Raw genomic sequence first — 140820 nt, forward strand, 5'->3', positions numbered from 1 at the left:
AATTTCACGTTTTTAAATTTCCTTAAAATGGCCTTCATCATTCCTTGCCCTGCTTCACCTCTTGCAGGTTTTTCCTCCGCAAATCATATTGAAATGAGAACAAATACATAATGTTGGTTTGGAACCTAACTTTGATGTCTAGAAGGAACAGCCCCAAAGCCTGAAGTCCATTCTTATGTATGACTAGATATGGAAGACATACTAAGTTTCCTTGATGAATTTTTATTTCCCTTAACAATGATGTGAGAACTCTAATTACGTGAATGAATCATTCCTTCTTTCTATCACTTTTAAAAATAAAAGAGAGGGAAAGAAGAAAAACCCATGTAGCTCTTCCAAAAGAAAGCAGTAGGTGTCCATCTGTCAGACTACACATTAAACCAGGAAGAGATTTTTCATTTTTAAAATAGTTTCTTAGGGTCCTTGGCGCTTTCTCCTTGTGAAATATTTACAGGCAACATATATTTAAAAAGAGAATCAAAGCAGAAACATATAGAAATCCAAGCAAAACTTACCACCTCCATCCTCTTTTGCACAAGATGGTCTACATTACCCTTTCCATAAAAAAAACACCACGAAAATCTGGGGTTGAAGTAAATATACATGCTATGCCAGTTGGCACTACAAGTGTAGCTTTGGGACAGCAGAAGAGGGAGGGTGAGTGGTGATTGTGTCTGACTCACTAAAGAGACACTGGAGCTTTCCTTTCCATTTATAAACTTCTTAGGCACATAAAATATAAAGACCAAAGAAGAGCCTTTTGTACATTTATTTTTCAGAGTTATCTAGCACATGTTTCTCAAGAATGGTCTGCAAATTTCTTGCATCAGAATCACCACATAAGTCTGTGGATCTCCTGGGTGGCTCAGTGGGTTGAGCATTCCACTCCTGGTTTTGGCTCAGGTCATGATCTCAGGGTCCTGAGATCCACCCCTGCATGGGACTCTGCCCTGGGTGTGGAGCCTGCTTTGGATTCCTTCTCTCCCTCTCCCTGTGCCTATCCCCCAAGATATAAGTCTTGAGGGGAGAAAAAAAAGGAAGAAAAGAAAGAAAGAATGAATGAACGAATCACCACAGAAGTTTGTTCAATGAAGATTCCCAATGCCCATCCCTAATGTATGGATTCAAAAATCTCTTGATATTTGGCCCAGGAATCTGCTTTTTTTCTTTTCTTTTCGACAGAAGATAGAGAGAAAATCCCAAGCAGACTCTACGTCCAGCATGGAGCCCTATGAGGTCTTGATCCTCTGACCCAAATATTATGACTTTAGCGAAATCAAAAGTCAAAGGTTTAATCCACTGAGCCAACCTGGCGCCCACCTGAGTCTGCACTTTAAAGCTCAAACCAGTGATTCTTAGGCCCATCAAAGTTTAAGAGAACCGACCTTGTTATCTCTGCCTTGTAACCACACCATATACTTCAGTTCCTACTTCTGCATCAGAAAGCAAGAATTACAGGATATCTTGCGAGTTAGCTTTCATACGGTTGGTTGAAAATATTCAGGGATATGGCCGCTGGGAAGTGATTGTGGCCTTATCCCAAGGACCCTTCATCCTGGTGAATTCTATATTCCAAGTGGGAAGAGCGAGAAGAAGGGATTTCCAGTACTCAAAAACTAAGCAGCCTCCAGATCCCAGAGGTCACACACACAGCTCCCTAAGAAAGGGTTTCAGGACGCTTTCGGCTAATAATGTCTCCTACCGGCCGCCGTTGGCCCTCTAGTGATGCAACCCTACGTACAGTCCGGGCGCTGTCACCCTACTGCCAAGATGGCGACCCGCAGGAGCTACGCTCTGTGGACCAACTGCGGTCGTAGGTGGTCGCGGTGCTGCCGGCTCCCCGAGTTTCGTAGCTCCTGGCCTAGGGGCCCGCTGGGTGTGCGGCACTTGTCCCAAGAGAAGCAGGCAACGGAAACACATTTCGGGTTTGAGACTGTGTCGGAGGAGGAGAAGGGGGACAAAGGTGAAAGGGGCGAGAGGGCGGATGGAGGGATCTATCTGCGATCTGGTTTCTTCTGCTCAGCTAGGAGTTGATTTAACGTCCTGTTGACTCGGATGACGTAGCCTGTGCAGTCCTGACCTCCAGAGAGCCCCCCGCCCAGCCCGACCCCGCAGAGCTTAGATGCCACTTCTGGTTAAACACAGTAATTATCACTAAATTCCAAAAATTGGGTGTTTATGATGTGCCAGGCACCATGCAGATATTATTCCCAATTCTCATTTCAGCCTCCAACCTATGGTATCGTTATCTCCAAGCTACACGTGAGGGAATTGAGACTTCGAGATTAAACGAGAAGTTGCCCAATTTAATATTGTAAGTGGCGTAACCAGTATTCCAAAACTGTGACTGCAGAGCTCATGTTCTTTACCTCTTGCCAAGGGGTAGGACCATTTTTTTTTTTCAAAATATTTAATTTATTTATTTGACAGAGAGAGAGGTCACAAGTAGGCAGAGAGGCAGGCAGAGAGAGAGGAGGAAGCAGGCTCCCCGCTGAGCAGAGAGCCCGATGTGGGGCTCGATCGCAGGACCCTGAGATCATGACCTGAGCCGAAGGCAGAGACTTAAACCACTGAGCCACCGAGGCGCCCCAGGACCGTTTTTTAATAGAAAGGAAGGAGGAAACTACCTTTGCTGTGCCTCAGCCTTCAAACTGTACAAGTGGGAATAATGGTAATCTTTCTTAGAGTTATAATGAGGAGTAGATTACTTAATATATTAAAATATTTTGAACAATGTCTGGCACTTCGTAATTGCCCAGTAAAGGTTAGATATTGTTAAGCAGTTGCTTTGTGTCCAGCATTGTGTTATAGGCATGGGAAAGGAAAGGGCAGTTTTAAAATTCCAGTTGTACCGTTCATAATGGGGTAGGTTTTAAGCCCCATTTAACAAGTGGATATGGTGAGGCTCTGAGAGTTTCCTTCACTTGACCTGTGGTCACCCAGGAAATAAAGAGAAAGAATTCACAATGGAATATCCCATCCTCTTAAAGACTACTCACATTGTCTTATGTCTTACCTCAGCCTTACTAAATACATAGCTCTACTGAAACTCTTTGAATATCGATTTTAAAATAACATCTAGGGGCGCCTGGGTGGCTCAATTGGTTGAGCGACTGCTTTCGGCTCAGGTCATGATCCTGGGCTTCCAGGATTGAGTCCTGCATTGGGCTCCCAGCTCCTTGGGGAGTCTGCTTCTCCCTCTGACCTTCTCCTCTCTCATGCTCTCTCTCACTCATTCTCTCTCAAATAAATGAATAAAATCTTTAAAAAAAATAATAAAATAACATCTATTTCACTGGGCTGTGAATCTCCGGAAAGCTAGGACGGTGGCTCATTGATGTCTAGATCTTCAATGCCTGATGCACATTAAAAGTTGATAACTGCTTGTGAAATAAGAAAATCCAAGTAAAACGATAGTAAACTTTTATTAAGGACTTGAAACTTTTTTTTTTAGATTATATTTATTTATTTGACAGAGATCACAAGTAGGCAGAGAAGCAGGCAGAGAGAGAGGGGGAAGCAGGCTCCCCGCTGAGCAGAGAGCCTGATGTGGGGCTTGATCCCAGCACCCTGGGATCATGACCGGAGCTGAAGGTGAGGCTTTAACCCACTGAGCCACCCAGGCGCCCCAAGGACTTGAAACTTTTTGGAATACTTTTCATTAATTCTTTTAAATACAACCTTATAAGGTAGAGACTAGTAGCCTGATATTATAGATGAAGAAACTGTTGAAACAGAGATATTAAGTCTCTTGCTGAAGATTCTACTAGTAAGTGGTAGAGCCAGGGATTTGAATCCAGGTAGGTTGCTTCCAAAATGATAATAATGCTTAACCTCTGTATTGTACTTTACAGAATATAATGACATTTCACACACATAAGCAAGGAAGAGGTTACCTACCATGAGCTAAATATGTATCTCCCAGATGGGACCCAACATTGAAGAATAGGCGGTCTTTCCTCTGCTCAGTAGTGCAGGACTGTTAAAATGGCCATGTGCACTGAAATCATGCACAATGGTATTAACAATCAATGGGAAAAATTACAACTGTTCTATGACCTCTAAAAATTATTGAACATAGTGGGTGGCTGGGTGGCTCAGTCAGTGGAGCATATGACTCTTGATCTCAGGGTCATGAGTTTAAGCCCAGCTTTGGGCATAGAGTTTACTTTAAAAAATTTAAAAATTATTGAACATCAAAAACTCTCTTACTGTTAGTTATAAATGTATAGAGAAATGAAATAAATAGTAAAGTTAATATTTAACAAACTATAAAATTAGATTTAATTTTAACTTAATGTAATTAGAATTTTTAAATTTTAAGTTTGTTTTTTTTTAAATATTTTATTTATTTATTTGACAGAGACAGAGAGAGAAGGAATACAAGCAGGGGGAGTGGGAGAGGGAGAAGCAGGCTTCCCGCTGAGCAGGGAGCCCAATGTGGGGCTCCATCCCAGGACCCTGGGATTATGACCTGAGCCGAAGGCAGATGCTTAACAACTGAGCCACCCAGGAGGTGCCCCTTAAGTTTTTTTTTAATTAAATTGAAATTCTAATAAAAAACTAGAAACTTTAATTCCTTCCTAAACATTTATTCCTTCCTAAAAAAAATGTACCAAAAGTAGTTTGAACAGTGTTTGCTACCTTCTGGTCATATAATTTACAATAGGGAGCAAGCATCTTCTCTGCGTCTTGGCAAATTGCCGTACTTCTTTCTAAATTTCAATCCACTTGTAACATTTAATGCCTTCACTGTCATGAAATATCTCTAAGAATTCCCCTAGCGTGAGATTTTTTTGCTGGCATCATTTCCGCTGGGACATATTCAACCTTTTCATCACAACCACATCCTCATTTTTTTTTTAAAGATTTTATTTATTTATTTGACAGACAGAGATCTCAAGTAGGCAGAGATGCAGGAAGAGAGAGAGGAGGAAGCAGGCTCCCTGCTGAGCAGAGAGCTCGATGCGGAGCTCAATCCCAGGACCCTGAGATCATGACCCTAGCCAAAGGCAGAGGCTTTTTAACCCACTGAACCACCCAGGTGCCCCTAGTCATGTATTTCTTTCTTTTTTTTTTTTTTAAGATTTATTTATTTGACAGAGAAAGATCACGAGTAAGCAGAGAGGCAGGCAGAGAGAGAAGAGGAAGCAGGCTCCCCGCTGAGCAGAGAGCCCGATGCGGGGCTGGATCCCAGGACCCTGAGACCATGACCCGAGCTGAAGGCAGAGGCTTAACCCACTGAGCCACCCAGATGCCCCCTAGTCATGTATTTCTAGTGATTTTGTTGTTTTCTATTATAATAACCACAAAATAAAATAAAATGAAATTCCATACCTCCCCCATCCTCTTAAGAAATGGAAACCTACTTAGTGCCAAGCAGGTGCATGGCATTATTATGGGGTAGTGGTCCCAGATAAAGGTAACTAAGACAGCAGAAAAGAGGTTGGTTTCTTAGATGAAGTAACTTAAGCCTTTTTAAAAAGAGGTTAAGGGGTAGATTTGGGCATCAAGCAGTCTAGCTTAACTTCACCTGACAAAGACCGGCAACTTCAGGGGAGAAAAGCTTCATCCCCTTTCATTTAGGACCTCCTAAGTTAATCTTGTTAATAGCACAATTGTGTTGTATTTCTCCTGTGTCAGTCTATCATGTGTTTGAAAGTGTGGCCAAGAAGTATGACGTGATGAATGATATGATGAGTCTTGGCATCCATCGTATTTGGAAGGATATGCTGGTCTGGAAGATGCACCCATTTCCTGGGACCCAGCTGCTCGATGTTGCTGGAGGCACAGGTAATGTCCAGTCGAGTATCCCTGAATATCACTGAGCCCCTTTTGCAGAAATCAAGAGTCTCTTGTTGGAACTAGCTTATCTACCATTAGGCTGAAGATGGTAATTGAAAATCAGTGCACTTCTAAGAAAGGTTTACTCTTTCTAATCAAATGTCACTCAAAAAGCATAACATATCGGGGCGCCTGGGTGGCTCAGTGGGTTAAAGCCTCTGCCTTCGGCTCAGGTCATGATCCCAGGACGCTGGGATCGAGCCCCGCATCAGGCTCTCTGCTCAGCGGGGAGCCTGCTTCCTCCTCTCTCTCTCTGCCTGCCTCTCCGCCTACTTGTGATCTCTATCTGTCAAATAAATAAAATCTTAAAAAAAAAAAAAGGCACAACATATCAGCTTTATGCCCGTCATTTTTCTAAAACGCACAGGGTTACAAAGTAAAAAGTTCAGTCTTTTACTCCAGGGGCATCTCACCGTGTGAGTGAATTTATTTTTCTGTTTAACCTTTAATCCACTTTCCCCCTTTCTTTGGGCAGGGGGAGAATATGCCCATTCTCATATTCCATAAGCTTTCTGGGCAAACTTTTCTGCCTAATCCACAATCATATCAGAAATCCAAAGCTTAATTGTTTATCCACGGTCCTTTGTTACTTGGTGCACACTAGGTATCTGGGGAGAAACACATCATGGGTTTCACTCATGCATCTTGGTGATGTGACTACATGGCTAATGTACATGTTAAATTACATTAGAATAATGGGTCATATAATGTAATAATGCGATCATCTATACCAATAGGATATTATAGAATAAGAATTGGCAGTAGAACCGTCTGCACATGTATGTTTATGTGTGACTTTGTTGGTGTGATCCTCTCCCTGGTGGAAACTCAGAAGGTGGTAGGACACCTTGCTCAATGAAGGACCATTTAACAGAATCGGTTAAAATCTAAAATCTTTATAGTCTAGGATCCCACAATTCCAATTCTCCATATCTAGTCTTTTAAAAAGAAAAAAAAAGAAAAGAAAAGGAAAAACCTTGCACCAAGATATAGCTTCAGAAAGGGTTTGGTCAAACCTGCCTACATCTGTGCCTTCACCTACATGGTTACTGTTTGCTGCCAACTGCCCGTTTAGAAAATCTACTTGGAAGGTAATCCCATATATTTAAAAAGACATTTTAAAAATATGTAGCTACAGATATCCTCACTGCATCATTTTTAGTAGTAGTGAAAACTGGGAAATAACGTATTTCTGCCTCAGTAAAGAAATTGTTTTAAATTAAGATACACCCATTCTATGAACTACCATGTAGCTATTTAAAAGAAAACCTATAAATACTGATGGAAAGTTTTCAAAGACATATTCAGTGGGAAGAGAAAGAAAAGTTGTACAACTATGTGTCTAATTTGATCCCTGTATATGTTTTTAAGTCATTTCATATAAAATATTTAAACATACAGGAAAGGGACTAGAGACTACCTAATTGGTTGGAGAGATTAGAAGAACTTAAGGGTATATTTCTTGCAACTAGTGTAAGAAGAACGAAGACAAACAACATTATAAGAAAGTGTGCTCCTAGAAAGCACTGTCTTGGTCCATAGTATTTACCTGATTATAGTAACATACACACTTTTCAGCTTTAAGACTCCAACCAACAAAGCATAGAAGTAATTTTAGCCTCAGAACAAACAGTATGTTATCAGTCGGCCTTGACGGTATAAAAGTGGTCACAGTAGAAGGTTGAAAGGAGTCAAGAGGTACCATTTGTAGTTGAGATAGAAATGAGAGTCTGGGGCGCCTGGGTGGCTCAGTGGTTTAAGCCGCTGCCTTTGGCTCAGGTCATGATCTCAGGGTCCTGGGATCGAGTCCCACATCGGGCTCTCTGCTCGGCAGGGAGCCTGCTTCCCTCTCACTCTCTCTGCCTGCCTCTCTGCCTACTTGTGATCTCTCTCTGTCAAATAAATAAATAAAATCTTTAAAAAAAAAAAAAAAAAGAAATGAGAGTCTGTGGGCGCCTGGGTGGCTCAGTGGGTTAAGCTGCTGCCTTGGGCTCAGGTCATGATCTCAGAGTCCTGGGATCGAGTCCCGCATCGGGCTCTCTGCTCAGCAGGGAGCCTGCTTCCCTCTCTCTCTCTCTCTCTCTCTGGCTGCCTCTCTGCCTACTTGTGATCTCTCTCTGCCAAATAAATAAATAAATAAAATATTTAAAAAAAAAAAAAGAAATGAGAGTCTGTTACTCTAGTTTACAAAGGAATCTATGAGGGACTATGAAATGTGATCTAAACATATTAGGAAGATAGAGCCAAGCGGACAGGAGGGGCAGGATATCATTACAAACTTGGTAAAGAAAGAAAGAGCTGGAACCAACAGAAGACACAGCTGAGAAGGTTGAGAAAGACGGTCCCTGGGGATCTGAACTAGGCATGGGAAGTGGTGGGGGAGGGGATCCTTGCTGGTAACTGTACCCTCATGTTGCTTTCGTAACAATTATTAGACAAAGACTAGAAGGGCTGAGCACTAGCGCTCAGCACTGCTTAAGTCTAGAGAGGGTATGGAAAGAGAAGCCAACATTTCTGCTTTAGTCTAAATATTTGGGTGAGTCTTTTATAGCGAGAATGTGTCCATGCATTACTTATGCAATTTTTTAAAGGATTTTTAAGAATATTTGAAGTTAACAGTGTACCTGCCTGGCTCAATCAGTAGAACATGGGACTCTTGATCTTGAGGTCATGAGTTTGAGTCCCATGTTGGGTAGAGAGATTACTTAAAAATAAAATCTTAAATAAAAAAGAGAAGTTAAAAAAATTGCTGTTTTTTTTTTCCTTTTAATTTACCAGAGAAATGAAGAGAAACTTCCATTTTTGTACACTGTCAAATCCTGTACCTTTGTTGCTCTGTTTGGGTTTTGGAAATGTTGGGGTTTTGCTTGTGTTTGTGTTTGCATCTCTCCTCCCCTTGGCTTCCTGCAGGTGACATTGCATTCCGGTTCCTTAATTATGTCCAGGCACAGCATAAGGGAAAGCTGAAGCGGCAGTTACGGGCCCAGCAAAATTTATCCTGGGAAGAAATTGCTAGAAAGTACCAAAATGAAGAGGACCCCTTGGGCGGTTCCCGGGTAGTGGTCTGTGACATCAACAAGGAGATGCTAAAGATTGGAAAGCAGAAAGCTCGTGCTCAAGGACACAAAGCTGGTAAGTCCTATGAGAACTAGACGCAGTGGAAATGTTTGTGTGTTTATGAAATAAGATGGGATATATAAATGTTGAAGTGCTTTATTTTCAAAAACATATAGCTAGGCCGGAGTCGAAGATAATTTGTGTGCCTGAATCCAGTTTGTGGGCTGTTATGTACTTTTTTTTTTAAGATTTTATTTGTTTATTTGACAGACAGATCACAAGCAGGCAGAGAGGCAGGCAGAGAGAGTGGGGGCCAGGAAGCAGGCTCCCTGCTGAGCAGAGAGCCCGATGTGGGGGTTCGATCCCAGGACCCCGACACCATGACCTGAGCTGAAAGCAGAGGCTTAACCCACTGAGCCACCCAGACGCCCCTGTTATGTACATTATTTCGCCAACCTGGGGAGGTAGCTTGATTACCAGCCCCATGTGACAGGGCCGATAACCAAAGCCCCAAGTGCTGCTTGAGTAAAGTACCTTTGCCCAGGTAACACAACTCTTTTAAGTGGCAGATCCCAAATTGGAGTTGAGTCTTGGGATCTTAGCTCTTGGACCCTGAGACGAAAGTTTTGCCTTCAGTTCCCAGCAATTCCCTGCTGACCCCAACGTCCTGTTTTGGAGCCATCCCATTCCCCATCAGTGCTCAGAGGATTTCCACCGATGTGGAAGCTGAGACGGGGCTCTGCCCTTAAAGCAGGAACTTGACATTCAGACAGGAGGGAGTGCAGGCAGCTGGCAGCCTTCAGCTCTAACAACCTTTAGGTTCTGGCTCAGCTTCCAAGTTAGGCACTTTCCAGAGCTTGGTGTTGGGTTGGCTAAAGCTTTATCAGTTCTGCATTGAGGCCTAAGGCTTTCCGCACTCAGTCTTGCTTCTTCTTCCTTTTATCCTTTTATCCAACCCCAGGTGTTCTTCCTTACCACCACCACCCCTGCCAAAAAAAAACCCTTTTTCACTCCTCCCTCACCTGGGCATCTGTTTCTTGAGGGCCCAACTGATTGAATGAAAGAAACACCCGGAAACAGTACTTGTCTCAGCAGCAGACAGGAGCGACTTCGGGTCTCTGGGAACCCACTGCAGCCTGAAAATGAACAATTTGTGCCCTAGCTTAAAGATGTAGATTTCACATTTTGCTATTTGTGTTCACCCCTTTTTTTTTAATATTTTTTATTTATTTATTTGACTGAGAGAGATCACAAGTAGGCAGAGAGGCTGAGCAGAGTGCCTGATGCAGGGCTCAATCCCAGGACCCTGGGATCACAACCTGAGCTGAAGGCAGAGGTTTTAACCCACTGAGCCATCCAGGCGCCCCTGTTTTCACCCTTTAAAATATTTTCCCCCCAACTTCCTCAAGTAGAATTCAGGATGTGGTAGCCGTTTCCCCATCTTTCCAGAGCCGCTGCACTGCCCTCTTCCCAGCTGGCCAAGCACTGCAGGCAGCTACCGTGAGGCAGTGATCTGGGACAAAGAAAATAGAGTCCCTCCGGTCAACGTCAGCATTCCTGTGCTCCCCCCTCCCCCACCAGAAGTGACTATGGTTATTTTAGTTCAGTTCTTCCTCCTCCGCCCCCCACCCCCAGAACGAGCTGCCTAGACGGACTGTCACCCACTTGCCTCCAAGATGAAGGGCTCTTTTGTTAACCATCAGTGTTGATCGGAAAGCAGACAGACCCTAGTGTTTTTAGACAAAGGCACTATGTTTCCTTACTCCTGCTGAAAAACGTGTTTCCCTTCCCTCTGGTGCTCAGCCATAAAGAATGGAGAACAAAGATAGAAGTGATAGGCAGTGTTCCATTTCTGGAATCATCCCTTCCATAGCATAGCTTGCCCTTCAGCCTCTCCTCACTGACAAGACAAAACCACTGGCGAATGAATTATTAAGTGCTGCATAGGCCAGTTTTCCTTATCTTTCCTCCTTGCTTTATCAGTGTCCAACAATGATGTCTTTGTAAAAAACATACCATGAAAAGAGTGGAAACTAAGGAGAATCCTAGAAATTAATTTGGGAGAGTAAGTTAATGAGAAAGACATATTTATGTGTAGCACTCTTGTGTGTCTGATTTACATCTTCTGTGGGGCACTTCCTCCCCAAATGGATGTTCTGAGGGCAGGAGCTTTAAAAAAAGTTATCTGAGGGACGCCTGGGCTCAGTTGGTTAAGTGTCTACCTTCAGCTCAGGTCATGATCCTGGGGTCCTGGATCGACTTCCAGCCTCAGCCCTGCCTCTGGCTTCCTGCTCAGTGGGGAGCCTGCTTCTCCCTCTCCCTCTGCCACTCACCCTGCTGTGCTCTCGTGCATGCGCACACTCTCTCTCAAATAAGAAATATTTTTTTAAAAATTATTTGATAGGTTATAAAAGTGATAGATTTGAGAGAACTTTTGGATTTTGCAAAGGTATTAAGAGGAAAGTAAATGTTACCTATAATTCCAACATCAAGTGATGCTCCTAGTATTTTAATGTATTTCCTTCCTAGCTTTTCCTAATCATTTCCTTTTTATAAAATTGAAGACTTCCTGTATATACAATTTAGTATCCTGCCCTAACTCAGTATTGTATCATGAGATCTTTCCATGTCATTAAAAATTCCTTAAAATCCTTCTTTATGATTTTCTCTCGTACGGATGTGAATGACAGAGATTCACATCACCAGTTTACATAACCAGCAACCCATTGATCCTTCACTTTTTTCTAAAGCTCTTGCTTAAAAAGCACAGCGTTGTGACAACCTTATTTGGAAATTTTTGCATGCATTCGTTCATTTTTCCCTTTTACATAACCTCAGACAAGTGTTTAAACTCTCCAGATCTCGGGCGCCTGGGTGGCTCAGTGGGTTAAGCCGCTGCCTACGGCTCAGGTCATGATCTCAGGGTCCTGGGATCGAGTCCCGCATCGGGCTCTCTGCTCGGCAGGATGCCTGCTTTCCCCTCTCTCTCTGCCTGCCTCTCTGTCTACTTGTGATCTCTCTCTGTCAAATAAAGAAATAAAATCTTTTTAAAAAAATAAATAAATAAACTCTCCAGATCTCAATTCCCTTATCTATAAAATGGGAGAATAAAAACCACCTTGTAGTAGGAGGTAATATACCACAGCTATTGAAAACATAGGCTTGGGGTGCCTGGGTGGCTCAGGTCACTATCTCAGGGTCCTGGGAAGGAGCCCGGCATCGGGGTCTGCTCAGCAGGGAGCTTGCTTCCCCTTCTCTCTCTCTGCCTGCCTCTCTGCCTACTTGTGATCTCTGTCTGTCAAATAAATAACTAGATAAATAGATAAGAAGGAAACACAGGCTCTGGGATAAAACAACCTGAGTTCCAATCCATCTGGGTGACCTTGGACAAGCTGCCTGATACTCAGCTTGGCTTTCCTAAAACATGATGATGATAATAAGAGCTATCCCATGGCGGTAGTATGAGAATGTGATAAGATAATGTATGTGAAGAGATAATATAGACCCTGCCATCAAGGGCTCAGAGCAGTTGCCCTGATGATGATATCAAGGTCATCCTTCTAAAAATCAAATAGCTGGTTCAAAGGATATGGGTTTTTTGTTTTGTTTTGTTTTGTTTTAAGATTCATTTATTTATTTGAGAGAGAGAGTGTGTGTGTTTTGAGCTGGGGGAGGGGCAAAGGGAAAGGGAGAGAGGCTGAACACAGAGTCCCACATGGGGGCTGGATCTCTAGACCTCCATGATCTCCAGATCACGACCTAAGCCGAAACTAAGAGTCCAACGCTTAACCAAGTGGTGAGCCACCCAGGCACCCCAGTGTATGGTTATTTTTAAGGGTTTTGTTAAATACCGCCACTTTGTTTAAGCCGCTGCCTTCGGCTCGGGTCATGATCTCAGGGTCCTGGGATCGAGTCCCGCATCGGGCTCTCTGCTCGGCAGGGAGCCTGCTTCCCTCTCACTCTCTCTGCCTGCCTCTCTGCCTACTTGTGATCTCTCTCTGTCAAATAAATAAATAAAATCTTTAAAAAAAAAAAAAAAATACCGCCACTTTGGTTTTCCAGGGAAGTTTTCATTTACTTTCCTTTGTAGAGCCTGCCTTCTATATTGCATTTTATGTCTAATTTGCTGTAAGTTGAATAATCTTTTTTTTTTTAAAGATTTTATTTATTTATTTGACAGAGATCACAAGTAGGCACAGAGGCAGGCAGAGAGAGCCGGGGAAGCAGGCTCCCTATTGAGCCGAGAGCCGGATGTGGGACTCGATCCCAGGACCCTGAGATCATGACCTGAGCTGAAGGCAGAGGCTTAATCCACTGAGCCGCCCAGGCGCCCCTAAGTTGAATAATCTTAAAGCTGAATCAGGATCCTTTAGTGGACGTAGCTACCCTGTTATGGGGTTCCCTTGGGTGTTTTCTGAATTTGTGACCAGACAGAAATTGTCTAGACACTTTGATTCTTCAGTAGAACCAGTATAACTAGACTAAATTCCATACTTAGAATACTTCCAGTCAAGGTGCCTGGGTGGCTCAGTCGATTAAGCCTCTGCCTTCAGCTCAGATCGTGATCTCAGGGTCCTGGAATTGAGCCCCACGTTGGGCTCCCTGCTCAGCAGGGAGCCTGCTTCTTCCTCTGCCTCTCCCCCTGCTTGTACTCTCTCTCTCTCAAATGAATAAAAAAAAAAAAAAAAAAAAAAGAGGGGTACCTGGGTAGCTCAGTGGACTAAGCCTCTGCCTTCGGCTCAGGTCATGGTTTCAGGGTCCTGGGATCGAGCTCCGCATCGGGCTCTCTGCTCAGCAGGGAGCCTCTCTCTGCCTGCCTCTCTGCCTATTTATGATCTCTGTCTTTCAAATAAATAAATAAAATCTTAAAAAAAAATATTTCCAATCGTCCTCTGAAGTTAGTACTGTTATTAACTCCATCTTACAGATGAGGAAACCAAGGCAAAGTAGTTTATTCAAGATGATACAGCTAATAAATGGTGACGCTAGAATTAAAACCCTGGCAGTCTAAGCCCCAGACCTGGGATCCTAACCATGGTACTTTACACAGAACAGTTAGTTGGGTAAAAATTGCTTGAGGGTGGGCATAACTAAATATTCATCAGGTTCTACCCTGAGACCCATGGGGAAAGGGCTTCCTGCTAAACTTGAAGAAATTCAGATTCTCAGGCCAAGACAGCACCTCGAAGACAGTGGCCAGGAACCCAGTGATGAAAGCAGGTGTGTGATGGTTTCTAATACCACACATACGGTATTTGCCCAGCGCCAGACTGCTCTCCAGTTCTCCCACACCAAGCAGGTGTCCAACAATTCAGTTCAATTCTGACACTGTCTCCCAGAATCAGTCACAGGTTGCACAGACTGCCCCATTTGAGAAGTCAGCCATGGGTGGGGTGTGCAGGCTGCCCCCACTTCTGCCTGGCTGACTACAAATCGGGGGATTCCCACAATGCCCTCCTCAGGTTTGACAGTTCGCTGGGTGCAATCAAGCAGCCCAGGCTGAGCCCAGAAATGATGTTCCTTTTCAGGACTTGCTTGGGTATTGGGAGATGCTGAAGAATTGCCCTTTGATGATGACAAGTTTGATGTTTACACTATCGCCTTTGGGATCCGGAATGTCACACACATTGATCAGGTATATATGGCTGCATCTTTAGCTTGAGTGACTCTCGTGCTATTCGATCTCCTAGAGCAGCCCCACAGAAAATGAGGAAAGAGGGAGAGACTCTTCTCTCCCCCCAGCTTTTGAATGGAATGACTGTTTCAGGCTGAAGGGCTTCATTCCTTGAAGTTGCCAATTTTCCTCATCACAAAAATGAAGGGGGAAAAAAACAAACAAACCACAGAGCAGATCCCCATAGAAGCATTTGTTGCTTGGGTTGGTATTCACATCTTTGAGCTGCCAGTCATGCTCTGGCTTTCCATCTGTTTCCGCTCACTTGTGAAGTTGTCTGACCCAGTGAGTTTGCAGATCAGAGGCATTTCCAAGGCCAACACAGAAGGCACTCGAACACTTATTTTGGCAGAAGATATCTAGAGTCATGGGTTCCTCTACAGGGAGAAGGGAACATTTAACTCTTAATCTGATGCAGCTGTTCTTTTTTTTTAAAGATTTTATCTCTAAGTAATCTCTGCACTCAACATGGGATTCCAACTTACAGCCCTGAGATCAGATGTATCTACTGACTGATCTGGCCAGGCACTCCCTGATGCAGCTCTTTTCTCCTTCAGTATTCTATCCCAGAGCATTTGAAGACCATGTGCAAGGCACCACGTTTGGTTTTTGTACTCACGGGCTCCAGTTACCTGGTTCCTCTGCTTTCAGTGGGACATATTTATGGTGCACTTGAGCTTGGTTTTTGTGACCTGCCCCTTGTATGCAGCCAGTTTATTATTTCTTCTAATTAAAAAAATTTTTGAATAGGTTCAAAATACAAAAGGGCATGTCAGGGACGCCTGGGTGGCTCAGTGGGTTAAAGCCTCTGCCTTTACCTCAGGCCTTGACCGCAGGGTCCCAGGATTGAGCCCCACATTGGGCTCTCTGCTCAGCGGGGAGCCTGCTTCCCCGTCTCTGCCTGCCTCTCTGCCTACTTGTGATCTCTGTCAAATAAATAAAATCTTTTTTTTTTAAAAAAAAAGGCATGTCAGTGAAAGTATGCCTCACACCCATGTGTACCAACCATGCAGTGCCTCCTCTCCCTCCTCCAATCACGTTTCTTATGTACCTTTGCAAAGATGCTTTGTGAATAATAAACGTTTTTCTTTATCTTCTTTTGTATAAACATTAGCATATGATACGTTTTGCCCATTGCTTTTTTTTTTTTGCCTTAAAAATATATCTTGGGAGGGACGCCTGGGTGGCTCAGTTGGTTGGGCAGCTGCCTTCGGCTCAGGTCATGATCCCAGCGTCCTGGGATCGAGTCCCGCATCGGGCTCCTTGCTCGGCAGGGAGCCTGCTTCGCCCTCTGCCTCTGCCTGCAACTCTGTCTGCCTGTGCTCGCTCTCTCTCTCTAATAAATAAATAAAATCTTTAAAAAAAAATATATATATATATATATCTTGGGAGACTTTTCCATGTCAGTACGTGAAGAGCCCTGGCTCTTCCTTTTTCTGAATAGCTGCATAGACTCCATTTATACAGACATTCCATAATTTAGTCTCTCAATAGTTAAGATGCTTCTAATCTAAAAAAAAAAAAAAAAAAAAAAAAAGATGCTTCTAATCTTGTGCTGCTCAAACAGTGCTGCAGGTGATAACGTGTGTGCATGTCATCTCTACAATAGATGCGTTTCTTTTTCCTTTTTTTTTTTTGGATGGTGGGAAGGGGCAGAGGGAGAATCTTAAGCAGGTTCCATGCCCAGCATGGAGACGATCTCATCACCGGAGCTGAGCCAAAATCAAAAGTCAGATGCTTAATGGACTGAGCCTCCTAGGTGCTCCTACAACAGATGCATTTCTGTGAGAGAGGTTCCTTGAAGTAAAATTCCTAGATCAAAGAGGATATCCATTGTGATTTAAATAAGTAATTGTAGGGGCACCTGGCTGACTCTACTGGTAAACGGTGCAACTCCTGATCTCCGGGTTTTAAGTTCAAATCCCATGTTAGGTCAAGAGTTTACTTAAAAAAATAAAGAAAGAAAATCCTGAAATAAGATATTAATAAACAATTGACAGTTGTGGGGCGCCTGGGTGGCTCAGTGGGTTAAAGCCTCTGCCTTCGGCTCAGGTCATGATCTCAGGGTCCTGGGATGGAGCCGCACATCTGGCTCTCTGCTCAGCGGGGAGCCTGCTTCCTCCTCTCTCTCTCTCTGCCTGCCTCTCCCCCTACTTGAGATCTCTGTCTAGTGGTTTAGGCCGCTGCCTTCGGCTCGGGTCATGGTCTCGGGGTCCTGGGATCGAGTCCCGCGTCGGGCTCTCTGCTCGGCGGGGAGCCTGCTTCCCTCTCACTCTCTCTGCCTGCTTGTGATCTCTCTCTGTCAAATAAATAAAAATAAAATCTTTAAAAAAAAAAAAAAATCTTAAAAAATAATAATTGACAGTTGTGAAATTGGCCATCATGTGGTTGTACCAATCTGAGTACTCCAAGTAACCTTCTCTTCACAGGCAGCAGAATGCCTATAAAATTTAGGATATTGTCAGGTTTTTTCTGCTGCTACAGCTTACCCACTGAGAATGCACAAGGGATCTATGTGCATGCCATGGGAAATGCTAACTTTTATAATGCCCATAAGAGTTAAAGCTGTTTTGGCCTCATGAAATTGAGTTCTGCTGAGGAGTGTGCTCTCTTGTTCCTTGTCTTGCTCAGGCACTCCAGGAAGCCCATCGAGTCCTGAAACCAGGAGGACGGTTTCTGTGTCTGGAGTTTAGTCAAGTGAACAATCCCCTCGTATCCAGGTTGGTACTGTTAACAGGACTTTATTCTTATTGTCTAGCCAAGAGTTTTCCATCCCCAAACTAGACAGAAACAACCAGTCAGTGATAAGCATGAAGCTCATAGTTCAGAGTCTCTGAGGCACACGACAGCCCTATCTAAGGCACAGTCCCACCTCCGAAGTCAGCCAGTTCTGAATACCTAAGCCAAAAGAGTTTCAAACCAGCAACCAGAGGCTCAAGTTGGCCCACAGATGTATTTTGTATTTTAAGAAATTGACTTAGGGGCGCCTGGGTGGTTCAGTGGGTTGAGCCTCTGCTTTCAGCTTGGGTTGTGGTCTCGGGGTCCTGGAATCAAGCCCCGAATCAGGCTCTCTGCACGGCGGGGAGCCTGCTTCCCTCTCTCTGCCTGCCTCTCTGCCTGCTTGTGATCTCTCTCTCTGTTGAATAAAAAAACAAAACAAAACAGAAAAAAAACTTTAATTAAAAAAAGATTGACTTAGATGTTCATATTTAAAAATCAGGAAGTTTCACATAAAAATGTGAGTTTCCAGCTTCACTTGAGGAATCACATAGGGCAACGCTGAGCACTTATTCCCACATGGCAGTAGTCAGAGCTGAGTAGTACCTGCCCCTTCTTCACTTTTATGCTATTTTCTAACTGCACCTGTCACCATCTCCTCCTCACTGGTCCCTACTTGTCTTGCACTTGGCCCACATTACTTTCAGGTACCTGAGCCCTATAGGCATTTGGATTTATAACTTCAGGCTTAAACCTTCTTGCTTATCAGGGAACATGTTCTAATCTTACTCTTTTGCCTTTGTGTTTAGGCTTTATGATCTATATAGCTTCCAGGTCATTCCTGTCCTGGGAGAGGTCATCGCAGGAGATTGGAAGTCCTACCAATATCTTGTAGAAAGTATCCGACAGTTCCCATCTCAGGTACAAAACTTTGATATTTTACAACAAAGGCCCTAGAGTTTAAATCAAGGTGATCCTTGCTGTATCTTTGCGTTTTAGGAGGAGTTCAAAGAGATGATACAAGATGCAGGTTTTGAAAAAGTGACTTATGAAAGTCTCACATCAGGCATCGTGGCTATTCATTCTGGCTTCAAACTGTAAGTCCTTTACCATTGTAGAGTGTGAACAGTCACATCCTGTCAAAAGCCTGGAACTGAAGGATAATCTGGCTAGTGAGACTGGCAGCAGAACATCGCCTCTTAAGGACGTGTGCCTTGGACTCATGTTCTGACGTGACCAGTCCCAAAGTGGAAGAAACAGATTCTTCTGCACTTTTCACTAGAAGCTGCTTCAGGGCTTCTCCCAGAGGTATTTGCTCTGTATTTTTTGCTCAGCTCCTGATTTTTATTGACTGCACGGTGTGTGGTTAAGGTAAAACCAGCACTACTTCTCCTTTTTGAAGTGTATTTGTAGCTTCTCTGCTGGGGCTGCCTTCCACAGCAGATGATGGCTCATTTGAACCCAGTGATGATTTGAACCAAAACGTGTCCTAGCTGTACCCGAGTCAGCCTCTCAGCCTAGGACTAAGTCTGGGGCCAAAAACGAAGGCCTGAGTCAGAGTGCTAACAATCACAATTAGAATTACGAACTGAACCACTGAATGAGTTTACAATTTGTGTGGTATTTGTTATTTCTTCTTGGGACAGGGGGCGTGTGAGGGAAATACATTTTTGTCATCACTCAGTCCTCTTCTACCGAAAACTACTATTGGATCTTCAGTGCCTGTCACGAAGAAAACCTTTGGTGAAAGAATAAATAAATGTTCCAGGAAACTCCTGCTTTTGTGTTTTATATGGAGAACTCCTTTATCAGAATACATTTGGAGGGTTTTGTAGCCCCCCTCAAAAAAAGGTTTGAAAATGATCTAGCCTAACCGTTCCCCTTTTTCAGTACTAAGGGGTAGAGCTGGGCAGAGCTCATCTCCTTAATACAGTCCAACGTTTGATGCTAAAATGAGGCCTAAACGGACACCTGGGTAGCTCAGTCGTTAAGCGTCTGTCTTCAGCTCAGGTCATGATCCCAGCGTCCGGGGATGGAGCCCTACATCGGGCTCCCTGCTTAGCGGGAAGCCTGCTTCTCCCTCTCCCACTCCCCCTGCTTGTGTTCCCTCTCTCGCTGTCTGTCAAATAAATAAAATCTTTAAAAAAACGGGTGCCTGGACAGCTCAGTTGGTTAAATGGCTCACTTCAGTTTAGGTGATCCCAGGGTCTGGGGATCAAGTCCTACATCCAGCTCCTTGCTTGGCAGAGAGCCTGCTTCTCCCTCTCCCTCTGCCTGCTGCTCTGCCTACTGTGCTCTCTCTCAAGTAAATAAATAAATAAAATGAGGCCCAAAATGTTCTGAATGTGGATTAAGCCCATGGTTTTTAAGGGACTTTGCTAAGACATTGCAGAATGCAACTTGTGACTTGGCTGGCCATTTGGTAATTGTGGATAACTTAGTTCAAGTCTATTTCAAAAGTCTTTAGACATGCTGTCTCTAGGGCCAGCACAGTAGGGGTCATTTATGTACCTTCACTCGCAAGATCTTGCTTGCTCTGTCATTGAAAAGCTTTCAGACACAGCTATCTATATACAACCATCTCAAAGAACAGAAAAGAGCATTTGCCAAAGTGCTAAACCTCAAAAAACTTAGCTTACTCTTTTTTCAGCCAGCTGGAGCCTGTTGGTCTTTGAAATTAGAAATTAACAAGGAGCAGACACTGAAGAATTTCATAAACCATCAACCCAATTCTTTCTGGCAGTGTTTTTTTTTTAATATCTAAATCAAAAAAATTAAATGATTTAATTTGAAAACTTTAATTAGCTTAATTTTAAAAATTAAAAAGCTGCCACTTCCAGGCAGTAGATACAGGCCTGATCAAATTAAAACCCCCAAAACCAGCCATTGTCAACTTAAGTCAACTCTAGGGTCTACTGCCAGAAGACTATTTAGAAGTAGGATAATGGAACAAGAATGATACAGCTTTGGGGGCTTCAAACAGAAGCCTCACTAAAGAGGGAAAGGAGCTAGATGAGTTATGGGAACATCTTCAGTACGTTCATATAAATACAAACCTAAATCACCTCAGTTTATACTCCGGTTCACAGAACCTCATTCTTCTTTCCTACAAAAAGCAGGGGGAAAATTTTTCTCCCATTTTAACTGCCGCCAATAAACATTTTTTTGCCTCTCTGAAATGTTCCCACTCCTAACCTAGTTCAACTTCACTATGATTCCTAAAACCCCAAGTTCTAGTAGTAATAATCTCCCCAAAATGTTACAACCTAATGCTGTCAAGATGGGAGTCATTTCAACTATTATCCTCCCCTTATGTTAGCAGTAGCTTGGCTGCTCAGAAATCCCAATTGCATCTCAGAGATCCAAAGTTTTAAAACAAAAAGCGTTACCTCCTGTGAACACTTGAAACATAGACTAGAAAGCCAGGACCTTCCTTGCATCTTCCCAAGAGGAGCGTGGGTTCAGCCTCTGTATTTCCTTTATGCCTACAAAAGCCAAATCTGCTATATTTGCTTTTCGTCATAGAAAAGCCTTTAAGTCTTCTTAAAATTGATAGCAGGAAACCTTTAATGAAGGTTACTTGTCCACAGCTTTAATTGGGTCTTTTAATGAAAACTTCAATTCACATTTAATTGTTAAAGGGTTTCTAAGCACAGCTAGTTAAAGCAAAGCACAGCAGGCTTACACGTTTAAATTCCTGCGAAGACTTTATTGGAATCACATGGAGGCTGCTGCTCAAAAACTTTCATTTTCCCTTTTAAGACCACTTTTAATCTTTGAGTGTCCTTTTGGGACAGGGCAGGAAAAGGGGGTAGGGGCATACAGCCTAAAGCCCAGCAAATTTCTCATTAGCCCAACTTTGTTATTGGCTTGTTTTACAGCCAAAGAAAACTTTGATGAAAAGTTCTACACACTCACCACCACCACCTGAGGCCCCAAGTCCAGAACAGCATCTTTTAACGAAATGAGCACTTAAGGATAGTACCTATCAGATTAGTACTGAGATTTAACCAAAAAGTTTCTCTGCCATGCATTTCTCAACATGCACTTCTGAGCAGTAGTCTTCCATGCACAACAGCTGCAGGATGGGACAGATCAAAGACTCAAGAGCACTATGAATAGGCTAGTCTACTACATCCCACAGAAACTCACGTCAAGGCCTGACCCCCAATAATCTATTCAAGATCAAGTAATAGGCCATTTTCAACACCAGATTTGAACAAATTGTAACTAACACACACTTCTCCAACAGATTTATTTGAAAGGAATGGATTTTGAGGAGAAAAAACATGGGGCAGAGGTATGGAATAGAAAATAAATACAAATGTAAGCTGTTTTGCTAATTGTTTTATAACCACAACAAATTTGTACAGAGAATACCCTGCACAAAACAACACAATAAAGGTTCAAAGATCGAGGTGTTCCGCTAGGCAAGGCTGAAGATTTCAGTCTCTGGTATTTGGAATTTAGGCTGCAGTCCTTGGTTTTGGATGGATCACTGGGTGTGTGACACAGTCCATGCATTTAACCAGATTTGAACAGCAGAATGGCCACTTGGCCCAGGTAGAAGTAGATGAAGTGTTTGGTTTCATGTGTCACATAACTACCGAAGTTCCTCCCCACGATGCAGTGCCAGGTGGGGTTGTACTTCTTGTCAAACTCCTGGTGGGGGGGGGAAAGAAAAAGAACACTAGAATTTCAGTGCTAAACCGGAGGTCAGTATTTGCCTCCTAAATAAGCAGAGCCTGTAGGGGCAGAAAGAAGGAACGTTAGCATCTGCAAATTCTTAGCATGAAAGAATGTTCCCCAGCTCCAAGTCGCCTACATAGTGCATTAATGCATACATACTTGCAGTCTGAGCTAAGCTGAGTATGGGGGCTGGGGAGGTAAAAGGCAGAAAGGGCAGCCTCAAAGACAGGGGTACTTTGTTATCATGCTAATTTCACCTTCATAGCTCCTAGGATAGGCTCCTTAATAGAGAGCAGGTGATAACAGTTCTAGTTTGTCATATTATGTGTAAACAAAACAAACAAAATTATCCTCCTCTAAGTCATGCACCACAACATCCAAAATGGTAAATATTTAGCCCCAAATACCCCATTCCCTAACTGCACTCCAGTATCACTGGAAACAAAAGATATCCGAAGGGCAAAGCCTCAATTCGCATCTCAACCACTGTGGATCCAAATTTAAAAAGCACAAGATACTCTGCAATCCACTGATCCTACCAAAGAACGCTCGAAGCAGAATCTGACAGTCACCTAGTCAGACTTTATCCTTAATTTCAATACCGCTCCCTTCCACGTCTACCGTGATGGTGCTGATCTATCACCTAGTATACAAAGATAGCAAACTGCAGGAACAACTTTCCCTATTTTTCTCAGCCAAAGGGGCTCTGAGAATTAGAAGGGCGGTGGTAATATCCTCACTAGGTGACTGTAGGGCAAGCGCCAAGGCCAATCTTTCTCTGTGTAATTCTTCCAAGTCTCGGTGAGGAGTTAACACAAAATTCGGCTCTCACCGTATGCAGCATGAACATCCTTTACATCTACTGGAATAACATTCTTACAAGCTAGAAGAACCCACTGCTGCGTTTGTCAAAAAAGATACTTCTGTTCCATCTTAAGTCTTTCATCTCCCCATTCTCAACTGGGAACCCTCCCACGGCTTAGGCTGCCAGCTTCCTTCCCTTGCAGAAAACACAGCTCGGAGAAATTGGCAGTCCTGCCAGCTTTCTACAGACTGCCATTTACCAAGCCCTCACCCCAGCCCCCCAACCACCACTACCACCCACTTTCCTTCAACTGCCGACTAACTCCCCACTGGAAGGCTGGCAAGAGCTCCCTCCGGCCGGGCTGGAAACACCCACGCAGCTCCCCCTCCCCCCTCAGAACACCCAGATGGATCCTCCGCGCAGGAATCAAGCAGAAGAGGGGGAACCGCTGCTCCCTGATCCTAGAAACCGTTGCTAGGTGGCGCTTTCCCCCTGCGGAGCTGGGTAATAAAAAAACTTCGGGAGCGGAGTCTCGTCTTCTCATCAGGAGCGCAAAATTCATCTGCGTCCTTTCTGGAAACCTCTACACCCGAGGTGCCCTGCGTGCCTCCAAGGATGTCTGCCCCGCGTTCTGGGAGCGCAGGATCGGGGAGAAGGACTAAGTTGTGACTGGCCCCAGCTGCGCGCAAGCGGCCCGAGCCCCCCTGCCCGCGGGTCCCGTCCTCACCTTTTTAATATGGGCCGCAATGTCCTTCTCTATGTTATATTTCTCCAACGCCTGAGTTGCACACTCCACCGAGTCCTGTTGCATCTCCTCCGACATGTCGGCGTTTTTGATCACGGCCTTTCGGTCGCACATGGTTACCTGGGGGGCGAGGCCCGGGCAAGGGGTGAGGAGTTGGGTGTAGGCTGCGCCTGCGAGGCGCCAGCTCCCCCAGCCCGCTCCTCCCGCCCCCCACCCCACTTCTCAGAAAGCGCGGGCCGCGCGGACCGAACAGCGGGAGAAGTCCGGCGGGAGATGTAACTAGGCAGCGAAGCCCCCCGGAGTCCCCGGAGTCTCTCACCGAGGAGCAGGGGGCGACCAACTGCAACGGTCTCCTGGGGGAGGGGCTGGCGACACTCACACCCGGCAGGAGCTACGGTCGCTACCGAAGCCGTGGCGCATCTAAGGAGCCCCACGCCAGCCGCCGCCGCCTAGTGCCTAGGCCCCGCCCTGCTCCTGCCGGCCCCGCCCCCCGAGGAGCGTCCCCATTGGCTTGACGCAGCCTCCAGGACTCTCCCATTGGTCCATGGAATCAATGGTTCCCTCAGGATCTTTCTCCAGCATTTTGTTGCAGACCACAATGCATCTCTCGCGGCGTCGGTTGCCCCGGCAATGGGCCGCACGCGGTGAGGCCCACACACCCCGAAGGTGGAGCTGGGGCAGCGTTGCGAGGACCCCCCCAGAAGACTAGAAGGGTGCGAGGGGACTTTGTGCCCAAGCCAAGAGAATTGCCTTCAGATTTTCGAAGGTTGTCTGCCCCAGGGTGTGTTCTCGAATATCTTGGAAGTTGTGTGTGCTACGTACCCGCCATATCCACCCCATGTGCAAAGGTTTTAAGGATTCTGGCTGAGGTAGCCAGCCAGTCCTTTAACTTAAACGGCATCTCTGAAGCAGCGCTGGCTTTATGGGCGAGTGGCCAGGGCAGTCTCAGAAGAGGGGTCCCATGGCTTGGTTTAATGCTCTAATCTCTCTTTCTTGAAAAAAAAAAAAAAATTTTTTTTTAAGCACGGGAACTCACATTTTCATTTTGCATTGGGTCCTGCAAATTATGTACCTGGTCCTCTCTGAAATTTGGGGGGGTGAGGGGGAAGGTCTTCAGGAATGGGAGAGGTTTCCTTATCCTGGCTGGGCAGCGAAGACTTCTTTAAGGGGCGAGGATTACATCTGGGTGAATTGGGGAGTGCTGATCCCAAGGTGTGTGTGTCCAGGGTGGGGCCTCTCGCTCAATGAGGCAGTCTTTCCAGTGTGGGAGTTTCTGGGTTGGGGATTTAACTCTCGGGCAGAAGTACCCTAAGGGATAGAAAGGTGTCCCTCAGAGGAATTTTCTTCTGGCTTTGGGAGACTAACCACTAAGTGGTTAAAAAGAAAGCTAGGTCTTGGGAGTTTGGGGAGCAGGGTCAGATCAGGATTTAAATCCCAGCACTGTCATTTACTAGCTGTTTGAATCTCAGTTTTCTTGTCCACGAAGGAGGACTAAATATAGATGAAAACTACTACTTGGCATGTTGAAAATATTAAAAGCACTGATGCTCTTGAAGTTCTTCAGCGCAAGGTGTGGGATTGTAGTAAGGGCTCAATGCATCTTATCAAACACTATCAGCTTATGGAACTGTCCCCAAGAGTCACAGCAAGATTTTGACCAATCCTTACATGCCTGTGTTTTTGTACTTCCATAAACAAGTTCAGATTCATCATGCAAACAGAAGCTTTCTGTTTACATTTCTGCCTTTTCCTTCTTGACCATCACTCTTGTTATCCCAGAGACCCTTATAGCAATTGGACAAGACAGGCACACAATTCCAAAGAGAAACAGATGGGAATAATGAGAAGAGGTTCAGGTACAACACATCTGTATCAGTTAAATAAAAGTAAGAGGCTTTTCCCAGTTCCAGGTTTCCCGTGGAGGGATTATGGGTTTCTGGAGTTAAAATAGTTCTGTATGGAGGAAGAAGTTGGGTTGGCAACAGGGGTGAGGCTGGGTTAATGCTTCTACCTGACTTGGGTATATGATTCAGAGCTGTGGAATCTCCTTATGAGGTCAGAGCCTGAATTTTTCTTGGGGGCCTTTTCATGAATATGTTTACATTTACTTTTTTTTTTTTAAAAGATTTTATTTATTTATTTGGCAGAGAGGCAGGCAGAGAGAGAGAGAGAGAGAGAGAGGGAAGCAGGCTCCCTGCTGAGCAGAGAGCCCGATGCGGGACTCGATCCCAGGACCCTGAGATCATGACCTGAGCCGAAGGCAGTGGCTTAACTCACTGAGCCACCCAGGCACCCCCTACATTTACTTTTTGAAAAAAAAGATTGAGAGAAAGAGAGGCTCAGGAGCAGGAGGGGTGGGGGTGGGGAGGGAGAGGAATAGGGAGAGGGAATCTCAGTCTCGCTACCCTGAGACATGACCAGAGCCAAAACCAAGAGTTGGACACACAACTGACTGTGCCACTCAGATACCCCTATATTTATTTTTCATGTTTTTTTTTCCATATATATTTATCCTTCTGGTCTATGGCTTGGCCAGCTTCTCCTCATTTGAATAGAAGGACCTGAGAGTAAAACATGTGCCATAATAAGAACAGCAGCTGTTTATTGAGTGGTGGTTTAGCACCAAGTGCTTTCACTCAGTTATTCCTCACAACAGCTGGGCCTGGGATCCCTTTCCTCTGGTTTCCCTTTTGGCCTAGCTGTCTGCTCATTTAGATTTCAGCTCAAATGCCACCTTCCCTGAGCTCCCATCTCTACTTGCCACTAACCATCACCCTTTAGTGACTTTCTACAACACTTATATTTCCTCCATTGTACCTGCTTCATTTATTCCTTCAGAAGAATTATATCGTATTTATTTGCTTGGTTATTGTCTCTCTGTCCCCGTCCTGCACCTTCAGCATCTAATTCAGTGTCTGCATTGACTCTAGACTATGTATTGCATTAAATATGCATTGAATTAAAATTACCAGATCTGGGGCGCCTGGGTGGCTCAGTGGGTTAAAGCCTCTGCCTTCGGCTCAGGTCATGATCCCCGGGTTCTGGGATCGAGCCCCGCATCGGGCTCTCTGCTCCGCGGAGACCCTGCTTCCTCCTCTCTCTCTGCCTGCCTCTCTGCCTGCTTGTGATCTCTCTCTCTCTCTCTATGTCAGATAAATAAATAAAATCTTTAAAAAAAAATAAAATAAAATAAAATAAAATTACCAGATCTTCTATCGCCATTTTACAGATTAGGACGTTGACTTTCTCAAGGTCACATTGTTTTTTGTTTAAGATTTTATTTATTTTTTATTAAAAGAGAGTGAGAGAGCACAAGTGGCAGCGGTGGTGGGGGGCAACAGAGGGGGTGGCAGAGGGAGAGGCAGAAGCAAGATCCCCACTGAGCAGGGAGCCTGATGCAGGGCTTGATCCCAGGACTCTGGGATCATGACCTGAGGCGAGGACAGACCCTTAACCGACTGAGCCACCCAGGTGCCCCTCTAGTTTACATTGTTAATAAATGAATAAGTTCCAGGTCTGGATGATCCTAAAAATCTCTTCTCTTTCTCTCTCTCTCTCTCTTTTTTTTTTAATTTATTTATTTATTTGACAGAGAGAGATCACAAGTAGGCAGAGAGGCAGGCAGAGAGAGAGAGGAGGAAGCAGGCCTCCTGCTGAGCAGAGAGCCGGATGCGGGGCTTGATCCCAGGACCCCGAGATCATGACCTGAGCCGCAGGCAATGGCTTAATCCACTGAGCTACCCAGGCGCCCCTCTCTCTCTTTTTAATCGATTTGAGAGAGATAAAGAGAGAACAGGAGAGCGCAAGCAGTAGGTGGGGCCAGAGGAAGAGGGAGAACCAGACTTTCTGCTGATCAGGGAGCCCAACACAGGGCTGGATCCCAGGATCCTGGATCATGACCCGAGCCAAAGGCAGGCACTTAACCAACTGAACCGCCCAGGGGCCCCTAAATCTAATTTTTCAAGAGGTGGGAGATCTGGATTATTTTGGGGAGAAATATAATTTTTAAATGCTGGTCACAAATTGATGTTTTAAAATACAGTGCAGTCAAAAGAAAAAATACAGTGCAGTCTAGATACAGCCTATGGTTCTCTCATTCAGCTGAATACTCTCTTTTTGCAACCAGAAGACAGAGTCAGAGAAGGTATAATATAATAATATATGTATATTTGGTCTTTGTGTAGAATTCCTGACACAGAGCTCTAAATATCCTTGGAATTTTCTGGAATCTGCTTTTGTTATTCATAATGAGCCTCCATTAACTACTGGTACCTGAGTTTACGCCAGTGAGGTGACTTTTTGTGGGAATGGGGCTGGATAGCTTGAGATATCTAGAAAGCAGTCCCCAAAGGAACCAATCTTGTGATTAGAGGTTTAAAACTTTCCAAACCCCTTCCTCAGCCATGTCCCTGACCCTGACCCTCCCTATCTCCTCACCTTTTGCGAGCAGAGAGGGGCTGGAGATTAAATCCAATCTCCAGAGGCCATGCCTGTGTAATGAGATCTCCATAAAAACTCCCCAACCATGAACCATGAGCCATGGCACCCCTGGAGAGGGCATGTAAACTCTGTACCCCACCCCAATATGCATCTCTCCCATTTGGCTGTTCCTCAGTTGTCTTTTATAATAAATCTGTAATAGTAGAGTATGTTCTTGAGTTCTGTGAGTTGTTCCATAGAATTATCAAACCTGAGGAGGTCGTCATGGGAACCCCCCAAATTTTTAGTTAGCTGGACAAAATGAAGGCAGCCTGGGAACCCCATTTGCAGGGACACCTGAAGTAGGGGCAGTCTTTTTTATTAAAAGATTTATTTATTTACTTATTTTAACAGAGGCTGGGGGGGAGGGGCAGAGGGCGAGAGCGTCCCAAGCGGACTCCCCGCTGGATGCGGAGCCAGTCATGGGGCTTGAACTCAGGACCCTGAGATCATGACCTGAGCCAAAAACCAAGAGTCAGCCGCTCAACTAACTGTGGCACCCAGGCGCCCCCGAAGTGGAGGCAGTCTTACGGGACTGAGCTTTAGCCAGTGGAGTTGGTGCTAACCCTGGGAGTCGGTGTCAGAATTGAACTGAATTGTTGGACATCCAGTTGATGTTGGAGAATTGAAGAATTTGTATGGAAAAATAAGAGCTTGGTGTTGGGGAGAGAAAAAGAAAAAAACAATGATGGAAGTGGGTTAGAAAAAAAGACGCTACAGAAGGAAAAGGACCTGCTTGTGGTTACACGAGCGAGTTAGTTATGGAGCCTGGTCTGACTCCAAATCTGGGGCTCTGTCACATCAGACAGACTGGCTCACCCTCGGGTGCCGGGATTTTATACTTTCTAAGAGTGCATGGAGTGTGGTCTATGCTCGCTAATTGGCACATAACACTGGTGGAATGAATGCAGAATAAATGAATGGATACGGCACCAAAATGCTTACACTTAGAGCGGCACAAAGACAATACCTGGTGTAATTCTGATTGGCAGCAGGGAGGGGACAACTCATCATAGGTATTACAGGATTCTCTGGGAAGGGGAGAAAGTGGATATTCAACCTCATTCTTGGTTGATGAGAACCAGCTGATCAGTTTTACAAAGCCCAAGAATAGCTCATTTCCAGGGTCTTCTGGGAGTTCGGATGGCACCAAAGTAAACCCACTATGACTCCACCAAGTAGAAACCCCAGAGAAGTTTCCCAGATCATCTTCACGATTTTTGCCATACCGGCATCCTACCTCCAACTACTATTTATTCAATAGTTTTCTTTAATTAAAGTCCCTTTATTTTTTATTTTATTTTTAAAATTTTAAAAACTATTTATTTGTTTGTTTATTTATTTATTTGACACACACACAGAGAGAGAGAGAGAGAGCGCACAAGCAGGGGGAGTGGCAGGCAGAGGGAGAGGGAAAAGCAGGCTTCCTGCGGAGAAAGGAGCCCAGTGAATGCAGGGCTCCATCCCAGAATCCTGGGATCGTGACCTAAGCTGAAGGCAGATACTTAACTCACTAAGCCACCCAGGTGCCCCTAAAATAAGTATATTTTTAAAAGCCAAAGGTTGGGGCCCCTGGGTGGCTCGGTTGTTAAGCATCTGCCTTCGGCTCAGGTCACGATCCTACATCAGGCTCTCTGCTCAGGGGGAAGCCTGCCTCTCCTCTCCCTCTCCAATTCCCCCTGCTTGTGTTCCCTCTCTGTCTGTACCTCTCTCTGTCAAATAAATAAATAAAATCTTAAAAAATAAAGGGGCGCCTGGGTGGCTCAGTGGGTTAAAGCCTCTGCCTTCGGCTCGGGTCATGATCCCAGGGTCCTGGGATCGAGCCCCACATCGGGCTCTCTGCTCCGCGGGGAGCCTTCTTCCTCCTCTCTCTCTGCCTGCCTCTCTGCCTAGTTGTGATTTCTCTCTGTCGAATAAATAAAATATTAAAAAAAAAAAAAGTAGGGTGCTTGGGTGGCTCAGTTGTTTAAGCTACTGCCTTCAGCTCAGGTCATGATCCTGGAGTCCCAGGATTGAGTCCCATATCATTCTCCCTGCTTGGCAGGGAGTCTGCTTCTCCCACTGTCCTCTCTCCTCTCATGCCTTCTCTCTCTCTCTCTCAAATAAATAAATAAAATATTTTATTTTATTTTTTAAAGATTTTATTTATTTATTTGACAGAGATCACAAGTAGGCAGAGAAGCAGGCAGAGAGAGAGGAGGAAGTAGGCTCCCCGCTGAGCAGAGAGCCCGATGTGGGACTCAATCCCAGAACCTTGAGATCATGACCCGAGCTGAAGGCAGAGGCTTTAACCCACTGAGCCACCCAGGTGCCCCAAAATGGCAATGTCTCAGTTTTTTTTTTGTTTGTTTGTTTTTTTAAAGATTTTATTTATTTATTTGACAGACAGAAATTACAAGTAGGCAGAGAGGCAGGCAGAGAGAGAGAGGAGGAAGCAGGCTCCCCGCTGAGCAGAGAGCCCGATGCGGGGCTCCATCCCAGGACCCTGGGATCATGACCTGAGCCGAAGGCAGAGGCTTTAACCCACTGAGCCACCCAGGCACCCCAAGAGGAGGGTTCTTAAAGGAGGTCCATGATTGGGTTTTACAAGCCCCCTGGAATTATGTACAAAATGTGTGTTGTGCTCACAGGCATTTTTCCAGGGAGAGGGTCTATAACTTCCATCAGATGCATGAAGGAGCATAAAGAAAAATATTGCCCTAGAATAAACCAAACTCCTGGGGTGAATGTTAAGATTCTCTCCCCAGAGTCCACTGAATTGGCTTACCTAGGGTTCCATAGCACCACATATCTGGCAACTCACTCTATTCCACTCTAGCTACTAAATTTGCCTGAAAAGTCTTCTAAACCTGAAAATGTGCATTTTTAAAAAGATTTATCCATTTATTTTAGAGAGAGAGCACTCACTCACATGAGTGCAGGGGGCAGGAGGAGGAGGAGAAGGAGAGCACCAGACTCCCCACTGAGCACAGAGCCTGGATAGCTGAGGGGCTCGAACCCACGACTCTAAGATCATGACCTAAGCCAAAACCAAGGGTCAGATGCTCAGCCAACTGAGCCACCCAGGAGCCCCAGGTTCCTGATTTTTAAATGGAAATATAAGGTGGTGGGAAGGGTTACATTAAATAATGCATCTAAAGACCTAACCAAGGTCCCCCAAAATGGTGACTATTGCTGTTATGTATTGAGAACTTACTATATGCCAGGCATTTGCGACACACTGTCTCATTGACTTCTCACAACTCTATGGGGTGGATATCAAGAACTGCCGGTCTCTTCATTACACAGAGAAGGAAAACAAGGTTCAGTGAAGTGAAGTCCCTTGCCTAAAGTCACACTGCTCAGAAATGACAGAGCTGGGTCTGACTCTGCAGTCACATGTAGTAGGCGGAACCCCTGAGCTGTCCATCTCCCCAGACAAAGAGATGATGATGCATGTTCCTGGAGACTGTAGGTATCCCTGGCTCCTGGCAGAAGCCCGCTACATATATGTTGGATGGATGGATGGATGGATAGATGGATGGATGGGTGGGTGGAAGGAAGGAAGGATATTTCAAACTAACTCAACATTGCGTCCTCTCACACTTGATCCTAGACTGGCTCTTGACTCTCTTGATCTTCCCTGGAGAAACTACCTTGTATTTTAGCCACCACACTTTCCCAGGGCCTTCAGAATGCCCTTTGGGAATGTCCATATGCAGGCTCAAGGGCTCAGAGCTCTATCCTCCAGCAAACAGGCTAGAGAAGACCACCTGCTCCACCTCCACTCGCCACTGTCCACGATTATACTGTTCCCAGCCATGTCCAGCAATCACTTTTCAAGGTTTTCTGGGACCTCAAGCCCTTTCTTGGACCAGTTCTCTCATCAACCTAGCAGCCCTAGCCCTCCCTTACCTGAAAGGACATGTGAGATGTGACCCTGCAGCTCCCAGAACTGATTCAAGGACTCTTGCCCAGAAAGGATGGCTCCATGGGAGGGAGAGCGGAAGGCCTAGGTCTGAATCCAGAAGCTTCCTCATGGAGAAGGGCTGGCACTTGCCTGGGGCTGGCAGGGCGACTGAGGTTTAGAGCCAAGTGCTGCGCTGCAGTGCAGGGGGAGGGAGGCCAGATAGGCTGGGACAACTCAGGGAAGAAAAATCTCCTCTCTGGCCAATAGCCAAGCCTTGCCTGAGTGGACAGACCCCTCTGAAGGCTCACTGTTCAGCCTCCTGTCCATGGGGGCAGCAGATGAATTCAGACACATCCAGAGAGGCCTAGTCAGCCCCCCACCAGCTTCCAGTGAGTGGTCAGAGTCACCCAGAGCAGAGGCTAAAAGCACAGACTCTGAGGCCATGCAGGCTCGGGTACGCATTCTGACTCTACCCCAACTAACGTGTGCAGCCTTAGGTAAGCGAGTTCACCTCTCTGAGCCTCAGTTTTCTTATTTGTAAAACGCGGACTGCCGTAGTCCTCGTTTCTCAAGGAGTTTGGAGATTGAGATGGTGCGTGTAAAGTATATAGTGTAAGACTTGGCACGTGGCAAAAGTCGACGATGCCAGCTACCAATTATTATTAATATTTCCCTAAACCAGGATTTTTCCACCTTGGCACTAACATTTTGGACCAGAAAGTCTTTTGCTCGGAGGGGGACCATCCTGTGCTTTGGAGGATGTTCTCAGCATCCATACCCTCTACCTACTAGATGCCAATCGCATTTCATGCCCAATTATCAACCAACAATGTCTGCAGACAGCACCAAATGTCCCCTGGAGGGTGATATGGCCCCAGTTGAGAATGACTGCTGTAAACAATCAAGACTTGAGTCCAAATGTCACGAATGCCAAACTCACAGCCCCAGTGAAAGACCACAAGGCAGGCAGACGTACTACAGATGAAGGGAAGGGACGTCCAGCAACTACAGAACAGGTTCCCTCCAGTGTGTGTGCTAAGAAGCTGGACCTGCACTTGTTCTGGGAGCTAATAGCCCCCCTCTGACTCACTAGTGATCTCAGTGTCCCTCTTTAATTATATGCACAAATGGCCCCCAGTTAAATCTCGATTATTCTAGGGCCCAAAGGGACAAGTCGTGGGTATCTGATTTCTGGCATCTGCATTCTTTTTCACTGACAGGGAGAAAACTTGACTCTCCAGAACTCAAGAGTTCATTCAGAAATTTATTCATGACTGCTGAGAGATTTCAAAAAAAAAAGATTTTATTTATTTATTTGACAGACAGAGATCACAAGTAGGCAGAGAGGCAGGCAGAGAGAGAGAGGAGGAAGCAGGTTCCCTGCTAAGCACAGAGCCCGATGCAGGGCTCGATCCCAGGACCCTGAGATCATGACCTGAGCTGAAGGCAGAGGCCTAACCCACTGAGCCGCCCAGGTGTCTTGATTTTTTTTTTTTTTAAGATTTTAGGGACTTTGGGGAGATTTTTGAGAGAGAACTATGTGTCAGTCATTGTGCTGGTTGCGGAGGATTGTGATATTGTGACTTTAATGAGAAATATATATTTGATCTCCATTCAGGATCCTGGCTCAGAGTTCCTAAAACCTTGGAATTTCCTGAGCAGTTAAGAGAAATGGCAGTATCTGTTTTTTTCTTATATTTTAGTATCTTATTTATTTATTTGACAGAGAGAGAGTGTGCACGCACAAGCAGGGGGAGTGGCAGGCAGAGGAATAGGGAGAAGCAGGCTCCCTACTGAAGCCCCAGACAGGGCTTGGACCTAGGACCCTGGGATCAGGACCTGAGCCAAAAGCAAACACTTAACCAACTGAGCCACCCAGGTGCCCTCCCTGCCGGTTTTTTTTTTCCCCCCTTTTTAAACACATCTCAGCTATTGTATCATTTTATTTGTAAATAATTCGTTTGTGTTTCTATGGTGCATCTTTTGTCATAACATTTGGTCTCTAGTTTCAGTTCCTGAAACGGGTGAAATGGGTGAATTGGAGGTCTTGTTATCATAACAAGTCTTTCTCTACTACGTTTATGTTAATGTTAATAAGGTTTATGTTAATGAAGTGACTTTTGGAAAGTACCTAAGGATAGGAGCTGATTGCTTCCGGAGGCAACCATTAGAAGGGTGGAACATCCAGCCCCACCCTTGACCGCCAAGGGAGGGGTGAGGGGCTGGAGGTTGAGTTCGATAGCTAACAACTAATGCCAACGACTTAGTCAATCATCCCTGTGTTTTGAGGTCTCCATAAAAACCCAAAAGGACAGGGTTTGGAAAGCTTCTGGGTTGGTGAACATGTGGAGATGCAGGGAGAGTGGCATGCCAGGAGCTCTGAGCTCTCTTCCCGTACTTTGTCTTACATGTATCTTCTGTCTGGCTGTTCCTGGTTTTATCCCTTCGTAATAAACTGGTGATCCGGTAAATAAAATGTTTCTCTGAGTTCCGTGAGTTCTTCTACCAAATTAATCAAACCCAAGGAGAGGGTCACGGAGACCTCTGATTTATAGCCTGTTGGTCAGAAGTATATTTAACACACACACACACACACACACACACACACACACACACACACAGAGAGAGACAGAAGCAGCAGCAGTCGTAGGAGGCAACAATCTGGGCTTGTGACTGGCTTCTGCGGTGGGAAGGGTGGGGCAGTCTTGCAGGACTGGGCCCTTAATCTGTGGATTCTAATGCTATCTCCAGGTAGAGAGTGTCAGAATTGAGGTGAATTGTAGGAAACCCAGGTGGTGTCCAGACAATGCTTGTTGGTGTGAGGGAACACCCCTGCCCCATATAGAGTAATTGGCGACCAAAACCCTACTAGGAATGTAGAAGAGGGTTGCCTGATGGCTCAGTTGGTTAAGCATCCCTTGATTTCGCTCAGGTCATGATATCAGGGTCATGAGATGGAGACCCTGCATCTGCTTCCGCCCTGGGCGTGGGGCCTGCTGGGATTCTCCCTCTCCCTCTGCTGTTCCCCTCCCCTCACTCACACACACGCGTGTTCTCTCTCTCTCTCCCCCTAATAAAAAAAAATCTTTTAAAGGAATGTACAAAAGAACAAAATGGGCAATGTCCCATCTTCACGGAACCTATATTCTAATAGGAGAATAAAGATAATAAACAAGCAAAAATATGTCATGCCCTGGGACGCCTGGATGGCTCAGTGGGTTAAAGCCTCTGCCTTCGGTTCATGATCTCAGGGTCCTGGGATCGAGCCCCACATCAGGCTCTCTGCTCAGCAGGAAGCATGCTTCTCCCTCTCTCTCTCTGCCTGCCTCTCTGCCTACTTGTGATCTCTGTCTGTCAAATAAATAAAATCTTAAAAAAAAATATGTCATGCCCTGATAAGTGAAATGAATAAAAATAAAGTAGAACAAGAGAACCAAAGGTGATAGGATGAGGAGTCTTGATTTTTTTTTAAATTCTCTTTCTTTAGTCATTTATTTATTTATTTATTTTTAAAAGATTTTATTTATTTATTTGACAGAGAGAGAGATAATAAGTAGGCAGAGAAATAGGAAGAAGCAGGCTCCCCGCTGAGCGGAGAGCCCGATGTGGGGCTCGATCCCAGGACCGGATCATGACCCGAGCAAAGGCAGAGGCTTTAGCCCACTGAGCCACCCAGGCGCCCTGAGGAGTCTTGATTTTAATAGAGGTTTCTGGGAAGGACTCTCCAAGAAGGTGCCATTTGAGCCAAGATTTGACGATCAGGTGGAGGATGGGGTGTGGAGAGGCCCGTGGAGGCGGAGAGGCCAGGCAGAGGTAGGAATAGAGCTGGCTGGATTTTAGATATATTCTGAGGGCAGAGCTGGCAGATTTGCTGATTAATTGAATGCAAGGTGTGAGGGAAGAGAGGCATCAAACATGACTCCAAAACTTGCGGCCTGAACAATGAGAAGAATAGACTGGGTTGGGGAAGGCTGGCCAAAACAGAAACAAAAAGTTGCTTTGGCCGTGTTAAGCTTAAGATGCTTATTAGACATTCCAAGTGGAGGTGTCAAATAAGTAGTTGGATATATGAGTTCTGGGAAGAGGTCCAGACCAGTGCTATAATTTGGGGAAGTCATCAGTTTATAAGTGACATTTAAAACCATGAGACTGGATGAGGTCATCACGGAGGGAGGAGGACGTGAAGATGGAAGAGGTAATGCTTATTCAGCTAACAACGTTCTCCAAGCTTTTAACATGGGCCAGGCCCCAAGGCAGGTGCTAGGTATGGAGATGTATATCCTTAGGCACCTGCCCAAGAGATGCTCCATTACTTATTTAATTTTTCCTGTCTAAATGCTTTGGCTACTTAGAGGATAAACATTGGGAGTTCCTGCCCTGCCTCTTAGTCACTTATTTTTTTCAACAGATACTTACTGAGCACCTACTTGTACAAGGCCCCTGTCTAGGCACCGGGGTCATGAAAGGAAATAAGTCAGATAAGGCTCCCTACTAATGGTATTTACATTTTGTATGTGGAAGAGGTGGGCATTGAACAAGATGCATATGTTGATGTGATTACAGTGTGACAAATGCAATGACCGCGAACGTAGGTAGTAGGAGAGCTGTTAATGAGGCCTGTGCCCTAGCCTGGGAGGCAGGAAGGCTTTCCTGGGAAGTCACATTTGAGTAGCAATCTAAAGGAAGCTGTACTTGCAGAAGGGGACATGCAGAAGCTTCTCGGGTGAAAGGAACAGCACAGGTCAAAGATCTGAAGGCTCGAAGGAGACTGACAACTGAGGAAGGCCAACTTGGCTACATAGAAGTGATCTGGGGGAATGGGAGAGATGAAGCTGGGGGTGCGGGACTGGGCAACAGCCAGACCTTCAGGGTCTTGTGAGCCTAGCTAAGACCGCATGGATTCTCTCCTGAGGCCATCATTGGCCCCAAAGGGCTATAGGTTGGGCTTCATGTGATCATAGGGTCACTAAGAAGGGTAGATCAGGGCAGAGAGCCAATGTATTTGACTGTTGCCCCTTTGCCTTAGTTTCTTGCTTGACCCATTTTAGACATCTGTTTGCAGAGCCCCAGTTCTCTCGAGGGCAGGAGGGATGTCCTCTCTCAGAGGAGTAGAACCCCTGATGCCCCCAAACTTGGCATCTGGGCATCTCAAAGCCAGAGTTTAAGGCTGCACATAAAAGTCTTCTTCTTCTTCTTCTAGGAGCCACTCCAGAGATATTACAGAAAGTCCCTGGCTTAGGATAGTTAGACTAAAGATTTTTTGACTTTACAACGGTGCAAAAGTGATACACAAACCATACTTTGCATTTTGATTTTGGATCTCTTCCTAGGCTGGCGATGTGCGGTACTCTACGCTCTCGCCCACAGCTTCCCGCCAGCCATGCAGTCGCAAGGGTAAAAGACTGATACACTTACAGCCATTCTGCTTCTCACTTTCAGTACAGTGTTCAATAAATTACACGAGCTAGTCAACATTTTATTATAAAATATGGTTTGTGTTGGATGATTTTGATCATCTATAAGCTAATGTAACTGTTCTGAGTACTTTTAAGGTAGGCCAGGCTAAGCTATGCTTTTCAGTAGGTTAGGTATATGAAATGCATTTACGACTTAGGGTATTTTCAACTTATGATGGGTTTATTGGAATAAACCCCATTGAAAGCCAAAGGTCTGTATTTCATTAAGCACTTCTGGCCAGAGCCTCTGTGACTCTCTTCTCTATGATTATCTTCTATCTGAGTTCATATAAATTAGAGTCCTGGATTTACGGGCCCCTTACCATCGGGCTATAAAGTAAAATAATTAATTAGTGCAGCCAATTGCAACTGTTCTGTCTCGATGTCACAGCCATCACAGGTGTGAAATATTTAGAGAACCAGTTTTCTTTCCTGACATCCATTTTTTATTAAAGATTATAAAAATAATAAATGTGCAAAGTAAAAGATGCAGAACGCAAAGAATTAAATTATAATGATTAACTGTATAAAGAGGAACACTGTTAATATTTTGCCCTAAAAAATCATTTTTTCAATACATATGTATATATATATATATCCATATTCATAGGATACCTATCACACTGTAAATATCATTTTTTAAAAATATTTTATTTATTTATTTAAGAGAGAGAGAGAGCATGAGCAGAGTGGAGGGTGTGGCAGAGGGAGAGGGAAAAGTAGACTCCTTGCTGAGCAGAGAGCCCAATGTGGGCTTGTTCCCAGGACCCTGGGATCATGACCTGAGCCAAAAGCAGACACTTAACTGCCTGAGCCACCCAGGTGCCCCTGTAAATATCATTTTTGTTACATGCTTTTCCATGTCCTTAAAAGCCTCCTACAACATTATTTTTCTTAAAAAAAAAAGATTTTATTTATTTATCTGAGAGAGAGATCAAGAGAGAGAGAGAGAGAGCACAGGTGGGAGAGAGGCAGAGGCAGAAAGCAGACTCCCTGCTTCTGGGAGGGACTCTGGGCTCGATTCCAGGACCTGGGGATGACGACCTGAGCTGAAGGCAGATGCTTCACCAACTGAGCCACCTAGGCGCCCCCAACATAATCTTTCAATAGCTTCTTAATAGTCCATCCATAACTATTTCCATCCATCATTTTGAAACAATCCCTTATCGTTGGACACTTGGGTTGTTTCCAGTTTTTCAGTATTTTAACAACACTTTGTTCTGATGAACACCCTTCAAAGTTAAAAATAATCTTTGTTTTATTCTACTTTCAGAAGTAATAGGTACTCATTGTATAAAAGTCAAACACTGCAGCAATTTAGAATCTGGAAAAGAACGTTCCCGGTAATCTCACAACTCAAAGATAACAACTGTTAAAATTAGATTTTTAAAAAATGCGTAGAACAGTTTTTCTTCTTTCTTTTTACCAAAACGGGATGATTCTGAGTTTTCCATGTCACGACATATACATCTGCTTCATTCTTTTGATAATCTTCCTGACATCCCCCCTACCATCGCTATCTGCCCACGCGCATCTGTACGCACACACTGCCTCCCCTCCACGTCCCAGGCATGAACCACAAGTGCTCCTATCTAAGGCCATCTTCTTGGCCCTGAGTCCATCTCCTCTCACTTCTCTGACAGCCAGTGTGTCAAATCCTGCATCATTAATTTCCCGCATCTCCTGGATTATTCCCATTAGTGTACAAACATCCTGCAACACTCTCCACCCTTAGTAAATGCCTTCCTTACCTTTACATTCTCCTCTAGCTACCGACCCATTCAGCTCTCCTCCAAAGAGCTCTCTATGCAGTTAGCACCCCCTCATCTGTGGAAAGTGCCCCCTCATCATACGTTCCAAGACGCCCTGGGGATGCCTGAAACCACAGATATACTGAATCCTCCGTATACATGTTTTTCCTGCACAGACACACCTATGACAACATTTAATTTATGAATCAGGCACAGTAAGAGATGGACAACAATAGCTATACTAACAATCAATAATTAACGATTAGTAATAATTAACTATAAAATGGAACAAGTATAACTGTAGAACAATTATAGAACTGTCGTAAAAGTGTGAATATGATCTCTCTCTCTCAAAATATCTTATTGTGCTGACCTCCCCCTTCTTGCGATGCTCTGAGATGATAAAATGCCTGTACGATGAGACGAAGCGAGGTGAATGGCAGGCATTGTGACGGAGCATTAGGGCTACTCTTGACTTTCTGAGGACAGTCAGGAGGATGCTCTGCTTCCAGATTGAAGCTGGAACCGGGGGAAGTGAAACCGTGGACGAGGGCGGGAGTAGGGGTGGGGGGAGGGGAACTATCTCAATGTCTCTGACTCAGAACTATGAGAAATGAATTTGTGGTTGTTTAAAAGCCACCCAATCAGTGGTATTTTGTTACAGCAGCCGGAACGGACTGAGACACAGCCCATTGCCCATTGCCTTCTCCATTCACCGCACCAAAACAGCTTATTGAGGTGACCAGTGACTGCCACGTGCTAGATCCAGTGACCAGTTCTCAGCACTTCCGTGGATGCACTCATCACAATCCGCTTTCTTCTCTTCTGAAACTCATTCTTTGCTTGGGTTCTAGGATCCCTGAGACTCTCACAGCTCTCCTCTCTCCCTGGGCGCGTCTCCTCAGGTCAGCTGCTTGTCCGCGTTTTCTCCCTGACCTCTGAAGAACGGAGTGTCCCAGGCCTCACTTTTTGGGCCACTTCTCATAGTCTCTATTTTCACGGCTCTAAACACTACCTCTATGTCCAGGACTCCTATTTTAGTCCACTGGGGCTGTTGTAACAGAACGCCATAGACTGAGGGGCTTAGAAACAACCAAAATTCATTTCCACGGTTTTGGAGGCTGGAAATCCAAGATCAGGGTGCCAACGTGGTTGGGTTCTGGTGAGAGCCCTCTTCCTGGGTTATAGCCAGCTGTCTTCTTTCTGTGTCCTTGCATGCTAGAAGGAGCAAGGGACTTTCTGAGGTCTCTTTTATTATAAGGGCCCTAGTCCTATTCTTTTTTCTTTTTTAAGATTTTATTTATTTATTTGACAGAGAGAGATCACAAGTAGTCAGAGAGGCAGGCAGAGAGAGAGAGGGAAGCAGGCTCCCTGCTGAGCAGAGAGCCCAATGCGGGACTTGATCCCAGGACCCCGAGATCATGACCTGAGCCGAAGGCAGCGGCTTAACCCACTGAGCCACCCAGGCACCCCCCTAGTCCTATTCTTTTTTTTTTTTCTTTAAAGATTCCATTTATTTATTTGACAGAGAGAGATCACAATAGGCAAAGAGGCAGGCAGAGAGAGTGAGAGGGAAGCAGGCTCCCCGCCAAGAAGAGAGCCCAATGCGGGACTCGATCCCAGGACCCCAAGATCATGACCTGAGCCGAAGGCAGCGGCTTAAACCACTGAGCCACCCAAGCGCCCCCCCCCCAGTCCTATTCTTAAAAGTTCTACCCTTATGGCCTAATACTTCCCCAAAGCCCTACCTCCCCATCCTATCACACATATGTTTCAACATATGAATTTTGCGCGTGCATAAACATTCAGTCTGCAGGAAGCCCCAAATTTGTAGTCAGCCAGGAAAAAACTGGGTACACTGGGAATCCCATTTGTGGCCCTTGCCTAAAGTAGGGATAAGTCTTGCAGGACGGAGCCTTTAACCTGTGGGGTTCAGTATTAACTCTGGCTAGTGTCAGAATTAAATTCAATTGGGGTGCTTGGGTGGGTCAGTTGATTAAGTGTCTGACTTCGGCTCAGGTCATGATCTCAGGGCCCGGGATTGGGCTCTGCTCTCAGCAGGGAGTCTGCTTGTCCCTCTCCCTCTCCCTTTGTCCTCCCGACCCCACTCATGCTCTCTCTCTCCCTCTCAAATAAAGAAATAAAAAAAATTTTTTTTAAAGATTTTATTTATTTATTTGATAGGCAGAGATCACAAGTGGGCAGAGAGGCAGGCAGAGAGAGGAGGGGAAGCAGGTTTCCTGGGACCCTGGGATCATGACCCGAGCTGAAGGCAGAGGCTTTAACCCACTGAGCCACCCAGGCACCCCAAGAAATAAAATCTTAAAAAAAAAAATAATTGAATTGTTGAACACAGAGTTGGTGTTGGAGAATTAGAGAACTGATATGGAAAAATGATACATTACACGTTCAAAAAAAAAACCAAACCCACCCGAGTCACTGGGTTTTAGGACAGCGCTAGATACACACACTTCAACAGATATAAAAATTATAAGCCACAAACAGGAGAAAAGGAAAGATGAGAATAAATGGAAAGTAACATCAAGGCTCTGGATGGGAAAGCCAAATATAGCAAGAATGAAAAAAATTTTCCACATGTAAATTTATAGATTTAACACCATTTCAATTAAGATACTAACAAGATGTTGTACAGAACTTGACAGAAAGATGTTAGATTATGCTTAGATAAATCATGGGGTGCCTCGGTGGCTCAGTTGGCTAAGCGTCCCACTCTTGATTTCAGCTCAGGTCATGATCTCAGGTTTGTGAGGCTGAGCCCCAGGTAGGGCTTTGCGCGGGGCATGGAGCATGCTTAAGATTCTCTCTCTCCTGGGTTGCCTGAGTGGCTCAGTTTGTTAGGCATCTGACTCATGACTTTTGCTCAGGTTATCATCAGGCCCCAGCATGGAGCTCTGCGTTCATTGGGCAGTCTGCTTAATACTCTTTCTCTCCCTCTCTCTCTCTGCCCCGCTCCCCACAAAAGAGTCGGCAAATCATCAACACAACTAAGCCTTTCAGAGGTACAAATTAGGAGGAAAGTTCTAGACTGGGCTCATACGGTTCTTGCTACCACTGAATACCAAAACTCACCAAGTCAGGGATCTGGCGGCCACGGAGAGTTTGGTCAAGCAAAAGACTGGGGAGGCAGAGATGGAGAAATCAATGTTCCAAGAAGCAGCAGCCCCTGTGAGGATCAAGCACAGGCTTTCAGACACAGAGAAGCTGGCTGAGGAGTAGTGGGAGATGAGGAGAAGCTGGGGGAGGCACATATGAAGAGCCAAGATAAGGGTATGGAGATGGGGCTCTCTCCAGGAGGCACTTTGTCTCTCCTCCCCTGCTGAGTCCCTAGTTTTTAGCCCAGAGCAGCCAACAGATGTTCTGTATCTTGGAGATCTTTTCGTACCTGCATGTACAGACTTGGTTTTTGTAACGTCTGCATAGTGTTCAGGCCTCCACATTTCCCCTGTGACAGCTCCCCACCGGATGGACCCGGAGGTTGCTTCCAGTTATTATCAGGGAATCACAGTCATTATTAATAAACATCCTAGCTTTTCCAATGCAGCTCCCTCTGTGGCCCTTCTTCCCAAGGGCCAGGAGGGATCTTTGGATTTTTGCTTGGTCCAGTTTTGCTCTCCTGGTTCCCAAACAACCACGCTTTTGCTATTCATAGTCCCCTCAGAGACTGTGAGACTATAGTCCCCTCAGGCCTTCCCCTCCCCCCCAGCCTACTCCCCTTTACAATCATCCTATTCAGGATGATATACAGTAAACATTTGTATGGTAAAGGGAACTCACGCTGATTTCTACTGAGCCCCTGAAATACTCAGGTCTTACATGTATATACCCTAACCCACCTGGACTCGAATTTTCATTAGGGCTTCTCACCATAAGTCACCTGTGGTTCTAGAGGGAGAAAGAACACCCCTTACCCCCAACTCAGGCCATTCTTGTGCTGAGTTACTGAGCTTTCCCCAGAGCACCAAGCTTTTTTGGCCCTCCCAGCTTTCTCTGCACAAGGTCTCCCTTCTTTCCTCAGGACCTGGCGAACACCAGCTGGTTCTTCAGGTCTCACAAGCCACCCCCTCCTGGAAGCCTTTCCTGAATACCCACTCCAGCCTGGGTGAAGAGCCGCAGAAGCACCCCATTATCGCTTGTAGCACATATCCCACTTTGGTACATTTCTTTTTTAGTTGTCTGTGAACAGTGTGAGGGCTGACTTTGGGTCTTGTTCACTGTTTTGTCCCTGGCGCCCACCACAGAGCCAGGCGGTTCTGTGGCTCAATACATATCTGTTGAATGAATGAACAAATGTCAAGTGCGCAAGGAGCGGGGAAGCCACCAGAGCCCCAGATGCCACATACATGACCGACCGTGGTCTCTTACAGCTGGGGAAGAAGCATTCTCTAAGGGACAAAAACCTGGCTTCCTGCAGATACCTTCAAGGAGTCTGTCACAGGACAACTGGCAACCCAAGGGAAAGGATGGAATAACAAAAGAAACTGGTCTCCAGCTGCCTCGCTCCAGGGAATGTTTGTCAGTGTGACATTCACAGAGCCTGCCTCAGCCAGACAGAAGGGAGTTCAGCTACTGTGCACGTGTTAGAACTGAGCGATGTGTGGCTTAGAAACTTCTTGGCTCTGCGTTCATTTTTTTTTCTTTTTTACTTAAAAAAAAAAAAAAACCTCCGGATATTTCATATTCATATATATATATTTTTTGCCTTTAAGAAATGTTTTTATTTTTCAGGTGCTGTTACCAAATTATATTGACAGAGTTCATTAAAAATCTGCTTAGTGCAAAATTGATTCGATCCAAAAACATTAGGATTCTAATAAATAAGTGCATCTTCTTGCTGCATTAAAAAATGCAAAAAAAAAGATACATTTATATGTATATCATCAGTACTGTCATTACTCAATTCACACTGCTTCAACCCTTTGCTTGTGTTTCTGGTTTACTCTGCCATAAAATGAGTTTAAAGGTATGGGATGGGGTGGGGACATGTTTAAGGAATAGTTCTGGGTTGAGGGTAAGGAATTTGGGGCTGAGAAAATGAAACGTGGTGAACTAAAGGAGCTCATCTGTACCATTTTGTACCTCAGTTCCCCTTTTCTGGAGCTAGAATAACTCTTTTTTAAGTACTAGTTAATAAATTCAACAGGTGATTAAGCACTGGTTTTTTTGTTCGTTTCTTTTTTAAGGTGTTTTTTTTTTTTTTTTTTTTTTTTTTTTACTTTTATTCAACAGAGATCACAAGTAGGCAGAGAGGCAGGCAGAGAGAGGGGAGGGGATGCAGGCTCCCTGCCAAGCGGAGAGCTGATGTGGGGCTCAATCCCAGGACCCCAGGGATCATTACCTGAGCCGAAGGCAGAGGCTTTAACCCACTGAGCCACCCAGGTGCCCCATTAAGCACTGTTAAAAAGAAAACTACAGGGGGTGCCTGGGTGACTCAGTGGGTTAAGCCTCTGCCTTTGGCTCAGGTCCTGATCCAGTCGGGAGCCTGCTTCCCCCTCTCACTCTGTCTGCCTCTGCCTAATTGTGACCTCTGTCTGTCAAATAAATAAATAAAGTCTTTAAAAAAAGAAGAACAAAAAAAAACCACAGGCCCAAAATGGTGTCACTGAGGTTAAGACCCCAAGTCGGTAAAGCAGGACTTACCATCTAACCCAACTGCAGTTTCATCAACGCTCCCCCTCCCCGAAATGTAATGTTTAACCAGTCAACATGGGAATTTTCTGGTTAACACTAGGAAATTTACTGATAGGCCCCTTCAGTTCTCCTCAGGAGGGTGACTTTGCCTAAAACAATGGATTCTTTGCTAATCATTTGCTTTTTATCCATTCCCTCTCTACCTTTAAAAACCTTTCCTTTTCCGTAGCCTTTTTAGATCTCTTGTTTGCTTGCTAGACTGGATGCTGCCTGATTCACAAATCAATTAATGAAGCCAATTAGAGGGATGGTCTGACTGACTGGCTCAGTCAGAGGTGCATGTGACTCTTGACCTCAGGGTCGAGAATTCAACCCACAATGGTGTAGATTACTAGAAATAAATAAATAAATAAATAAATATACTTAAAAAAAAATAAAGCCAATTAGACCTTTAAAATTTAAATTTTTTATTGTTATTTCATAGCACCTACTATGCGCTAACGTAACATGGCTGTAAAGATAAGTGATTGGTCTATGCTCTTCTTAATCTTTTCTGGGGGGATGTTTTACAGATCATTGTGAATGATGAACTGCCCTATATGGTAGCCACTAGCCACATCTGGCTATTTAAATTAATATTAACCAGGGCTCGGTTGGGGCAGGGGGTGGTGGAGAGGGCGCTCAGTCAGTTAAGCATCTGACTCTCAATTTCGGCTCAGGTCATCATCTCATGGGCTGTGAAATCAAGCCCCGTGTCCTGGGGCCCCATGCTCATCACGGAGTCCGCTTGAGATTCTCTCTCTCCCTCTGCCCCTTCCCCAACTCTTCGTACTTCTCTCTCTCTAAGGAACTAAATCTTTATAAAGTAATAAAGTAATATTAATTAATTACAATTAAATACAATTAAAAGTTCAGTATCTCAGTTGCAGGAGTCACATTTTTTTTTTTAAAGATTTTATTTATTTATTTGACAGAGAGAGAGAGATCACAAGTAGGCAGAGAGGCAGGCAGAGAGAGAGGAGGAAGCAGGCTCCCTGCAGAGCAGAGAGCCCGATGCGGGGCTCGATCCCAGGACCCTGAGATCACGACCTGAGCCGAAGGCAGAGGCTTAACCCACTGAGCCACCCAGGCGCCCCAGGAGTCACATTTTGAGAGCTCGACAGTCACATAGTGCTAATGACTACCACCAAAGAGCTCAGACACAGAATGTTTCCAGCATCACATGAAGTTCTATTGGACAGCACTACATATATATTCTTCCTAGAATAAAGACTTTTCTGTTCACATGCAATACTTTGCATCCAACTTTACAACCTTCACAATTTTGCAGGGTTGGGGTAGGGGTTATTCACTGGTCCCTAAGGCCCCAGAATCCAAGAAAAAGAAGCCCTGATATGACAAGCAATTTGAGGACTCCATCTCAGAATATAGCAAGTTGGGGCGCCTGGGTGGCTAGTGGGTAAAGCCTCTGCCTTCAGCTCAGGTCATGATCTCAGGGTCCTGGGATTGAGCCCCGCATAGGGCTCTCTGCTCTGCGGGAGCCTGCTCCCCCCACCCTGCCTGCCTCTCTGCCAACTTGTGATCTCTGTTAAATAAATAAAATCTTAAAAAAAAAAATATAGCAAGTTGACAAAAATAAAGCAACAAAGCTACTACAAATTCAGTAAGCTCACTGCTTTAATTTTACCTCCTCATGTAAAAGGGGGGGGGGGTGCCTACCTTCTGGCCACATTCAACAAAACATCAGTTTAGGGGTCCCTGGGAGGCTCAGCCATTAAGTGTCTGCTTTCGGCTCAGATAATGATCCTAAGATCCCAGGATCCAGCCCCACACCATGCTCCCTGCTGAGCAGGGAGCCTGCTTCTCCCACTCCCTCTGCCACTCTCTCTCTCTCAAATAAATAAATAAAATCTTAAAAAACAACAACAGCAGGGGCACCTGGGCGGCTCAGTCAGTTAAGCATCGACCTGCTCAGGTCATGATCCCGGGGTCCTCACATCAGGCTCCTCCCTCAGTAGGGATCCTGCTTCACCCTCTCCCTCCATTCCTCCCCCTGCTTGTGCTGTCAAATAAATAAATAAGGGGCGCCTGGGTGGCTCAGTGGTTTTTTTTTTTTTTTTTAAAGATTTTATTTGTTCATTTGACAGAGAGAGAGATCACAAGTAGGCAGAGAGGCAGACAGAGAGAGAGGAGGAAGCAGGCTCCCTGCAGAGCAGAGAGCCCGATGAGGGGCTCGATCCCAGGACCCTGAGATCATGACCCGAGCCGAAGGCAGTGGCCTAATCCACTGAGCCACCCAGGCGCCCCGGCTCAGTGGTTTAAGCTGCTGCCTTCAGCTCAGGTCATGATCTCAGGGTCCTGGGATCAAGTCCCACATCAGGCTCTCTGCTCAGCAGGGAGCCTGCTTCCCTCTCACTCTCTCTGTCTGCCTCTCTGCCTACTTATGATCTCTCTCTGTCAAATAAATAAATAAAATCTTAAAATAAATAAATAAATAAATAAAATCTTAAAAAAAACACACACAAAAAACACAAACCATCCCAATAGCAACAACAACATCAGCTTATTATCCAAAAATAACTGAAAAACAATGTTAAGAATTATCTGCAGTCTCTGAAGGAGACACCAAAGAGGAATAACATTCACAACACACTGTAAATCTTCTTCAGTTATCTCTCCTATCTTTTTCCTCTTCTCATCCTCCCACACACGGCACTTGCTTCCTGAAAGCTCTCTGCATCCAAACCCCCTCCAAACCCACTCTGCTGCCGCTTCTCCCCTTCCTCCCCTGCACAGCAAAGTTCTCTGTTATGTAGCTCTGCAGAATATGTTTTATTTTATTCCATCACACAAATACAGTGGCAAAGAATAACAAAGAGAAAGCTCCCAGGGTGATGTGACCAGGCACGTTTTCCACAGTGATCCAATCCCACAGCTCTCCTTGGCACCCTGGACCAGTTTCACTGAGGTGACTCATTTTCCCACCAATGGTTTACTTCCCACATCACTTCCTCTTTGGTCCACTGCTCCCAAGGACCAGAGTCTGGGAGAAACTCATGACTGAGCCTGACCCAGAAGAGAACATTTTGCTGGGATGCCAGAGGGAACTGATGTCATAGGGAAAGGGAGAAAACCAGATGGGCCAGTTCATAGAATGTTTTATCCCCACTGATAATTGTTTTACTATTACTTCTTATTGGGCACTGCCCTATTCCCTAGTGAATGGCTTGCCTGCCGTGGGAAATACATTAACTCTTAACACTCTGCCAAGGTAAAAGGCTTCTTTTCAATCTGAAGAGAAGCCCAGCAGTGCCATTCTTATCTTCATATTAGGAATGATCAATGTTCTGGAGCTCCCATGTATTTTAGGTGAAAGCTTATCCCTGTAGAAAGGACAGTCCTAGCCCATGTATCTGAGAACTCCGATGCCCATCCACCATCGTCAAGTCATGTAACTGAAATTAGTGAAGAAGGCACTAGATGTGACTAGGCTGTCAACACTTCTTATCCTTCCTTATGTTCTCCACATACAACTGAACTCATCATCATTGTCCATTCCCTGTAGATTACTTTCTTCTGCTTTAGTCTCCATCTCAGAATGCTACCCATGCATAACCAGTTCCGCAAGCCAAGAACTTGGAAATCAACCTGGACTCCTCCTCACTCAGCCCCCACACCCAGTCTATCCCCATGTCCTAGGATGTCGTCTCCTTGGGATAACTCACCTCCTTAGTATCAATCTCTATTACCTTACGTCAGGCCACTGGCATCTCTTGCTTGGAGGACTGCAGTGTCTACCAGCTGGGGTCTCCCTGCGTCTGCCCCATTTTACTTCCCCATGTAACCTACTAGTCAACAGGCCATTTGGAGCTATCTCTGTTCTTTATTTTTTAGTATTTTATTTATTTATATGACAAAGAGAGAGAGAGAGAGAGCGTGCACAAGCAAGCAGGGGGAGTGGCAGGCAGAGGAAGAGGGAGAAGCAGACTCCTCGCTGAGCACAGAGCCCGACATAGGACTTGATCTCAGGACCCAGGATCACGACCCAATCCAAAGGCAGACATTTAACCAACTGAGCCTTCCAGGAACCTCTAACCCCTGTTCTTACCTATATGCACTTCTGACTACACTATCGTATCTTCCCAGAACAGTAAGAATCCATTGCAAAATCACAAATGAATAATGTAGTTTTAAATAAAGGACTCTACAAGGTCCCAGGGAGGGGCTTACACTGCAATACACAGCAAGCTTCTACACAGACCCTTTCCCGCCCCTGCCTCACTATGGCAGGTATTGCCACACCCGTCCCTCACTTCCCACTTCCCTCACTCCCCACTTCCACAGCTGCACTCTACACTCTAGTCTAATTAGCTTTTGGTCTCCTCCTCCCTGTCTCTTACTCCATATCTCTAATCCTTTCAGCTGCTACTTCCTTCTGAAACTATCTCATCCCAACATAACTCTTCCGAGTCCTTCCTTTACTCACTGCTCTCCGTGGAGTCCGCAGGCCATAATGTGGTCTACTAGGCTTTGCAAGCCCCAGACCCAGCTCCTCCTCCATCTTCCCCACTTGAACCTTCTGCCCCAGCCATACTGTAGGGCAGTGAGGATCGCCCCTGGTCTGGTGTGCTCTCTTCTATGTGGGACATCTGTCATACTCTTCTTCTTCCCTATGATTAACTCCTACTGGTCTTTCAAGGCTCAACCTAAACATCTCCTCTTGGTAGCGTTCCTTATAGTCTCTAAGATTGTATTAGGTGGTCTCATAGCAGTTTACCCTTATCACAAATGTGCTCTCTATGGCTGTTTGAATAGCAGCTTGGACACACTTTGAGAACAAAATTACATTACTGCACGCCATGGGCCTCTTATATGGCCTAAAATTTAGCCATAATGCTGAATAGGTAAGCAAAAGCTCAAAAGCATGTTCCTACCTAGAGTCTGCAGTCTTAGTAGAGAATGGAACCCATGAGCCCCTTAAGCATTAAGCCATAATTCTGGCCTTATTTGTGTTCTGACCTGCAAAGGTTAGTACCTGGGTTCAAAGGAAAACAAACAAACAAAAAAATCCACCCTTAGGGTTCCATGGATTGCCATAAATGCCCCCTGGCAATTTATCTGTGTTCCTTCTAATTCTACACTTGGCCCTCTCTCCACATCAGGGCACAACATTTTCTTATCTATGAACCCCTCTGGTGATTGCATGCTGTGAGAGCACAACATAAGCTGCATCATTACTATTCATAAGCCATCTTCCACCTTGAGTCCTAGTAGGCTACTTGGTTAACTCAACTTCTCGCCCTAGGAGATGACCAAATTGTCTCCAACCAGCACTTTTTGCAGGGGTGGGGAGGCTGATTTTCCAGGCAACAATTATGTAGAAGTGGTAGGAGTCAGATAGTGGTATTAACACACCTAAACACACCCCAAAAATGGGGAGGCATCTGGACTACCGGATGCCTTTAGGATACGTAAGCTCCTAAAAGTCTTTGTACTTTGATTCAAGATCATATTTGGCCAGGACTCTTTCCTGCTTGATTTCTGAAGGCTAACAAAGAACAACTAGAAGCTTTACATCATCCAGAATACAACAGATGGTTCTGCTTTATTTTAGAAATAATTTATTGTGCTTTATTCCAATTATAAAAGTAGTACATGCTAATTACAGACAATTTGATAAATACAGAACAGCATAAATAAAAATACAGAAATCACTTCCAACAAGAGATTATCTCCACGAACATTTGGAAAGTATTTTGTTCTATGCTTCTCTGTTACAAACAATGAATATATATGTGTGTGTGTGTATATATATATTTTTTCTTTTTTTGAGGAACCTCCAATGTGTGTGTGTGTGTGTGTGTGTTCCCTTGAACAGAACTGGATAGTACTACTTAAATTTTCTTTTTCAGAATATAAAAAAACCGCACACAGTTGCAGTAACTATTTTCAACTTTACAGAACTATACGAGTTCTAAAATGAAAGTTCCCACAACTGCATTCTTTGGAGACAACCGGTGTCAATCAATTTAATAGATTCCTTGAGAACATATACTTATATGTGTATAATGTACTTATTAAACAAGATATCTTTTTAAGCAGGCTCCACACCCAGCAGAGTCCAACACGGGCCCAAACACAACTGTGAGATCAAGACCTGAACCAAGATCGAGTCAGCAGCTCAACCAACTGAAGCCATCTAGGTGGTCCCTAAATAACATTTTAAATTCATTTTAGGGGCACCTGAGTGGTTCAGTGGGTTAAAGCCTCTGCCTTCAGCTCAGGTCATGATCTCAGGGTCCTGGGATCAAACCCCGCATCAAGCCCCGCATCGGGCTCTCTGCTCATCCGGGAGCCTGCCTCCCACCCCCCCCCGCCCCCCGCCTGCCTCTCGGCCTACTTGTGATCTCTGTCTGTTGAATAAAGAAAGAAAAATCTTTTTTTTTAATATTTTATTTATTTCACAGAGAAATCACAACTAGGCAGAGAGGCAGGCAGAGAGAGAGGAGGAAGCAGGCTCCCTGCGGAGCAGAGCCCGATGCGGGGCTCGATCCCAGGACTCTGGAATCATGACCTGAGCTGAAGGCAGAGGCTTTAATCGACTGAGCCACTCATGCGCCCCGAAAGAAAAATCTTAAAAAAAAAAAATTTTTTTTTCATTTTAATTATAACTAAGCATGACCTTCATATCCTCTAAAATATCATTTAATAATTGTAACATTCAAAATTATTATGTTGAACCACTCTCTTATCAGGGGTTCAATTTTTTTTAATTGCATAGAATGCAATGAACATACATAATTTATTGTAAGGATTTCTTATTTCCTAATGATAAAATCCTACAAGTGAAATTACTGGACCAAGAGCTATATGTATATTATCAGGACCTGATGTATACCATCGCTCTACCGTCCAAAAATGATATACACTCAGTAGTTATGCACGGGTGCTTAATTTTTGTTTTTATTTTAAAAGGCTCAGAGGCGGGGGCCCCCTGAGTGGCTCAGTCGGTTGAGTCTGAGACTTGATCTCAGCTCAGGTCTTGATTCCAGGGTCCTGAGTTCAAGCCCCACCTTGGATTCCACGCCGGGCTTGAGTCTACTCAAAAAAAAAAAAAAAGAAGAAGAAGAAGAAGAAAACAACAACGACCTCAGAGGTGGTGTAACTACAATTCAACTACTGTACCTTCAGATTAAATGTTTGGTTTTGTTCTCTTCCTATTGCTAGCATTAATGGAGTTCTTGTTTGTTTTTTTTAAACACCCAAGGTAGAGCCCAAACTCACAACCAGGAGATCTAAGAGTCACCCACGACTGAGCCAGCCAGGAGACCCTAGAGTGTGTTTTTTTGAAAGTTTCAGGGGTGCCTGAATGGCTCAGGTCATGATCCTGGGGTCCTGGGATCGAGGCCTGTATTGGGGTGGAGGGGGGAGTCTCTGCTCAGCGGGGAGCCTGCTTCGCCTCCCCACCTACTTGTGATCTCTGTCAAATAAATAAATAAAATCTTCTGGGGACCTGGGTGGCTCAGTGGGTTAAGCCTCTGCCTTCGCCTCGGGTCATGATCTCGGGATCCTGGGATCGAACCCCACATCGGACTCTCTGCTCAGTGGGGAGCCTGCTTCCCCCTTTCTCTCTGCCTACTTGTGATCTGTCAAATAAATAAATAAAATCTTTAAAAAAATAAATAAAATCTTAGAAAAAAATGAAAGTTTCCATATCTGCCCCCCAACATTTATTATCAAGATTTCCAGATATACAAAAAGGTTGGAAGAATGGTACACTGAAAGCACGCGCCGTCTAGATTCTACAGATTCTACAGTTAACATTCGGCTGTATTTGCTTTTGCGCACCTGCCCGTGCGTCAGTTCAGAGGTTTCATTTTTAATACACAAGTTCTTTTTAGATGCCTATTTTTGTAACGTCCCCAACGTCCCCAAGTTCAGTGCCCTTAACAATGGGTAGTAAATGTGAAAATGTGCCCAAACGGCAGTCTACCCGAGCTCCTGAGAGGGTCACCCCACAGGCTGGGAGCTGGGCTTGGGGTTCGAATCCCGACCCCACCAGGAGACCTCAGTTTTCTCACCTGTAACATCGGAATCCCACCATCTTCGGGGAGGATTAAACGCACAAATAGTGGGAGTTACTCTGTAGCGACAGCTGAGATCGCTGAGACTCTGTTACACCCTCCTAGTCTCCCCTGAATGTCAAGGCCAAGTTCTGGAAGCCATCTCAAGCCCCTCACACTCATCTTTGGTCCATTTGAGACCCTCAGTCCTAAGCGATTGTAAAATGGGGGCAGGATCGCCCAGAGGACTACTGACCTGAGTCTGAATGCCGCGAAGGCCCCACCCAGCCCACCGTCCGGGACTCCTTCAGGCCGCAGCGGGGTCAGCCTGCCGCCCGGGCCTGGCTCCCTCCCTCGGGCGCCCCGAACGCAGAGTGACTGCCCGCGGGAGCCCCACACAGGCCGCTACCCGCGTCACCTCAGGGAGTGCTCACAAAAGCCTGTGAGGTAACGCTACAGAGGCAGAAGACTGAGGCCCAGGAAGCCTGAGGCACTTGCCCCTATCCCGGCCACTTGTCCATGAATCCGGCGAGGGAACTGCCTTCAGAGAATTCGGGAAGTCGAACCCAATTCGCCCGACTCCAAGCTCTCCCTCACTTTGCACCCAGGCCCGCCCGCACCTACAGGGGGCGCCGGCCTGCGCGCAAGCGCAGTCATCTCAGCCGCGTCCCCTTTAAGACGATTCCTTTTGCTTCCTCCGACCCCTCCGCTTCCGCTCTGCCGTTCCCACAATGCAGTGCGGCTGAGCGCCTCCGAGCCCGCGGGGACGCTGCGGGGGGACCCCGGCTGAGGCGGCGGCGGCGACGTGGGCTGCGGCGGGCCCGCGGCGTCGGGCGGTGCGGATGTCGGGCTGGGCGGACGAGCGCGGCGGCGAGGGAGACGGGCGCATCTACGTGGGGAACCTTCCGACCGACGTGCGCGAGAAGGACCTGGAGGACCTGTTCTACAAGTACGGCCGCATCCGCGAGATCGAGCTCAAGAACCGGCACGGCCTCGTGCCCTTCGCCTTCGTCCGCTTCGAGGACCCCCGGTGAGGCCCCGCTCCACCCGCCCGCCTGAGGCCTCGGGCCCCTGCCTTCTTTCCTCCCCCTCCCCTCCGGAGCCTCCCCTCCCCCCTCCGCGCAGACCCCTCACGGCGCCCCCGGGTGGAGGATGAGGCCTCCTCTCACCGCAGGCTCCGCCGTCCTTTGGTTCGTCGTCACTTCCTCTAGGATTATTATTATTATTTTTTTTACTTTACTTAAAAACACAAAAGCTGGGCGTTTGGAGGGCCCCAGCCCGCCCAGACCGGCCTCGGGGATGGTACACACGACCAATCTCTCCCTCAGCGCTGGAAGGGGAAGCGGCCCGGAACTAGCCGGGAGAGGACTTCGTGAACAGAAGTGGCCAGCCGCCCTCCCTGCCCACCCCTCCCCCCAGCCAGAACTCGCCGTTACGGGGGAACAGACTGCGGGGATGTGGTCGTCTTTGGAGGTCGTAAAGGGGTGTCTGTGATGGAATAGCTCTCCATCCTCGCGCGCCCCGGCGGGCCATGGTCTCGTCCTTATAAAAGCACCAGGGATTTGGGAAAAACTTCTAAAATGGTCTGAGGGGAGGACTCTGATTTCACTCCACTCCTCTGATGAGGGAGGCACTGCTGGATGCCTAGGACCCCAAGCACTGGGAAGCTCTTGATCCCTAAACTGGCTCAAAGGGGTCTTTGTGATTTTGCAAACTTTGTCGGCCTCACGGCCAAAAAAGACCGGGAACTTTCAAAACTGGTGGTTCTTAGGAGCCACCGCATGGACTGGTCACTGCATTTGGGGTAAATAAGAGCCCGCTCAGCTTCCCAGCAGTGACCCAGGCAGTGCTTTCATCTAGTCTGCACCTGGCAGGCTTCACTACAAGGACTGTCCAAGGGTGTCTGGTGGTGGTATAGGGCAAGGAGGGTGTCTGAGGACAGGGAGGTAGGAAGCATCCTGAGGCTTTGATGACTGACAGAGCTCACTCTTAAGCGCCTTGCCATTTGTCTCAAAAACGGAAGTAGGTATTTGCACGCCTAAACTGGAGAAGGTTGCACCTCTGTAACACTTTTTGTGTTTTTTGAACAGTTATCATGTGTCAAACACCACTTCAGCATTTTCAATAACCTATAAAAGAGGTAGTGTTAGCCACATCTTACAATGTGAAAAACACGGAGGATTTAGAGTTGCTGATAAAAGAGAATGCTAAGGGACCAGGGTAGAATTTGAACCCCCTATGCTGTTACGCTGTTCTTTAAAACACAGACTTACTGTATGATATGCTACGTTGTCATCTCTTTTCTTCTTCCTTCCATAATAGAAAAGCTGTTTTTTGGTATCACTAGATGCCAAGTTTCTAGCAAAGCACTGCACACATAGTATCTTATTTAATCCTTACAATAACCCTGTGAGATAGGCATATTACATTTAAGAGACATGAAAACTCGATATAAGCATTTACCCAAAGAGAGATACTAGTAAGTAGCACAAGAATGATTTGAACGTGACAGTCAGTTTTCAAAATCTGCTCTTCAGCCTTCACAGTTCTGCCCCTCCTTCACTTCGTTGTAAATATAGCACTCGTCATGGTCCTCATTGCTTTTAACCTTGTGACTAGAATCTTGAGCAATTATGTGCCTGTGACAACTGAACGATACCTTCTTCATTAGTATATCTTTGGCTTTGCTTGTCCATCCAAGCTCTGAGGCCATTCTTTCTCCAGTCCAATACTGGAGAACCAACTTGGTTCCCCTAGAGCCCTAGGGAAGACTGAAAGTAACTTCATTGAATATTTACCTCTTTTGGCAAAGCTGTACCCAGCTTTGGTCTTTACAACTTAATTTTCCAAACCACGCTGAAAAGGTATACATGAGAGTTACATATTTCTCACAAAGCACAAAGCATCTGTCTTTTGAGCCTGATTTCTTTTTAAGGATTTTTTATTTATTTATTTGACAGATAGAGATCACAAGTAGGCAGAGAGGCAGGCAGAGAGAGAGAGAGAGGAGGAAGCAGGCTCCCCGCAGAGCAGAGAGCCCGATGCGGGGCTCGATCCCAGGACTCTGAGATCATGACCTGAGCCGAAGGCAGAGGCTTTAACCCACTGAGCCACCCAGGTGCCCCGAGCCTGATTTCTTTTTAAATGAATTTTTCTTTCTATAGACTTGATGGTAGTAGGCCTTGTTGAAGACTATTAAAGGACTAGTGTGTGGTGGGCATTCTGAGAAACTGCTCATAGGGTTAGAGAAATCTACTGAAATCATCTGTCAACCTTTTTTTTTTTTTTCTGAATTAGTCTTAATAATAGTCTATTTGCCCCATTATTATCATTCCATAACTAGAAAACCCTGTGACAGTTGTAAAGTTTAATTCTAATATTATGAAATATTCGCTTGACACGAAAATCTCGCTTCACACGAAAATCTTGCTTCACACGAAAGCAGTATTGCATCAAGATTGTTTTGTTTTTCTGATTCTTTTTCCTTTTTATACTTGTTATGCAAACTCCTCATTGGGAAGTAAGTCAGCCTCCTGAGCAGCACTAACTCCTAACTTTTCTTTGCAGAGATGCTGAAGATGCAATTTATGGAAGGAATGGTTATGATTATGGCCAGTGTCGGCTTCGTGTGGAGTTCCCCAGGACTTATGGCAGTCGGGGTGGGTGGCCCCGCGGTGGGAGGAATGGACCTCCTACAAGAAGATCTGATTTCCGAGTTCTTGTTTCAGGTATGTTCTTTAAAACTGAATGAGATGATGCATGTAAAATACTTAGAATACACCATTTGGCCTCCAAGAAATGTTAGCTGTTACTCTTCAGTGCATGGGACACATGGGGCTTTCTTTTCAATAGCCTTTGCACAGTCTGAAGCCCTGCCGTCTTGCCGCTGAGGCAGGTATCTTGCAAATGAAACTGCATTGGTAGTGTAGCCTTGGTAGAACATCAGCTTGCTTCTTATAAAGAAGTTTTCTGGTGTTGAGAGGGAAGATAGTAGCAAAACCCTGTGAGCTAGAATTCTGTAGAGATGCTTTCTTTTGTAATGTACTGGGTATCAGACTTGCTAGACATTCCAGGAACTAGGTTTGAACTACTGCCCAGCCTGGGATGCTGAAAAAGGCCAGATTTTGGTGGTGGCTTTGGAATTATATAAAAAAAGAATACAAAAGAACTTGGAGTTTTAGGGGTTGTATTGCAGAACATAGAATGAAATGTCTAGTGTTGACAAGTGATGAAATGCCAAGCTCAGGGGCGTATGCATCTTTTCAAAATACTAAAGCCGTGGTAAAGACCTGGGCCTTCTGCACACTGCAGGGGCATTTTAGGACCATGGTGGAGTGAAATGTATTGAGAAACCTGGCACTTTTTTTAGATGTAAATGTCACACAGTTACAGCAGACTTAAGAGCAATCCTCTCAGTATCTGCGTATCTTGTGTCCCTTTGTAATTTTTTAACCCCAGAACTATTCCCTCCTTCAGGATGTCATACATATTTTTTTTTCTCTCCATGCTGCTCTGAAATCCTGCTTAGAAAACTATTAGGAAATGGCTGCAGTCCTGAGCTGTGAGCGGTAAACACAGCCTTTGAGAGCAGGAGCACATTTCCCTATCATGATATCAGGTAGGGTTGTATAATTCCCGACTAGTTATAGCGTCTGAGTCTTACCTTTCCCCCCACTGTATTGAAGAATGTTGGTGATCTTTTGAAAGGTACTTTGTTTAGTTTGTTAATCACTCACACCTACAGGAAACAAACTGCAGGTTTTTGTTGTGTTGTCATCTTCAGCTATGCCCTGGTTATTGTCTCATTGGATCCTTTCAGAATTCCCATGTCCGGAGAACCCAGTCAAGCAAGAGATAATTGGGTACTGATTAAGTTTCATAATGGAGAAAATGAGAACTCAAAGTCTTGGGAGTTTTCTTACATATGAAGGATAAAGAAGGAAGGGCTGTGAATTCTCAGAGATACTAAACCGTAATGGGGTGGACTTCTTACTTTGTTGGAGGGGCTTGGTCTCTGGAAGATTAGCCTAGAACCAACTTTTAATGGTGATTTACCACAAATACTTTAGTACTTTCTGCTGGTTTTATGCCCTTTATGACTTGTCATTGAATTTGAATTGAATTTGAAAGTAGCGATGGATAAAAAAGGGAGCCTAGGTACTGTTGGCTCTTAACAGGCCAGTTAATGTAGCTGAAGGATATGGCCTTTTCTCTTCTGTTGTCCGTGCATAGGACTTCCACCGTCAGGTAGCTGGCAGGACCTGAAGGATCATATGCGAGAAGCTGGGGACGTCTGTTATGCAGATGTGCAAAAGGATGGAATGGGGATGGTTGAATATCTCAGAAAAGAAGACATGGAATACGCCCTGCGTAAACTGGATGACACCAAATTCCGCTCTCATGAGGTGGGTTCCCAACTTCTTTGAGCTTGCACCTAAGCCACTCCACCTGAAGCTGACCTAGCAGAAGTCGCAGCAGGCCATGCGCTTGCCATTTGATAACCTCGTAGTACCATTAAAGTTCTAAAGTGGTTAAAGCCAGGGATTCATCATGCCCAGACCCTTCAGGGTCATAACAAAGTTTTGCAGTCATAGTATTTTTAACTTGGAGAGAATACTGGTGCAGTCTCTCATAATGTGGTGAACTATTCTGTCATACCATCCCTTTCACAACTGGCTTAATCTGCAGTGTACCTCTGTGAACCTAGTTATTACCGTTGTCCCTCTGGGTCTAGTCTGTGCTCTGCAAGCCAGCCTCATCATCTCAGCTCTTCTAAGGTTCTCACCTCATTTTTCCCTTCTGAGAGTAATGCATGCAGATTGTCACCTTGGCATTTTCTTGTAGTAACCTTAGTTCTCAGGACTTAGTTCTTGGTCTTTCAGGAAGGCAGCTGCTGCTTTGGATCTCTCTGTTTGATTCATATGTTGACTCTCCCTTTGATATCACTGAGATAAGACAGCAGACCCAACTGGACATTGCTTTTTCTGGTTATCTTGTCTTAACTATGGAGTTTAGATATGTCTGGGGTCCATTTCTTTTTCTAAGGATTCATATAGTTCCCTTATTTTATGACTTGGAAAGTGCATGGCTTAACAGTGCTTTTGCTCAGACTGAATTTGGAGCAGAAACAGAACAGGACCTGGGGGTGCCTGGGTGGCTCAGTTAGTTAAGTGACTTCCTGTGGCTCAGGGAGTCCCACATAGGGCTCCTTGCTCAGCAGGGAGTCTGCTTCTCCCTCTGACCTTCCCCCCTCTCATGCACGCTCATTCTCTCTCTCAAATAAATAAAATCTTATTTAAAAAAAAAAAACAAAACAGGGGGCGCCTGGGTGGCTCAGTGGGTTAAGCTGCTGCCTTCGGCTCAGGTCATGCCCCGCATCTGGCTCTCTGCTCCGCAGGGAGCCTGCTTCCTCCTCTCTCTCTGCCTGCCTCTCTGCCTACTTGTGATCTCTCTCTCTGTCAAATAAATAAATAAAAAAAAAAAACAAAACAAAACAGGATCTGGTCCTCAGTTATACTGCAAAACAGGGCCTCAGTAATGATAAATCCAATTACTGACTTTACCTAGGGAATTCTGCATCCAGTTTCTTTCATCTTAGCATTTTTAGATTCTCTGAGTGTTGGCTGAGGGCAAAGGGCATAGGCCAGCCTGGACATGACTCCTCTGCCACTTAATAATTTCTCGTTTTTTTTTTTTTTTTTTTTTTAAGATTTTATTTATTTATTTATTTGACAGAGAGAGAGAGAGAGATCACAAGTAGGCAGATAAGCAGGCAGAGAGAGGGGGGAGCAGGCTCCCTGCTGAGCAGAGAGCCTGATGTGGAGCTCAATCCCAGGACCCTGAAACTAAGACCTGAGCTGAAGGCAGAGGCTTAACCCACTGAACCACTCAGGCGCCCCTCACTTAGTAATTTCTTAGCTGAGCTATGCTCTGAACCCTGGTTTCTCGCTATGCAGAACAGGAACAATAATAGCACTGTCTTGTAAGACTTGCCAGGAAGCTGACTTTTGAGGATAACTGTATCTAACCCAGGTCCTGCCACCTGAGAGGTGTTGCATACAGGTTAGCTTCTGCCATAGGCATCTGTCCAAAGATGCGTATGTGAGGTGGCAGGGGATTGAATTGTATGACCTCTGAGATCCTTCCTAGTTCTTAGATTCAGGGGCCAGTGGCAGTAATTCAGTTACATTAACAGTAGTGGCTAGTATTTGAGCATTTACCACATGTGAAGTTGCCATTTATTATTTGTGTCACCCTGGAACAGATAAGAACATTGTTTTCCTCATTCTTGAAATGAGCTGTTAAGCATACCTACCTCATTGCATTATTGTGAGGGTTTAATGAGATAACATCACGCCAGACAAACAGTAAGTGCTCAGACAAACAGTAAGTGCTCGGTACTTAACTATTGTTAGGCAGCCATGTTAGGTATTAGTGTGCTGTATTCTTCTGGGTCTTATTTTTGCCTGTACTCTTTTTGTTTGACTTTCAGGGTGAAACTTCCTACATCCGAGTTTATCCAGAGAGAAGCACCAGCTATGGCTACTCACGGTCTCGGTCTGGCTCAAGGGGCCGTGACTCTCCATACCAAAGCAGGGGTTCCCCACACTACTTCTCTCCTTTCAGGCCCTACTGAGACAGGTGATGGGAAATTTTTCTTTATTTTTTAGGTGAACTGAGCTGCTTTGTGCTCAGAATCTACATTCCAGATTGATGATTTAGTGTCTTAGGAAATTTTTTTAATTTTTTTTTTAAGGAAATAAAATACATAATTTCTACCAGGGCCATATTGGCAGTGAAGCATTTTAAACTGCAGAAATTGTGGTTTTGGTTCAGAAATAAGTTGTATATTTTTCACCCCTGATTATGGGAAAAAAAATCAGTGCTGTGTCTTTGTGGGTTGCTCTACTATAGAGATCAGCAGTTACTGTGACTGAGTCGGCCCATTCTGTTTAGAAATATATTTTAAACGTTTAGTAATTGACATGTGTGGTTGTCCTTGATTAAGTAAATAGATTTCACCAAACAGGCTCACTGATTTAAAAAGAAAGTCATTGAGCTGTAACAGCAGCTTGTACCCAACTGGTAAGGAGAAGTGGGTAACTTTATTTGGGGACAAAGGTAGTTGCTATGTTGGTGGTTTGAGAATTTCAATTCCAAGAGTTGCTTCAGGATTATCTTACAATTTAAGGCCAAACTTATAAATGAAGCTGCCTTAAGGAAGAAGGGAGTGTTTAAGATAGGGCAAAGGAATGAAAAGAATAAAAGACTTTTTAAAGTGGGCAGCAGCATAAAGATCATTAAGATCCTTAAAACCAACTGTGGCAGTTTGGAGGGGAAGAAAAAAAAAATCTTTAAATTTTGGTTCTGTCACTTTTACCCCTAAATTTGTTTCATTTATTCTTGGTATCTGAGCTTTCTTAGAACACAAAACAAACCAAAAACCTCCACTATCTTGGATTCAGTAATCACGGTGGGGGTGGGTAAGTTACTTTGTTTCAGGCCTGAGGCTTTTTTTTAAAAAGCCACTTTGTTAAGTAAAATTGATATGTAAAAAGTTGTACTTATTTAATGTATACAACTCAGTGAGTTAGGGGTTAAGTGTTTATCCATGAAAGCATCACCACCATCAAGACTGTAAACATATCCATCACCTCCCAAAGTCTCTTCTCTACTTCTTTAAGGTTTATTTGTGGTAAGATAATTTCACATAAGATCTACCCTGTTGGCAAATTTTTAGCGTACAGTACAGCACTGTTAGCTATTTTTGTCATAGGTTCTTTTCAGAAAAACTAGCTGTGGGTAGCATCCCTTTTGCATGTAATCACTTTGTGGGATAGTGGATGACTGCAGGTTAAGCGTTCACAAGCTCTAGAGTCTACTTTGAGTACTCTCCAGACCTTAGGAGAAAGCCTTCTGCTGGGAACAAAGTGGGTACCCAGGAACAAAATGGAGTTTGGTAAAGATACAAGGTTTCTTGGGTTGATAGAAACAGCAACTAAAAAGTACAACACACGTTATCACAGAGTGATCAGATGCACTGTCTAATAGTTACATCAATAGAAAAATTCACTCAAGTGCCGTTTGGTAGACAGTCCTTCTGGAGGAGATAAAGGAGGATAACATCTTTACATACTGAACAGTCTGTGAATAAATACTTGATCCATTTCCTCAGAAAGTAACAATACCTCATACTTCCAGTAGCAGCAGGAACTCATTGCCTTGTTTTGGGTAGATTATTTCCCAATTCTGTCTTCAGAAAGTTAGTTATTAAAAAATACTTAACCATTAGTTTTTTTCAGGTGACTGAAGTGGGGCCATTAGTGTTCATAATAACAAAAAGTGTCTTTGGGCTTCCACGTGTTCACAGGGTACCCCTTCCCAGAATTGCTACTCAGTTGTCTGAAAAAGGCTCTTGTTCATCCTGCTTTGGCAAAGAGATATTACCTGTTTGAAAACAGTAACAAGAAAGAATGTTACAGCTGAGTCTGCTCCCAAACTGGTTGTACTGAGCTAACTTATCACTTGGTTTGTTGTCAAGAATAAGCAATGCAGATAAGTGTAGTTTCTGTTCGATTTTTCTGAGTGTCTGAAAGAACAATTGTAACTGAAGCCTAGTAAGTGCATGCTTTTCAGTAAGGAGCAGAGAGTTTAGCCAGTTACATGCATATGGGAGTGGAAGGAAAAGACGAATGATTGTGAATTCACTTTGTCTCAAGGAGTCTGACACAGAGTTCTTTTTGGAGAAACAGCATTTGTGATGAATGGATAAGTCTGCTAAAATAGTGACAACTATCAGATTCCGAGAGAGATTATAAAATCTTTTTTTCTCTTCAGTTAATTTGAGGTGGTTTAGTGAATCAAAGGCATGATTAAGAGCTGAGTCCACAATTTTCTAAGCTTTCTTTCTCATTCTTGCTTCAAGCAAAGCTTTCGTTTAATTGGCTGGTCTTGATCAAAGAGAGAACCCCTGAGCTGGGGGACTGATGTTTGTCTCTGAGACTAGTTAGAATGGTTCTCTGAGATGATCTTCTGAACCTGAAGCTGGCACTTGAAAACCATCTACCTGAGCACTTAAGCTAGTCCCATTCCCAAACACTCAGAAGGGTGCAGCAGTTCAGAAGACCCATCTGTCTGCAGAGCAGATTAAAAAGTTCAACCCACCCAAGATTCTGGATTTTAGTATTAGCCCAGAGTCATTTTTAAGTTTTCATTTCAAACAGTCACAGTAGATTTTAAAAAGATGCAAATTTCAACAACAAGGTTGCAAACTGATGGCTCATAGGATGCATCTGGCTTGGAGGTGTGCTTTATTTACGTGGTATTTTATTTGTTAAAAACATCTTGGAATTAGTTCCCGTACTCAAAATTTGGGAACTGCCATACACACATCAAAATGCTGTATGTCCAGGTTCTCAGGGAAGATGGCTCCCAGTACTGTCTGGCACTGAACGAGCAGCAGTGAGTGCTAGTTGCGCCTTTACGCAGAGCTTGAGCTTCAGATTTGATACCATGTACATACACACCTCCCCGCCCCATTTTGCTCATTCCTATCACAGACTGGCCCTTAGGGGTGAATGTGACCCCTACACTTTGCTGCCACCTAACTTTTTTTTCCACTGTTAATATATGTGGGGTTTTTCATTCCACTTTTATTGGGACAGAATTGACACACAACGTTGTCTAAGTTCTACAACACAATGATTTTATGTATATATAATACATATATATTATATATATATCAAAATGATTACCAGAACAAGAGTATTTAATATCTATCATCTCACATTAGTTTTTTCCTTGTGATAAGAACTTCTAAGATCTACTCTCTTAGCAACTTTCAAGTATAGAACAGTATTACTAAGTATAGTCATTCCACTGTGTGTTGAAGTTTGTACCTTTTGACCACCTTCACCTAATTCCCGCTTCATACTTAAAGTACTTTCATGTAGCAAATTTGGACCTCACAGCTCCCACTATATTCTTAGTTCACTGAGGGACAATCTGTTAAGCCACTTTGGAGAACACATACCTGGGGGGGCCACAAAATACTCCTCCACAACTTGATGGGCATTTTGTAGTAGTTCTTCGGCACAGTTTCCTTCTACCACACTGTCAGATCTCAAGTACAGACATCTACAAAACCAGAAGCTCAAGGTTACCTTCTCAGAGAACAGGCTTCTATGGCATGGGTGAAGAGGGTTGAGAATGGGAGAAAACAGAGCAACATATTCTTGAGGTATGGTCACTACTCAAAGATGGAGGAGCACATGGTCAATAGTTGACCAAATAACTATTGGCGGTTTATAGATTCTCAACCACTCAGTGAGGTAAGTGGTAGTCATTCCTCAGAACTGATACGTTCAATAAATATTCCTGCATCATTACCATGGTTAAGCTGCTCTTGGTGGATACAGGTAAGGCAATTACAAAGTTTTAAGTCTAATAGGTAAGCAAAGCTTGCCAAGGGAGTAGAATGGGGGCACCTAAACCAGCCTGAGTAAGGAACAGGTACTCAGAATAGATGATGTCACTGCTAAAGGATGGGTAAGAAACTGCTGCCTGGGAAGTGGACTTCCAGGCAGATGAAGAAACTTGTTCAAGAGTGGTTGTAAGTGACTTAGATATTAGGTCCCAAGTGACAGGACTGAAATCAGCACAGTTCTTATACCCCAAAGATGAGCTGTTTTTCACTGCAGCCACCTTCATGGACATGGAGGTGCCTGCCCTTGCACAGCTGAAGAATATTCCACTGTTCTCTGGCCCTACTGGGAAAAGTGTCCAGATGGCAGACCAGTGAAACCAAACAGGAGTTGAACATACCAATGGGGCTTCACTGATGTTTCAAGGCTTAAAAGTGCAAAAAAAAAAAAAAAAAGAGTCTGAGCCTGCTTCCAGATATTTGGGCCGAAAAATGAGCAGTCTGCCCAGTCACTGATAGAGTAGCCAAGCTCTTTCTGCTTTGAGCCAGACATAGACTGAGGGCTAAACCTCATGGAACAAAAGGGCAAGGATGTGACATGAACATCCAGGCAACGGCTGCAGAGGGTGAAGTTGTCATGGTAAGATTCTCTTAGGAAAGGACTTTTTCTGTTTCTTCTGTGGCACCCACCCTAGGGCCAGACACAATCAACACTCATGATTCGGACTGTAGAGAGCTGCAGTCTGTTCGAGGATCTGCACTCTATGGCCTTGGACAAGTATGATCTTTCCAGACCTTAACTTTCTTGCCAAAAAAGCGAAGGTTGCATTTAATTTTTTTTCCCCTAACCATATAGAGGCTTATGAAAACTTGGAGAACAAAATAAAAATCCTTTGTAAAGGTGAACATTGGACCTTCTGGAGTTTGTATTTCTGCTGGGTGATAGAACAGAATGGCTAAGAGCGTGGGCTCCTGAGTCACAGATAAATCCAAATCTTAAGGCCATACACGGCACATGTGCAAGTTACTTATCCTGTCCATGTACCTGTTCCTTTATTTGTGGAATGCTTCACAGAACTGCTGGGAAGATGAAATGTTAAAGATCTGGTAATTGGGGCCAGTGTTCTCATTGCAGTAAGAGGTGGGTGTGCTGAGCAGCCCCTCCCCCTCTCAGAGTTAGGGTACCTGGGCACACCTCAGTCCCCACTCCTCATTCAGAGTATACCTCTGCCCTTAACCTGCTGGGATCACGCATGACCTGCCTCGCCCCTAGTGGAGGCTGCTAATTGTTCCTGGGCACTTGGAGAGTTCGATGAAGTGAGACTCTACTACCACCAACAGGTGGTTAGAAGCTATTGCTTCTCCACAGCAGATGTAATAGCAAATGATTTATTCACTCACTGGACAGTCGGTTTCCTGTTTAAGTGTTGTTTCCAGAAGAAATCCACACCTTCCTATTTTCATAATCATAGGCTGCTGAATTCAGGGTCTCTGTGAGGGTCGCATCACTTGTTCATATGGCAAGTTGCTTAACTTTTTCTTTCCTTTTCCTTTTTTTTTTAAAGATTTATCTATTTGTCAGGGCGCCTGGGTGGCTCAGTGGGTTAAGCCGCTGCCTTCGGCTCAGGTCATGATCCCAGGGTCCTGGGATCGAGCCCCGCATCGGGCTCTCTGCTCCGCGGGGAGCCTGCTTCCCCCCTCTCTCTCTGCCTGCCTCTATGCCTACTTGTGATCTCTCTGTCAAATAAATAAAATCTTAAAAAAAAAAAAAGATTTATCTATTTGTCAGAGAAAGAGCAAAGCAGGGGAAATGGCAGGCAGAGGGAGAGGGAGAAGCAGGCTCCCAGCTGAGCAAAGAGCCCCAAGCAGGACTTGATCCCAGGACCATGGGGTCATGACCTGATCCAAAGGCAGACACTTAACCAACTGAGCCACACAAATGTCCCGCTTAACTTTTCTTGATCTCATAATCATGCATAAAACTCCCAAACAGGGGGCGCCTGGGTGGCTCAGTGGATTAAGCCGCTGCCTTCGGCTCGGGTCATGATCTCAGGGTCCTGGGATCGAGCCCCGCATCGGGCTCTCTGCTCCACGAGGAGCCTGCTTCCCTCTCATTCTCTCTCTGCCTGCCTCTCTGCCTACTTGTGATCTCTCTCTCTGTCAAATAAATAAATAAAATCTTTAAAAAAAAAAAAAAAAAAAACTCCCAAACAGGACCAGGTGCCTAACGATTACTGATTAACTAAATGTCTATCTCACTTGTCTTTCTAAGGATTCTACAAGAGAACTTTAGCCCAAATACTATACGGCACCCATTTTGATAATAAATCAACTGTGGGCTAATATTAATTATATACTACCCTGGGAAGCACTAAAAAAGAATCACTTGAATCTTACGTGTTCTGGTTCAGATGAAATCCTGGTTGAGAAAGGCTCACAGACAAAGCACTTTAACCAGTAACTGTGGGAAATGCTAATATAAAGCAATTTAATGGAAAGCACTACAGCAGCACTGGAGAAGAAATGCCTTTATTGGCCACTGGACTGACCAGATAGGAGTGCTCTGCTGCTGGTATCAGGCTGCCAGGAGTCATTTTTTTCTGGGCACAATTCTATTTCCATCATCTACGATCCTTTTCCCTCCTTCCTAATTAATTTCTAGTTTGATTTAGACTGGAATGAGAGTTAATCAATTTGGCTAAGAATTGGGGCGCCTGGGTGGCTCAGTGGGTTAAAGCCTCTGCCTTCAGCTCAGGTCATGATCTCAGGGTCCTTGGATCGAGCCCCAATCGGGCTCTCTGCTCCGCGGGAAGCCTGCTTCCTCCTCTCTCTCTGCCTGCCTCTCTGTCTACTTGTGATCTCTGTCTGTCAAATAAATAAATAAAATCTTAAAAAAAAAATTTTGGCTAAGAATTTTTGGTTCAGATAAGATCCTGAGGGACATCCTAAGCACTGAAGTATTTGGCTGCAGTCAGAGATGTCATCATCTGAGTCAGTCTCTGGAGATGGGAGAAAATAAAGGTTCTAGGGTTGCTTCACCCAGGCACCCAGGGGTTGACTTTTTAGATGGTATATCTAGAACAGTATTTGAGAGCTGAGGCTCTGAATTTCAAGTTCTGGATTCTCTTACTATACTGTGAAACTCTGGGGCATATTACACTAGTTTTCTGTGCCTCAGTTTCTTCATCTATAAAGGAGATACTAGCATTTACCTTCCAGAGTTGTATGTGGTAATTGAGACAATGCATATAAAATCTTACCGCCTGGCACATAAGGACACTAAATGCTTTTTAGCTAAAACCAAAGGTTAGGTATTAATATGCCAAGAGATTTCTTACAACCAGTCAGTGCTTTTACACCTAGTGTGGCCTAAAACGGTTGAACACTTGTCTTAATTGGGTTCCATTTCAAACATTAGGCAATATGTTCAAAAAAACAGGGTCCTGGGATCGAGCCCCACATCAGGCTTCCTGCTCAGCGAGAAGCCTGATTCTCCCTCTCCCACTCCCCGTGCTTGTGTTCCCTCTCTTTGCTGTCTCTCTCTGTCAAATAAAATCTTTAAAAACAAAAAAGTCCTGTAAGTGCTCCATCTCTAAAATAATTAACAAAAACTGGTTTCCAGGTTGATGGCAAGACTGCAGATCACTGAATATGAAGTCACTATTCCAGCTACCAGATACAAATCCCTCTTCATCTTTTTCACAAACTCTTCCTTGAGTAATAGTTGCATTTCTTTATAGTTTCCCTCTACATGGTCTGGAAAATTCTGTCTCCTCTTTGTGCTTCTATGCCCTCCTTTCCCAAAGATATTAATAAAGAATAGTCAACGAGGCACCTCGGTGGCACAGTTGGCTAATTTTCTGACTTTTGGTTTCAGCTCAGGTCGTAATCTGAGTGTCATGAGATAGAGGCCCCCGCTGGGCTCTATGCCCAGTGTGGAGTCTGCTTGAGACTGTTTGCTCCCTCTTGCTCTGGATGGCTTCTGTCTCCCAAATAAAATCTTCAAAGAACATTCAACAGGGGCACCTGGGTGGCTCAGTGGGTTAAAGCCTCTGACTTCGGCTCAGGTCATGAGCCCAGGGTCCTGGGATCAAGCCCCACATCGGGCTCTCTGCTCTGCAGGGAGCCTGCTTTCTCCTCTTTCTCTCTGCCTGCCTCTCTGTCTACTTGTGATCTCTGTCAAATAAATAAAATCTTAAAAAAAAACAAAAACAAAAAACCACGATTCAACAAACATTTACTGAGTGCTAGGTAGTAGATACTGAGAATATGATGAGTAATAATAGATATGCTGCTTCCCGGTACATGGATGAGTAGTAGAAGAGGGACAGAGAATAAAATATGGCACACCTGGCTGGCTCAGTCACTAAATATCCAACTTTTGATCTCAGGGTCGTGAATTCAAGCCCGACATTGGGTGTAGAGATTACTTAGGAAAATAAATTAATGTATAAATATATACATAAATATTACTCAAATAGACATATAAACACATGTAAAATTATGGCTCTACTGAATACCATGAGAGCCACAGGTCCTGAAAGCCTGACTTGGTAAGAGAAGAATCTGAGGAAGAGGCAGTTGAAATCTGAAGAAAGTAAAGTAGCCAAAAAGAGTAGTGGGTGGGATGAGGTAGGGGATTCTGAGAAGGAAACAGAATGGAGAGCTTGAGGAATTGAAAGTTACAGCCCTATCTTGGAGGTGAGCAGGGGCTAAGTTAAATGATGCTTTGTAGGCCCTGGTGGAGCTTTTGTCTTTATCCTAAAGAACACTGGAAGGGGGTGCCTGGCTGGCTCAGTGGGTTGAGCCTCTGACTTTGGCTCAGGTCATGATCCTGGAGTCCTGGGATCGAGCCCCGCATCGGGCTCTCTGCTTAGCAGGGAGCCTGTTTCCTCCTCTCTCTCTCTGCCTGTCTCTCTGCCTACTTGTGATCTGTCTGTCAAATAAATAAATAAAACCCTTAAAAAAAAAAAAAAAAAAAAAAAAAAAAAAAAAAAAAAAAAAGAACACTGGAGAGCCACCTGAAGAGACTGGGTAGGCAAATGACCTCAGATTTCTATTTTGAAGTGCTATGTAATTTTGGGCAAACTGACTTCTGTAGATCGGAGCATCAGATTATAATATAGAGAAAGGATGTGAAGGAATCAAAGATTGGAGGTGAGGGGCGCCTGGGTGGCTCAGTGGGTTAAAGCCTCTGCCTTCGGCTGAGGTCGTGATCCCAGGGTCCTGGGATCAAGCCCCACATTGGGCTCTCTGCTTAGCCGGAAGTCTGCTGCCTGCCTCTCTGCCTACTTGTGATCTCTGTCAAATAAAGTCTTTAAAAAAAAAAAAAAAAAAAGACTGGTGGTGAGAATGGGAGGCTAGCAAGCACTTTACATGGAGGTTATGCTTACATACAGGCCTGGTTCTCTCTAATGGAGTGCTAATGTCAGCTCATCTTTTTTGCTCCCACCTATATTGAGTATTTGGGGCTCGAACTCATGGCCTTGAGATCAAGACCTGAGCTGAAGTCAAGAGTTGGACACCTAACTGACTGAGCCACCCAGGCACCCCAAGAATGTATTTTTTAAAAAATCCCATCAAGGGGGAGCCTGGGTGGCTCAGTTGGGTGTCTGTTCTTGGTTTCAGCTCACACCATGATCTCCCGGTCCTGGGATTGAGCAGAGAACCAGGTTCCCAGTGAGGAGTCTACTGGTTTCCCTCCCTCTCTGATCCTTCCCCCACACACCATGCTGCACTCTAAAATAAATAAATCTTTTTTTAAAAATCCCATCAGGAAAAGGGTAGGACAGAGTTGTAGACTGCCTCTGTCTTTATGAGCTACATAGCCATTCACCCAAGAAACTGCAGTCCCAACCAGCAGTCTGCTTTTCAGAAAAGAGCATTTTCTTTAAAAATGTATTAAGATTTAGCAAAATTAGGTAGAAGTGTGGAGAGACTGCACCCTTTTAGTATAATATTCACAAACTGCTTTGTCAAAGACCTGTCCCTCCCTATTACACTATACTACATCACTTCTTGTGTTATTACTCTGCTCCTTTAGGCATTTGTGTTTTGGCCCTCATATAAGATGAAAAGTTAGAATTTTCCTCTGCATTTCCACTTTCTTTAAAACTATTATTACGGTTTCTGGCATGCTCTGAGGGAACAAAACAAAAGTTAATGGATATAGCAGAATATGTCAAATAGAGGACACATTAAAGTACTGATAATCCCATACACAATGTTCTGAACTTTACCTTTTTTACTAAATATATCTTTTCATATCAGTATAGTTGCATTTTTTTTTAAGATTTTATTTATTTATTTGATAGAGAGAGAGATCACAAGTAGGCAGAGAGGCAGGCAGAGAGAGAGGAGGAAGCAGTCTCCCCAGGGAGCAGAGAGCCCGATGTGGGGCTCGATCCCAGGATCCTGAGATCATGACCTGAGCCGAAGGCAGCGGCTTAATCCACTGAGCCACCCAGGCGCCCCTAGTTGCATTATTTTTAAACAACTGTTGGGGTGCCTGGGTGGCTCAGTGGGTTAAAGCCTCTGCCTTCGGCTCAGGTCATGATCTCAGGGTCCTGGGATCCAGCCCCGCATCACGCTCTCTGCTCAGCCAGGGAGGCTGCTTCTTCCCCCCTCTCTCTCTCTCTGCCTACTTGTGATCTCTGTTAAATAAATAAATAAAATCTTAAAAAAAAAACAAAACACCTGTCAATATTCCATTCCATGATGATGTATTTAGCCATGAAGGCACTTAAGCTGTTTCTGTTTTTTGTTTCTCGGGGTTCCAAAAATTTTTTAAATTAAGTAGACTCTACCCCCCAACTGGGGCTGAAACTCATGACCTGGAGATCAGAGCATGCTCTGAAGACTGAGATGGCCAGGTGCCCCTTGTTGGGTGCTTTTTGTTGTTTTTTGTTTTGTAGTATAAACAGGTCTGGATACCCTGAACACTCGTGCATACATCTTGCTGCATTTTTACAGATGTTTCCACAGGGAACCACTGGGTCAGAAGGTATGTACAGGCCATATTTTGGGACAGGAATCTAACAAGTAAGCAAGTCAAACACGAGCTCACATTCTATTAACAAGAAACAGATCAACAAAAATAAGATAATCAAGAAACTGGAGAAAATCCAACAGGATCAGGAGTTGGGTGATTGTTAAGGGAGAGGATATTTGGAGAGGCCTTACCAAGGAGATAACTACGACCTGCCAAGGAAACAGGCTGCCCAAGGAAAGGGGAATAGCAAACACAAAGATTCTAGACAAGAAACAAATTTGCCATGTTGGAGAAACAGAAAGCTAATGTAGATGCAGTAAAAAGCAGTACGCCCGAACGGTAGGCAAGGACTCTCTGAAGTAGGGCCTCAAAGGCGATGATTGCAGTTTGGGGATGGTTCCTAGCTACGCTGGGAGGCCTCGAGGACTTTAAACGCGAGTGATAGGACCCATGATGAACAAAGGAAACCATGAAACTTACCACGGGGTGACCGTGGACAAGTTCTTCCATGTCGCTAAAGCTCTTTTCCCTTCTGTGAAAGGACACACTAATAATCGCCACCTCAAATGTCTGCGAAGGCGCCACAGGCAAGGCTTCAAGGTGCGCAGCGGCGAGTGTTTACCTGTCCTCCAGTACTGATTCCATGGGCTCCACCGCGTCGGTGTCCACCGCGCGGAGCCGGTCGGCAAAGGCGATGGCTTTCTCCAACCGTGCCACGGCCTCTTGGCTGCCGAAGTCCACAAGCGCTAGACGCTCCAGGTGTTCGATCACCTCGGCCGTAACCCGGCCACTACCCTGGAGGGATGAGGCGGAGAACAGGGGTCACGGGTAGGGCCTGCTCCGCCACCCGCTTGACGCCCCCGGCCTTTACCTGACGATCCGCCTTGGAGGTGAAACCCCGGCGCCAGCCCAACCAGGACCGAAGGCCCAGCCTCATCGCCCGAGCCCACATTTCTCTCTTCAGCCGCCGTAGTGCGTCTCCACGTAAAGCCGAGCGACGCACTCAAGAGTGACGACATCAGAACGCGCCGCTACTGCCGCCGCCGCCATGAATAGCGTAGGGGAGGCCTGCACCGACATGAAGCGCGAGTACGACCAGTGCTTCAATCGCTGGTTTGCCGAGAAGTTCCTCAAGGGGGACGGCTCCGGAGACCCGTGCACCGACCTCTTCAAGCGCTATCAGCAGTGTGTTCAGGTGAGCCGTTAGGTGGCCAGAGCCCTTTCGTGTCTACCCCCCTGGTTATCTCTGCGGTGTCCCCGGCCACACGCGTAGTACTTCGCGGAGGTTGGGATGGGAACGGTGAAGAAAAGCTTCAGTGAGGACAGTAGTAGGAGCTCTCTCCCCATTATCACCACCAAGGCCGCCCGGTATCTCTCTGAATGACAAAGTTAAATATTTTTACAATGTGTGTTACATTTTACGGAGCACAGGGATATCCTGTGGTTCATTTGGTGCTCGTCCTAAACTCACAAAGTGCGCATAGTTGTTCGTATTTCATACACAGAATGTTCCCCAACTAGGAAGTGATTAGTTCATGTTCACCAGAATCGTTTCTTTGATTTTTGCGGTGGCGCGCTATTTCACTATTAGTGTTGGGGGGCGAAGAGGGGTGTTAGACTCTGACCTGTTAGACATGAGGATCTCATTTTGTTGTTGTAATTCCTTCTTTGGCCTGTTAAATCTCTCAACCCGCTAGGAAATTTTCGTTCTAGTTCAGTGAATGTGAAACTGCTTGGATTTTAAGAACCTCAATGGGCACAACATTCCCAATTAGTTAACTTAAAGGATCCTCAGGGTAATTGCAAGTTGCTATCTTTATCCCATTTATAGACAGGAAAGTGCGGCTTGCCCAAGGTCACATAGCCACTGTCCTGGAACTCAGATTTGAATTTGTGTCTGTCATAACAGAGTGGAGATACTGCTTAAATTCCACGTCTGAAATGTTGATGATTCCTCACAACTCCTTTCCAGTCGCTGTCTTACATTTAATTTCTCCATAATCACACTCAGGTTAAAAAAAAGTACAGGTCTTTAATCATGGCTGGGTGTTCTCTTGATCCCATATGATTTACTTTTGCACAATCATATTTACAAAGTTTGGTCCTCAAGCTTCTTACAGACCTGTGTCATGTGTTTTCTCCTCCATCAGAAAGCAATAAAGGAGAAGGAGATTCCCATTGAAGGACTGGAATTCATGGGCCATAGCAAAGAAAAGCCTGAAAGCTCTTCTTGACCTTGACAGTCACCTTGAAAATAGACTCCTCCAGTCAGATAATTGAGGACACTGGATTTCATCAATTAGGGCTGTGAAAATAGCCACGGATTTGATGAGTTTAGGAGGGAGTAGTCTTCTTTCCTCCTTGATTCCCTTTCACTTGTAAAAGATGATGAACCATCACTCTTTGAGATTTCTCACTTGCTCTGGCATCGTACAGGAACTTCATGTGCTTAAACTGAATGATTGCTTGGGACTATGGTTGCCATACTTGGTCTGGGATCAGCTTTAAATATCCTTTTTTATGTAAATACTGATAAACTTGTCAGGATGGTCAGGGTTGCCTGACCTCTTGAGTTTTGCTGGGAAGGACATTAGGTACATTGTACTACGGTTATTATTCATGGAAGCAATTTGTTAGGATCTCTCTTTTTTCTCTCAGGGAGCTAAGGCTCTGAAAAGGGATCCCAGCACAACGGTTTTAATCAATGCTTGGGAGCACGGTTTTACTTTTATAATAACTTTTAAGATTGCTGGTGGACTAAGTTAGCCAAGAGGAAGACAGCTTTAAGAGTTCCCTGCCTTAAGAAGAGATGTCAGATTTCTGATTAAGATGTGAAAGCTTGAAGAATGTTACAGTACACACCATTTCGGAGCTCATAGTGTAGTTTAGGAATGAAAATTGTTGGAGTAACAAGGAAGGAAGATTAAACTGCCAAGATTTGCTTTTGCCAGCTTTCAGCCCAAGTCAATTACTTAAGCCATCCTGCATTATCATAAAATTGCCAAAATGCTGCATCTATTTAAATGGGAGAAATTTGTCCTATTTGCTTTGTGTACCCACCTTGCCTTGTAATGTCTGTAATCATGAAGATGGAATAAATTATAATACTTAGTTTCATTATTTGCCCCTGGAGAACTCAGTGCACTTTACAGAACAAGTATTATACTGCTCACATATCCCATATGTACACTGGAGAAAGTTTTGTTTTATAATTTAAAGGTGAAGAAAAAGTAAAAATTTATCTAACGTCAACAGTGTGCTAAAACAATTAGAAACCTCACTGATCTCTAGAATTTATTTCCACAATAAGTTACACAAGTAACTTAGTATGTTTCTGTACCTGCAAAAAAAAATGTCAGGATCAGATGAGCACTTACACACTTTGAAATGTCAAGTAGTCACCAAAATTGAAGGTCTTGAGTAATCTGGTTCAATTATATATACCCAATATAGTATGAAACAACTTACAGAAGGTAGAAATTGTATTAGCCTCGCTCCAGTTTACGTGACTACTTCATATTTAACATCACCAGTCCTGAATGTCATTTCAATACATTCTGCATTTATATTTTGACTGGTTACAGTCTATTATACAAGAATTATAAAAGACCAGCTGAGGGAGGCCAGGCAGCAAGCCAAAGTAAAGTCCTGAGCTCAGACTCGGCACAAGTACAACGGTTCTATGGGGACTTGGAAGCACAAGCACAGGCTGTGGTTAGATCACAAAATGGAAAAGACAGCAGGGATCCTCTTCTCCCTTACTGTAAAACACCCTGTGTTTCCATATGCCTCACCTTTACAGTACCAGTTTACTTTATGTACTATGCAATGCCAAAACCTGGTAGCTTCTTGAATCTTACTACAAAACTGTCTGGTTTAGCCTCGAGAATAAAACCACTCCAAGCCAACCATGTTCTTTCATTGTAACTGCTACCGAGGGAATAATAAAGAGGGAGAGAAGACAGAATCTAGGCAGGCTCCACACAGCGTGGAGCCTGATGAAGGTCTCAATCTCACAATCTTGCAATCATGACCTCAGCCGCAATCAAGAGTCAGACACTTAACCAACTGAGCCACCCAAGCGCCCAATTGTTCTTCATTCTATTTTGACTTTATAGTGACTTCATCTATCTCAGCTACTTCAAGGACTTTAAATTTTGAGGAGAAGTTAAATGCTCTGTAAGGGTGACTTTGTTACTATTATTTCTTCCTAATTCTTAATGCTATGGAAAGGTTTTAATTCTAGAAACAAATAAAGCTAATGCTGTATGCAAAAATGTGTAATACTGCGTTTATTTTTTCAAGATTTTGTTTATTTGTCAGAGAGAGTACACACAAGCTGGGAGAACAGGCAGAGGGAGAAGCAGACTCCCAGCTGAGCAGGGAGACTGATGCTGGAGTCTGGGATCATGACCTGAGCCCAAAGCAGCCCTTTCACAGACTGAACCACCCAGGCATCCCCATACTGCCTTTATTTCTCCAAAAGTTTCTGACCCTTCCAGTCTTCAAGATGCTAAGAGATGACCCCAAGATGAGAACCTGACACTTTTGGAGACAATTATCTGACTACAGGGAATATTCTTCAGCAAATGCTGGTGGAATGGAGTAAGAGAAAGCCAAGACACAGACTAAGCACTTCCTCTGGAGAATCAAAAGATACCTCTTTCAGATGTAAATTGCCGCTCATTCTACTGGCCACTCAGTATCTTTGCCACCCAAAGTCTGTCAGGACCCAATCTCGATACTTAAATTAGTTCCACTTAGGGTCGCTTTGCTTTACCTACCCCAGGTATAAGAAACCAAGGACAAGACTGTTACAAACACTGTTATCCAGAGGCGTATACACAGGAGCCATAAACTTCATTACAGAAGCAAAAATAATGCTATTTCGGAGGGAAAAACATCAAAAAATGCAACTCTCAGATCATTGACCAATCTAAGTTATTTATTTAAGCCATCTCCTGCCACAAGCAAAGAGATGGAAGATCAGTATACTGGTCATCATTTGATACAAGGAAGGAAGGTGAGCTTATGGTCCCATAGACTTTTCTGGTCCGTGTGCAGAGCCATGGTCCAAACCAGTGCTGTGGTCCCCACTGGGTGGTGGTCCAGGTTCTATTCATCTTCATAGCCGGTTGGAAGTGGATTCACGTGAGAGTTATGGAATAGAGTATGGTTACCATCTCCCCAGGGAAAGGGCTGTGGAGTGAAGATGTCAATTAGGCAATTCCAGAAAAGAGTTCAGAACAGCACTGCCATGAACTACTTCAGATAAGGATAAGTGACAGACTACACATAAAAACAAAATGATAGTTAGTCCTTTAACTATTGGGGTATTTCAGCCTTCCCATAATTTAAGGGAGCTCTTTTAACTTCCAGGAGAGCTTTTTTTTTTTTTTTTTTAAAGATTTTATTTATTTGACAGATCACAAGTAGGCAGAGAGGCAGGCAGAGAGAGAGAAGGAAGCAGGCTCCCTGCAGAGCAGAGAGCCCAATGTGGGGCTTGATCCCAGGACCCTGGGATCATGACCTGAGCTGAAGGCAGAGGCTTCAACCCACTGAGCTACCCAGGCGCCCCTCCAGGAGAGCTTTCAAAGTAGACAATAGGAAAGGCAAACTCAAGTTCATTATTTATAAGCCTCTCCCTGGCACTGCAGTGTTTGTGGAAGTGTAATCTTCACATCATCCTGTCAGTATGGTAGAGGCAAACAAGAGAAGATGCTTATTTAAATGTAGACTTTGGATTTCGTTCCAGATCTAAAACAAACCTCTGGATTGGAAACTGCAACCTACCCTCAATTTTTTGCATGCTGCCTTTGAAAAAACATTGCTCTAGGGCAGTGGTTTCCAAACCTGGATGATTTTGCCTCTCCAGGGACATGGGGCAATATTTAGAGACATCTGGGAGAGGGCATCCAGTGGGTAGAGGTCAAGGATGCTGTTAAATATCCTAGGACTCATAGGATAGCCCCTTGCCGCAACAAGAATTATCCAGACCCAAATGTCAATAGTACTGAGGTTAAAAACGATGCTTAAGTGGCTTCTACATCTTTGTACAAGGGTGGGAGTGGAGCTCAGACTCAAAAATTCTTTCTGAATCTAAGAATCTAGCTTAAGCTTCTGTTAAGGCCAGTCCTATCTTGGCTAAGTGATGTAATAGTTATTAAAGAGCCAGCAGGGCATCTTGTTAAGAATACTTAAAACAAGCAGTGAAAAACAAATGATTACATCTACACCAATAGCAAAGGATAAAACAGTTGTGAAACTAACAGAGGTAGGAATAGGAGAAGCTTTTAGTCTCCTCATCATGCAGCTAGCACCTGTCAGAGGCTCAGGTCATAGAAGGGTGAATCACCTTCAGATTTTGCCGCTCTAAGGGAGATTCCCAAACCTCTAAGTCTCATACAAGGGACAACCTTTTCAGAAGAGTATGAGAAGGCAGAGGGCGGATGAGTCAGGAAAAAAAAAAAAAAAATCTGAAGGGCACTTACTGTATGACCTTGAAAAAGAAAACAGATGTGACTCCCCCCAAGTCTGTTACATTTCCATAAAACCGGAGAAAATAAAAATTTGTAAAAATTAAATGACAAATTTTGCACGATTTTAGAGAATGAAGAACTTAGACTAGGCATTTGTAATAAAATGGGAATTGATGCTCGAAGAGGCTACAAAGGCCTACCTTGGACCTGATGCGGAGATGGGGGTAGGCGACGAACTCGGGTCTCTCATGCTCTCCATGATGCGACTTCAGGAAGACATTCAGCATGCTCACACCCACGCCGGGGAGCGCTACGAAGTAGGTGAGAGCCTTCCACATGCGAGCTGCAAAGGAGGCACGACCGCTCAGGCCTAATGGGGACCCCGTCCAGGTCTCACCCCGCCCCCGCAAGACCTCAAGCCAAGGTCACAGTTCTGCCCCGCCTCGCTCGAGTGGGGCTGAGGCCCACCCCGCGAACCGCGGCTCCAGTACCTGAGCCCTCCTCGCCGTGGGCGCCACTTGACATAGGCCGCCCCAGCTGTGCCCCGGATCGACCTAGCAGCCCAGACAGCCGGAACAGAGCAGCCGCCGCCGCCGCCATTTTCAAGCTGGACAGTCTCAGCGCCGGAAGCGGAAGTAGAAATTGGGCTTGGGGCGGGACCACAACCTCAAAAGCAAACTCCTATTGGGCGGATCCTTCCCACGCGCCTTAAGGCGAGGAGCGTGCGTACGATCGTCCCGACGGTCTGAGTTCTAATTAAAATCCCCAGAGCCACACATCTCGAGGGAGCATGCGCTCTCCACCCACCGTGTGCACGCCCCTCTCCCCACAGTCCCCACCCGGGTGAAGCTAGGCGAGGCTAAGCGCGAAAGAGGTTTATGCGGGGGGGGCGGGGCGGGGCAAGCTGGCCTTCGGAAGCGCTGTCTTGGTTGGAGTCCGCGGACAGCGACTGGAGGTTCTGAGCTCAGAACACCCCATCTGAAATGCCATTCCTGTTCCTCCCCGTTCTGTGACGCCATTTTTCTTTGCACGTGACATAATAATCGTCGTCATCATTATTATGTCTGCCTCCCCTACTAGAATATAAACTCTTTGATGCCGGAGTTTTCCACAGCACCATTCCCAGAGCCTGGAATTGTACCTGGCACGGAGCAGGTACTCGGTACAAATGAATGAGTGAGTGAGTGACTGAATGAATTAAAACAACGGGAACCAGAAGGAGCCCTGGAATTGGTACCAGAAGATCTGGATTTTAATCCTGCCTCAACATCCTTAACTTTTCAGCTTTTTTCGTCACGTTAGCCTTCTCTCGAAATTCTGGAAACAAAAACTAACATGTTTTGTCTCTTCAATCCTCTTCCGCCAGTTCTTTTGTCTTTCTTCTACTCATCTAAAAAGTTTTATTAATAAAATATGGGGGCGCTTGGGTGGCTCAGTCGTTTAAGCGTCTGCCTCTGGCTCAGGTCATGATCCCAGCTTCCCGGGACTGAGTCCTGCATCAGGCTCCCAGCTCAGCAGGGAGTCTGCTTCTCTCTCTCCTTCTACCCCTCCCCCTTGCTCGTGCTCTCTCTCAAATAAATAAATAAAATCTTAAAATTTTAAAAATTAAAATATAATAATAGAGAAGGCAATGTTAAGACTGAGGTAGATATTGGAGTGATGTGGCCACAAGACAAGCTAGAAGAGACACAGTATGTGTTTTCCCGAGAGGCCATTCAGATTGCATGGCCCTGCTAACACCTTGATTTTGGACTTGTAGCCTCCAGAACTATGAGAAAATAAATTTGAGGGTTTTTTGAAGCCCCCCAAAAAATTTATAAGAAAAAATGTAAGGAAACTTTTGGATCATAGGCCTCTTTGAGAATGTAATGAAAGCATGTAATGAAAGCTATGAACCCTTTTCCCCCCAAAATGCACCTGCTCCTAAGCACACAATGTTGGGGGAAGAATGTACCATAGAGTACATCCGGAAACACCCTCCCCTCCAAGAGTTCTTGTACCTCACGTTAAAAATCCAAGTAGGAGAACAAATAGGACACTGGTGTGGGAAGACTGGATTCACATTCTGTTTCCATCCTTTACACCTTGTGCAACCTACACTATGCAGTTTCATGAAGACAGAAATTTAGGATCATGTTACTAGAGCATCACAATCTGATCTCGCATTAAATCTTCCTTTCTCTGAGTAGCCAGGGCTTTTACATATTATGGTATGCCGTACGATACATCAGGATCATCAAATCCCTAGGCGTCCTCAAACACAGCAAAAGGACCACATTTTGAAGCTCCATAGTGTGGCTATGGAAGGGGTCCACACTCAAGGATCAGGATATCCTGGGTTCAGTTCTTTGGTCTGCCGCCAGCTGGTTCCTCTTCTCTAAAATAGGCATATAATACCCATTTATTCATCCCTCTATCCAATAAATATTTATCAGAACCCAATTCCACCTTCGGATGTTACTCAGCCTCCATCTATAATCATGAGATTTCATTCCATGAATATTAACCAAGGTGCCTGCTATGTGCCACGCATGTGTGGTAGTACACAGTAGGCATAAGATCTCTCTCGTGTAACTCATATTCTAGTGGTGGGGAAAGGAGTCAATGAACGATGTCTGAAATATATTAAAAATTCTACAAATATTCATTTTCTCATAGGGCTTTTGTACACTTTGTAAGGTGGTACTGCTAAGTAAACATTCTATCATGTGCTTGACTCACAACAAACGTATTAGGCATGATGCTTATGATGTTATTACCGGGTATGTTCATTATTTCCAGAGCCTCAGGTGACTGAGTTTGGATAGCCCGGGACACCAAAATCAAAAACACAAAGAATAGCTAATATTTACTGGGCATTTATTTTGTGCTCACATCCATGGTGAGCACTTTATACAAACTGTCTTCTCCACCTCACTAAGTGACTATTCCATTCCTCAGGTTAAACACTTTGGAGTCATCTTTGACTCGACACTCTCTCTCTCTCTCTCTCTCTCATGCACACACACACACACACACACACACACACACACACACACACACTTTATATCCAATCCATCAGCCAAATCCTGCCAGCTCTTCCTTCAGGCACATCCAGAATCTGACCATTTCCTACTGCCCGGTGCTACCAGTTTGATCAAAGGTGTTCTCAACTCTCTCCTGGACAACTATAACAGCCTCCTGACTGGTCTTCCTGCTACCTGGTTCCCCTCCAGTCTATTTTCTACATGCCAGTCAGAAGGATCCTTTAAAATCTGTCAGATTGGGGTGCCTGGGTGCTCAGTCATTGAGCGTCTGCCTTCAGCTCAGGTCATGGTCCCAGGGTCCTGGGATCAAGCCCCGCATTGGGATCCCTGCTTGACAGGAAACCTGCTTCTCCCTCTCCCACTCCCCCTACTTGTATCTCCTCTCTCATTGTCTCTCTCTGTGTCAATAAATAAATAAATCTTAAGTAAATAAATAAATCTGTCATATCATCTTCTTTCTTGGCTCAAAATCCTCCTATGGCTCCCATCTCAGAGTAAATACCTAAGTTCTTAGAGTAGGTACTGAGTTGTCCACACCCTGCCCCTAGACACCTCTCTCATATTATCATCCTTTCTCCCTCCCCCTTGCCCATTTCACTCCAGCTACGTTGGCCTTCTTGACTTCCCTTGGACGTTCCACCCATGTTCCTGCCTCAGGACTGTTGCACTTGCTCATTTCTCTGCCTGGAAGAGTTTTCTCCCAGATGGCCCCATGAATTGCATCCTCATTTCACTCAGGAGTCTGCTCAGAAGTCCACTTATCAGAAAGTCCTTCCCAGACCACCCAGAAATGAAATAACTCCTCCCACCCTGACACTCTATCCTCCTACTGTGCCTTATCTATCTTCACGGCACTTACCACCATCTGTTGTATTAAATATTTATTGGTTTATTGTCTGCTTTCCTTCACCAAACACCAGGGGGCACAGACTGTTTTGTTCACTGGTATGAACCCCACACTTGGCACACAATAGGCACTCACTGAATATACATTAATCCCAACCAAGATCCTGTGAATCAGATACTATTCTACCCAATTTTCATAGAAGAAAACTGAGACTCTGGGAGGTGTAGGAAATTGACCACAGTCAGAATCTTTACACAGGTGCTTTAGACCCAGACAGTCTGGGACTCAAGCCAGTTCTTTTAACCTCAAAGCCATACAGGACTTGCTTTAGGTAGAATGATATCAAGCCTAAGAGGTCACCCTGTCACGTTCATGCTGATCTGAGGCTCTGAAAAGAAAAGGAATAGCTATCTGATTTCTGACATCAGTGGGTTTTGGAAAGAAAAATATTTCAAGTCGTGGAGTCCTTGAGAATGGACAGAACCATCAAATGCGTCCTCAGGGTACTAAGCTGGCCGCCACCGTTTGTGTTGCCTCTCACAGTGACCCCCAGGGCACCAAGCCTCTCTGCGCAGGGAGCCTCCCCAAGGCCACAGCCAGCCAGGCCTGGATTTGACGTCATCCTCTCTGGCAGCTGGCGATGTTTATGCTCATGCTGAAGCCACTAAGGTCTCTGATGCTCTATTTCCTTGAAACAGGGAGCTGGCAGGTGGACATCACCATACTAGGGGCAGCTGATGAGGGGAGGCACGGTTGTTAAGACTGGGGGAGGCTCCCTGCCAAGGACAGTGCTTGCTTAGGGGAAAGCTTATCTGGGGGTATCCTGCTTGCTGTTCCTAATGTGGCTTTTCCCAATAAGAGCACCTCCAATTCCTGGACTAATAAATATTTGTCTGCTAACAGACTAATCCTAGGAACAGACACTGAAACGTTTTTCAAAGCCTACTGCAGGGGAAGCCGGGATGTTACGACCACCACCTCCGTCCTCTGAATAACTTGTCTGAGCTGTTCAGCATCATTAGCTCCTTTAATTAGGGAATCAACTGTGTCGCTGGACTGGGGTGACCGAAATGATCCTCAATGGAACACCCAGTCTAGAGGGAGAGACTGACAAGTAAACAGTTATTACAACCAGTGTGAGGGGTTCTACAGTGGGAGGCAGTGCAGCACGTACCTTGGTGTCAAGTTCAAGTCCCAGGTCTGCTCCTTACCTATGTAATCAAGGGGAAGTCAAATTACCTTTTAGATTTTCCACCTGTGAATTAGAGTCATTACAAGGACTTAACAGGATAAAAGTTATTAGCTAACATTTATTAAGCACTTACAGTCAGAGTGCCTGAGTGGCTCAGTTGGTCAAGTGTCTGCCTTCAGCTCAGGTCCTGGGATCAAGCCCCACATTGGGCTCCTTGCTCAGCAGGGAGCCTGCTTCCCCCTCTCCAATTCCCCCTGCTTGTGCTGTGTGTGTGTGTGTGTGTGTGTGTGTGTGTAATAAAAAAATCTTTAAAAAATATTTTTTAAAAACCCCACTAAGCATGTCCAGGGCACTTCACAGTTCCTTTGAGATAGGTGCTCTTCTTATCCCCATCTTACCGATGAGGCAACTGAGGTACAATGGGAGATTTAGCCATTTGCCTAAATTTCACAGCCCTTGAAGTGACTGAGCCAAGATTCAAATCCAGAAAATCTGGTCTTAAAACTTGCATGTTTAATTACTGTGTGATACTGCTTCAAGAATTCAAGTAACGTTAGCACAAAGTAGAATGCTCAAAAATTGTGAACTATTATTATTATTGCCATGATTAAGAGAAGGTATCACGGGGGCGCCTGGGTGGCTCAGTGGATTAAGCCGCTGCCTTCGGCTCAGGTCATGGTCTCAGGGTCCTGGGATCGAGCCCCACATCGGGCTCTCTGCTCCGCAGGGAGCCTGCTTCCTCCTCTCTCTCTGCCTGCCTCTCTGCCTACTTGTGATCTCTCTCTGTCAATTAAATAAATAAATAAATAAATAAATAAATAAATAAATAAAAAGAGAAGGTATCACGGATTAAGAGAAGGGTCACGGAAGCAGAGCAGAAAGGCCTGGATTATAGAGGGGGCAATACAGGAGGTCTTTCCGTAGGAGGTGACATCTAAGTCATGGCTCCTTCCCAAATAAATATAAATGAGTCAGGGACAAATTTGGATTGGGAGGGAGATAAAGAGTTTTCCAGGCAGAGAGAAAAGATAAGGGTACTATATCTAGAATTTCAGCCTGTGCCTTAAGGCTGGAGGTGTGAAGGCAGGGAAGGAGCAAGAACTTAAAGGGTCCTGCAGGTGGTACTGAGTTAAGATTTTATCTGAAGGGTACCGAGAAGGCTTGGTTTTAAGTTAGGAGAGAAATGATCAGCTTTGCAATTTACAAAGACCCCTGGCTGTCATGCACCTGGAGGTTTGCACGGGGTGCTGGCTGTGAAAATCTGTTTCTTTGGGGGCAGTTAGGGCAGGCAGAATAGTGTAGCTTGCCAGTTAGAGCACCAGATTCAGACCCTGAGCCGCCGCAGTTGACTCTCTTTGGCCCTAGCCCTCCCTACTCAGTGACATACAGCAAGGCACTGATTTCTCTGAGACTTCCTTTCTTCATTTGTAAATGAGGCCAACAACTGGCAATCTTCACAATCTGTTGTGAAGTTAAATGTGATAGTGTAGGTAGAGAACCCGGAATGTGGGATGTGCACAGTGAAGGGTAACTATTATTTATTTCCGTGGTTCCCCCACCCCTCTGAGTAGTTTTTGGAGGGCAGACAACAGGTGTCATCCATCTCTTAATTTCCCGTAGAACTTGGGCTCAATTATTTTCCCCTACTGGTCCCTGTTTGTGCTCATACACATGTCTGAACCTGAAATTTCTCTGAGGCTGGCCTCTCCTGGCTAGAATTGCTCTTCCCACCCTGTTGCCCGTCTATGTCTACACACACCCACCCAGTCCTCTCCTACAGGCAGCATTTCCTGATTAAATAATGGCTCCCTGTTGTGGTCCCTCAGTGATGTTTAAGCTCACTGTACTGTGTATGAAGAACATTCTACGCCCTCATTTATACTCTGAGCTCTAGAACAGCCTCTCCCCTTTTTCCCCCTGATTCTTCTGAATTCCATACAGCACAGAGCAGGCATAACAAAATAGTTAAGAACTCATGTTCTTGGGGCACCTGGGTGGCTCAGTCAGTTAAGCATCTGTCTTCCGCTGAGATCATGATCCTGGGGTCCTGGGATCCGCTCCCAGCTCAGCAGGGAGTCTGCTCCTCCTTCTCCCTCTGGCCCTCCCCCTGCTTGTGTGTGAGCTCTCTCTCTCTTTCAAATAAATAAATTCTTTTTTTTTTAAAAATATTGTATTTATTTATTTATTTATCAGAGAGAGAGAGAGAGAGAGAGAGTGAGCACAAGCAGGCAGAGTGGCAGGCAGAGGCAGGGAGAAAAGCAGGCTTCCCGCTAAGCAAGGAGCCCAACTCAGGACTTGATCCCAGGACCCCAGGATCATGACCTGAGCTGAAGGCAGCTGCTTTACTGACTGAGCCACCCAGGCGTCCCTCAAATAAATAAATTCTTAAAAAAATTAAAAAGAGGGGCGCCTGGGTGGCACAGGGGGTTAAAGCCTCTGCCTTGGGCTCAGGTAATGATTGCAGGGTCCTGAGATCGAGCCGCCCCGCATCGCATCCGGCTCTCTGCTCAGCAGGGAGCCTGCTTCCTCCTTTCCTCCTCTGCCTGCCTCTCTGCCTACTTGTAATCTCTCTGTCAAATAAATAAATAAAATCTTTTAAAAAAATAAATAAATTAAAAATTAAAAAAGAAATCATGTTCAGAGAGCATTCAACTTTTGATCTCAGGGTCGTGAGTTTGAGCCCCATGTTGAATATAGACATTACTTTTTAAAAAATTACGTTCTCAGACAAGGCTGAATAAAAATCCTGGCTCTGCTACTTTTACTGGACAACCCACCCCCGCCTTTATTATGCATGTATTTCTATGTCCAACATGGGGCTCGATCTCACAACGTCAAGATCAAGAACTGCACGCTCCACTGACTGAGCCAGCCAGGTGCCTTTCACTTTCCTTTTCTGTGTCTCAGTTTCTTCATCTCAGAACGAGGAAGATATTAGTGTCTACATCCTACAGTTTTGGGGAGACTGAATGTGAGGATGTGTGTGAAAAATCTCAGCACCTTGCTCAACAAATAGCAATTTACACTGCATTATTATTAACCTTCCACTGTTAAGTTAAAAGCAAGGCTGGTGTATGTTATGTGAAATATGTCTCAATAAAGCTGTTAAACACAACAAAGCAGGCTACAAAATGTTATGAAATGCATGTTTCCACTTTTTGTAAAATGTACCAAGAAACACTGTAAGGACTATACTCACATGTTAACAGAAGTAATGTCTCGGCATTAATTTTCTTTTCAAATTTACTGCAATGAATGTATATCACTTGCGTTATAAGAACAAGGGCTTTTCAGGGGCGCCTTGGTGATGCGGTCGGTTAAGAGCCCAACTCTGGGTTTAGGCTCAGATCCTGATCTCATGGTCATGAGGTTGAGCCCCCACCTCTGGCTCCGAGCTCAGCGTGGAGTCTGCTTGACATTCTGTCTCCCTCTCCATCTGCTCCCCCTAGCTCGTGCTCTCTCTCTTTAAAATAAATAAATCTCGGGGCGCCTGGGTGGCTCAGTGGTTAAGCCGCTGCCTTCGGCTCAGGTCATGATCTCAGGGTCCTGGGATCTAGCCCCGCATCGGGCTCTCTGCTCAGCAGGGAGCCTGCTTCCTTCCCCTCTCTCTGCCTGCCTCTCTGCCTACTTGTGATCTCTCTCTCTGTCAAATAAATAAATAAATCTTTAAAAAAAAAATAAAAAATAAATAAAATAAATAAATCTCAAAAAAAAAAAAAAAAAAGGAACACGGCTTTCCCCAAAAAGCAGATTATGAAGTTGCTGCTATTCTTCCCATGAGACCATAAGCCCCATGAGGACAGAGACCCCTTCGCCTGGGGCAGAAGAGGCGCTGAACAAACATTGACGCGAGGAGGATTCGATGGGGGTTTCTCTGGCACCCGCGCCTGCAGTACCGCTCTCTCCCTGTGGGTGGCAGGCTCCGCATGTGCGGGCACCGCCCACAAGTCTGGACGGAGAAGAGTAGTGTCTGCGACCTTCAACGTGGCTGTCCGACCTCAGGATTCCTGAAGGAGAATGGGAGGTGGAACCTGCGAGAGGGATAGAGGGAGCCCGATCCGGGCCTCAGGACTCCTCCTCAATGCCTTGCCTCTGAAATTTTTCCTGCATCTTCCCTGGATTGGAACAAAAAAGAGAAAACTCCACTTCCTGGAGAATGTCCCCACCTCCAACTCACCCCTTAGTGGGAGGCAGACAGGAGAGACTTGACAGGCCCCCTAGATTGGAGGTGGAGGTGTGGGGGGCCGGAGAGAGAAAGAAAGAGAGATCATCCTGAAAATCTTCGCCTTCCTTACTCATAACTCCCAGGGCACTGCACTTGGCCTTGACTAACCGTCCCCACCCAGTAGCTCTTTGATCTTAGGAGGAAGGTGTGTTAGCATCCTCATTTTCAGAGAAGGGCCACTGTGGCTTAGAGAGGTAGTCCTCACTTAGTGAGACAGAACTCAGCTGTGTTTGATTCCACATCTCTTCCCTTGACCCTCTCCTGTGTGTCAAGCTGAGATTATCCTTGGAGGGGGTGTGTGCCCATCTAACTTACCATTAAATTATTAACACTAATAGCATCTATCTAGCCTATCCTTACTGCAGTACAGGCATTCGACATATATTATCTCATTTAATTTTTCCAACAACCCATGAAATAAGAAGTACTATTATCCTCATTTTACAGATGAGGAAACTGGGCCTTGGAGAAGCAAAAATTGATGCAACTAGAGATAAGCTTGACTGAGGCAAGATGAAATGCACAGCTCTCTGACTCCAGTCTTTTGTTTTTTTTAAATGTACGCTCCAAAAAAAAAAAAAAAAGTACGCTCCACATCCAGCGTGGGGTTTGAACTCATGACCCAGAGATTAAGAGTCACACGTCCCACTGACTGAGCCAGCCAGATTCCCCCAGTACCTGCGTTTTTCTTAATAATTATCTAAGTAGGGGGGTGCCTGGGTGGCTCAGTGGGTTAAGCCTCTGCCTTCGGCTCAGGTCATGATCCCAGGGTTCTGGATCGAGCCCCACATTGGGCTCTGTCTGTCAAATAAATAAATAAAATCTTTAAAAAAGAAGATTTTATTTATTTGACAGAGATCACATGTAGGCAGAGAGGCAGGCAGAGAGAGAAGGGGAAGCAGGCCCCCTGCTGAGCAGAGAGCTGGATGCAGGGCTCCATTCCAGGATGCTGAGATCATGACCTGAGCCGAAGGCAGAGGCTTAACCCACTGAGCCACCCAGGCACCCCAATAAATAAAATCTTTAAAAAAAATAATTATCTAAGTAGGGGTGCCTGGGTGGCTCAGTGGATTGGGCCTCTGCCTTCGGCTTGGGTCATGATCCCAGGGTTCTGGGATCGAGCGCCACATTGGGCTATCTGCTCAGTGGGGAGCCTGCTTCCCCTTCTCTCTCTCTGCCTGCCTCTCTGGCTACTTGTGATCTCTCTCTCTGTCAAATAAATAAATAAATAATCTTAAAAAAATAATTATCTAAGTATTGGAGTATCAAATAGGTAATACATCTACATGGTTCAAATCACCAAAAAATAAAAAAATAAAAATAAAGAAGGAAAAGTCACTTCCCATCCCTGTCCTCCAACCAGTTCTATTGCAAAGAAGGTCACCATACTAGAGATTTCTAATGAATCTTCCCAAGATATTCTGTGCATAGACGACTACCTCTTACACACTTACCACTGAGTTTCTAAAACACAGGAAGGACCAAGTCCTTTTCTAGAACTGAATGTGAGTTCTCTTCACTGACTCTTTGGACAGCCAGAGGTAAAACCTCCTGGGAGAACCTCCAGCCACTTTATGTCTCAATCACGTAGGTCTTCTCCAAGCCTTATACCATGTGTCATCTTCCAGTCTCCTGTCTCCAGCTTCTCTCCAACTGTTCCATCTGTTGTGATCTCTTTGCTCTTTGAGGCTCCCCAGTCAGAACCCATCCCCCCTCCCTCTTTGCCCCCAGAGGCCCTACCAGCATCTTTCTTCTTGCACATTTCATTATCCTGTGTGTGATGGATGGTTATTCCCCGCCAGGCTCTCCTGCTAGATTATCAATTTCAGGCATCTCTTGTCCGTGGTTAGGTGGCCTGAGAACAGCACTACCATCCATGCAGTCCCCACACTAACAAACTAGGGATGGGTCTTTCTCGTTGTCTTCTTCCCCTTCATCTTTACATTCGGTCAACCACCAACTGGATTTTACCTTAGAAATGTCTCTCCTGGGGCACCTGGGTGGCTCAGTCGGTTAAGCATCTTACTCTTGATCTCAGCTCAGGTCTCGATCTCAAGGTTGTGAGTTCAAGTCCCACATGGAGTTCAAGCTCCATGCTCAAAAAGAAGGAAATGGCTCTCTCATCTTCTCCATCCCTGCTTTAGTTATGGCCACTGTTCTCTCTCCCTTGGGTGACCCTCCTAAAGCACAATTCTGACTATGCCACCACTCCACCTTGCAACCCCTCAATGGCTTCCCATTCCCTCAGACAAGACCCTTATTCTGACCTCCACCATCCTGAAAGATACAATCGCTGCATCTCTCCACTATTTTCACCAAGGACGCATCCCCTGAGCTAGACTTCTTTCTGTTTCTGTCTCTATTTTTATTTCCAACCTTAGGGGCTTTGTTCGTGCTGTTCCCTCTGCCAGGAGTGCTCTTTCCGCTCCTCAGCTCCCTAACGTCTAAGTAACCTGGGAGCTCCGTGACAGCAGGGACCTTGTCTGCTTTGCTCACTCTTATATCCCAACACCAAACACAGTGCTTAGTCAATATTTTTTATTTTTTTTAATTCTTTGTTTCTTTTTAAATTTTATTTTATTTGACAGACAGAAATCACAAGAGGCAGAGAGGCAGGCAGAGAGAGAGAGCGCAGGAAGCAGGCTCCCTGCTGAGCAGAGAGCCCAATGTGGGGCTTGATCCCAGGACCCTGGGATCATGACCCCAGCCAAAGGCAGAGGCTTTAACCCACTGAGCCATCCTGGTTCCCCATAGTCAATATTTTTTAAAACAAGGTGATTCTGGGGCGCCTGGGTGGCTCAGTGGGTTAAAGCCTCTGCCTTCAGCTCAGGTCACGATCCCAGGATCCTGGGATCGAGCCCCACATTGGGCTATCTGCTCAGCGGGGAGCCTGCTTCCTCCTCTCTCTGCCTGCTTCTCTGCCTACTTGTGATCTCCGTCTGTCAAATAAATAAATAAAATCTTTTAAAAAAAAAACCAAGGTGATTCTGCTTCTTTATTTTTAAAAAGATTTTATTTATTTATTTGAGAGAGAGAGCATGAGCAGGGGGAAGGACAGATGGAGAAACAGACTCCCAGCTGAATGGAGAACCCTATGCGGGACTGGATCCCAGGACCCTGAGATCATGACCTAAGCTGAAATCAACAGTCAGACACTCAACTGACTAAACCACCCAGGTGCCCCAAAATTCTGCTTCTTTAAATTTTGACGCAACTGGGGCACCCGGCTGGCTCAGTTGCTAAGCGTCTGCCTTCGACTGGGGTCGTGATCCCAGGGTCTTGGGGCCGAGCCCCACATCAGGCTCCTTGCCCAGCAGGAGGCCTGCTTCTCCCCCTCCCACTCCCCCTGCTTGTGTTCCCTCTCTTGCTGTGTCCCTCTCTGTCAAATAAATAAATAAAATCTTAAAAAAAAATAAATGTGGGGGCACCTGGGTGGCTCAGTGGTTTAAAGCCTCTGCCTTCGGCTCAGGTCGTGAGCCCAGGGTCCTGGGATCAAGCCCCACATCTGGCTCTCTGCTCAGCGGGGAGCCTGCTTCCCCCTCTCTCTTTGCCTGCCTCTCTGCCTACTTGTGATCTCTCTCTCTCTGTTAAATAAATAAATAAAAATATTAAAAAAAAATAAATTTTGATGCAACTTTGAGACTCTATCAAGCAGTGTAACATATATTCTGTTTTTATCTGACAACGTCCAGCACTGTAGGGCTAGAGCCTAAACGCCACCCAGATAATCACCACACCACTATGTCCTGTGTCTCCTGTGACAGGCAGTACACTAACAAATACTAATTCTTCTTAAAAAAAAAAGTTTTTTACCTTGAAATTTTTTATTTTTTTACCTTGAAATTTTTTATTATTATTTTGCTCTTATTGTTCTTCTAATGACTAAAGAAAATATGCCTGTCGTAAAAACTTCAGGCAGAAGTAAATTAGAAGGTAAAAGTCCCCTGTGGACCCACCCTATAGTTATTGTTTGATTTAAATGGCATCTTTAACCTTGTTTCTATTTGTAGACTTTGCAGGAGAGGAAGAGAAGAGAACCGGGCCTGCCCACCGTCGGTTCCTCTCCTTAATTCCTACGCCCCATCTGCTCCCCGGTTAGGCACATAGCATGGTTTCTGACATTATACATGATCCGTGTTGAAGTTGGCAGACATTGGCACAAATGGCTCTGATGGAGAGGAGGTCTATTTAAACCTCTAGGTCTCCATTCAAGCTTGAGAACATCAAATGAACTTGAACCCTGCTGCAAATTGGTGCAATTAAAACACGTGATGAAATTCCTGGTCAAACTGAACCCAGGTTCATATCTTGCCTTCATCACCTCCTGTGTCACACTCCAGCTGTTTGCCTTTCTGATCCTTGAACAAGCCAACCCCATTCCCACCTCAGGGTCTTTGCAGTTGCTGGGCCCTCTGCCTGGAACCTTCTTGCCCTGCTTGTCATGTGGCGTGCCTTCCCTTAAATATCGGCCTTCCAGGAGAGACCTCATCTGGTCACTTTCTCCAAAGGTGAAAAGGTGATACTTGTCTTTATCGCAAGGATCATTTTTTAAAAGAATTTTTTTAAGTTTATTTATTAAATAATCTCTACACCCAGGGTGCCTGGGTGACTCAGTCGGGAAAGAGTCTGCTTTCAGCTCCTTCCCGGAATCTAGCCCCGTCAGGATTCCTACTCCCAGGGGAGCCTGCTTCTCCACCTACCTCCACAACTCCCCCTGTTTGTGCTCGCATGTGTGTTTGCTCTCTTTCAAATAAATAAATAAAATCTTTAAAAAAATGATCTCTACACCCTGTGTGGGTCTCAGACTCATGATCCCGAGATCAAGAGCCACAAGCTTTTCTGACTGGGCCAGCCAGGTGCTATGCAAATGTCATTTATCTTTTTTTTTTTTTAATATTTTATTTATTTATTTGAGAGAGAGAGAGGTCACAAGGAGGCAGAGAGGCAGGCAGAGAGAGAGGGAGAAACAGGATCCCCACCGAGCAGAGAGCCTGATGCGGGGCTCGATCTCAGGACCCTGAGATCATGACCTGAGCCGAAGGCAGAGGCCTAAACCACTGAGCCACCCAGGCGCCCCATTTATCTTTATTTTTTAAAGATTTTATTTATTTATTTGCCAGAGAGAGAGAGAGGGAGAGCACAAGCAGGGAGAGCAGCAGGGAGAGAGAGAAGCAGTTCCCTGTTGAGCAAGGAGCCTGATATGGGACTCGATCCCAGGACGCTGGGATCATGACCTAAGCTGAAGGCAGATGCTTAACTGACTGAGCCACTCAGGCGTCCCACAGGTATCATTTTTTAAAAAAATATTTTATTTGTTTATTTGACAGAGATCACAAGTAGGCAGGCAGAGAGAGAGGGAGAAGCAGGCTCCCCACCAAGCAGAGAACCCTATATGGGGCTCGATCCCGGGACCTCAGGATCATGACTTGAGCCGAAGGCGGAGGATCCAACCCACTGAGCCACCCAGGTGCCCCAATTTTTTAAAAAAAGACTTATTTCTTTATTTGAGTGGGAAGGGACAGAGGGAGAGGAAAAGCCTCAAGCAGACTCCATGCTGAATGCAGACGTGGGGCTCAAACCCAGGACCCTGGGATCAGGGCCTGAGCCCAAGCCAGGCGCTTAACAACCTGAGCCCAAGCCAGGCGCTTAACCAACTGAGCCACCCAGGCGCCCCTAGAGTGTGAGTTCTTTGAAGGCATTTAATTTGTTTTTTGTTGTTGTGTCTCCAACACTTAGTGCTGTTCCTGGCGCCTGAATGCTAACACCCAACATTTTCTGTGGTCCTACTGTGTGTTAAGCACTCTTCCTAGCATTTCGTAGAAAAAGTCAGTCTATTCTTTAAAAACATAGCAAAACAAAACCCAAAGAAACCCACAAACGAACAAACAAACCTCTTTGGAGATTGTAGGTATTATTATTAGCCTCCTTTGCCAGAGGAGGAAATTGAAGTCTTGGAAAGTCAAGTAACATGTGTCCAAGGACAAGTAACTAGAAAGTGGCCCAGGGCAGATTGGAACCCAGGCTAGCAGGCTCCAGAATCCTACCTCCCACCTCAATATGAGTTATCAGTGGGGACCACAAGAGTCATTCCAACTGGGACGAGATGCCGCAGTTGCTCTGTAATAGAGATGGAAGGAGCAGGTGTTCTCCAGAGCCCTTTACAAAAGAATTCTCCTCCACTTATTCAAATATCACAGCTTGCTGCTGGGTGCTATGACTCTAGATAGAAGGCCTTAGTTCAAACAAACAAAGGCTTAGCATTAACAATGGAGGGGAAAACAGCATCCAAATTAGAGGATGATCGGTTTCCGCCCACCATTAGGCTGATAAGAGAAACCTCCAAAGTCCTGGGAGACCACACCCCCCAACCCCCCAGCCCCTCTGGCCAGCCGGGATTCTCTTCCAGGCCCATTTTCTTCACCCAGAATGGGATGAAGCCAAAGCTTCTATCTGAGAAAGCATTGGAAAGGAGTCACTTCCTCCGCAAAGTCCTCCTGATCACCTCAGGCTAAGCTAGCTGCCTCTTCCCCCAGGCTCCTGGTCTCCTCATTCTGCTAGGTTGTATCTTTTTCTCCAGGTTCTCCAGACTGTGGTGGCCTCTCTAAAGGCAGAGACTGGCTTCTTCATTGTTCTGTCTTTTATTCCTTCCTCTTGGCTGGTTCACTCCTACTCACTCCTCAGATTTCATCTTAAAGACCACCTCCTCCAAGAAGCTTTCCCTGGCCACCCCCACAATCCATATAGAAAACTTCTCTGTACAATGATCACTTATTTGCTTATCTAGGTCGCCCCGCCCTCCACCCAAGGGTTCCCACACCTTAGCATCTAGGACTCACCTGGGGGAGCATATAAGATGCAGATTCCCAGGCTCCAACCTCAGAGAGTGATTCCAGAGACTGGAGTAGGGCCTGAGAATTTGCCTTGTAACCACTCACATGGTGATTCTGGTAGGAGGGGCATCAGAGGAATGATGCAATAAACAATTGCGTGCTTGAGGGCGGGGGACTGTCATCTTGCTGAACCCCCACGAGCCAGTCTGAGCCTGGCACATAAGAGGTGTTCATACACGATGGTTGAATGAACGCTTGAATGAATGAATGGCTACCAGCCTTATAATACCTTCTCCAGATACAGCAACTTAAGTTTGACCTTGAAACAGCCAGATGAAGGTCATAGGTTTATACTCTGCTGGAATGGGGGTGGGAAAGTGTTGAGACTCGTGTCCACAGGGCTAAATTGGGAACTAAGGATGCTACTTCCTGACTTGCAACATAAGCAACTTATTTGCTCTCTAAGCCTCAGTGTCTTCATCTGCAGAACAGAGATGGTAATAATATTAACAATCATACCTGCTTCACAGAGTTTTGGAGACATGAAATGAGGTAAAGTTCTTAGCACAGTGCCTGGCCCAGAGGTGATGTCCAAAAACTTCTGGATCCTATTATTATGGGTGTTGTTATCATTACAACTATTTTTTATTTTTTTAATTTATTTATTTTTTTAAATATTTTATTTATTTGACAGAGAGAAATCACAACTAGGCAGAGAGGCAGGCAGAGAGAGAGGAGGAAGAAGGCTCCCCGCGGAGCAGAGACCCCGATGCGGGGCCCGATCCCAGGACCCTGAGATCATGACCTGAGCCGAAGGCAGAGGCTTTAACCCACTGAGCCACCCAGGCGCCCCACAACTATTTTTTAAATATTTTATTTATTGGGGCACCTGGGTGGCTCAGTGGGTTAAGGTCTCTGCCTTCGGCTCAGGTCATGATCCCAGGGTCCTCAGGACCCTGAGATCATGACTGAGCCAAAACCAAGAGACAGCTGCTCTACCGACCCCACCCCCTAGGCGCCCCATCTTTACAACTTTTACCATCAGAACTAGAAGGGTTCTCAGATCCTCCAATTTAAGAGTTTTCTGCTCAAGTTTCCATGGATTCCTCTCCTTTCCCAGGGAATCTATAGCGAGGGTCCAGGAGGGTGTTCTATGAACATCCAGAAATAGAGGACACAATTGTGTCTGTTCATATTTCCTAAGAGAACCCTAACTTCCAAGTTAAAGATGGAGAGACTGACACCAGAGAGAGAGAAGGGGCTTCGCCCCAGTTTCTTCAATCCTTTGTTTGTTCATTCATTTATTCACTCCTCATTTCTTCGACCAAGCATTGAATATTTCCCGGAGGGCATTCTATGTGCCAGGATCCAGAGGTGAACCAGACACAGTCTCTATTCCTTAACCCCTACCTCACACCCTGAGGTGTGCCTCAGGTTGAAAGCCCTGCTTTACTTGAAGCTTTTATTTCCCTTCTCCAAACCTCGTTTTCCCCACCTGTAGAAAGGGAGTAATAATGCCTGCTGCTCAGAGTAGTTGTGAGAGATAAATAGGACTTGTGTTTTTTTTTTTTTAAGATTTTATTTATTTATTTGACACACAGAGATCAAGTAGGCAGAGACGCAGGCAAGAGAGAGAGGGGGAACTCCCCGCTGAGCAGAGAGCCCGATGTGGGGCTCGATCCCAGGACCCTGGGATCATGACCCAAGCTAAAGGCAGAGGCTTTAACCCACTGAGCCACCCAAGCGCCCCTTGTAAGTGTTTTATAAACTGTAAAGTGCTGTGCCAATATTAGATATTACTGGCTGGAGAGAGATGAAATAGAAATCAATAAATAATTAAGAACTGCACAACCCCCTTCCTCTTTTTTTTAAATAAAATATTCTGTAGTAGGAGCTCTTATGTAATCTGATCAGATGAGTGGTTGGTGAGTTTATTGAAAAAGCCCACTGAAACAGGAAATGGTAAAAATAATACTTACAACCCTTAAATATTCTATTCTAATGTAAAAATCTATTGCTATATATTCATTCGCCGGTCTTTTGATGTAGGTCCAAAGCCTTGTCTTTGAGCCTGATCTGAGCCAGCTGGTTGGAGTTTTCCCACATCCTTCTTACGGGAACCACTCCCCTGAGCTTCTTAAGAGTTGATGTAGATCTGAAGGCCCTCTTTGTCCAGATTTTTAGAATTCCACCTCCATCCCCATCCGAGAGTCTCTCACTGTCTACAGCACACCTGACCCAACTAACTTCCCCTACAATCAGTGGCTTATGACAAAAGTTTATTTTTTGATCATCCTGTATAACCATAGTGGGTCAGGCTGGGGCTTTGCTTCTTTCTTTTCTTATTTCCCATCTTTTTTTCTTATTGATTTTTGGTTTGGAGACAAGGTTTAATTCACAGCAGTTATTAGCAAAAGATACAGAGATGTCTCATATGCTCCCCGTCCCAGCCCATGCATAGCCTCTCCCGCTATCAATGTCCCCCACTAGAGTAGTACATTTATTGGAATTGATGAACCCACATCGACAGATACATCATCAACAAAGTCCAGAGTTTACATTAGGCTGCATTCTCAGGGTAGTGCACTCTATAGGTCTGGACAATTGCATAATGACACGTACCAAGTAACTTTTTTTTTAGTATATGTGCTGCCGAAGCGAGCACCGTACCAAGTAACTTTTAAAGAATCTTTCCAGAGCATTTGACTGGGTTTATGGAAACATCAGTTTTCTTTTCCAACTTCCATGTTATCAATTTATCACATACAATGACATGACTTAGTAACGAGAGTAACTGACAGAAGAACCAACCCAGCTGACTCTTGGGAGGCTCACAGTCACGTCGCTAAGTCATCAGGAGGCGTTACTGGCCGGTCATAATAGGAATGAGTCCTCCAGCCGCTATGGGCATGACATCGTTCTGGATTTTGGAGGAGGCAAGATGCCTGTTGGTTAATCCGGAGAGCCAGCTTCAGGGCGTTCTTCATCCAGTGAGCTAGTCAATCCAGAAAGCGTCTACTATACCACCGCCCGTAATGAAAAGTCATTCTCTGAGTAATTTGCAAGACCAAAGCAGATTCTGTTCTTCCTTCTTATATTTTTTAGTTTTAGGTGGGGTTTTTTTTTTTTTTTTGCACCTTTAAAAATGGGTGAAAGGTTTGGGTTTTTTTTTAAGTTAATTAAGAATATACAGTCACTGGGGCACCTGGGTGGCTCAGTGGGTTAAAGCCTCTGCCTTCGGCTCAGGTCATGGTCCCAGGGTCTTGGGATCGAGCCCCAACATTGGGCTCTCTGCTCCGTGGGGAGCCTGCTTCCTCCCCTCTCTGCCTGCCTCTCTGCCTAGTTGTGATTTCTCTCTGTCAAATAAATAAAATATTAAAAAAAAAAAAAGAATATACAGTCACATATGCCAAGTGCTGGGTGAATATACCAGACCTCAAATTCTTTGAATCTAGCCCATTGTAATAGGATGGGCTGGACGTGACAGAACATGCCGGAGTGGGATAATGACAGTGGAGAGATCCTGGTATTAGGCAGTGGTTCTCAAAGTGCACTCCAGGACCAGCGGCTGCAACAGCACCTGGGAACTTGTGGACCTGCAGCATCAGAAATTCAGGGGTGGGGCCCAGCAATCTGTGTTTGAACAAGCCCTTCAAGAGATTCCGGTGCTCACTCAAGTGAACAGATGTTTCCCATCCCAGGCTTATCATTTGAAGGCTGTGTGATCTCAGACAAGTCACTGCACCTCTCTGAGCCTGTTTCCTCCCCGGGGGATAAGAATGATAGCAAAACTACCTTACAAAGAGATTGTGAAGATGAAGTGAGATAATACATGTAAAATGCATAGTACAGTGCCTGACCCACCACACGAACTCAACGGTTAGGAAGAGTTGATGTTATTGTTAGAGGTTCACAAGGGGCGGCTCTAATTAGGGCTAAAAACATTTGAGAGAAACAAGAAACTGTGTGAGATATTTTTAAATGTTTCTGAGCAGCTACACGAAAGCAAACACTTTGACCTCACTATGTCCCTTTGCCTTTCTAATAAACTTGTTGAAGTAGGTATAATTATACTCTCCCCACTACCCAGATGTGGAGACTGAGGCTTGGTGAGGCTGAAGGACAGCTAAGAAGAAGAGCTAGAATCTGACCACATCCATGTGCCCCATGTGTCCCAACCCAACCTCTGTCCCAAACAGATGCAGGCAGATTGACAGGTCCCAGGCCCAGCCCCCAGCCCTCCAAACCACCTGCCCTCCAGAGTCCAGCTGTTCTCCTCCCACACCCCCTGCCCCATGCAGGAGAAGACTTGAATTTTCTGCAGGAGTCATGGCAGGATTGCTTTCTAGGTGCTCTAGAAGTCAAAACTTTCAACTAATTGCTGCCGCACCAGCATTTCCTGGTTCAGTACCCCGGCCCACTTCTGCTGCTTCGGACCCTCCCCCAGCTTCAGCCAACACCAGCATGAAACAGTTTTGAACCTCAGACCAGAACTAATAAATAATAAGTTCGTCGGATATTCCACCGGTGGTGTTCCAGGCACTGGGAGGCACAGGGATGAGCCAAACAGACAAGGGCCCTACTGCCCAGAACCTGAATATTCAAATGAAGGACACACAGAAGCAGACAAATACTACATAGTAGGGTCAGTACAGGCACGGGAAAACAACCTGGCTCTGTGAGAGCCCAGAACAGGCTCCTGATCCAGTTCAGAAGTGGGAGGGGAATCCTGGAAGGCTTCCTGGAGGAGGTGACCTCTGAATTGATCGTGTACGCCTTAGTGTTTCAGCAATTTCTCATCTTGTGAATGGAGAAAGGAGTCCAGAAGAAATTATTTGGCTCATTCATTCATTCATTAAAGCAAGCAAACATTTCCCCAGTATCTCCATTTCCCCAGTACCAGGCCCCGAGCCTGAAGATAGAGGGGAATGAAGAAATACCCCTGCTAGACGCCCCAGACACCCAGAGGACCACACCCACTCAAAGCGTATTAGCGTCTTTTTGCTGGGGGGGGGGGGGGGGTTGTGCTAGTTTTGTTTTTTCTTTTTAAATTCTATCATTTAAAAGTCGGGTTATTGCAGTATGCTGCACGTAGAGTAAAATTCTCGCTTTTCGGTTGCTGTAGAGTCCTGTGAGTTTTGACAAATACACACGGTGCTGGGACCACGATCCCGATGAAGAAAGAGAACATCGTTTGCAGCTTATCCGACTTCCCGGGCCCAAGCTTACCGCTCGATAAACCGCGGAACTCGGGGCAGGTCCTCCCCTCCCTGACCCTCAGTTTCACCATCGGTAAAGTAGGGACCGTCAAGTCTCTGTCACATGGATAATGGGAAGATGCCGGGCACACAGTAAGCACTCAGTAAATACCCGTTGTCACTGGGATGTCCCTCTCCTTCTTCCCCGTTCTAGCTCTCCCGAGCTCTCCCTCGCCCTCTGGGTCTCTCCGTCTCTGTCTCTAAAACACGCGCGGGCGCGCACACACGCGCGCGCACACGCACACACACACACACACACAAAGACATTTTTGAAGCCTCTTGTGTCTCAAAGAGGTTTTATAGGCCGCGCCTCATTGTGAATGTGAAAAGGAGAAAGCCCAGGCCCTGCGTAGACCTTTCATGTGTAAATCAGCCCGGGCCAGGAGCACCGGGGTCACGGGGAGGAGGATTTCACTCTTAATTACTCCCGGAGAAAGCGGGCGGGAGCGCGGCCCGGGCGCAGGCTCCACCCTCGTCCGAGGGAGGCCTCGCCGGGAGCCCCGCGCCTGCCCGGCCTGGGCCCCTCGCTCTGCGGGCTGGGGAGCGCCTGCTCGCCGGGGCCCGGGTCGGGCGCTTCCTGGGCCTGGCCTTGCTTTCTGCTGAACCCGGGCCAAGGCGAAGGCGCAGGTGCCTCCGGGGAGCAGGGCCCCAAGTGGGTTTCTTTGACGCCAAGACGTTGGGACGTGGAAAGAGGGCAAACAGCTTTGGCAGAGTGGGAGGTAGGGAGCGATGGTCTGCGAAAGGGGAGGCCTTCCATTAAAAAAAAGAAAAAAAAAAAAATTTCCCCCAAAGGTCTTTTATTCATTCTTTCTTTTCCTGTGTAAAAATAGCATGCTCTAGAAAAAAGAAGTCTGGAAGTATTCTTACCGGGCCCTGAATGTTGTTTACTTGTGGGAACGAATTTGGGAGATGAGGAGAAGGACATTATTAACATTTTTAATAAAACATTTCTTTATTTTTTGGCTTGGTACAACGACTGTGTGTTGCCTTTCATAATTAAAAAAGAGATACTTTTCATAGTATCTGTGATACGGTTTTCTGATGAGAAAAGAAATTCATAACTAGTGTCAAACACGGAGAAAACAAAGTATAAAAACCACCTCTGATCCCACCCAAAGAAAGTCACTTTCAATATTTTAAGCATAAGGCCTTTGATGATTTATTTCTACTCCAGGTTTTTCGGTTTTATTTTTGTGTTTGTTTTGCCTACTTAACACGGCCCACTTTTGGCACAACTTAACACATTGAGGGTTTTTTCTCATTTGTCTTTTCATGCGTCTTACATATATTTATGTTATCAGACGGCAATATCTTGAAATTTAAAAATACACAAACCCTTGGGCCCCAACAATTTCACATCTATGCTCTTCTTCACATATACTCACAGGGGTGGTAAAAGGTAAATAGTATAAACGAATATGTTCATTGTCGCAGTGTTTATAGAAGCATAAGCTAGCAACAGTGTTCATGTTCACCGTCAACCTCGATGGTCATGAGTACGGGATTAATTAAATCATCATGTGACATTGGGGTAAAATGTTCTGTAGTCCTTATAAGAGAATATCATACATGTCAACATAACCTCAGATTTATACTTCATTGAATAACAAAGCAAGTTTCAGAATAATTTATACTTATATGTATTCAGAATAATATGTGTATGTGATCTATATATAAATGGATGATCATACCTAAGTGTGTATGCACAGAAAATTGAAAATTTCTGGAAGAACACACATGAAACTGGTAACAGTTACCCTTTGGGGAAGGAGACTACGGGGTAAAGAGGGGTCAAGAACTTGTACTTTTCACCTTACACTTTTGTGTATTGATTGAATTTTTCTCTTAATGTAAGCATACATTCGTAATCTTAGAAAAACTAATAAAAATGTAGCCTGGCTATATATAATTCGAATATATGTTTATTAAAGAAAGTACGATTCTCACTGAATAAACACCAAGTTCGTGGAAGAAACACAGCAGTGATTAAAGAAAATACAATCCCCTATACCATCCAAAGACAAGCACTGTTAACGTTTTGGTTTATTTCCTTCTAGTTTTATTTCTAAATATATTTTGTTAACTTTAAAAAATGTACTTAATGGAAAATATACACAAACGATGCATTTGTACAAAAGTTAGAAAATATATACCACTCAAACCCTGCTATTCAGAAATAACAACTGTTTACATTTTAGCGTATAAACTTTGAATGTTTCCCTGCAGCGTTTTCTTTGGGGAGTTGATTTTGTTTCTGCCTTTTTTTTTACACCATTCCCTCTATATATGTAAATTTGTGTTTTCCTTTTATTCATTCGTGTATTTTTATATCTTTTTCCATTTTAATATAAATGATTCACAAACATAATTTTGATAGTTAGAAAATATCCCAGCCGTAAACAAAGAGTCCTTCACTCAAACATTCCCCTTTTAATGATCGCTAAGTTGTTTCCAAGTTTTTGTGATTATAAACAACTCCGATGAATGCTTTATACTTACATCTTTTCCTCTAAGTCAAATAATGTCCTCATATCTCAGCAGTAGAGTTACTAGGCTAAAGGGTATATCTATTTTTCAGGCTCTCTCTCTTTATTTTAAGATTTTATTTTATTTTTTTTTAAATATTTTATTTATTTATTTGACAGACAGAGATCACAAGTAGGCAGAGAGGCAGGCAGAGAGAGAGGAAGGGAAGCAGGCTCCCTGCTGAGCAGAGAGCCCGATGCGGGGCTCGATCCCAGGACCCTGGGATCATGACCTGAGCCGAAGGCAGAGGCTTAACCCACTGAGCCACCCAGGCGCCCCTAAGATTTTATTTTTAAGGGGCTGCCTGGGTGGCTCAGTTGGTTAAGCGACTGCCTTTGGCTCAGGTGGTGATCCTGGAGTCCCAGAACTGAGTCCAGCATCAGGCTCCCAGCTCAGCGGCGAGTTTGCGTCTCCCTCTGACCCTTTTCCCTCTCATGCTCTCTCTTACTCTCTCCCTCTCTCAAATAAATAAATAAAAGCTTTAGAAAATTTCTTATTTTTAGGTAAGCTCTACACCCAATGTGGGGCTCGAACTCACAACCCCCAGATCAAGAGTCACATGCTCTACTGACCGAGCCAGTCAAGCACTCCTATTTTTCAGGCTCTTAACAAGCCTTGTCCAATTGTTTCTTGAATGTATGACAGCCAGAGATGTTCTAGAGGGGGAGAAAAGATGGGAAGGGGAGGGTTCAGCTGGCCAAGACTGAGTGCGAACACCTGGAATTTCTATTTCTCTGCCTGTCTGCTGTGGCTTTCTGCTTTCTCTCCTAACACTGCAGCAACTACCCCCAACTGCTGAGACTTTACTTTGTGCTTTGCACTTTACATGCATTATCTCATTTGCTTCTCACAAGAACCCTAAAAGGTGGGTGGTCTCATCATCCCCACCTCACAGATGCAGAAACTGAGGTGTAAAGACAGAACTGTACTTCCCAAGGACACGTAGCTGGTAAGCGGCACGGCTGAGATTTGAACCAAGCAATCAGATTCCTTTTGCATGAATTTATAGATGGACCAAACTCTCATTTTACAGGTAGAAAAACTGAAGCAAGAAAGGGGATGGGAACTGCCTAGAGAAATAGCCTAGCTCATATTGCTGGACATTTTCCCACTACGCTCCATTGTCTGCTCACAGGGCGCTAATCCAGGGAGTCGGGACTGAAGGCGCTCCAAAATTCTTTGTCTTAAGAGAATCTTCCTGTGGGGCTTCTGGGTTCCAACAAAACTTAGAATCTCTCAGAACCACAGCTCCAGCTGTGTGTCTCCCCTCCAGGGCTGGGTGCTGCCTGTCCATCGTTAAAAAAAAAAAAAAAGAAAGAAAGAAAGCAAAAAAAAAAAAAAAAAAAAAAGGAAATAGCAGTTAAGCACCCACATGCCCAGGCAGGGAAGAAATTGGGCAGCCCCAATGCATGTTCAGCCATGGCCATTCCATGGTTAGGAGTATGAAGTACTAAGATGAACAGAAAAGAGATGAGTGAAGAGAAGGAAAATGCCCAAAGAAGGAGTGAAGACCACAAAAAAAGACAGTGGAGGAGATGATGTCTGGAAGAAGTGATTTGGAGTCTGCTGATCCCTCAGGTAAGCAAGAACTCAATACCCTGGGCTAAGTTTCCACTTCAAAGAATTGTAGGGAGTCTGGCCTAGAAGCTCCAGCCACTGCATTTTACAGAAAGAGTCCTCTGTGTCAGAGAGAGAGAGGGAGCGGGGAAGGGAGGGAGAGAGAAGAGAAAGACTCTCCCCAGGCCACAGAGCTGGCAAGCGTGGGGTTCCGCCATTGCCTCTGACATTGCCTTCTATCCCATTATCTCTTGGCCGGAGGTCAGAGCCCCAGGAGGTGAAGATCTAGATCTGTCTTCCTTGCTCAGGGCTGGGCTATGCTCCCTGCTTGTGTAGATTCAGATGCTCTGATGTCAAGGATGGAGAGGCAACTAGAGGGATGGAAAATTCCAGGAAGGCCAGGACAGTATCCATCCATCCATTCATCCATCCTTCCTTCCTTCCATCTGTCCATCCATTCATTCATGCATTCATATATCCATTGATTTGTCTGTTCAATTGTCAGTTCTTCTCTTCATCCATTTGTCTACCCTTCTGCCATCCATGGGACATCCATGGGTATCCATCATCCATGAGGGGGCACTAACCGATAGTCACAGGAACATCCTGGTTAAGAGTGAATTCTGGAACCAGACTCTCTGAATCCTGGCTCCGCCACATACAAACTCTGTGTGACATTAGGCAAATTACCTAGCTTCTCTGTGTCTTAGTTTCTTCATCTATGAAGTGCAGATAATATATCATACCAACCTCATAGTGTTGTTGTAAGTGTTAAACGAGTCAATCCACTTAAAGGACTTAGCTGGTTCATAACACCGGTTATTACTATTTAAGGATGTGCAAAATGGGATCCTGGGTTTGAGTAAAGTGTGGCAGAATACAGAGGCAAAAGCAAAGAGTTTGGTTTGAGGGCCAACTCAGGGAAAGTTGAGGTTCTGCTCCTCGATTCACTGTTTTCAGGGTCCTCGTTTGGAGCCCAGTGATGAGACGATGTCAGAGGGGACCCCTTTGGCTGTGGTTTGTGAACTGCACTGGTCCCCCTTTGGGACAGAGGCATGTATGTCCCTAGTGGCAGGAGGTGTAGGTTGCCGATGGCTTACAGGCAAGTCCCTCTCTGCAGCTTGCCCATAGTTGGGGGGCGCTGTCACGCTGAGGTCACACACACCCACCCCCCCACCCCCCCACCCCCCCCACCCCCCCCCCAGTCAGGGCAGCTCATGTCCTTAGACGGCTCAACACAGGTGTAAATCCTCAGGCCCTCATGGCAGCTCGGGGCAGCTCTGATGGCTCATCTCAGCTTGTCCCCTCTTCCAGTGCGGAGGCTGAGGGCTCCATGGAGACCGCATCACAGCCTCTATCTACTCCTGCTTCCTGCCCTTCACAGCCCCACAGGGGTTGGCCCAAGAACACCTCCCGATAAAGTCCTGCCTGCTAATCTCCATCTCTGAGGCTGCTTCTCAGGAAACGACCTATTGGAGAAAGAACACAGCATCACTTAGGGGCTGTTCACCGGGTGTAATATACACAGAATTCCTGGCAACGCGCTCAGAAAGTAGGTACTTTTTATTACTCCCGTTCGCAGATGGGGAAGTTGAGGCACACAAAGGCGCGAGGGTCTGCCTAAAGTCACAGAGCTGGTGTATGGCAGAACCAGGATTCAAACGCAGCAGTCAGGAGCTAGAGTGTACGCACTGGACCGCTACGCTACGCTTCCTAATGAGGTTCTTCTTCTTCTTCTTCTTTTTTTTAAAAAAATATTATTTATTTATGTATTTGACACAGAGAGAGCAAGAGAGAGAGAGCCAGCGAGAGAGAGAGAGAGAGAGAGAGAGAGGGCAAGCACAAGCAGGGAGAGCAGCAGGCAGAGGGAGAAGCTGTCTCCCTGTTGAGCAGGGAGCCCGATGCAGGACTCAAACCCAGGACCCTGGGACCATGACCTGAGCTGAAGGCAGCCGCTTAAACGGCTGAGCCACCCAGGCGCCCCTCCTAATGAGGTTCTGGCCGAGCACAGGAATTCAGCAGGGGGTGGGGTGGGTGGAGATGTGAGTGTGTGAATGGAGGGGATGCACGTATTTGTGGGGTCACAAGTGCACACATATAGCTGTGTGATTGCATGGGTGTGTGCTCTGCTGGCGTGAGGATGACTGAGCAAGGCGTGTGGGAATGTTATGTGCACATGGAGTCCCCCATTCATGATCCCACAGGACTCATCTCCCTGTTTTCTCCTCTTTTCTGTTGGTACACAGGAGGCACGAGTGTGTGCGTATCATGGTGGGGGCTGGGAGCGGTGCCAGATTTGGATTCCAAAGCCAGATTTCCATTTCCTTATTCCCACCATGCCTCTCGACATTAGGTTAGGTCTAGACCGTTGGGACATCAAGCTCTGTGGAGTAGACTTGATAAGAGAGACAGGGAAGTCAGAGAATGATGTGATTGGCATCAAAGGCAGCCACCCCAGCCTTTGGTCCTGCCCAGCCTCCAGTGAGGGCGACTGACGTCTTTTACCTCAATTGGGGCCATCTAGCGATGAGTGGGAGAAGGCTGTGGAGTGAAACTGTTGGGTTGGAGTCCCAGTTTTGTCTTTTAGGCATGTGACTTCAGCAACTTACCTCCTCTCCCTGATGCTCACTTCTCCTGTAGAGTGGGAGTCTGATAATAGTAACTAGTTCATAGGGTTTGTTATAAGGCTGAACACCTCTTGAAATAAAGCTGAACCCATAGTAACTCTTTTTTTAAAAAAAATATTTTATTTATTTGACAGAGAGAGATCACAAGTAGATAGAGAGGCAGGCAGAGAGAGAGAGAGGGAACCAGGCTCCCTGCTGAGCAGAGAGCCCGATGCCGGACTCGATCTCAGGACCCTGAGATCATGACCTGAGCCGAAGGCAGCGGCTTAACCCACTGAGCCACCCAGGCGCCCCCCCCACATAGTAACTCTTTAATAAATGCTAGCTTTATTATGATTTTGAACCCACACCAGGCAAGTAAAGGGCAAAGAAAAGTGCCTGAACTGAAGGCAGGTGCTTAATGGACTGAGTCACCCAGGCACCCCTCATGCCCATTTTGTAGATGAGGAAACCGAGGCTTAGCAAATGAAGTAACTTGCCCCAGGTCACACAGCCAATGAGTGACAAAACCAGATATCAAAAGTGGATCTCAACTCAGTTTCAATGTTCTACCCAGCACAACACAGCCGCCTTCTTGTTTGGTCTAGAAGTTTCTGGGTTGTGACAACTTATCTTGGAAACTCTGTTCAACACAGATATTTTGCTGCCTACATGTTTTTCTCTCATGTTGCCCACTCATGAGAGAATATGTAGGGATTTGCAGGTGGTCAGATTTTAGGGGGGGAAAAGGTAGATATTTCTCTTTGGGCAGAAAGAAATACAAGCGAGACAGTTAAGACAGTCGAGTGGGGAGCTCTTAGAGGAAAATGGGAGGTTCAAAAGGCAATTAATGCTTCTGTCTGAAACTGTAAACAGATAGTTACCGGCTCTGACACCACAAGCACGCAGACAAAAGGCAGACAGAAACAGCGCACCACAAGGAAGCTGGGATGGACTACGCCCAGAGTGGAAATTAAATGTTTTCCTGAAAGCAGAAAGGAAAACCATGGTTAAAGCCAAGCCATGACTCTAAGTCTGTGACTCCATGGCAGTATAAGTTTAGTGAGTTAAAGGCCCATAATTTGTACCTAGGTGTTGTGAATCTTAAAGTCTTACTCGACATTCTCTCTTGACCTACGTTTGTAAAACAAAAGTAATAATTAGAAGTGAGTCTTCAACACACACTGTCATTTTAATCATATATATATGTGTGTGTCTATATATACACGTATATGTATATATATGTGTGTGTGTGTATATAATGTATATATGGAGAGAGTGAGAGAGAGAGGAAGGAAAGGAGGGAGAGAGAGAGAGAATCAGTGAAATATTTAGTTAGAACTTGTGATGGTTAGCAACAGAGAACTGAAACAGATGCGAACAAAAACAGTTAACAATTTTTTTTTTAAGATCTTATTTATTTATTTGACAGAGAGAGATCACAAGTAGGCAGAGAGGCAGGTAGAGAGAGAGGAGGAAGCAGGCTCCCTGCCAAGCAGAGAGCTCGGTGCGGAACTCAATCCCAGGACCCTGAGATCCTGACCCGAGATGAAGGCAGAGGCTTAACCCACTGAGCCAGTCAGGCGCCCCAACAGTTAACAAATTTTTTTTAAAGATTTTATTTAGTTATTTGAGAGGGAGAGAGAGCACGCACACAGGAGAAGGGGGAGGGGCAGAGGGAGAAGCAGACCTCCCCTTGAGTAGGGAGCCCAATGCAGGACTCGATCCTGAGATGTGGAGATTGTGACCTGGGCTGAAGGCAGATGCTCAGCTGATTGAGCCACCCAGGCGCCCCCCAAAATAGTTAATAATCATTATTAATGGCTCACAACTGGATCTAGGCACTCAGAGATTTCAGTTAGTGTCATTGCCATGTCTTGGCTCTGCTTTCTTCTGTGGTTTTGTTCTCAGGCACACAACCTCCTCCCCAGGATGATAAGATGGCCCTCAGAAGCTCCAGGCTTGCTTTCTACTCCTGGCGGAAAAGAGATTGCCTGCCTCCAGCTAAAATCTCAGGGTTCCCTCTGATTGGCTGTCCTGGGATCACATGCCCATCTTTCAACCAATCCTTTGGTCAGGCTAGATCACCAGGGCGAAATAAGTCTCATCCAAGGTCCAGAGACTGATATTGGCAGAGAGAGCTCCCCAGAGAAATTGGGGTGCTTTTTCCAGTAGACAACACATGTTCACCATCTGGTTGTTCCTGCCTCTCTGTTAACCAAGCCTAAGGAGAGGCTGTCAACAGGAATAATAATAATAATTAATAATAGTAATAATAATAGCTAGTTCTTACTGAGTACTCACGATGTGCCAGGTATTATGCTCAATCCTTTCAGGCATTGTCGTTTTTACTCTTCACATTATCATAGTTACTCCTCATATTTATTCCTTATCATCACCTAACTTCATCAATGAGCGAACTGATGCTGAGAAGATTTTAGGAACTGGTCCAAGTTCATACGGATCGTAAGGAGTGGAAACAGGCAGTCCTTTTCCCAATCCTGTGCTCTTAGCTTCTCTGGGAACCACATTCAAAACTGGTCTGTCTCTCAGAATTGCCAGCTTCCTCCCAAGAGGAAGTTCCAAGGCTTCTAAAGGGCTACCTTGCACAGGCGACCGACCCAGTGTGGGAGGGCAGATAGCATCCTGATGCTCTCTTGGAGTCGTCCTTCATTCTCAGAGAGCTTGTCCTGGAGCCGCGCCACGGACCTAAGTGCCACGGGTACGGAGAGATTTGACAAGAAAAGTCCGATCCAAGGCTCATTGTGGGTTTAAGAGCCTGGATTCCTTGGTGCCCTTGTCGTCCCACCCACTAGGAGTGTGGGGTAAAGAATGTGCCAAGGAGGGACTGTGTTAGGTTTGATCCCCTATTCTGCCACTAACCAGTCATATGTGTCCTTGAAAAAATTCCATTAACCTCGGAGCCTCCTCCGTTTCCGAATCCATAAAATGAGCATAACCCCTTCCTCAGACGGTTGTGAGGATTACATTGCATGCGAGGTAATGCCTGCTTGTCACCCCACTGGCGTCCCATGAAGTTAGTTCTCTCTGCATTATCCCTCTTGCCCGCCCCTTGTGAGATTTAGCAAGGGACACAGCAAGGAGAGGAAGGAAAGCACCTTCCAACTCTCCTGCCCCCCGTTCCTGGCCTTTCCCCTTCTCCTCTTCCTCCTGGGTTTGAATCCCAGCTCAGTTGTCCTCTTCCCAGCTTTGTGACCTTGGGTAAGTCCCCATCACCCCCCTCCGCTGAAGAACACACCTCCCTCATGAAAACCCGCTCTGTAAATTTGCCTAGCACATGGCTTGTTTATTCTCCAAGTCTGAAACGGTGAAAGGGACAGAGCCGGTTGGTTTAGGCTGCTTTGGGCAGGGCCTGAGATGTCTGGTCAGCAGAGGGGCCTTCTCCACTCCACTTCCCATCTCCTGAATAATTCATGACAAACAAAATGGTTGGCCCAGACTTGGGCCCTCCCTCCTCCCCGGTCTGGGGAAGGGAGAAAAGTTTCTAATTACAGGTCAGCCGCCTGGCTCCCCCGGGCCCCTGGGCGCTGCACACAGGGGGTATTTATGGGAAGAGAGGGAGGGGAGGGGCTCAGTCCCAGCCCCTTTCCAGAAGGAACTCAACTCCTTTTGAAATTGCAGCCTGGGCCTGCTAAGGCCCAGGGATAGACGATGCCGAATGGGGAGGTGGCGGGGCAGTTTGCAGAGGGAGGGTGGTCGGCACTTAGAATCAGCAGGAAGGGAAAATCTCACTGAGGAGTCAGTGATGTGTCCAGAAAAATGGCAGGTCAAGGAGGGGAAGACCTGGCGCACTTGCCCAAGTCCTATGGAGAATATGGCCAAGCTGAACTTCAAAGGAGGACATCCCGACCCCAAAACCACAGCCTCTCAGCTGTCTTTCAGTTTCTTCACCTGTAAAATGGGAAGAAACACAGCACCTACCTAACAGAGTGGTTGGGGAATGGCATGAGAACATACATGTGAAGTGCTCAGCCCACTGAGGGACATACAGACTCAAAAAAAATGCTGCCTCCGAGGGGAGGCCAGGAAAGGACGAGGGTGATAGAGAAGGTTCCGGTCGTGGGAGGAAAGAAAAACCACTTATCAGGGAGTTTAGTATAGTGATTTAGAGCAAGGACCCCATATATTTTCAATTAAAAAACAAAACCATACACTAAGGACCCAGGGCTAGGCTGCCTGTGTTCAATACTGACTCTGCTTCTACAAAGCTGTGTGATCTTGGCCAAGTTGCTGTACCTCTCTGAGCCTCTGGAGCCCCTAACCAAGTGCATTTACTGAATGCCTACTGTATGCAGCTCTGGCCCTCCCCTACCACATCACCGAACTCACAGTCTACTAGAAAAGCCACACTAATCTAGAACACAGTACCGTGTGTCCACCGTGTACAGGTCCTGTGCACCCTGCAGACGTTCCCTCCCCTCAACTTCACAGCATTCACCCCCATTTTATATATGAAAAGGCTGAAGCTCAGAGGTCAGGAACAGAGAAGGGACTTGAAACTAAGGTGCGGATCGTTCAACAGCATGGATGAACCTCCAAACGGCATGTTAAGGGAAAAAAGCCAGACACCAAAGAGTATACATTGTATGATTTCATTTACATGAAATTCTAGAAAAATGCAAACTAACCTATGGTGACAGAAAGCAGATCAGTGGTTGCCTGGGAACAGGGAGTGGGGGCTGGTGGGAGGGCGGGGGGAGGGCAGGCATTGACTGCAAAGGGGCACAGGGGATCCTTTTGGGGAGATGGAAATGTTTTACATTTGACAGTAATACTAGTTACATGGGTGTAATCATTTGTCGGTGCTCATTGAACTGGACACTGAAAATGGGTGCATTTCACTGCATGTAAATGCTATCTCAATGAATCTGATTTTTTAAAAAGAAGAGAGGGAAAGAACTGCATCGGACCTCAGAGCCCTGCAACCTTTCTTGTATTATTTGAATGTCTGATTTCCAATTCATTTGTGGGCAGAAACTGTATCCACTTTAGAATCTAGCAAAATGTTCACAAACCCACTAGTTCAGATCAACAGATAGACCTTGGGCACCTTCCTTGTGCTGGGTGCTGAGGACACAGAGCAATCAGCCCAGTGGGGAAAACAGAAGAAAATGGGCCAAGAGACTCAATGCCGTGCAGTATATGTTCTGATGGGGTGGGTGAGACATCAAAGTGCACCTCCTGGGCCATAGTGATGGATACTGCCCCCAGCCTGGGCCTTGGGGTTGTGGGGACCCCAGGCTCCGGAATCTAATGCCTGTGTTCAAATCCCCACTCTGCTTCTTGACCACCTTATTAACATAGAACGCTTCAGTTTCCACCTCTGGAAAGTGGGGAGACAAGCAGCTCCAACCTGAAGGGCTGTATGAGAATGAAGGAAGACAGAGGATATCTCATGCTTGATACAGTGTGCACTGTAAATGTCCAATAAGAGAAGGAGCTGGGGGATGAACAGAGAGAGAATGGGACTCCCTACTGGACCTGGGGTGGGAGAGGGGTCAGGGATGCTCTCCCAGAGAGGTGATGCCTGAGGAGGAGCTGGCCAGTTAAAGTGGCCACAGGGGCAGGAGGGAGTGGGAACCGCTCAGAGCAAATGTTCAATAAATATTTGCTCAATAAACAAAAAATAAAATAAAATAAAGACTGTGCAAGTCCTGCCTGTAACCAAGGGGATTGGAAAAGCCTGCCAGGGCAGACTGGGGGGTCCTCAGGAGGCCGGATCTGGGTGGCTGGCCCCACTGGCAGGCTCCAGACTTTTCTGGAATACAGGACACTCCTTGGCCTGGCCCAGCACTGCCCCGTGTGTCCCGCCCAGTGCTCCAGAGGGGATGTGGACACCCCCAGACCTCAGACCTGGAGCCTGCGGGAGGGGGAACGTTGGGGTGGGCGCGCGGAGCGGGAGTCCTCCGGGGCCTTCTCCCCCTAGCGAGAATGGCCAAGTCCTTGCGAGGCGCCTCCCGCGCCCCCGTTGTCCGAGCCACAAAGGGCCCGGATCAATGGAAGGCGGGAGCGGCCGAGGGGCCTCCTCTTTGTGCGGCTGTCTCAGGCCTGTTTGCACCGCCGTCTCCGCGCCCCCATTGATCAGGCATGTGGAAAGATTCCGCCTCCCGGGCTCCCTTTGTGGCCGCGTTGCCAGGCTGCGCCCGGCGTGACTGCACCGCGCTGGGCGCTCCCGCCTGCGGTGGGCACCGGGCTGCGAGACGGGGCGGGGTCCCAGGAGGGCCGGCTTGCCAGATTCAGCAAATACGAACACCGGAGGCCCGGTTAAATTCGAATTTCTGATAAACAACGAGTAAGAGCAAAAATGAAAAACCAAAAAAACAAAACCGAATACATTTATTTTAGTGTAAGTATGTCCCAAATATTGCATGGGACATACTTATACTAAAACAGTATTTCTTTGGGCAACCCTCTGGGGTCCCCTCCGTCTTTGGGAGCTTTGTACTCTCTCATTCTATAAACTTTACTATCAAATAAATAATAATATTTGTCTGAAAATCAGATTTACCTAGGCGTCCTGTATGTTATCCGGCATCTATGAGAGGGGAAGTCGACTACAACTGCGCTGCCCAGCAGTTACGCTGGTACCTCTCCTGCCTTCAGTCTCTGGAGTTTGTTTGCTGTTGCTTTTTGACCATAGTGTCGTAACTGCTGAACTACCCGTTAGAGATGATCTTCCTTCACATGGATTATTATTTTTTTTATTTAAAAATTATTAACAGTAATCTCCTGTTGCATAGGCTGCATACATTAATTTGAACAAATATTAAGTGTATCTCCGGGTGCAGACCCCCCACGTGACTGCATCCAGATCAGGATATAAGGAATCCCATCACCCCAGAAGTTTCCCTTGGATATTGCTTCCTGTCCAGACCGTCCTCTGTCAGCAGCCACTATTCTGACTTCCGTCACCATAGATGAGTTTTAGTTGTTCTGGAACTTCATATAAATGGAGTCCTATAGGATGTACTCTCTTGAGTTTGGCTTTTTTCACTCAACATTATGTTTGTGAGATTGTTCTGCGTTGTGGCTTGGATCGGCAGCTTGTTCCTTTTCTCCGCCGGCTGGGGAGGGTTCCATTGTATGCCTGGACCACGGTTGGTTCGTCTGTTCTCTCCTTTATGGATGTCTCAGCTGTTTCCAGGTTTTGGTTACTCTGAATAAAGCTGCTATGATCAGACTTGTACTAGTCATTGTATGGACTTAAATATATTTAACCTAAACAATACTATCCGTGAATTCATAGCCTTGGAATGCTAGTTTCATTTTTTACCCCTACACATTGAATATATAACTATTCCACATGTTTGTGTGAGCATTTTTATTTATTTATTTTTAAAGATTTTATTTATTTATTTGAGGAAGCAAGAGAGCACAAGCAGGGGGAACTGGAGAGGAAGAGAGAAGCAGGCTCCCCACTGAGAAGGGAGCCCGACTCAGGACTGGATCCCAAGATCCTGGGACCTTGACCTGAGCCGAAGGCAGCCGCTTAACCAACTGAGACACGCAGGAGCCCTTATGTGAGCATTTTTATACCAACCAAGCTCACCTTGTGCACTGTCATTGGCCAATGCCGACCTGCAGAATCAAGGTTAAGAGAACAGACCGGCTCAGGGTGGATCCTAGGGAAATGAGTTAGCTCCTTTGAACCTTGGTTTCTTCATCTGTGAAATGGGGCATCTGTGGTAATGCCAATTGCCTCACAGGACGGTTGAAAGGTAAAATGGGCTAATGCCATATAAAGGGCTCAGCACAGGGCTGGCATGTAGTGGTGCGACGTTAGAGTCCCTATCAAACTCTGGATTGATGCCTGCCCTCATTCCATCCTCCTTTCAATCCTGAGGCAGGTACTATGATTATCAGCCTATTTTATAGATGAGGAAACTGAGGCTTGGGAGGCAAAGTCACTTGCCCATGATGGCATAGTTAGCAAGAGACAAAGCTACCACCCAGTGTGGTTTCCAGAGCTGGGGAAACGGGGAGCAAGGAAAGATGAGGCTCAGTGCCTGGGAAAGAGAGTTGGGTACCTTCTCCTTCCTGCCTCTGTGTCCTCTAACAGCAGCCAAACTGAAGGCAAGCAGGTGGCTGTGGGGCCTGGTTTCCTTTTGGAGAATGGAGAGAGCTGGATTGGACATTTCTAGGAGAGGCCAAGCCTCCCAGCCACAGGGCAGGTGGGAGGACAGGCAGGGCGAGTCTGACAGGGTAAGGGGGCGGGCAGAGGAAGCAGGAAGCAGGAGGAAAAGCCCAACCCTCTAGCCGAGCTGCAGCCACAGCCGCTGGGCAGAGCCCGGCATCAGCTACCTGCCATCTGAAGGGCACGGGAACTGCTGATCTCAGGCGATTAGCATAACAATCCCAGATCTAGCGTCCTCGGGGCCCAAAGCTGGGTCTGCACAATCCCATTTCAGGCCAGCTCTTTCTTTAGCTGGCTAATTATGGGTGGGGGGGTGGTAAGTGAGGGGGGAGCCACGATCTTCTTAAAGGGCCCCTACACCCAGGGCCCAGGCTGGGGCTGGGAGCAGGGGAAGGTCCCAACAATACCTTCAGCTATGGCAATGTGTGGGTGCCAGCACCTTGGGCCATAGGAAACATGACTCTCCTCACTAGGGATTTCCTGTTTCGACCCTTCTTGGCCCCATTAGTGCACAACTCTTGGGTATATCCTGTTCACAGCTGTATCCTGGCGCTTGGCACAGAGTAGGTGTTCAAATAAGTCTCCAGCACAGAGCCTGTGGCTCCAGAACTCAAGATTCTACTTACAGATATAATGAGGCCCAATGCTGGGTGCTAATGGAGAGCACTGAGAGAGCCTCACCTGTGCGGTTTGTGAGGGTCTTCCTTCGCCCATTCCCACCCTCAGGGTCCTGACAAACACCTCCCCCGGCCCCCCGCCCTTGACCCTCCAGCCTGCCGGCAACAGAAGTCAAAGAGAGCCACCTGGGTTAGAACAGGCAGAATACAGAGAGAGAACTGCGTTTGAATCCTGACTCTGCCACTTATCACCACTGTAATCTCAGGCAAATCTTAACCTCTGAGGCTCAGTTTTTCTCATCCAGAAAATGGGGACAACCAAAATCTGCTTCAAACATTGTTTATAAGCATTCACTAAAATACCACAGGGGAGTGCCTGTCACATGGGTGGGGCTCAGAAAATGGGAGCCCTTCCCCGCCTTCCATAGACCACCCACTGGGTTACTTGCTACCAATGTGGTTATAGTTTATCGGGTGCCCATCGTATACCTAAATTCTCTCTTCGACCCATGAAACGCCTCTGCGAGGTGAGTTCTACACTGTTTGAAGAAAGAGGAAAATGAACTCAGAGAGGCGAAGTAACTTGCCCAAGGCCACTCAGCTAGAAAGTTTCAAAAGGGGGCATGAGCTCAGCTGACCCCCCCAAAACAATGGCTCTCGGGGGGGAGATGTGGAGAGTGATGAGAATTATTGGGGCCACCACCCATCTCCCACTCAACCAGCCAGTGACTCTCAGTTCTTTTGATCATGTATTGTGTGTTGAGCTTTGTGCTGAGAACTGAGGATAGAGCTGAGTGCAAGATGGACATATTCAATCATTCTGCTCGCCTAGAGTTGACATGTGACAACAATCAAGTAATTTCTGTGAGTGACAAGGGCCTTGAAGAGAGTAAAATGAAATGATTGCTAGACTCATGGGGGTCCAAGAAGGCTTCTCTTGAAGAAGTGCTACTTGAACTTCAGGATAGCCTTTGGAAGATGGGAGGAGGGCAGGAGAGGGTACCTGAGGAGCAAGTGCAAAGACCCTGGGGCAGGGTGGGGCTTTAAGTGTCTCAGGCACTGAAAGGCAGCTCTGTGGCTGGAGCACAAGAAGAGAGGGTAAGTAAGAGTGGGGTGTGAGGAAACTGGGGAAGGAGGAAGGGCCCTAACAAGGCTGGGATTATGGGACTCAGTAAGAAATGTGGATTCCATTCCCTACCCTATCCTTCCCTTTCCTTTCCTTCCCTTTTCTTCCCTTCCCTCCTAGCCTACTATTTTCCAGGCACTGGGCCAGGGGCTGAGGGCCTTTGAGTTTCTGCACGCTTCTCCCTCTCTCCCCATCTCCCCTTCTCTCCCTTCCCCCTCCTCTTCTGAACAGCTGCCCCACCCCCACTGGTCCAGCTCTCCCCCCTCCACCCCATCTCATCCCCTCCCCCTGACAATGAGAACGAACCCTGAGCCCAGCTCTCCATAGTATCGTCCCTTTAAGGAATCCCTAAATCCGGACACCCCTCTCCTCCCCCACCTGAGAACCAATTAGGGTTCCCGAATTCAAGTAGAGGCTTTTGTGTGTCACGTGTTTAGGGAACAAAGCCCTCTCCGGCAGGAATAAAAGCTTCTATTCAGGACCCGGTTTGTTCTCATTCTAATCGTTTCCACTTCAGCCTAGCCTCCTTCGCGGGTTCCCAGGGCCGCCCAGCTTGGCCTCACCTTCCCGCCTCAGCACCCCGCGTTAGAGCCCTACCCAAAGGCAGGTGGCCACAGACCTGGGGCTCAGCCCACCTTTTTTTCCTGAAAGATCATATGATGCCAGCCAGCTCTGAGCTGGGCCCTGCGCTCAGGGCTTCCCGTGCTTCTTCCAGCAGGACGGATACTATCTTCAATGCACCAGAAGAAACCGAGGTGCAGAGGGGGTAGGGAACTTGTCTGAGGTCACACAGCTCGTAAGAGGCGGAGTCTAGCCTCTCCAGCATTATGCTTCAGTACCCTCAGCTGGTCCCAGAGACACAGAGTAAGGGAGAAGAGAGCCGTCATTTTCACAAAGCCCCCGGGGCCAGGCACCTGCTGAATATTAGCGACTCCTCACAATGCCGTGGGAAGAAGCAACAGTGGAGGTCAAAGTCACAGGAGTGAGTGGCAGGAGGGGAGGTGGAATTCAGGACTCTGAAGATGGAAGATGGGAAGAGCACGGGACTTTCAGACAATGGAGCCATTAAGAAAAATGTATTGATATGGAATGGTCATTGATATATTGCCAAGAGAAGAAAGGCAATATGCCGAGTGAACCTAATCCCATTTGAGTAAAAGAGAAAGGACATGTCTGCACAGAAATACCCACATGTGCGTACTGCACGTCCCTATATGTATAGAGAAAACATTTGAAGAAGAATACATACTAAATTGGAGTATCTGTATTCATTTCCTTTGGGGAGGACAAATGCGAAGCGGGACAGAGGTCATTTAGTACCATTCTGTGCTGTTTAAAAAATATATATTCTCTTATCATGATCATGTATTTCTTCCATTCTTTTTGTTTCATTGAGGTTAACTTAACCGTTTTAAAGTGCACAACTCAGGGGCTCCTGGTGGCTCAGTCAGTTAAGCATCTGCCTTTGGTTCAGGTCATGGTCCCAGGGTCTTGGGATGGAGCCCGGCATCGATCTCCTCGCTCAGTGGAGAGTCTGGTTCTCCCTCTCCCTACTGTTCCCCCTGCTTATGCGCTCTCTCTCTCTGTGTCAAATAAATATATAGATAAATAAATAAAGTGTACAATTCCGTTGCATTTAGTATATTTACAATGTTGTGTAACAATTCCTTCTATCTACTTCCAGATCATTTTCATCACTCCCACGTCAAAGCCCACACTCATGAAGGAATCAACCCCCTCATTCCACCCTCCCCCAACTCCCCTACAACCACTGACCTGTTTTCTGTCTCTATGGATTTATCTATTCTGGATATTTCATATAAATGGAATCATAAAATATGTGACCTTTGGTATCTGGCTTTTTTCACTTAGAAAAATGTTTTTGAGGTTCATCCGTGTTGTAAAAGGTGTCAGCACTCCTTTCCTTTTTATGGCTGAATTATATTTCATTGTATGGATATGCCACAATTCCTTTACCCATTCATCCCCCCCTTTTTTTTTTTTGAAAGATTTTATTCATTTGACAGAGAGAGAGAAATCACAAGTAGGCAGAGAGGCAGGCAGGAGAGAGGGGGAAGCAGGCTCCCCAGAACAGAAAGCCCCATGTGATACTCGATCCCAGGACCCTGACATCATGACCTGAGCGGAAGGCAGAGGCTTAACCACTGAGCCACCCAGGCGCCCCGACCCATTCACTCCTTGAAGAGCGTTTGGATAGCTTCCAACTTTTGGCTACTGTGAAGGGTGCTGCTAGGATCATTTATGTACAAGATTTTGTTTGAATACCTGTTTTCAATACTTTCAGATATATGGCTAGTAAATGGGTCAGAGATAATTCCATGTTTAATTTTTTGAGAATCCACCAAAGTGTTTTCCATAGCACCGCACCATTTTACATACCCACCATGTACAGAAGGTTTCAACTTCTCCACATTCTTGCCAACTCTTGTAATTTTTCCTTAAGTTTATTTTTTTATTTTTAAAAGATTTTATTTATTTAACAGAGAGAACAAGAGATCACAAGCAGGGGAAGCAGCAGAGGGAGAGAGAGAATCAGGCTCCCCGCTGGGCAGGGAACCCGATGTGGGGCTCCATCCCAGGACCCTGGGATCATGACCTGAGCCGAAGGCAGAGGCTTAACTGACTGAGCCACCCAAGAGCCCCTTAAGTTTTATTTTTTTTTTTTTTTGTTTTTTTTTTTTTAATTATAGCCATCTTAGTGGGTATGAAGTGGTATCTTATTGTGGCTTTGATTTGTGTTTCCCTTATGGTTAATGATGTTGAGCATCTTTTCCTTCCTTCTTTCTATTTTTTTAAGATTTTATTTGTATATTTGTTTGTTTGTTTTAAAGATTTTGTTTATATTTTAATGTAATATCTACCTCCCCATGTAGGGATCGAACTCACAAACCCTGAGGTCAAGAGTCCATGCTCTACTGACTGAGCCAGCCAGGTTCATTTTTAATCCACTGAGCCACCCAGGCGCCCCTAGCCAGGTTCATTTTTAAATGAGCCCCAAGGGGCACCTGGGTGGCTCAGTAGGTTAAAGCCTCTGCCTTTGGCTCAGGTCATGATTTCAAGGTCCTAGGATTGAGCCCCACGTCTGGCTCTCTGCTCAGCAGGGAGCCTGTTTCCATTCCTCTCTCTCTGCCTGCTTCTCTGCCTACTTGTGATCTCTGTCTGTCAAGTTAAGAAATAAAATCTTTTAAAAAAATAAATAAAATAAAATGAGCCCCAAATACATAAATCTTTAAAAAAAAATTGGGGCTGCCTGGATGGCTCAGTCTTCAAGCATCTGCCTTCAGCTCAGGTCATGAACCCAGGGTCCTGGGATCAAGCCCAGAATCAGGCTCCCTGCTCAGCAGGAAGCCTGCTCATCCCTCTTCTGCTCCCCCTGCTTGTGTCTCTCTGGTTGTCTCTCTCTCTCTCTCTATGTGTCAAATAAATAAATAAAAACTGTTACAATGTTATCAACTATATTCCCTATGTTGTGCATTACCCATGTCTTATTAATTTAATAACTGGAAAATTGTACCTCTTAATCCCCTTCACCCATTTTGTCCATCCCCCCACCCTCCCTACTCTCAGACAGCCATCAGTTTATTTCAGGCATCTTTTTTACTTGCTCTTTGGCCATTTATGTATCCTCTTGGGAGAAATATGTAGCAACTCTTTTGCTCATTTATTTATTTATTTTTAAGTTTATTTCATTTATCTATTTAAGTAATCTCTACACTCAGTGTGGGGCTCAAACTCATGACACCAGGGCACCTGGCTGGCTCAGTCACTATGGTATGGGACTCTTGATCTCAGGTCCATTGAGTTCAAATGCCACATTGGGTGTGGAGTCTACTTTAAAATAAACTAATTAATTAATCAAAATGGGTTGTCTTTTTATTTTATTTTTTAAATATTTTATTTATTTATTTGACAGACAGAGATCACAAGTAGGCAGAGAGGCAGGCAGAGAGAGAGGAGGAAGCAGGCTCCCCGCTGAGCAGAGAGCCTGATGTGGGGCTCGATCCCAGGACCCTGAGATCACGACTCGAACCGAAGGCAGAGCCTTAACCCACTGAGCCACCCAGGCGCCCGCCCAGGTTGTCTTTTTATTACTGAGTTGTAAGAGTTCTTTTTTCTTTTTCTTTTTTTTTTTTTTTTAAGATTTTGTGTATTTATTTGTCAGAGAGAGAGAGAGAGCACAAGCAGAGGGAGCAGGATGCGCCACTCCATCCTAGGACCCTTCGATCATGACCTGAGCTTAAGACAGATGCTTAACCGACCGAGCCACCCAGGCATTCTATAAGAATTCTTTACAGATATTCTGGATACTAGACCCTTATCAGATATAAAACTTGCAAGTATTTCTTCCCATTCTGTAGGTTGTCTTTTCACTTTCTTGATTACGTCCTTTGATCACATCAAAGGATGTTTAATTCTGATGAGGTCCAATTTTTCTTTTGTTGTTTCTGCTTTGGGCACATAACTAAGAATCCATTGATAAACCCAAGATCATGAAGGTTTACCCCTACGTTTTCTGCTAAGAGTTCTAGTTAGTTTTAGACCTTTGATCCATTTTGCATTCATTTTTTAATACGGTGTGAGGTAGGGACCTAACATTCTTTTATAGATAAATATTCTATATAATTATTTTAACCCTTGCCTTTACTGTGTTAACCAAAGACCCGCAAATTTTTGTGATTATACATCCCTAACAGGAAACCACCTTTGAGCCCATATTGCTAATATATGTAGATTTACCAATTCATACGAAGGTGTCCAATTATGCTGTGATCATAACTATGTTATAACATTTTTAAAAGATGAAATAGATAAAAATACATCTAGAAGGCCTGGACTTTTCTTGGTGGATTATTTTGAGTTCTCCTAAGGCTCTCAACCCTTTCTGGCACCTGCTGGTCCTGGTGACAGAGTGTGGTCAGCTGTCCTTCTAAAGGGGCAGCCGGAACTGCTGTGGCATGGGGTGGGAAGGAACCCTCCAGAGTGGACCTGTCTTCCCTCTTCTTAGTCAGAAAGTCTGACAACAGAAGGACAAGTGCTGGAACCCTGGCTCTATTTCCTAGTTGTCTAACCTCAGGCACGGAGCTTTGCCTTCCTGGTAATGCCTCAGATAATAGTCCTTACTTCACAGTGTGGCTGTGAAAGCTCTGCGAGGGTATGTGAAAGAATGCAGGGTCTGACACTTGGTCACTGCTCAGGTAACATTGATCATTATTGACTCTATCAAGGAGCCAGACTATGACAGACCTTCTGTCCTCTTCTGCCAGCTAAAGAATTCAGGGCAGGAACCCCTCACTGGAGGAACTGAAGGAAGAGACAGGAGAGGGAAGCAGGGATATAAGGGCCTGACCCCGCTCTCGCAGAGGCAGTGTGCCATCGTGGCTGAGTCATACCTGTAGAGTAGGGCCTGGTTGAAGCCATGTGACCTTGGCCAAGTGGTGACACTTCTCTGAACTTCAGTGTCCTCTTCTGTCACATAAGGATAATAATAATTATACCTGCATCGTATTTATCTGAGTTCATGCAGTAGCCTGTGAAAGTGCTTACCCCGAAATCAGAGCTCAATAAACAATGGTGATTACTATTATCACAGTGCCCCTTCCCTTATCTGCAGGGATGCATTCCAAGAACCCCCAGGAGATGCCTGAAACGGCAGATATCACCAAACACTAGGTACCCTGTGTCTTTTCCTAAGCATACCTACCTATGATAAACCTTAAATTATAAATTAGGCCCAGGGAGTGATAAACAACAAGAATTAATAATAAAATAGAATAATTATAATGATATACTGAAATAAAAGTTATGGCAATGTGGTCTCTTTGTCTCTCAAAATGTCTTACTGTATTAAACTCACCCTTGTTCTTGTGAGGATGGGAGATGATCAGATGCTTAGGTGTTGGGATGGTGAGATGCGTGACGGAGGGATGGGGAGGTAGGGTTAGGCTACTATGACCTTCAGAGGAACCTCTGCTTCCAGACCCACATTTGATGGCAGGGAACTGAAACCATGCAAAGCCAAATGGAGGATAAAGGGAGGGGGGAACTACTGTGCTTGAGGCTTAGAGAGGGTAACTTATCTACCACTACCACAGTATTTCCTTATTTGTTCATTCTGCCAAGATTTATAGAGTGCCTACTGCGTGCCAGGGAAACGATGGAGAATAGGAAAACAGTCCTTAATTTCAAGGAGCTTATGACCTAGGGATTCCCAGACATTAACCAAGCAGTCCACACACAAAAATGCACACGATGACAGGTACTACGAGGGAAAAAGTGGGGAAAAGGCATAGGAATAAGAGATCAGAGAAGTGATCAGGGAAGGTCTCATGAGAAAGGGCCTTTTTTCTTTCTTTTTTTTTCTTTTTGAGAAAGTGACATTTATGCCCAAATCTGAAAGATGGAAAGGAAGTAACCAAGCAGGGAAGGGAGAGGGGGGGTGTTCCAGTCTGGGGGAAGCACGATCAGGCTGGGGTGGGGGGTTCCAGCTAAGATGAAGGTGCTCCAGGGTAGGCCAGGACTGCAGGCTGGGTAAATGGCAGGGTGCTCTAGGCAGAGGGCAGGGCGCTCAGCAGAAGAAAGTGCTCCAAGCTGAAAGATGGATGGTCCAGGCTGGAGGAAGCCCGTTCACAGATCCCCAATTGGGAAAGAGCTTGGGGATCCCAGGCTCTGAAAGGCCAGTTGACCCGAAGGTGGAAGGGAGGTAGGATGTGGGGGACATGAAACTGTAGAGAGGGGTGGGAGCCAGACTGTGTGGGGCTTTGTGCCCCTGTAAGAGTTTGGATTGCATTCCAGCATGCAGGGGAGCCACTGGAGCTGGGACCAAGGGCAACAGCAGCTGCTGCTTCTTCTTCTTCTTCTTTCTTAAGATTTTATTTATTAATTTGACAGAGAGAGATCAAAAGCAGGCAGAGAGGCAGGCAGAGAGAGAGAGAAACAGGCTGAGCAGAGAGCCTGATATGGGGCTCGATCCCAGGATCCCGAGATCAATGACCTGAGCCGAAGGCAGAGGGTTAACCCACTGAACCACTCAGGTGCCCCAACAGCAGCTTCTGGTTGATCAGAGATGCTATTGCAGACACCTTGCTGAAGAGGTAGTGCCTAGACTTGCATGGTGAACAAGAAGATGGGTAGAAGTGATTGAATTCAAGAGCGGTTTACGGGGGTCTGGCTGACTCGGTAGAGCATGAGACTCATGATCTTGGTAGAGCATGATCTTGGGGTCATGAGATCAAACCCCACATTGGTGGCAGAGTTTATGTAAAAAGAAAAGGTGGGGTGCCTGGGTAGCTCCATTGGTTGAGTGTCCAACTCTTGATTTTTGGGTCAGGTCAGGATCTCCGGGTCATAGGAGGAAGCCCCGTTCCAGCTCTGTGCTCAGCACAAAGTCTGCTTCTCCCTTGCCTTCTGTTCCTCCCCACACCCTACCCCGACTTGTGCTCTCTCTCTATCTCTAGCTCTAAAATAAACACAATTTAAAAAAAAAAAGAATAGTTTAGAACCTGCTGGTACTCAAATTCCACCATCTTATATCTTTGCTCTGTGTACCTCGGTCTGGGCTGGGGCGTGGAGGCAAGGATACTAAATGAGTCAATTAAGGTAAATTTTTAGCAGAGGGAGAGGGAGAAGCAGGCTCCCCCTTGAGCAGGGAGGCTGATGCGGAGCTCCATCCCAGGATCCCAGGATCATGACCTGAGCTGAAGGCAGACACTTAACCAACTGAGCCACTCAGGTGCCCCCTGACTGAGCCTTAGTGTAGACCCAGCACCATGACGGACAGTAGAAGCAGGGCAATAGTTGGGCAGATGGGAAATAAGCAATTCGCCCAACACAGGCACCCTGTGGTTCTCCTTTGGTGATTACCCACTCCTCCATTTCTACCTTCCTGATCCGCACACACACCAATTTCCCCCTATACTCTCTCTCTCCCCTGCGCCTCCAAAGCTCTCTTAAGTTCCTCATATTGTTGCTTGATGTAATTAGTCCCTTTAGGACTCATTCAGGAATGTTTATTTTTATCTATCTATCTATCTATTTTTCTAAACTCTACACTCAACATGGGACTCAAACTCATGACCCCAAGATCAAGAGTCACATGCTCTACCAACTTAGCCAGACAGATACCCCAAGAATGTTTAGATACTTCTAAAATAACGGGGCACCTGGATGGTTCAATCAGAGGAGCATGGGACTCTTGATCTTGGGGTCATGAGTTCAAGCCCCACGTGAAGTGTAGAGATTACTTAAACAAATAAAACTTAAAAAAAAAAAAAGACACCTCTAAAGTAAGTGACCCAGTGGAAAAGGCATATTTAATTTGTTCAATGAAAGTGAAGTTGGAAAGATGGAGCCACAAAGTATGACCTGTGTGACCTTGGGCAAGACATGTTCATCTGATCTCTAAGTTTCTCTATCTGTAGAGCAAGAAAGGGACATCAGATGTTCTCCATGGTAGCTGTTCTCAACCTTTTGAAATCGGGGCACTCCTGATGAATGGATTCCCATGTGACACGTGCTTCCATGGGCATTCAGATAAGAATGCCCAAGGCTCTATGTAACCCGCCTCTTCCTCTCACCCTCAAGAGAGCACGTCTGATGGCCCGGGAGCAAGGGTGATATTATTTATAGGCATAACCTTGAGTCCCCTCTTCCTCATCTGCTTATTTCTTTTCCTTCTTCATTTACTTAGTTATCTGTTATAAACCAAGTAAAGCATTTTCAGCCTTCAGTCGAGAAAATGGTTAAAAATACCAGACCAGAAGCTAGGGAGACCTGTGTCGAAATCCCCTCTTTGCCACTTCTGAGTGAAGTGACCTTGGGCAAGTTACTGAGCCTTGGTTTCCTGGTCTGTAAAATGGGAGGCTCCTAAGGGCAATCAACCTCAGTAAGGCTGTGAAGAGGCTTAAATGAGATCATGCCAGAAAGTTCTTATCACCATCCTAAGCATTTGGCAAGGGCTCAGTAAAGTTGTCAGTACCTACTTCTGTTATTAGTTGCAAGTTACATGTAACATACTAGAAAATCAGGATACGATACTATAGATGGAAGATCAAGCTTTTTTTTCCTTTTTTTTTTTTTTAATAAGAGAGATGGGGAGGGACAGAGGGAGAGGGAGGGCAAGAATCTCAAGCAGGCTCCACACTCAGCACAGAGTACAAGGCAGAGCTGGATCTCACAGCCCTGGGATCATGACCTGAGCCCAAATCCAGAGCCAGGTGCTTAATTGACGAAGCCACCCAGGCACCCATGAAGACCAAGCTCTTTGTTAGATTCCACCAACTGATCTTTTGTGGTTTTCTAACCCAGTCTTGGGGATCCTGAGTGCTGATGGATTTTCCTGCTAAGATGAGAAACAGGTTTATGGATGTAACCCATTCTTTCTTTGCCTGATTACTCTATCCTTACTCTCTCATTTTAGCACATTATTATTATTATTATTATTTTAAGTCAGCTCTATACCCAACCTGGGGCTTAAACTCACGACCCCAAGATCAAGGCTGCACGCTGTACCAACTGAGCCAAGTAGGTTGGCTCCCGACTTCAGCCCCCTTTTTAAATTTTAAAATTTTGCCGTTTTAGTAAAGTTTCATTTCCCTTTTATCGAGCTATAATTTTAACAAAATAAAGTGCACAAATTTCAAGATTATAATTTGATAAATTTTTATATATAACCACCACTCAGGTTAAGATACAGAGCTGTGTTGCCTACTACAGTGACCATTCAGCACATGGGGCTACTCGACACTTGAAATGTAGCTGGTCTGACCTAAAAAGTCCCATAAGCACAATATATACAATAGATATAGAAGACTATAAAAAACAGATGTAAAATATAACATTGATAATTTTATATTAATTGCATGCTGAAATGCAATGCTCTGAATATATTATAAAGGTAATTTTACCTGTTTCCTTTTACTTTTTAAATGTGGCTACTAGAAAATTTAAAATTACATAAGTGATTCACAGCCGTGGATTGCAACTTATTTTATTTATTTGTTTACTTATCTATCTATTTAGGGTGAGAACACAAGTGTGGGGTGGGACAGAGGAAGAGGGAGATTGAGAATCTCAAGCAGACACCGCACTGAGCACAGAGCCTGATGGGCTTGATTTCACAACCCTGAGATCACAACCTGAGCTGAAACCAAGAGCCAAATGCTCAACTGCCTGAACCACTCAGGTGCCCTGTGTCTTATTTCTATCGGGCAACACTGGTATAGAAAGATTTCATCCTCCAGAAAATTCTCTGTTACTTACCAGTCAGTATCTGCTCCTTTTCCCCCAAAGATAAACACTGTTCTGACTTCTCTCTCCATAGGTTAGGTTTGCCTGCTCTAGAACTTTATATGGATGGAATCATACAGTAGGTATTTTGTGTGTATTGGCAATTTTTGGTTAACACATTTAAAAAAATTTTTTATTAACATATAATGTCTTAACACACGTTTTTGAAATTCATCCATATATCATTCATTTGTTCTTTTTAATTTTTTGCGTCATATTCCATTGTATGGGTGTATCATGGTTCATTTATTCTCCTATTGATGGACATTTGGATTGTTTCCAAATTCTGACTGTTGTGAATAATGCTGCTATTACTGTTCTTGGAAAAAAATCTTTAAATAGTCTCTTTCGAATTATTTTTACTATGTTTTTTATTTTAAAATAAATCCATATTCAAAGAAAAAGTCCATCCACATAGCAACATACACCACCCCCTCGTTAATGATTCGATGTTAATGGTTTATGGTTTGATGTAAATCCTTTCAGACCTTTTCTTCCACATTCAGAATCATGTACTATTGCCATTAATAAAATTGTCACTTGGTGGTTCTTTTTTTTTTAATTTTTAAATTTTTTTATTAACATATAATGCATTTTGGTGGCTCTTGTCTTGGCTGCCTCACCCCTGGAGATGGCTGCATAGCTCTTGCTCTCTGCCCCTCTTGTTCTAAAGTTTATAGACCAAAACCGGAAAAGATGTAGGAAGAGCCGAGGGAAGGCAAATGTACGGTGCTCCTTCCACTATTCCCTGATTACCTGTATCCACAGCAGACATTGCTAATCAATCATAGCTTTCTGTCTTTACCCAGCCCTAGCCACTACTAATCAATAGAAAAACTGAAACCAATTTCCCATCTCTGAAATAATCTGGCCACCTTCCATTTTGCTGATGAATAAACTAGGTAGGACTTAGAGAGGAGAAGAGCCTGCTTCAAGGTCAGAGAGGAGCCCCAGCCTCCTAACTCCCTGTCTAATCTTTTTTTCCTACTACACTCATCGACTCCAAAAACTAAATCCCTGGGATCCTGAAAACCCAGTCTCTGGGGAGAAGACATTTTGTTCCCCAGGCAGAGCTCCTAAATGGAACCGTCCTCCAGCCAGCCCCTCACCTTTATGCCCTGAGTGTAATCGGAAGCCTCTGCCAACAGGCTGGCATCCCCTCCCCCCACAGTCACCACTGACAGACCTGCGGTTTCTGTTCTCCAGGTCTGCAGTTTAGTTTCCCAAAATAAACATTTAAAAAAATAAAGGAGGCAAGCTCTTAGCATCTTTGCTTTCAGCCCCAGAGTTGTGGAATTATTAACTGACCAGACTAAATCAAATAGTTAATTACAGCAGAGACGCGACTTCAGATGCTGAAACCATAAACCTCCGAAAGCATCCCCTTTCACCAACACATCAAACCGACTCTGGCTGTCATTGGAAGTGACAGTGAGAAAGTGGGAGAGTCAGCAGGTCTGGACAGACTGTGGGTGTTCTCAGCTGCACAAGCAGAATGGTTTATTTAATTCTTTCCCTGCCTGGACAAGGGGGAAAAGTCAGAGGGAAAAATGGGGACAGAAGGTAACATCATGTTTGAGTCAGGTAGAGCTGGGTTCTTAAGACTGCCCCCCCCCGCCACATTTGCTTAGCTGCGTGACCTTGGGCATGTCACTTCAAGCGTCTGAGTCTCAGTTTCTCCATCTGTAAAACAAGTATATTAATAGAACCTTCTTTGTTGGATTATTGCACCGATGAAAATGACTTGGTTAAAAAGATATATGAACAACACTTGTGAGTATGCGTCTCTAGATTGTGAGCTCTGCGAGACTGGGAATAGCTGTCTGTCTCCTTCACCATCGCGTCCTCTAACCCTAGCATGATAACTAGTTCTAGGCAAGTAATTAATAAGCAACTATTAAGCCCCCAGTATAAGGTATGGTCTTGAGGATGGGGATGGTCATGGAAGAGATTGCAAAAAGGCTTACCAGAGGGGCTCTGCCCTTAAGTAGCTGTCATTCCAGCATAACAGACAGTCCAGTACCAGTAAGTGGATTGTTACGCATCGAATACAATGTAGTAGTGCCTAGTAGAGATTCTGACATCAGACTTGAGTTAAAATCTCAGCTCTCCCACTTGCCACCATTCTGATCTTCATTGGCAAGTTTACCTGCCAAAGCTTTTGTTTTTGCATTTGTAAATAGGGGACTACTTTATAGGGTTATTGTAAGGATCAAAGAAGTTTCCTGAAGTGCTTTGTACCATGCCTAGAACACAGTAATTTCTCAACAAATCTTAACTACTGCTTTTCCCACATACTAGGTGACTTTGGACAAATTACTTAACTTCTCTCAGACTTGTTTTCCTGCTCAGTAAAATAAAAATACAACAGTTCCTACTTTGAAGAATTGATGGGAGAATGAAATAAGAAAATCCCTGAAACGTGCTTAGTATGGCGTCTGGCATAGAGAAAGCACTGAATACTTTCTAAATGATGATGATGATGATGATAAAAACCAGGTGCTATGGGAGAAAAGAGTAAATTCATCTTGATGGATAAGCACTGGGATAAGAGAAAGGTTTATAATAGGTAAGTGATTGGGGGGTAACAATTTCATTGAGATACAATTCACATAAAATGCAATTTACACATTTAAAGGTGTATTTCAACTTTTTAGCACATTCACCAAATTGTGCAACTATCACCATAATCAATTTTAGAATGTTTTCATCACTCCAAATAGGAAACTAGACCCATTCACTGTAACTCACTCTCCACTTCCACTCCCCCTACAGCTCCCCCTGACACTCCCAAGCTCTAGACAACCACCAGCTCCCTTCCCATTTCTGTGGATGTGCCTGCTATAGACATCTTGTATAAATAGAGCCACACAATTTGTGAACTTTTGTTTCCGGCTTCGTTCACTTGGCATAATGTGTTCAAGGTTCATCCGTGTTGTAGCGTGGATCAGTAGTACATTCTTTTTTTTTAAGATTTCGTTTATTTATTTGACAGAGATCACAAGTAAGCAGAGAGGCTGGCAGAGAGAGAGGAGGAAGCAGGCTCCCCGCTGAGCAGAGAGCCCAATGCAGGGCTTGATCCCAGGACCCTGGGATCATGACCCGAGCTGAAGGCAGAGGCTCTAACCCACTGAGCCACCCAGGCGCCCCATCAATAGTACCTTCTTTTTATGGCTGAGTAATGTTCCATTGCAGAGAGTTGATACACATTCGGACTGTTTCCACTTTTTTGGCTATTATAAAATAATGCTGCTTTCATGTACAAGATTTGTGTGGATAATATTTCCATTTCTTGGAGGGTGTACACCTAGGAGTGGAATTACTGGATTATAGGGTGAGTCTATGTTTAACTGAGCATCTGCTTTTCTAGACTGTCTTCGTATCCTGTACCGTTTTACATTTCCACCAGCAATGGACAAAGGTTCCAATTTCTCCGCATCTTTGCCAATACTTGTCAGCTATCATTTTGATTATAGCCGTCCTGGTGTTTGTGCAGTGGTATCTCATCATAGTTTTGATTTGTTGTTGTTGTTGTTTTTGATTTGTATTTTCTTTTTTTTTTTTAAGATTTTATTTGTTTATTTAACAGAGACACAGAGATCACAAGTAGGCAGAGACAGTCAGAGAGGGAGGGGGAAGCAGGCTCCCTGCTGAGCAGAGAGCCCGATGCAGGGCTCCATCCCAGGACCCTGAGATCATGACCTGAGCCGAAGGCAGAGGCTTAACCCACTGAGCCACCCAGGCGCCCCTGATTTGTATTTTCTGATGGCGAATGATGTTGAGCATCTTTTCTAGAGCTTATGAGCAACTTACAGACCTTCTTTGAGGCAATGTCTATTCAGATCCTTTGCCCAGTTTTTTTTTTTTTTTAATTTAAGTCCTCTTTACACCTGACATAGGGCTCATGATCTTGAGAATGAGAATCCCATGCTCCTCCCCTGAGCCAGCCAGGTGCCCCTCCTCTGTCCATTTGTTTCAAAAGATTTTATTTATTTATTTGACAGAGAGAGAGAGAGTAAATACAAGCAAGGGGAGCAGCAGGCAGGCAGAGAAGCAGGCTCCCCACTGATCAGGGAGCCCTACCCAGGGCTCAATCCCAAGACTCTGGGACCATGACCTGAATTGAAGGCAGATGCTTAACCAACTGAGTCACCCAGGCACCCCTCCTCTGCTCATTTTTTTTTTTAATATTTTATTTATTTGACAGAGAGAAATCACAACTAGGCAGAGAGGCAGGCAGAGAGAGAGGAGGAAGCAGGCTCCCCGCGGAGCAGAGAGCCCGATGTGGGGCTCGATCCCAGGACCCTGGGATCATGACCCGAGCTGAAGGCAGAGGCTTTAACCCACTGAGCCACCCAGGCGCCCCATCCTCTGCTCATTTTTTTTAAATTAATTATTTATTTATTTGACAGAGAGAGATCACAAGTAGACAGAGAGGCAGGTAGAGAGAGAGAGAGGGAAGCAGGCTCCCTGCTGAGCAGAGAGCCCGATGCGGGACTCGATCCCAGGACCCTGAGATCATGACCTGAGCCGAAGGCAGCGGCTTAACCCACTGAGCCACCCAGGCACCCCCTCTGCTCATTTTTAATTGACATTTATTTTTTCATTTTTGAGTTATATGGCTTCTTTGGATATTCTTATGTAAGTTCCTTATCAAATATACGACTTGCAAAAAAATTTCTTATTCTGTATGTTGTTTTTCCACTTTCTCGATGGTGTTCTTTGAAGCACAAAAGTTTTTAATTTTAGTGATGTCTGATCGATTTTTTAAAATAATTTTAAATCTTATGGGCACCTGGGTGGCTCAGACGCTTAGGTGTCTGCCTTCAGCTCAGGTCATGATCCCAGGGTCCTGGGATAGAGCCCCACATCAGGCTCCCTGCTCACGGGGAGCCTGCTTCTCCCTCTCCCTCTGTTCCTCTTCCTGCCTGTGCTCTCACTCTTTATCTCTCATATAAATAAATAAAATCTTAAAACATAAATTTGGATCTTACATTTAGGTCTTTAATTCACTTTGAGTTGATTTTTGCATGTGGTGTGAGGTAGCAGTACAATTTAATTCTTTTGCACAGGGACATCAAATTGTCCCGGCATCATTTCTTGAAGAGGCTGTTTTCCCCTATGGAGTTGTGTCGGTATCCTAATAAAAAAAAATCAGTTGATTGTGAACATAAGGGTTTATTTCTGGACTCTCAATTCTATTCTGTTGGTCTTTTTTTTTTTTTAAGATTTTATTTATTTATTTGACAGAGAGAGTCATAGCGAGAGGGGAAACACAAGCAGGGGGAGTGGGAGAGGGAGAAGCAGTCTTCCAGCCAAGCAGGGAGCCCAATGTGGGGCTCGATTCCCAGGACCCTGGGATCATGACCCGAGAGCAAAGGCAGATGCTTAACGACTGAGCCACCCAGTCGCTCCTATTCTGCTGGTCTGTAGGTACAGCCTTTTTTTTAAAAAAAATTTTATTTATTTGTTAGAGAGAGTACAAGCAGTGGGAGTGGCAGGCAGAGGGAGAAGCAGGCTCCCCGCTGAGCAAGGAGCTGGATGCGGGACTCTATCCCAGGACCTTGGGATCGTGACCTGAGCTGAAAGCAGATGGTTAACCAATTGAGCCACCCAAGCGTCCCCGCAAGTATATCCTTATGCTGGTCCCACACCATCTTGAAGGTAACTGAATTTGAGCTGGACCAAATTAACTGGACCTGGGAATACAGAGTCACAGAGCTTCCTTACCTTTCCACAGTGCTTTAGAATTTTCAAGGTGCTTTCATACACATGAGATCACCCAAATCTCACAGCAACTGAGAGAAAACATGGACGCTCAAAAGGCTTAGTGGCATATCCCTAGACTGAGTCAGCCAGAAACAGTGACCAACCTGTCACGTGCTCTCATTACCCTGGCCCATCCCCTCCTGGTTGAGTCCAGAAATTTGGGAGAAGGGAAACAAAAACAAAAACAGAGAAAAATTAGGGCCAAAATGACAGGAAGGGTGCAAAACACACCGATTATAAATATTTGGCTCCTAATCAGCTTATGATAAAATTTCCCTTCTCCTGTATGGGCAAGACATGGAATGTTCTGGGTAATCCATGGTTTTGCTTGGGTCTTTGCTCCTTCAAAGAATGAAAACACAGTGAAATACTCTCAACACTAAAACCACATGGACTGTAATTTAATCTTTAATTTTGTTGTTGTTGTCATTCTAGAAGACTCTTCAGTGTATTTTAGAGCAATGTTTCTTCAAGAGTGGTCTGAAGAAAACCTCAGCTATCGGCATCATCTGATAGAGGCGCGTATAAAAAAAAAATGCATTCTTCAAAGCTCCCAGGCACCCTGTGTCAACTGAGAATCACTGGGTGATTTTTTATGCACATTAGGGTTTGGGAACCACAGTTTTAGAGCAATGAAAGTCAAATTATAAATATCTATTATTATTTCACTCAAGAGATGCAGACATTCTGCTTAAAAGAGAGCTCTGGATCACAACAGTAGATTAATGTACCTCATTCCTACAAGTCTTTGCTAAAACATCACCCCTCCCTATAAATTTACTGATTTAAAATTGCTTATCAACCTCTTCTCCATGCCTCCCAGCCTCCCTATCCCCCTTTCTTTCTCCACCGTACGTACGAACATCTGACACATTATTTACCTATTTACCTGTTTGTTAGCTGACTTCTGTCTCTAGAAAGCAAGTTCCACAAAGGTAGTGCTAGGAACACGGCATTCAAGGTGATGTCTGGCAGGCCGTGGGTGTTCAATAAATATTTGTAGAAAGAGTGAAGGTACCAACTTGCATCAGAGTGCTTGGGCATAATGTCATTTGTCCCTTGGGTTTCTGGAAAGGATTTTTTTTTTTTTTTACACTATAAAGCAAATTATTCTTTCATTCGCTGAGTGATGCTCGGTGTGTGTAGTAGGAGAGAGAAAGAGCTGGAACGGCATCCTCTAATCTCCTAATTCTGGAGTCTGGGCCAGTTGCTCTGAAGATCATTTTTTCTTAATACCACTGAGATCCTCAATTTACTACAAGGATCATGCATTTACAGCTGCATTGTCCTATGAGGGCTACCCCTACTGGGAACAAAGTGGACTGAAGCAGCTAGGCTGAGATGAACCTATGGTAGCAGGAGACTTCTGTAAGTCCACTGTGCTTCAAACCAGGTAGGGACAACAACTAGATGAGATGCTGCCCCTTCCGAGGACCTGAATGAGAATGCTAATCAATGGATCCTATCTCAATGTACCATTCATGCCGCCTTGGCTGGCTCTAAGTTAACGACCCTTATCCGCTTCCTACCCTCCAAGCCACGTGTCCAACAGCATCAGCACACAAATCAGTGCTCACTTGCCGCCCCCCCCCCCCCGCCCTGCCCCGCACCTCCCCATTGGGCCCATTTTACCCACAAGGGACCTGAAGTTTAGACCCACCAATAGCCCATTCCCTAACACCAGATTCACTACCTGCTGACCCTCATCTGTGTCACTCCCAGGACACACATGATATTCCAGTTTGCAGTGAGGTGGTGAGAAATACTCTGGGTGAGGTGCCCTCCCCCACCCACAGTCCAGGGGATGCTGAGAAGCTGTGGGGTAAGTAGGACAATAAAAACAGGAAAAAGCAAGTTTGTTTCTAGTGTTATGCGCACAGGGTGGCAGGATATACCTGCTGAGTGTTCCCAGAAGGTCCCCAAGGAAACCATTAACTTGAGTCTCTCACTATTCTTACACGTGGGGTGGCTCGGGGGAGGGGGAGGGGGAGGGAAGGTATACTGAGAAGAGGGGGATGGGTACCATTCCAGAGGTCAGGGTTATGCCGCACAGAGCTGCTGTGCACATTAATAAAAGGTAGATGACTGAAGGATGGATGTCAGGGTGAGCAGCAACGGGTTTGTCATCTAGGGTTGTCGCTGGGTTATATAGGGTGGATTTAAGGTAGAGAAGGGGGAAGGAGTGGGAGGTGAGTTGGGAGGGAGGGGCTCCTGTGGCAATGAGATCCCTAGCGGGATGGGGGGTGTTGGGGGGAGTGGCTCTCTTTGACCCTTTCTTGGCTGGTCTCAGCCAGGGAATTGAGGAGAGATGGGTATGGCGAGCTGGGGACAGGGAGGGTGGCCTCTAGCTCTGGAGCTGATCAGAATGGATATTAGGGTTCCGGGTCTGGAGGGAAGGAGTTTTGGGGGAGGGCGAGGTGGCTCCTAGGAGCCTAGGGTAAAAGTATGGGAGGGGATCTCAGAGACTCAGGAGATGGAGGCGTCGGGAGGAGGAAGTGAGAAGTGAAGGCGTTTGCCTTCTTGGGGAGTAGGTCTCAAACTGAGGCGGACTGAGAGAAGGAACTCCAAACGCAGTGGGGAGGCAGCTGAGGTGAGGGTCTTCCAATCCGATGGGGTTGGGCTTAGAACTCTGCAAAAGAAGGGGCGGGGGTTATTCGGAGGGGAAGGTGCACAGCTGAGCCGGCGGCCTCCTAAACTGGAAACGGGAGGTTCTAAGCGGCACTGACCTCTCCCCCAGCCTCGGTGGGGAGGGAGGGTGAGCGCCCGGAACCGGCTTTCCCGAATCCAAACAGAAGTTTGAGTGGGGCTGACAAGTGAGCCAGGAGTGAGAGAAACGGTGAAGACTCCTCACACTGGGGGGTGCGGGTAGCATTAAACTGGAAACCCGGACTTGAAATGGGGGGGGGGGCTCAATAGACCATACAGGAGGGATTTGGGGGAGCTGATAAGTACAGCAGGGGCCGAGAAGGGATTCAGGAAACTGACACGGTTTCTACTGGGGTGCTGATGGAGTCTTCCCACTCGAGACGCGAGGCATTGGAAGGGTCCCCCAAATTGGATAGAGAAGATATGGGACACTGGGAGTGGGTTGAGGGCGGCTGAGGGGCAGCCCTGAATCAGGCTCTGAGGAAATTGGGGACAGCTTCTCATTCCCACTGGGGGAATGGAGGGCTCTTCACCAGTTGGAACGCGGGGCGCATGGAGGGGGGCACTGGGGCTATCTCCCTCCCGACCCAGGGAGATTGGGGAGCTCTAAAATTCTGGATAGCGGAGACCTGAGAGGGAGAACTAGGGGGTCCCCGATCCGGAACCGAGCTACCTTGAAGGCACCGGGAAGCGCTTCATTCCGGGAGGGCGTTCCCACGGCCCGGCCCCGCGCTGGGGTGGGTGGGGGGTGCGGCCGCGCCCTGGTCCCGGCCCGCCTCGGGATTCGGGGTCTCTCTCGCCCTCGGGGACCCGGGAGCCCGGTGGGAGTCGGGTCCGGACGCCACCGCCTCCGCGGGCGCCCGGGCGCGCGGGCGAGCGCGGGGCTTTATGCGCGCAGGGCGGCGGGGGGAGGAGCCGGCAGGTCGGCCCCCGGCGGGCCCTCCCCTCGGCCGTCCCCGCCCGCCCGCCCGAGCGGGGTCGGGGGAGGGGGCAGCATGGCCTGTCCGTCCGGCCCCCTTCGCCGCGCTCCTCATCTGCCCCGCGCCGAGCGCTGCCGCCGCCGCCGCCGCCGCCGCTCCGCTGCCCGCGCCGCCCGCGGCTCCCGATGGAGACTGACGCGCCCCAGCCCGGCCTCGCCTCCCCGGACTCGCCGCACGACCCCTGGTACGGCCCGGCCCGGCCCGGCCCGGCCTGCCCGGCCCGCGCCTGCCCCGGCCCCGCCAACATGGCCGATCCGGGTCGGGCCGGGCCTCCCCGGGGCCCGGGCCCGCGCCCCCTGCGCCCTGGCGCCCGGCGCTCACGCGGGCCCTTTGTGTCTCTCCTCCTCCCGCAGCAAGATGTTCATCGGGGGACTCAGTTGGCAGACTACGCAGGGTGAGCGAGCTCGGGAGCGCCCGCCGGCCAGGCAGGGCACCCTGGACCCCCCGGCGCCCCGGAACCGGACACCCCAGCCCGGCCCTGCGCCCTGCTGACCCCGGGCGCCCCCGCGCCCTCTTTCGCGCCCCGCCCGGGGACCCCGAGAGCGCAGGGCGACCGGCGAGCGCGCACGGCCCAGCGGGTGGAGGGGAGGAGATGAGGGGTTCAGGGGGCATCGGGGGGGTGGGCTGGGCCCCCGGGACCCGCCGGCGGCAGCGCCAACTCCGCTCGCACCTGCGGCTCAAACTTTTGTGAGGCGGCTCCCGGAGCGGCGGGAACCCGGCCGGAGCCGTCCCCCCTCCAAGCCCAGCTCGGCCCTCGGCTTCCTGGAGCCCCCGTGGGCGCCAGAAGGCTCCACGGGAACTGGGTGAGGGCTACGGGGTGTGGGGGGGGCAGTGGAGAGTGCGCAGGCTGCTTGGCGCGGGGGCGGCCGGGCCGCGGCGGGGTCACCGGGGGCAAAGGACGGGGGAGGGGGGAAGGGCGCGGGCCCCGAGCTGGTCCGAAGGCGAGTGTGTGGTTACAGAAGGGCTGCGCGAATACTTCGGCCAGTTCGGGGAGGTGAAGGAGTGTCTGGTGATGCGGGACCCTCTGACCAAGAGATCCAGGTGAGCCTCTCACCCCCTCCTCTGCTCCCGGCTCGCCCCCCTCCACCGCCACTCACTGCCTCGTAACCATCTGCCTCTCCCTCACTACCGCGCGCAGGGGTTTCGGCTTCGTCACTTTCATGGACCAGGCGGGGGTGGATAAAGTGCTGGCGCAGTCGCGGCACGAGCTCGACTCCAAAACAGTGAGTGGCCCTCCGGGCGTCGGGGGTCCTTTGGGAGAGGGAGGCCGCCGGAGGAGAGGGTCAGGACTCTCCCCAGAGGACAGTTGGATGGGGTCCTTAAGGAAGGAAGGAAGGAAGGAAGGAGTTTTCTGAGTAGAAGGGCTACCAAGCTCCGAAACTTTATCACTAGAGTCGGGGGTGGTGGGGAGAGGAGAAGAATCCCAGGCCTGCGGTGAGATGCTAACATCCCCCAGCCCCTCCCCGTACCTACTAATCTTGGTGCCTCCCGGAGCAGCTTGGGGTGGGGCTAGGTCCCTCCCCTAGCCCAGACTGGGTGAGTCAGGGTTGCAGCGACCCACCCCGTGGCTTCTCTGGACTCTAGTATTTGACTCCCCACCACCACCGTTCCAAACCAATAGCAAAGCATCACTGAGTCCCCCTCTCCCCCCTCCCCCTTTGGTCTATGAGCTCCCCGCTTTGTGTGGAAGACAGGAACCTGCTTTGCCCGTGAAGGGATTTATGAGAAGGGGACTAGCTTGCCTGGAAACAACCCTTCTGAGGGCTAGATCCGAGGAGAGGCAGCTTTTCTGGCATTCAAACTCCTAAAACATTTTACTGCTGTCCCACTGCTCCCCAGTGTCTTGGGCCCTCCAGGGGGCGCTGGCCCAGGCCCCTGCTCTAGGGGAGAGGGAAAAGGAGAAAGTCAGAGGAGGGGTTACTCTGTGATGGGGTGACCGGAGGCCAGAGGGCTGGGACAGTGTGATCTCTCTCCACACTCCCCCACTCTCCTCCAGCTCTGGGCCTCCCTGCTTGGGTCAGTCCCTGGCTCCTGTTTACCTGTAACAATAGCCGGTTGTGCCCAAGAATTTGCTAAATTACCGCCTGTCCCCAGCTCCTGTTATCTCTGCCCAGTGGCTCCCACTCCTGCTCACAGTAATGAGCAAATGAGGCCAGGCCTCAACTTTGCCGGCTCTGAAAGGATCTTCTTGGCGCAGACTGAGTGACCCAAGCTGGGAATGGAGAGACAGTGGCCTATTGTTTTTGGTGATTATCTGCCATCAAGCTGCCAGTTCTCCTACCATCCCCTGTCCTCAGAATGCACTGATGGCTTCAGTAGCGCTCAGGAAGCTGAGATTTAGGGACTGGGGCTTGGGAGGGAGGGGTGGGGGCGGGGTCATGGAAGATTGATAAGGAGAAGAGAGAAGAGGGAAAGGAGGGTGTGATGGGCATCCTTCTGGGGTTTGGGACTCAAAAAGGCAAGGGCTTTGTGTTTGGCATTCGCTGGCCTGGGTGGGGGGTGGGTGGGAGGGAGGTTTATTGTGGGGAGTCTATTTTGGGTTCTGACTTTCACCTTTTATTTACTTGTTGGGTTTTATTTATGTTACCAGCCGTGAGTCAGAGTGGAGGTGGGGTGTGTCAGGGATCGGGTGTGCGTGGGTCTGTGGGACGTGGCTTGGGTACCATCTCCCCATCAGGGTCTGCGCAGGGGGACTGTCTGAGGTGCTCTGGTGGCTGGGGAGGCTGCTTCCAGGAGAAAGAGAAGGATGAAAATGTCCATAGAGGTACGAAATCACACCTTCAGACAGGGGAAATGGGCAGTTGTGATTTCCCCTGGAGCCCAGTGGGACTTTGGGAGAGAGGAGACATTGCCCCAGCATGGATTTTAGAGGTTCCTTCTCTGTGGGCAGGTCTAGGGGGAGAGCTCAGAGGAGGCCCATCCCTGGTTCATGCCATTTAGGCAGAGAGGAGCGAGAACCGGTTGCCTAGAATGAGGCTGAGTTTTGAACGGAAGGAACAAGGTAGACCTTCCCTGTGATTTGCTGGTGAACTTCTGAGTGATATCCACCCAGGTGGGTGGCAAGAAACTCTGGAATGACCAGGCCCCATCGGTCCTGCATTGATCACCATGTCTCCTGCCCTGGCTTTTGCTCTTTATCAGTACCCAGGAGCACCCAGGTGCATCTTGCTTTTCTCCTTTGGTTGTTCACAGCCAAGGGCAAAGGTGGCCTGCTGGCAATAGCACCTTTGTTTGCTCAGTGAAGGGCAGTTCACAAAGGGCTGCTTTCACCCCTGTTATCTCATTTGATTCCCCATGACTGCCCCTGGGAAAAGTGCGTATGATTATCCCCACTTTGCAGATGATGGAACTGAGGCTCAGAGGGGCGGGCAGGTTGCCAAAATCAGAGGCTTGGGCTGGAACCCAGAATTTCTGATGGAGTCCAAGTCCCATGCCCTTGCACGTTACCAGACCCCGCGCTCTGATTCACTCCAAGCCTGGCCGCATTTCGCTTGCAGCCTCAAAGAGGGCTGTTAGATGTCGATAGTATTGAGGGAATAGAACTGAGTCCATTCCTGGTGATTTATGAACTCTTACCCTGACGCAAAGAGTATTTCCATCCACAAGGCTTCCAAAGTCTGGATTGCATGCCTCACCTAGACAGGTACCTGCGTGAAGTCATTTAGGTGAGAAGGGCCCTCGAGTAGTACCCTGTGCTCAAAGGAATAAGACTTCGCTTACTTTGTTGGGGTTCCTGCTGTGAGCCAAACACCTTGTCAAGTGCTTTGTAAGCATTATCTCAAAGAGTCTAGGGACAAACCCTTTGGGATGGGTGTTACTTTTTGCCCATTTTGCAGGAGAGCCTGGTCCTGAGGCTCAGAGAGGTTAAGTAACTTGCCCAGGAAAGTTACTTACTTTCACAGCTGGGAAAAAATGTAAAAGTGGGATTTGAACCCAGCAGCCTGGCACTAGGGCCTAAATGCTGAACCACTACACTTTTCGGCTAGAGGCTGTGGTGATTTCTGTCCCCTCTGTGTCACCTCTGTGTCCTGGGATGAGAGAAGTCTTCAGGGCTGAAGGCTGTGTGCTCACCCATTTGAAGTGTGAGAACCAAGGTCCCTTTACCTCTCCCTTCTCTTTCAGATTGATCCCAAGGTGGCCTTTCCTCGGAGAGCACAGCCTAAGGTGGGTATGTCTGTGTCTGGGAGGAGCCGTGTTACTTCAGGTGGGGGTCTCCCTAGCATTCCCGTCTGTGGGAGATGCTTCTGGAAGCTCTGTTGGGAGTGTTTCTGGAATAGACTGGGATGGGAAGACATATCCCTAATGTCCTGGCTTTGTGAATTGAAGAGATCCTGCCTCTTTCCTTCTGTGCTCTGGGATGGACTAGGAGGGGGCTGCATGTGTTGGGAGAAGGAGGAACCCCTCAGGGGGAGTCATTGTCCTGTATTTGAAGCCAGTACACTTCGGATCCTGAGTCAACTTCTGTCTGACCTCATAGATCACAGTCTCTAAACCCAATGCCCCTGGGGAGGTCAAACCCAGGACAGACACCCCCTGAGGCTGAGCTGGAGTCAGGCTGAGAGCTGTCTTTAACCCCCCCCCCCCCAGTCTCCTTCCTACCTACAAGTTTGCTGTATTCAGCTTACAAAGGGGGAAGGGAGTATGGAGTTGGTCACCTGTTGTCTTTCAACTTGGGCTAGTGGCTGCCCTCCCCGTGTTTTCTTTCTCCAGTGCGGTGGTGAGTTTTTCTGGGTGTGTGTGAATTCTGAGCAGTTGAGCTATATAGCATTCAAGACTTTTGGTGCAGGGTAAGGGTCTGAGATTTTATTCCAGGCCCCAAGGCAACTAGCCAAATCTTAATTTTTAAATGGTTAAATATAGGGGACAGGAAGGAAGGCTGATTACAGAACAGGGAGCAGAGGACCCCTGAGTCTGCCGACTTGGGTCCTAGGACTAGGTCCTCCTCCAGGAGATCTCTTTCCCCCTTTGCGAGGGATTAGGTAGGAACCAGAATGCTTTAAGGTCTTGAGCCAGTGGCTTCCACGATGGTACCCAGCTCCCGCCACAGCAAAGGGAGAGGGACAAGTTGTAGGAGACAGGAAGGGACATCTCTAGAAGGATCCAGCAGAGGGCCTGAAAGCAATTATGGAGCAGGTATTGGAAGGAAGCCGCACCAGGGAGCACATGGTCGGAATTGGGTTAATTCCATTAAGCAGTTTGGTGACAGAAGGTGCTTTAGTGTTAGGATGGGGCTGGGAATTGCTGTGGATTAGCCATGCGCTCCTGGGGTAATTAGGACCATGTGTTCTTCCTAAAACGGGGCTGGGGCCACAGGGCTGCCAGAGGTTGGTTTGAGAGGAGGTTGAGGAGGAAAATGTCGGCGTTGAGTTCAGGGGAGCCCTGTGATGGGCCTCGGTCTCTCCCAGGGGTGCTGGTGGGGGTCTCTGAGTTACACTATAGGTCTG

General features: G+C 46.0%; 7 protein-coding genes and 1 long non-coding RNA gene across 12 annotated transcripts in view; 4 read left to right on the plus strand and 4 right to left on the minus strand.

The window, feature by feature from the left end:
* Positions 1-1752: 1752 nt before the first annotated feature.
* On the plus strand, positions 1753-19366 carry COQ5 (coenzyme Q5, methyltransferase). 2 transcript variants are annotated; one of them, XM_046024035.1, is made up of 7 exons: positions 1753-1963; positions 5644-5793; positions 8755-8976; positions 14430-14536; positions 17207-17295; positions 18103-18214; positions 18293-19366. In XM_046024035.1, the coding sequence occupies exons 1-7, from the start codon at positions 1771-1773 to the stop codon at positions 18392-18394; spliced, it is 975 nt and encodes a 324-aa protein (XP_045879991.1). In that variant the 5' UTR covers positions 1753-1770; the 3' UTR covers positions 18395-19366. The 2 variants fall into 2 exon arrangements, with proteins under 2 accessions (XP_045879991.1, XP_045879992.1); XM_046024036.1 differs by having other exon boundaries at positions 18412-19366.
* Positions 19367-21534: 2168 nt separating this feature from the next.
* Positions 21535-23993, minus strand: DYNLL1 (dynein light chain LC8-type 1). The gene is made up of 3 exons (XM_046024082.1): positions 23852-23993; positions 23515-23652; positions 21535-21955 (listed from the first exon to the last, which is right to left on the minus strand). Exons 2-3 carry the CDS (start codon positions 23644-23646, stop codon positions 21818-21820), a joined length of 270 nt encoding a protein of 89 aa, XP_045880038.1. The 5' UTR covers positions 23647-23652; positions 23852-23993; the 3' UTR covers positions 21535-21817.
* A 4553-nt stretch (positions 23994-28546) lies between these two features.
* Positions 28547-53495, minus strand: LOC123953961. Its single transcript, XR_006821000.1, has 3 exons — positions 53076-53495; positions 42198-42291; positions 28547-28664 (listed from the first exon to the last, which is right to left on the minus strand). It is a non-coding gene; the product is annotated as an uncharacterized LOC123953961 (long non-coding RNA).
* Positions 53496-53555: 60 nt separating this feature from the next.
* On the plus strand, positions 53556-60799 carry SRSF9 (serine and arginine rich splicing factor 9). Its single transcript, XM_046024433.1, has 4 exons — positions 53556-53849; positions 56387-56547; positions 58052-58224; positions 60312-60799. The coding sequence occupies exons 1-4, from the start codon at positions 53662-53664 to the stop codon at positions 60453-60455; spliced, it is 666 nt and encodes a 221-aa protein (XP_045880389.1). The 5' UTR covers positions 53556-53661; the 3' UTR covers positions 60456-60799.
* Positions 60800-61339: 540 nt separating this feature from the next.
* On the minus strand, positions 61340-72208 carry GATC (glutamyl-tRNA amidotransferase subunit C). The gene is made up of 4 exons (XM_046024434.1): positions 72104-72208; positions 71855-72027; positions 63852-63955; positions 61340-62266 (listed from the first exon to the last, which is right to left on the minus strand). The coding sequence occupies exons 1-4, from the start codon at positions 72182-72184 to the stop codon at positions 62214-62216; spliced, it is 411 nt and encodes a 136-aa protein (XP_045880390.1). The 5' UTR covers positions 72185-72208; the 3' UTR covers positions 61340-62213.
* Positions 72209-72255: 47 nt separating this feature from the next.
* TRIAP1 (TP53 regulated inhibitor of apoptosis 1) lies at positions 72256-74395 on the plus strand. The gene is made up of 2 exons (XM_046024437.1): positions 72256-72427; positions 73383-74395. Exons 1-2 carry the CDS (start codon positions 72281-72283, stop codon positions 73464-73466), a joined length of 231 nt encoding a protein of 76 aa, XP_045880393.1. The 5' UTR covers positions 72256-72280; the 3' UTR covers positions 73467-74395.
* A 1761-nt stretch (positions 74396-76156) lies between these two features.
* LOC123953959 (cytochrome c oxidase subunit 6A1, mitochondrial) lies at positions 76157-78357 on the minus strand. The gene is made up of 3 exons (XM_046024435.1): positions 78203-78357; positions 77912-78054; positions 76157-76431 (listed from the first exon to the last, which is right to left on the minus strand). Exons 1-3 carry the CDS (start codon positions 78309-78311, stop codon positions 76348-76350), a joined length of 336 nt encoding a protein of 111 aa, XP_045880391.1. The 5' UTR covers positions 78312-78357; the 3' UTR covers positions 76157-76347.
* A 57034-nt stretch (positions 78358-135391) lies between these two features.
* MSI1 (musashi RNA binding protein 1) overlaps positions 135392-140820 on the plus strand; it is a 23093-nt gene continuing 17664 nt past the window's right edge. For 2 of the 4 annotated variants that reach the window (XM_046026108.1, XM_046026109.1), the window contains exons 1-5: positions 135393-135560; positions 135730-135770; positions 136336-136417; positions 136515-136599; positions 139499-139540. In XM_046026108.1, coding sequence (XP_045882064.1) covers positions 135502-135560; positions 135730-135770; positions 136336-136417; positions 136515-136599; positions 139499-139540 — 309 coding nt within the window. In that variant the 5' untranslated portion in view covers positions 135393-135501. Of the gene's footprint in view, positions 135561-135729; positions 135771-136335; positions 136418-136514; positions 136600-139498; positions 139541-140820 lie in introns of all 4 variants that reach the window. The other 2 variants (XM_046026110.1, XM_046026107.1) reach the window with 2 other exon arrangements.

The sequence above is a fragment of the Meles meles genome, chromosome 12 (assembly GCF_922984935.1).
Source record: "Meles meles chromosome 12, mMelMel3.1 paternal haplotype, whole genome shotgun sequence".
Classification (NCBI taxonomy): Eukaryota; Metazoa; Chordata; class Mammalia; order Carnivora; family Mustelidae; genus Meles; species Meles meles.

Coding starts and splice junctions, on each gene's coding strand:
- COQ5 (XM_046024035.1), top strand. CDS start 1,771: ATGGCGACCCGCAGGAGCTACGCTCTGTGGACCAACTGCGGTCGTAGG. Junction 5,794..8,754: donor CGATGTTGCTGGAGGCACAG/GTAATGTCCAGT, acceptor GGCTTCCTGCAG/GTGACATTGCATTCCGGTTC. Junction 8,977..14,429: donor TGCTCAAGGACACAAAGCTG/GTAAGTCCTATG, acceptor GTTCCTTTTCAG/GACTTGCTTGGGTATTGGGA.
- DYNLL1 (XM_046024082.1), bottom strand. CDS start 23,646: ATGTGCGACCGAAAGGCCGTGATCAAAAACGCCGACATGTCGGAGGAG. Junction 21,956..23,514: donor TTGCGGCCCATATTAAAAAG/GTGAGGACGGGA, acceptor CCCCCCCACCAG/GAGTTTGACAAGAAGTACAA.
- SRSF9 (XM_046024433.1), top strand. CDS start 53,662: ATGTCGGGCTGGGCGGACGAGCGCGGCGGCGAGGGAGACGGGCGCATC. Junction 53,850..56,386: donor GTCCGCTTCGAGGACCCCCG/GTGAGGCCCCGC, acceptor TTTTCTTTGCAG/AGATGCTGAAGATGCAATTT. Junction 56,548..58,051: donor TTTCCGAGTTCTTGTTTCAG/GTATGTTCTTTA, acceptor GTCCGTGCATAG/GACTTCCACCGTCAGGTAGC.
- GATC (XM_046024434.1), bottom strand. CDS start 72,184: ATGTGGGCTCGGGCGATGAGGCTGGGCCTTCGGTCCTGGTTGGGCTGG. Junction 72,028..72,103: donor CCTCCAAGGCGGATCGTCAG/GTAAAGGCCGGG, acceptor TCATCCCTCCAG/GGTAGTGGCCGGGTTACGGC. Junction 62,267..63,851: donor GTATTTTGTGGCCCCCCCAG/GTATGTGTTCTC, acceptor GTTTTCAAACAG/GTAATATCTCTTTGCCAAAG.
- TRIAP1 (XM_046024437.1), top strand. CDS start 72,281: ATGAATAGCGTAGGGGAGGCCTGCACCGACATGAAGCGCGAGTACGAC. Junction 72,428..73,382: donor GCTATCAGCAGTGTGTTCAG/GTGAGCCGTTAG, acceptor CTCCTCCATCAG/AAAGCAATAAAGGAGAAGGA.
- LOC123953959 (XM_046024435.1), bottom strand. CDS start 78,311: ATGGCGGCGGCGGCGGCTGCTCTGTTCCGGCTGTCTGGGCTGCTAGGT. Junction 78,055..78,202: donor CCACGGCGAGGAGGGCTCAG/GTACTGGAGCCG, acceptor CCTCCTTTGCAG/CTCGCATGTGGAAGGCTCTC. Junction 76,432..77,911: donor ATCTCCGCATCAGGTCCAAG/GTAGGCCTTTGT, acceptor TTCACTCCACAG/CCCTTTCCCTGGGGAGATGG.